The sequence below is a fragment of the Manis pentadactyla genome, chromosome X (genome assembly GCF_030020395.1).
Source record: "Manis pentadactyla isolate mManPen7 chromosome X, mManPen7.hap1, whole genome shotgun sequence".
Taxonomy (NCBI): Eukaryota; Metazoa; Chordata; class Mammalia; order Pholidota; family Manidae; genus Manis; species Manis pentadactyla.
In genome coordinates, this window is record NC_080038.1 from 145,767,068 (window position 1) to 145,903,432 (window position 136,365).

The following is a 136,365-nucleotide window of genomic DNA, read 5'->3' on the forward strand; positions in this document are numbered from 1 at the left end:
CCCGGGGCTCAGTGGCCAACCCAAAAGGCAAGACATGCCCCAAGTGGCCGTAAAGTGTGACCTAGTCTGGGGAGCAGGAGGCAGAGGAGCAACAGAAGCAAGTGTGAGCCTGGGGGTGGGCCCAGCCTGGGATGCGGAATCTTCAGAGGTTAGAACAAGCTGACAGAAAACACCCTGCGGGCCTCCAGGGCAAAGACTGAGGGTCTCTGTCAGATCCGCCCGCCAGCACCCTCCTGGTCCCTCCTTGCGGCCTCAGTTACACAAAGGCACCACAAACGCCTCTTACAACTTTTATTGCCCTCAAGAAAAACTACTTTGCCTGCTTCCACCCACCTGGCTGCAAGAGCAGAGACTAGGGGCCCGAAGCCTCCAACTTCAACATGCAGCACAAAAGGGGCTCAACCTAGTGGGAAGCAAGCCCCACTCTGGTTAGGGTATAGGTGCTGCCTCGCTCCCGGCTGGCCAGGATGACAGCAAGCTCATCCTGAGGGGCAGAAACTGGTCCGCTATGGTATGCTGGGAGAACACGGAACTGCAAGTGGAGCAACAGAACAGGATGCAGGAGGGGCAAACCCAAGTACCAGGGAGGCCAGGCCTCAGGAAGCAGCAGGCACAGGCCAGGTGGCAGGTGGGAAGGAACACCTCATTCCCCTTTCTTGTCCGTGGAGCCACCTACTGCTGCCTGGAAAGAAAAGGAATGAAGAAATGGGGTTGGCAGGGCACACTCCTCCCCTCTGCCTGAGGCCCAAATGATAGGTATCCAGGTGAGCAAGGGATGCCACCCTCAGCAGCACCCAAAGGCCTGCCAGTGCGGGAGTGTGCCACTCTAGCAAGGCCATGACTCTAATGCCAGGCAGGTTGGGGTGGGGGAATGTTGCAACCAGAAGCATCTGGGTCACTCTTTTATTAGAGCTGCCAGACCCCACACCAAAACCAGCCCCTCTCTGGGGCCCACAGCAGTCCCAGTTCAGGCTCTCCCCAACTCTGCACACCTCCTACAGGTCCTGCTGGTGAGCCTGCACTAAGCCTGAGCCGCCACACACCAAGGCAAGCGGTCAGACCTTGAGGGTGTTCACCTGGCCCTCATGTCCAATTCCAAGACCACCTGTGCTTCTAGATACAAATCAGCCCGACAGCAGGTGGTGGCTCCACATCACCCCACAAGCCATTCCGGAGTGTCCAGTGCTTGCTGGGGCCCCACACCATGGACTGGAGGTGACATAAGGGCAGGAGCACACAAAGGCAGGAATGCTGGGTACCAAGCCAGGAAGGCCACAGCCCTCCTGCCCAGGGGAGGGCTCCCACTGCTGGGCCTGAAGCAACACCATCTGGCAGGCTCTTCTCCAGACCCAGACTCAGCAGCAAAGGAGGAAGAGGGGGCAGCCACAGAGAAAGCAGCCAGGCTGCCACCACGGCCTCCTGAAGGGCCTGTGGCAAGGGGGAATCAGCCTCCCCAGGACATGGAGACTTCCCCATCAGCTCTGCTGAGGCAGCCTGGGCTTGAGATGGCAGGGGTGGCCTGCTCTGCGCCTGCGTGCGGGGCGGGCTATGGGGCACAGGCTGAGGCGTGCTGACCTGCAGCTTCGCATGCTCCTCCAACAGGCGGTCATACTCCTTGGTCAAGCCCTCGGATTGTTTCCACATAGCCAGAACCTCATTTTCAGCTTTCTCTAGTTCTGGGGATGATACAAATTATGAAGGATGGAAAATGCAAAGCCCACTAGCTGGGGCCACCAGACACAGGACCCAGATCCGCCCCCAGTGAAGCTGTCTAGGAGGCCACTCCTCTCAAGAAAGCTCCCCTGCTGGCTGCTGCGAGAGCCACCAGCCTGGGGGAAGGCTGGCCCACAAAGCTGAGGGAATCGGGAGACGCCCTGCAATGGAGGGACCCTGGGGGTTCTCAGCAGGGGTGACTTTAGGGAGACCAAGGGCACGGGACAAACATTCTAAGAATGTTGGGGGTGAGAGTAGGAGGCAGGGAGCAGAATCCCAGCCTCAACCCCTGAGAACAAGAGGTGTGTCAACAGAGACCTTCAGGAAGGAATGAGAGGAACCCTCAGGGGTGGGGGTGGGGTTTCGGGATTTGGCCTCCCCTGCTTTCCCTTCCCCACCAGAAAGCCCCTGGCAGCAGGTGAGACGCTCAGGAGTGAGCGTACAGGCATCTAGGGCTCCCGGGGCCCCCTGCGCACCGGCGAGCTGCAGAGCTCGCCCAGCTGGGGCCGAGCCAGCCTATGCTTGGGCTTGGGCTAGACAAGCAGGGTGGCCTGTGTTTGTTTTCACCCAGCTCCTGGCCCCGAGGGCGAGTCTGTTACTAACACTTTGACATGAGAGGGGCAGCAGCCTCGAGCAGAGGCTCCAGCCTCCTGGGGGCCAGGGGCCGCCCGAGGGCGGGGCTCACTCTGCTTGCTGCTGGCCAGCTCGTCCTTCAGCTTCTTCACGTCAGCCTTCAGGCTCCTGTTCTCCTCCTGCACCTTCACTGCCGTGTCCCTGCCATCCAACTTGGCTCCGCCAACAGCAGCTTCCTAGGAAAAGTGCCAAGGGCCTGGGTTACTCTGGAAGAAGGGAGGGACGGAGGGGTTCCAGCTCCGTCCTCCCCACTGAGCTGCGATTCCTCAAGCTGCCCGAGGCACCTGCCCCTTTGGAAATGTCAGTGCGGAACTGGGCCACGGCTTGTTCCCAGCCACCAGGCAAAGGGAAGGGCCAGCAGGGCCACCTGCCACACGTAGCTCACAGGCCACATGCCCTGCCTCCTTTCTTAACAGCTCTGCAGAGTAAACCAATGACTCAATTGGCTGTCATCTGGGGATTTCTGCCAGTCACCCCCAACTAACCAATGCCTTTCCTTCCTCCTCGGCCCCACAGCTCATTCTGGCCAAGGAGCCCCGAGCTCAGCCTCACCCATCCGACTTGGGCCCTCCTAGGACTCCAAGTCCATCTGTCTCCCTACCTTCTTGGCTCACACTCACCTCTGCTAACAAGCCTTCCAGGAACGGCCACCCCTGGCCCTGCCTCGCCCCCAGCTGACAGCAGTTCTCAGGACATCTGGGCCTTTATCTTGCGTTCTTCTGCACTAGTTTGCCCACGGTTCCCTGCCCAGGGCTCAGTTCACCAAGGAGTTCTATCAGGGGGAGAGTTGGCCTAGATGCAAAGCTAGAGGGAAGAGAGCTGCTGGGGCTCCCCCTTCCCTGCCGAGTCCTCCCAACCCTACCCATACACATCCCGAAAACCACCCGTCCTCCCCTCCACCCACCTCCTCAGCTTTCTGACAGTCACGCATTTCGCAGCCTGATGAGCTAGCAGTGGGGCCCCGGCAGGTGAACTCACCTTCTTCAGCTGGTCATTCTCTTCCATGTACTTCTTGGCTGCCTCACTAGCACTCTCTGCCTGCTTTTTAAAGGCCTCATTGGAGGCCAGCAGTGTGGCTTGCTGGGAGATGACAGTCACCAGGCGTCTAAGCAGGCTGCGATTGTTTACAACAAAAAGGGAGAAGTGAGCAAAAGAAGAGGGAAAAACAGCTAGCATGGACTTCTCTTGGTGGCTACTGCCTCCCGCCTAGACCTGCCTTCTTGGACTGCCAGGGCGGCCAAGCAAGATGCCACCAGCCTGGATCTGGCAACAGAGGAGGAAGGGTGGAGCCTAGGGGCTGTCCTCTGCCACCAGAATGATTAATACTGCCCCAAAACAGCTAGCTACCTACAGCTCTAGAACTATCCTCTAGCCCCAAGACACACATAGCAGGAACCTGACAGGACACCCAGGCCAGGCCTAGCTACAGCCTGAAGGCCCAGAACCTGGCACTTCGCTGGTTATGCCCAAGAAGCCACCCGCTGTTTTCCTTGTTGCAAGGCCAGGCTCGTCCTGGTAAATGAGCAGCTAGTGCCAGGGGGTGCTTCCAACAGGCCAGCCAAACCTGATGGGGTGGGTATGACTGCTGGCCCTGTTTCACAGGGGGGAAGCTAAGGCTCAGCAGACTAAAGCAACTGATCAAGGTCAAGAGCCAGTAACAGATGTGGCTGAAATTCCCCACTCCTGTATGTCTGACCCCAAGGCCCAAGTTGAGACGTACTACACATTCTAAATTTCCAGGGAATTCCTCCCAGGCCAACTGAGCGACAGATGGAAATGACTCTCTTCTCTCCCCATCCTCCTCCCCAAGTACATTCTACCGGCAGCTGCCAGAACACATCTGTTAGGTAACATCACTACACTGCAGTCCTCTGGGCCAGGGGCAACAGAAAATGAAGAATCAGGGCCCAGGCGCACACCTCAGGTCCATACCAGCCACAAGTGGCAAACAGGTGGCAACTGCGGCCACAGGCTGCTCCACTTCCCAACAGCCACCCTTGCCCTGAGATACTACCTGGCAGGAAGAGAAAGGAGAAGACTCTCTCCATCCCTTGAGAAAGGAACAACTCAAATGGTCAAAACGGAGTGAGGGCCATGTAAGAACTTATTCACTATGTAAAAATTTGTTCTCCATGTAAGAACTTGTTTGTTATGCCTCAGAAGATTGGAGACTGACGAAAATTAGGCTTGGGGTGGATTAATGATTGTGCATTGAGCATTGACTCCCCTATACAGAATTTTATTGTTGTTAACAACCATTTGATCAATAAATATGAGAGATGCCCTCACAAAAAAAAAAAAACAAAAACGGAGTGAGGGGTGGGCAGTTTCCCCCCCACACCTGGAACAGGGGCCCAGGCCAGCCACAGCTCAGAAAAAGGCATGGTACAGGCAGGGGCCCTGGGGAAGAAGGAAAGACTCTGCTCTGTCCAGGTTATTTCCACAAAAAGGACTTGCTCAAAGCAGCCTGGGCTGCTTGCTCCCAGACTACCCGTTCTACAGGCCCCCTAGTCTCCCAAGCCCCCACAAGCCTTCACAGGATTCTCTAGAACACCTTTGCGCAGAGCCTGAGGGGACAGAGGAAGCAAACAAGGCAGGCTCCCTCCTTGGCCTGGGCCCCGGCAGAGCCCCTGGGAAGAATTAGCACTTAGTAGGGTGTGGGCTCACAGGTACCCTGAGATGCTCACCATGCTTCCTGGTTTGGGGAGAGACTTCAGGGGCCCCTGGCAGTAAACAGAGCCAGGCTGCTGGTTCCTGGCAGAAAGGGAGAGTTTCCAGTGACATGTGCTCTCTAAAATTAGCGTCCAGGACCGCGTGGCCCAGCGCTCAGGTTTCCCTGTCTCAGCCCCCGACTGCCCACCAGCCTGCCCCCCACTGGGCTGGAGCCCTGGAAGTGGAGGGAGCTCCTGAGAGAAGCAAGGTGCCTGACTCACGGCAGCAGGGGAAGTCACTGGAGTGCCCTAGAAAAAAAGGCAAGTCTGACTAAGCCCCAACCTCCAAGCACAGAGCATGCAGGCAACTCTGAGCAGATCCCAGGGATGTGGAGAAGGCTGCTCCTCCCAGATGGAGGTGGGGTAGGGGGAGGGCACGTGGGCCAGCTGGTAGACCCAGCAGGCAAGATAGGGCAGGCAAGCCCAGGGGTGACACTCCCCCAACAACAAGGTTGGGCAGGTGGCTGACACGGGCAGGACTCCAGCAGCACCATGAGTGACAACGGCTGTTGCCCCAGTTTCCCAGGGAGGCTGAGCCCAGGGTAGTGGTGGCGCTGGGGAGAATAGCAACCCACACAACGGGGACTCAGCTCTCTGCTGTATCCTCCCAACCCGTCCCCAGCTATGGAGAACCACGGTTGCCAACACGAGCCTGGGCAAACATGCAGAACCCAGCGCAACAGTGGGCCACGGGTCTCTCAGAACCTTGGCCTACTCAGCCTCCTGCCCGAGTTCGTAGTCCTTAGTCAGGGTCTCCCCCTCAGCACAGAGCAGACACCCCCCCCCCACCACTACTTGTGTCTGGTGCTATCCACGCCCTCTCACTTCCTGTTAGACCTGTTCCTCCAATCTGGCCCAGGATGGTTCTGGGTAATTCTTCCCTCCAGGAACCACACCCCTCAACCGCTCTACCTCCCTCCCTCCCTTCCAAAACCCATGCCAACCTTGGCCCTGCCCTGTCCAAGCCACCAGCAGGACCACCACTGACCTAACTGTCCAGTCCAAGGACTGTCTTGCCATCCCCGGAGCACTTGCTCTGCAACACCGGGCACAAGAAACAAGCCACCCTCTCAGAATGCGCCCCTCCTCTTGACTCAAGAGACCCTCGCACACCTGCCAACCTCATCCCGGCAGGGTTTCCCTTAGCCCAGACCCCTAACCCTCACTGCCTCCTGAAGGGCAGCTTGTGGGCGAGCCTGAGGCATACCCAGGCAGCCTGTGACGAGGGCCTCACTGCGGTGCAGGCTGTGGCCGCTCTGCCCAAGCCCTCAGGCCTGTGCACCACTTTGCAACCTCTCCTCCTGCCCCAAGCCCCAGCCATCCTCTAGTCCTACCCGTGTCACTTCCAGACAGACCACCTCCCAGTCATCCCCCTTGAAAGTGGGATGACCCTCACCAAGGTCGTCTTTCCTGAGTGATATCAAGAGTCCCTAACGAGCCTCTTCCCTGGCCTCAGCTACACAACCTTAAGATCCACACCCCAAGGAAAGCCAGAGAGATCTTTGTCCCGGTCTGATCACGCCACCCCCTACAGTGATCCCTCCAACACCTGCCCACCATGGTCAGCCTCTGGCTGGCACGCAGCCTTCCTCAAACCAGCTCTTCCATCACTCACATGGCCCTCTGCTCCAGCTGCACTGAACCACTGGCTGTTCAGGGAACACACTGGGTTCTCACTCACCTCATCACTGTGTCACTGCGGTTGGCCCTCTCGTCTGCAGTGGCTTCTCCCCTTCTGTTCAAGAACACTTCTTGACAACTCAAGATCCAACCCAATCACCATCTTCCCCAAAAGGCCCCTCCTGACCCTCTCTAGCCCCCTGCTGGCACCCCTCCCAGCAGCCGCTGCGCACCCCCACCGGGCTACCTTCTTCCTCTGTTCTCATCCTCTCTGCACAGTGAGTTGTTCCTGGTCTGGCTGCCCCCACAAGCACCTTCAGGCCAGGGACGGTACCTTTCTTTGGTCTCTAGATGCTCCATACCCGGCACACGGAGAGGGGCTATGAGACGACCTGCCCCCTCCTCCCAGGTGTGAGGCTGCGCCCTCAGGACATGGCAGAATCCGGGTCTGGAGCCCTGGCTCTCCCTCTGCCCAGCTGAACGCCAAGAAGGACATGGGCAGAGACAGAGTGGACCACACAGTCGGGAAACTTGAGGGACAGGGAGCAGCTTCAGGAAAGTGTCCAGGTTTGTGACTGCAGTGGCAGCTAAGAAGGCAGGTGGGAAACATTCATCACCAAAGCTGGGAGCAGAGCCTTCTACAAAGTCTCACTGCCCCTCACATACCGGGCCCCATGCTCTTGCACCTACCCTCAACTCACCCATTAAGATCTAGCTCCAACACATTCCCCAAGACGCTCCACCCCCTGGGTCCTCACTGGCACATGAATGCACCTACACGGCTGTGTATCCCCTCAGTGTGAGTCTACCAGGCTCTAGACCCAGGACCCGGCAGGGTACACGGCAGGGGTGCTGAGCTTCAGAACGTCCAGGTCTCAATGGCTGACGTCCTGCTTTGCCCCCTCCTACTGCTTACCCTCCCATCACGCTCTGCTCCACTGCCCGGGTACTGTTACGCAGTTGGGTAACTGCTCACACAGCTGTCCATTTCTGGACAATAACTGAGAATCCATGAGCCAAAGGGGTTCCCCAAAGGTCCAGGGCAGACAGACAGGGGCCCAGGGTCTGGGTTAAGTGCAGCCAGTGACAGAGGGAAAAGCCAGCACACAAGCTGTAGGAGAATCCAGATTTATCCTTGGCAGACAAATGTGGTTCCCTAATACCTGACTTCAATTCAGCTGTTTTGGTAAGATGTTTCTGGAGGCTGGGCAGAGCTCTCATACTTTTATAAAAGGTTGAGTAAATAAGAGATGGTAGGAGAAACAATCTCTGGATTCTGGATACTAGAGAAGCAGGGCCGACCACATCAAGTCGGGGAAACGCGGATCACATGTGCTTTGCACCAATCCCATCTCTCTTATGGGGGTGAATGAGGGAGGCAGACATGGGCTTAACAGGAAGTGGCGCAGGAGCAAGGGGGACGGTCCTTCCAAGTGCCCACTGGAACATTCTAGGGTTGTGATGACCCCCTGCCCATTGCAGATCCTGCCAACTTAACATTTACCAGGCCATCTCCTGGGTACTACACCCCCAGGGAAGTCGGATCACTGAGCCCTCAGGACCCAACCACGGAGACAGGTAAGCAGGCGACTCCTTCACCGTTTTCAAGTAGGAAGCTGGTGTCACAGTGCCACCTGTTGACTCTCCAGGAGAACTACAGCCCTACCCCAGGTGGAGCTCTGCAGGGCACCAATGGACTGGGTTAACCCGCCCCACCTACCCAGAAAAAAACAAGAGGTGGTAGGCACCCAGACAAGGAACCAAAAGCCCGATGATGCCCCAGGATGCCCCAGGAAAGGCTTTGGGCAAAGCATAACTGGTAATAACAGGGAAGAAGCTGCCCCAGGAAACTCACCCTGAAGAGCCTGGAATCACACTGAAAATAAGGAGGCAGCAAAACAGAGACAGGAGAATTTACTTGAAAAGGCACACGGAAAATCCTCCCAAAGGTCTGCCTGGAGTACATCTTAGCACACACACCTGGCCTTCCTCTTAGCCCTTGAGAACACACAAGTTCTAGAAAATGGGGAGGGGGCTAACGTCAGGTAAACGTCAATGCCTGCAACTCCAGCTGATGGCCCAAGTGGTGCTCACCCACCGGGAGAGTGGTGAAGCCAGAGACGGGATGGCGGGGTGTGCGGCCCGTCCTTCCCTTTTTTGAGTTCAAGAGAACCAGTGGAGAGGGGCAAGCTGCTTCTGAGGGGTTTATCTGAGGAATTTTGTGTGAAGTAGGGGGCAGAAAGCAACCACCAAGGTCAGAGAACCCAGGCGACCATATTCCGGGACCAAGTGGCCCAGCTGGCTCCTAGAGAAGGGACCTTGGAGGGCACGGAAGGCAGGGAGCCATCCCCTGGATGTGCAGGCACAGTACTAACCGGAGCCAAAAGGAAATGAGGCAGTGCCGCCAGCAGGCCACAGACTGTGCTCCGAGCTTGGAGACACACCTGGGCCAGGGCACCATAGCAAGGGATACGACAGTGGTTTCAGCTATGCTGTCCAATATCGAGGCCACCAGCCACACGTGGCCTTCTCAGTTTAAATGAATTAAGATTACATTAACCAGGAAGTCCAGCTCCTCAGTCATACTAGCTACACTCCTTTGCAGCCAGAGCCATCTCCATCCAGTGGACGGTCAGTCAGACAGTGCCCACTTGCAGGAAGCCGTTGGTCCCTTCCCATCCAGAACCCTGCTCTCCACTGCCCAACCCCTGCCCTCAGAAAAAGGAGCTCTCCTGGAACGTAGGCTTTCAATGACCTCAGAATCCTAAAGAAGGAACCCCTGCTCGCTTGGCGCCCTGACCCAAACACGGAGGTCTTTCACTATTTGCTTTTTAGAGTGTGAGGAAGAGAATTCTTTGGCTGAAACCAAGTAGCGAGCAGACAATGTGTATTTTAAAAGAGGCCAACACTTGTTCTGAAGCATGTCAGACCATCTTTCCCCAGACTCTGCAAAGACACCCCTCACCCCCCATCACCAGAGCCCCTTCTGGCCAAGCATCCACAGGACCCCAGCACACTGCTGCAGCTGGGCTAAGTTTGGCCTGGGGAGACTGGACATCAATGAACTTATCAAAAAGGCTATGCCTAGATCTGAAGCACTATTACATTTGCACTCTTAGAAAAAGATAGCGGCCAACAGCCCTACAGAGGGGTCAATGGCTCTCAGGGGACTGAAGGCCAGACCGCCTGCCCGGCCTTCCCAGCAGGCCCCTCCACTCACACCACTCATTTCCACGAAGGCCCCAGCATCAGCAGTGTTAAAACCCCATACCTACCTTATCTAGATACTGATTTAAACAAAGAAAACAAAAACAAAAACCTGCAAGGGAATCAGGGAAATGTGAACAGTCACTAACAAGTCAATGTCATGGCGGACTTACCATAGAGTTCTTGTAGGTAAGATACTAATGTGCATACGATTTTTCAGAGCCCTCTTTTCAAAGTGATAAACCAAGATTTTATTTTGCCTGTAAACATAGCTCAGTGTTGAAGTGTATAACATTCACTCAGGCCAGGGCGGGGAGTATGTTCTTCTATTGTGCCTCTCTAAATGTTTGCAATTTCTACATCAACAAAGCAAACAGCCCACCCTGGGTGATTCCCAGGCGTGACCAGGGCCGCGAGACCCCAAGCACCACCTACCTGGATGCCTGGGGCCCTGAGGCCACCTTGGCTTGCCCACCCCAGCTCCCTGCCTCCACCTCTTGCTCAGCCTCTCCCTGGGCCAGCACTCCCAGGCCCTCTGCTCTGGCAGTTATCTGTCCTCCCCATGCCACTCTACTCAGCAGCCTCAGGCCCAGCCCAGAACGTAAGACCCCTGAAGCCTAAAACCTGGCCTGCTCCTGGACTCCCAACCTGGGCATGGCACAGCCTGCCACACAAGCTACTTGGGTGGTACTGATACGCACTTTCCAACTGCCACTGCCAGGCTCAGCGCCGAGAACATAACCCACATCACCTCAATCCTTGCACCAAGAGTGCAAGAGAGTTATCCTCACCCCCGCTGTACGGGTGAGCGGAAAGGCTCAGAGAGGTCACCCAGCTGGCCACCAAAAGACTCAGGATCCAAACCCAGGCCTCATTCCAAAGCGGCCTGCACCTCAGGGCCACCTGATGGGATGTTAGAGTCCCCTGGACAGGGGGAAGAAAGCACCCATGGCCAGGGCACGGCAGCAGAGCCCAGGCTGGACACTCCCTGCCCAGCACACATGGTCTCAACTCACATGGAGGTCTGGCTACCCTGGCCACCAGCACCATCCCTGGCAGTTACACAGGCACCAACCACCTGCAGAACTGAACACTTGCAACAGGCAGGGTTAACCTAAAGGCAAAAGAAAGGGCCATGGGTTAAAAGGGGCTCAATCGCCTTCAAGCAGACAACTAAGCCCCCAGGTCATTGGCCATTAAGGAGAACTTAGCAGAGAAGCACGGGGCAGCTCTACCCAGGCTGACTGCAGTGATACAAAGCCACCCCCAGAGGTAGAGGCGGAAAATAAAAAAAATCCCCGTGAAGCAAGTTCAGGTCATTAAAAATTGAGGGGCCCTGGGCATGAGGATGGACCTTCCTAAGTCTGGATGGTGACCACTACTTCCTTGGTCCTGACCTTGACTGACATTTTTTTGCAAAAGCAGAGAATACGAGAGTGTGGCCTCTCGATACACAAACTCAACCCAGCAAGGCTGCCATGCAGCCACACTCCCGACAACTCCAGAGGGACACTGGCCAGCTGTGGTGCCAAAGCAGGGAAGGAGGCACCAAGAAAATGGAAGAACAGCACCCTACCTGAAAGAGCCTGCAAGTGCCCCAGTCTTTACTAATTGGTAACCTGCACTGTCCCCTTGTCACAGACCAGATGCAGCCAGGGTGGTGCCAGAAGCAGCACCATTTGCGTCGTCTGGGGGCCCAGACATGTCTGTCTTCATGAGCTTCCCTGGGGCTCCTGCTCCTGGAGCTCAGGAGACCTGAAGAGTCGGCTCCCAACATAAAACGCCTGGCATGGCAGTCTGACAAGTTTAACCTGGCATAGGCCGAAAGCTGTCCCAGTGTGCCCATGACACCCCATTCAGTCCCTAAAGTTCAGGCAGCCCTTGTGTGCACCAGGCACTGGCACCAAGCCAACCACTCTAAAAGCGATGAGCCCAGGTTCCCTTGCCACACCTCACAGGCCACCAAGGCCCCTTAGAGCCCAGCCCTGTAGGCCAGCTAGCAGCAGGGCACCAGCCTGGCAGAGCCGACTCACAAGCGGAGCCTTGGAGAAGCATGAAGAGGCGGCACAGGCTAGGCTGACAGGAGGGAGGTGGAGGGTGGGGGAGCTCCAGACCGAGGCCACAGAAATACTGGGGGAAGGGGACCCACATGGCTGGGTCACAGTACGGGAAGGCTAAAGCAGAGACTGGAGGGCTGCAGGGAGGGGTCACGTCCTAAAGGATCTGGGTGTCAAGCCTGTAAGCCAGAGGTGCTCTGAAGGCACTGGAAGCAGGGACTGGTAGGAGCAGTGTTACATGGGCTCAGGCCACTTGGCTGGGGAAGGGCAGAGAGGCTGGAAGAGCAAGGCTGGTGGGAGGAAGCCTAGTTGGGATGTTGGTGGCCCCACCATAGCAGTGGTCCCAAAGACAATGAAGGTGATCAGGCTTAGGAGGTGTGACCCCTAAGCTGTGGGACATGGACAGAGCCTCCATTTCACAAGGTGAAGATTTCTAGAAGTTGGTTGTCCAACAATGTACATGGACTCAACCCTACTGACCTGTACACTTAAAAATGGTTCAGAGGACCAGTTTGATGTTATGTGTATTTTACCACAATTTAAAAATCCCCCATAGGAGCAGCAGATCACATGGGACAAGAACGGCAGAGCATACCCAAGCTTCTGGGTTGAGACAGTGGTTCTCAAAACTCTGTGGCCTAGCCCAGAGAGGAAGGCACATTGGGGACCTGGGGAGACAGCAAGCTGCCCCACACCAGCACAACCAGGCAGCAGAGACAAGACAGAATCCTGGATTCTGCTCCCAGCGCCCCCTACCACCCCCCACCCCCGCCACAGACTGTTGCAGAAAGTGCTGGCTTAAGTGTGTGAAGATTTAAGCTTGGGGCCCCCTTTTTCAATGTCAAGGGCTGCTCACAGCCCTCCCGCAACATGCCAGGAACTAGGGCTACCCGCAGCCTCTCTTCTGAGCACTGCTCTCTCTCTCCATGGTCCCTCGAATCAGTGACCTCCTGTCTCCCCGTGTCTGCTCCCGTTCCCCTCTGACTCACGTCCAGGGAATGGCCACCCTGCCAGCACCTCCCTCCTAGCCATCCGCAACCTCTCCGTGAAGCCGCTCACCACCCCACGCCTGCACCACCCTGCTGACCGGCCACCTCCGCTCCTCGACCCTGGCTTCCTCGTTCCTTCCAGTGGGCGTCACGGACCCGCACCCAGCCCAGGCATGTGTGTGTGCCAGCAGCACTCTGGGTTCCACTGTAACTGCCACTCTGCAGGTGCCCACAGCAGAGCCTCAGCCTCAGAGGCTTGGCATCCTCAGCAGCTCCTCCCCTTTCTTCCACCAGCACCTCTCAAACCTGTCTCACCATCCTTACTAACACACCCTGGTTCAGGCCACCAGTATCTCTCACTCCAGTGACCTCCAACATCTCCCTGCTTCCAGGCTCTCCCGCTCCACTCCATCCCCTGTACCGCTGCCAAACAGGAATACAGAACTCTTGACTGTGGAGCAGTGTCACTGGAAAAACTCAACACTCCACCACATGGAGGCTGGGTACCAACTCTGGAGCCAGCATTCAGAATGCTCTGCCCTGTCTCCTGCCACACCCGATCCATTCACCCTGCTTGGACGCCCTTCCCCGAACTTAGCCAGTACCTCCTAGGGTTCAGGGATTGAGTCAGTGCCTAACAGTGTGACGTGAAAACACTAATGACAAAGAGATAGACGGTAAGAAGGGCACGGATGCTTCAAACAGGATCAGGAGGCCCAAAGAACCTGGCCTAGCTGAGGCGCTCACAAAATGACAATGGAGAGGAGTTTGCACTGTTTTTGATATCCAAACAATGGGGCAGATGGGCTGGGTATTCACCAGTGGGTAAGTGGTCAGACAAACAAGAATACTGGAGAGACAGAACAATGTTCGTGAACTCAGTGGAAGATGCAAGTTCCCGTGTAGCAGCCACTGCTTGACTTCTGCTTTTTCAGAAGCATATGGATTCTGTAGGGATAGAGCCCAGGTGCTGAGGCCCTAGTGTTCTCAGTCTGACTTCTTGGCTCTACCAATGAGAACTCGGTAAAGTTTCTGAACTTCTCTGAACCTCACAGAGCTTCTTCACAGAGCTCCTGCAAAACTCAATATGCACCTGGCACACAGAATGCTTAACAAGGTAGCTATTAAATGTAGAAAGGCCTAGAAAGATATAAAAAGGTATGCATCAGTGGTTCCCATAGTATTTCAGAGAACTTGTTTTATTTATTTAAAGTCTCTTCTTCCTCCAATGGCTATGTGATACCAGATGACTTAATAATCTTAAAAACATAGGAAAGGAACTAAGATATCAGGATTGTCAGACTCAGAAAATCAGGGTTAACAACAAGGACATACAGGGAGGTAGATTTTAGCTTACAGACAGCACAGGCACCTTCCTACCAAAAGCCAGGCAGGAAGTACTCAGAGGAAAGAGCACATCGCTCTCCCGTCTACAGAGGCAGGCGGAAACCCCCATCGACTTCCGACAGCTCACATCAATGCCAACAGACTGGTATGTTAGCACGGGATCCGAACTAGGATGAGCTCAGGCTTGCCAGCTACAACCCACGCAGCTCAGGCCGCCCACAGCTCTTGCGCTGCCGTTTCCCACGTATAAATTATAAAGGCCCATGGAACTAGGAAGGGTTGTTGAAGTCTTACTGGCTTAAAGCAGAACCAGAACCCAAATAAACGACACAAACAGCTCACACACACACAGGCAGGACCACATGGCTGTCCAGCCTTCGGGAGAAGCCCTTATTTTAACAGGCAAGGATACCGGGGGGTAGGTAGTGATGCTTATTCACAGCCACACATCGACCTGGGAGCTCCAATCTCCTGACTTCTGACCCTGCACCCTTCTCATAATGCTGCTGGCCCTCCTAAGCGCAGCATCTAGAATGTGTGGAGGTGTGTACTGCTAATCTGAACCCCAAGGCATTCCAGGTGTCCCTCAGCCGTAACTGCACTGCAGTGCACTACAAGCTATTCATGTGCCAGCCTCCCGGACCTTCTTCTTTCTGTGGCAATGTTCCAGCATCAGCTCACTTAGAGCAATGCTCAAATGACTGCTGAGCTAAGTAAGTGGGACTCCAAAAAACTGTCATAATACAACCAAACCAGATCCAGCAAGGAGAAAAAGAGATCTCTTTCTCGCTTTCAGACAGGCCTGCACACAGCTAACAAGAGTGACTCATTTGTAAAAGAACATGTAAAAAAGCACAGAGGGGCACACGAGCAAGGACATGTAGAACAAAGCCAGGGAGTAGGGCAGACAGTGCGTGCTGCCACAAGAGAAGGCAGGCTTCACCGAGAAGGTGCTTCAAAAACTACAGGGGAGACCCAGCACGGTTTCTCAAAGACACAACCAGGCGCATGCTTCAGGTGTGTTACATGCACATGACTGTGTCCAGGCACAGATGAAGCCTACCCCAGGTAGCAAACTCCGCCCTTCCCTTGCCCAGAATTCCTGGCCAGCAGTACTTCAGGGTGGTACACACAGGGAAATACACCAGAGAGGTGGCACCCAAGAGCTAAAACGCACAGGCTTCACTGGGGGCTCCCTGGAACACAGGCCCTCCCCAGTGGGCCCCAGGTGGGTCTGAGGGTCTGTGTCCCCAAGGCCCAGGTTCTGCCCAAGCTGTTGGGCCACAGGCTACACTCACAGCAGCAAGGTTCCAGGGAACCAGGACATCGCTGATACATTTTCAATGATCAAAAAGAGAAAAAGGAAAAAAGAAACCTAACAAGTGGGAGGACGGAGTAGAAATGACCGATATGGCAAAGCGGTTTTTTAATAGTAAAAACTTAAAAGATGCTCACACATCAGTGGGCAGGGGACTGATTAAACAAACAACGGTCCCTCACATGACAAAACACTACACAACGATTAAGAAAACAAGAGAGGTCTGTGGGAGTCACTGGAAAAAACTGCCAAGATACATCAATGGGAAGGTGGCAAGTCAAAGCAGAGCAACAAAACACAGTAGTTATAAGAGAAAGTTATACATTATGCAAAAGATTATTTTTTTAAAAGCTCAGAAACATCCCAATTATTACCTATTTCTGGGGATGTGACTACAGGGTACTCTCTCACCTAACACCTACCTATCATTTGAAGTTTGGGGGGCTTTGTTTACTTTAAAATAAACAGGTATAACTTTTGTAATCAGAATGAGGACGACGATGGTTTTGTTTTTATTTCAAGTATTTCCCACAAGCCACATATGGGTTGTGTGGTTACCTAATATGGACACGAACTTTCTATGGCTAATGTCACACAGAGAGAAAAGTTCCTCAACGGCCACACCCACCATATAGGACTTGACTGCTAGACTAGGGAGGAGTACCTATTTCTGGAAAACTCTTAGAACAATTAAACAGATCACCTGTGGGCAACAGGTGAATCCACACTGATCCCTGGGGTCACAGTTTCCTTTTCTAAGAAGTTACACAAAACCAACTTAATGTCCTTTTTTGATTGGTTACTGGACAGGGACACAGGAAGGTGAGGCAGGACAGCCAGGCATCCTACAGCTAAGATGGAACGGTAAGAGATGTGTGGCTGCTGGAACAACCAGGCCCAAGAGGTTACTCCAGCCACTCATTGTGTCCAAGACGTTTAGAAGGGAATTTGATGAAGCCTCAAGTGCTTGTCAGAGAAGCCACAGCAAAGGGAGGGAGGCGGCTGACACAACAGAGAGCAGAGCAGGACCACAACAGCAGACTGGAAGTGGGACCCAATTTCACTCTGTTCTTTTAACCTCTGTGCATCCCTTCAGGAATAGCACAGAGTATAAATGGGGACTGCTTTTCTTCGAAGCCACCCCTTAGATTAGAAAGGAAACTGCCAACTACCCATATACTGATTGTGGTGGTGTTACTCGACTCTGCATTTGTCAAAACATTCACGAACACATAGAACTGGGTGATTTGTACTATAGGTCAACTGTGAGGAGTCAATGACAGGAATTAGGCTGGAACACTGGCTTCGCAGTGCTGCCCAGCCCACACCCACTCCTCTGGTACACCCAGCTACCCGCTGACCCTGGCCTGGTCAGACAATCCCTGCCACAGAGGTGTCCTGGAAGAGATCATGAAAGGACACTCAGAAGCATAAGACTTCAAAGCCACAGCGTGTGGGGAATAAGCATCACTCTATCGTCACCATTGTGACGGCTTCTGAATTTGAAATCTGCAGTTTCTCAGTACCTCTCAAAAGGCGGCACCCCAAATGCAACTCCATGGGTGGCACCGGCTGACACGAAACCCAAGGCTGCAGCCCCCTCCTGCTGTCCCCAGCCTTCCCAGAGCATGCTAACGGCTCTGGCTTCCACAGCAGCTCCGCCACTAACTCCTGCCATTCTGCAGTAAGCCCTGATCCCAAGTCTGAGTTCCTGCTCAGCCCTGTCTCCGCCCCCTGGTGACCCTGCACACACACAGTCAAATGTATCCCCATTTGAGACAAACTCAAAACTCACTAGAGTGGGCCGCAGCCGTGAGCCACCTAGACGGCCGTGCACTCTGGGCAGGGGCGTACCTCCCTGCTGCCCGGTCCCTCCGCTTGCACTTCTCCCCGTATCTGTTCACCACCACAGCGCCTTCAGCAGGGAAATGCTGAGTGGCCTGGGGGCGGAGCCTCTATCTGGATGGAGCTGCTCCCTGCAGCAGCCACTCACGGGAGTCAGCAGCCCACCTAGGAACACTGCTATGCCAGCACCCTTCCCACTCTTCAGCATCTGGCCCACAGGAACCAACTGGAGCCTGGAAAACATTTTGCTGAAAATCCACATATACTAGATCAACAGAAGGCAGGGATAACATGGGCAGGACTTGTTCTCTAGGAATTCACAGTACTTACCAACAATCCCTTTGTCTTCTCCAAAAGTATACAAGCTGTTCTTCCTAGAATGTGGCTGGAGATCAAGCTCACTCCGCCATTCTAGTTATTTTCTCACCTACCTTCTCCATCCTTTGGAAACTGGGATGTTTACATGAGTCTTCGAGCATCTCTCCTACCCTGCAATTCCTCAGCAGTCTAACTGGAGCCTAAGTCATTTAGAGAAGCTGGACACTCCAGTACATCCTCACCCACCTGGGACTTCCATTCTCTCATCCCTAAGCTTCCTTTACCCTTGACCTTCTGTCCATTTCCTTACCTTACACAGAAACAAGGGGACTATCTTCTCCCTAAGTCTTACCGTAGTGAAAGAGCTTGTCAGAGGCTTTCACCTCCCCAATCACTATAAAGCTCTGTGGCCTCTTCCACTGTGTCCTCAGCTTCCTTGCTGTCCTTCCTACCTTTCACATAAAATCTTGAGACATGGCCAGCACTCTCTCCTCGCCGTGGCTCACTTGCAGTCGGACTGAAAAGTTTGTTGCTGAGACTCAGGCCCTGGGATCTTTTTCCTTTCAGTGTCAGACCGTAAATCACACCTCCGGAAACCCTCGAACTCCAGGGCCCACGTCCAACTCCTCCTCGCCTTCTCACTTTCTGACTCATGAATCTGCAGACAGCCTGCTTGCAGATCACTTCTGTGATCAAACATTCTCTCCCTGAAAAGCTGTTTGCCCTTTTCAGCCACTTTCCAACTTTGACCCAGAATCCACACTCACCTGAGTGACTGACTTTTTTTTTTCCAAAAAACTGAAACCCAGACAGGTAGTCATTCTAATGCATAATAAGAAAGGATGTCCAGATGACTAGAGGAGGAAGAACCCAACCCAAGAGTCTACACACTCACCCTGATAACCTCTGGAAGCCCATTGCCTGGGAGCAGTGTCTACTCCCAGGAAGTCAGGCCCCTTGATGAGAACCCCTGGGAGCAGGAGGTAGTAAACCAGTGCTTTATCAGTTTAATCTTGCCTAACTAGCAACCGCCTTGGCCTCCCTGATCAAGACACTCACTCTTGCCAAAAACAGAAAAAAAAACTCCACCAGAAATCCTCAGGCCACGTGGAGCACAATATGCTCCTGTACAGATCTATACCAAGGCAGGCCCTGGGACACGGTCAGTCTCAGCCCCTTCATGCCATGCCTGACTACTCTACTCAGGTCAGGACCCCAAATACAAAAAGCCCCTATTCAATTGGTCCCTGTTAAGTTGACCTCCAAAGATCCTCTCCCAGAGGAAAGAAACACCTTGTTATTCACCTCATTCTACGTATAGAGCATAAGGTGGCACGCATTCACCCTAGGAGAACATGTGGCAAGTTACAGTAGGGCCAGAACACAGATCTTTACCCTTCCAGTCGCACCTCTCCCACACTCCACGCTGCCTCCGGATCAGGAGGAAAATCAGAGGCCTCTAGGGAAACTGTGTGGTTCCCCTAATACAGACAGGGCCTCTGGTTCAAGGCTACAGACTGAGGAGTCAAAGTCACAGGCTAGCCCAGGGCTCCCTTCACAGACACTGGCCCCTCCGCCTTCCCCACTCACAAGGAGAGCAGCAAGGAAAAGCCAGCAATATAGAGGTTTCTCTGGGCGCGGAAAAGCTTCATGTGGAAGTGTTCCACAGCCCCGGGATTGTCCTGGAGGTTCACCTTCTCTGTAACGTCATCATACTTCCGAATCTCACGTACAGCATCTGCAGCAGAACAGAGACACATCATTTAGCTCCAGCTCGAAGAGACAGAGTCATCCAGGAGAGACAGGTGGTGTGAGCTGGGGTGGCCCTGCTTCCCTCAAATCCGTTTCCCCAGTTATCCTCCCTTCTACACATACCTTGGGGGTTGCCCTGTAAGAAGCTCTGCCCTCAGACCGTCTCTCCTCCAGCTTTTCTCCTGTCACTCCCTGGCGTCGCTCTACCCAGAGCACGAGTTTGCACGCCATGTCAGTGTGCTGAGTCTGAGACGTCGCTGGCCATGGAGACAGCTGCCCTTTCTCACGGTGCCCCCAATGTCTAGTTCTGTTTACTGCCAAGTCAAATCAGCAACCAGCCACCCCACTGATAAGCCAGAGTAGTGTGGTTTATGGAAATGCCCACTAAGGAGGCATGAACTGGAGTGAAGACCCAGAGGATGCCTGCTAAAGAGTCAAAGGTTTTCGTTTCTAAGCTTTACAATGAAGTTTATCGTTCAAACTGTTTTATTCCAATAAAAGAAGGAATTACAGTATAACCATATGATAGAACACTACAGTCTTTAAAAAGAACAAGATTGTTATAAAAAGATGCCTAAGATACAGTAAAAGTGGAAAAGGCATAATCCCAAACGGGGTGGAGAACCTTACTGAAGACGCCACCATAGAACATGCCTGTGGAAACATCCAACAAAATATTAGCAATTGTTGTCTGTGAGACACCAGATTGTAGGGCACTTCAGCTTTCCAGGTTACAGTTCTGAATTTTAAAAAATGAGATGTTACTTTTGTGACTAATAAAACATGTATTTCTTCACAGTCACCTGCATGCAGGATCACCTTGGCTGATGCCAAAGAGCAGACTGGGGAGGGAGGCATTGGGCCATACTAGCCCATCACACAGCAGAGTGCTGGCCTCCCTATCTCAGGCCTCTGGCCCAGGGCAGTTGTCCCTGGACTGTCATCAAGCCCACTCCTCAGTCAGCTCTGCCCTAGGCCCTTCCCAGTGAAGCCAGGGCTGCAGCTCTAACAGGTTATGCCCATCACCTTTCACCAGTGTTTGCTGAAGTCTCTACAGACATCCCTAGCTCACAATTCTCACCATCCGGGTAGGAAGCAACCAGTCAACATAGCCAGTGTCTCTCTAAAGCTTCCAAGTAATCCCTTGACCCCCTTAAAAGAATGGCACCTTTGCCAACTACTAGGTTGTGCATAGGGCCTCCCTGGCCCACTTGGCTGCACTAGGAAATGGGAAAGCTCATGGAATCTGGTCTGCAAGGGGAAAGACCACGAGAGACTATCCCCTGCACTGTTCCCCTCTGCCCCAATTCTCACTCCCCCACCACCCACCCAAAGGCAGAAGCACACATGCTCAGGTTCAAAATTCTGCAGCCTGGCTCTCTCATGCTCAGAGATGACATGCATATTCTCTAGCCCCTCTGGGCTCAGAGGCCACTTGGGGAGAACGCTGATTGGAAAGAGCTGCCTCTTGGGGCCTTGCTAAGTATTTCAAGAACAAGGCATGAGGGTAGCTGGCACCCACCCTACATGGCTGGGACTGGGCAAGCCGAACCTGCGCTGTTCAGGGGCAGCCCTGCCTGAACACACCCAGCACGCTCAGAGAAATGCCTAACCTACAGCGAGTAGATGCAGCTGTGCACATGCCCCCTGAACTATGTCCCGGCCTCCCACTCACTGCCGTGTTTCTGCTGAGAACTCGGAGAGAGGCGGGCTGAGGCTAAGGAGGCATCATACCTGGAGACAGGACCACTATCTGTAGCAGAGCCAAACCAGTACTTTGGAGTCCTAGCAGCGATAGTACTAATCACTTACTACAGCAACACACACATTTAACAGCCACACAAAAGCTGTACTTATTCCTCTGGTCTCTAAACAATCACACTGCCACCACGTTGCAAAATGTCTGCCTTCCATCTCATCACAGCCTGGCCTGGGCCCCATCTGACTGTGCCCCAGGACCAATTTACCTTTCAAGCCCATGCTGGTATGCACCTCAGTGCAGGGTTTGTAGAATTTCAGAGCTGGAAAGACCCAGAAACACCTGAAGTCTGACCCAGATCCAAAGAGGCTGGTGATATGCTGCCAGACATGCCGCCACACCTCCCAGTCCCCCCAGCACTACAGGACACAGCAACTTCCTTCCCAGCTAGGCTCCCCATCTACTTGGTCATTCAGTCCCCATCCACAGCCTGTCTAAGTGACTGGAGAGCAGTGCTACTTAGACCAAGGCCAACATGAGCCAGTCAGCTTCTCTTTGTTTCAGTTGTGGAATCTGGGGAACTGCCCCAGAAATGATGTGAGGTGGCCACCAAAGGACACATAAAAGCTGTTGGTCAAAGTGAACGCCCTGCCAGCAGTTGGCAGCACCCTCTTCGTGAATGAGGAAGCCTCTCCCCAAGAGAAAGACACAGGTGCTGAAGTGGTCTGTCTCTGAGAAGCCAAGCTGTACATCACACGAGGAACACAGCACAAGGGCTATGCAGCAGAGGCCACGCAAAGGTCTAGATCAGGTAGCTGCCCTCAGCCACAGCTCGCTCACCAATGACCAGCAGCACGAGAATGACGATGAGAACCACAAAGAACGTATTGCCATAGGTCACTACCAACTCCACCAGGCGTGACTTGAAAATCTTCTGCCATCTGTGAAGACAAAAAGGATAGGGGCTGAAGAAAAAGGACACATACTTGGAACACACATAGGGTCCCGAGAGGAGAAATCCAGGTTTGCACTCTTCTCCAATGGCCAAATATCCCATACAGACTCAGCCTCAGCTGTTGGCAGCTCTCCAATTTATCACATCCATTCAAGAATGTTAAAAAATAAAGGATGTCCATGTGTAGAAATTTCCAGAATACTAGTTTTAAACACTAGCAGTCACTGGGGAGGGAAACAGGAAACTTTTCATTGCCTTCCCCTATGTAGTATTCTCAAAATTGCCACGTGCACATTACTTCCTTAAAGTGTTTCTCCACGTGACCTATCTGGTTCACCCAGACACCCACCACCCTCGATTATTCTATGAAGCAGGCCCTAGACTTGTTCATTTCCCTCTGTAAATATTTCAGGATGTACCTCTATCATAGACGAGCGTTTGGAAATGTTAATATAATCATAATGCCATCAACAGACCTCCAGAAAATCAACTAGAACCCTTCATTATCAGAACCAGAGTCCCAAAGTCCAAATTGTCACATTTTTTTTAATAGTTGGTTTGTTTGAATCTGGACCAACAAGGTTCTGACTCTTCATTTAGCTGAGAAGTATCTTAAATCTCTCTTATTCTATAAGCTCCCTCTTGCCTCACCGTCCTTCATTTTCTTTCCCAATAACTTTTTGCAGAAACCAGGCTGCCTGTCCTACAAAACTTCCCAGATTACAGCTCTAAGGGGGCCCTGTCTTTGTATCTCCTCTGAAGTGTATGCTGTGTGAACAGATTCAGATCGGGCTTTTGGCAAGAATATTAAGCTGTGCTGTATACTTACTATTGCATCACATCAGAGATCTTGTATTTTTCATTAGAAAACAGTTTCTTAAAATATTGTGGAGACTTAGCCTTATTTGTGGCTTTCTAATTTAAGTTAGAATAATGTGTTCATATATTGTATGCAATTGAAAATTAATTTCCAGCTAATTCTGAACAGATCCTCTGTTCAGTGAAAGGAAATATGGCTTCATCCTTCACAGGCTGAGTAATGCTCATGAGGCTACTACACAATACCAGCAAGACTAGTTAGGAAGACAGACATCACCAAACTAGCAACATTGTGACCCTGTAGTGCGAGTTGTCCAGAAACTACATTGCCATCCCCCAAACCCTAGGGACGCAAGGGGAGGCAGGAAGGCATCATTCCCAGATCCCTAACTGGCCATAGGTCTTCTCCCCTTGGGACATGGTGAAGACCAAAGGCAGGGTGCACAGGAAAGGAACTCAGCAAGAAGTGACAAAGCAGAACTGTGTGGAAGGTTGGCAATAGTTAACACAGCCCCTGTCACCCCAATAGGTTCCACCTGTTTACGTCTGGCCCCACTTCCAGGGTCCACCAACTCTGCATGCATAAGCTACAGAAGTGGACAATAGCCGCTCTCCCCCTTACTTGCCTGCTTGCTCCACAGGCCCTACCTTTTAGGAGAAATGAAGGGAATGCAGAGCAGCAGCACAGCAAAGACCTCTGCATAGAGAAAAGTGGCAACCGCCGTCCACTGCAGACTCATTCTGTTGCTAGGTGGTTTCCAACGAGGAGATGCGAGCTTGTTTCCTGACAGGGTACAGAAGAAACAGGAGGAGTCATGGGAGCTGGGCAGCCAGCTCTTCACACTCTTCACACTCTACCCCAGCACTTCACTCCAGAGTCTTTAAAGCACTGGCCGAAGTGGGGCTCGACTCTGCAGAGATCCTTGGCCAATAGTGCTCAAAGGCCCGACAAACTTCTGTTTGCCTGAATGGAATTACTTGTACGTTAATTATGTCCAGAGCCTCCTTTCCATACAATTTATTTCCCAGCGGAGTCCAAGAGACTCCTTATGACTGACTGTTCAACTGGGAAAGCGCTTTTACTGAAGATTAACTACACTGACGAATGAAACTTCTCCGCATCCATTAGGCCTGCTCTGAGCCAAGCGTAGCTCTGGCGCAGAGGCTCCCAACCCCCAGCCAAACCTAGGAAACAGCGTTTCGGTAACACACTTTCTCCAAAAGCCATGGCGCCCCCCACCCCAGCCTCGTGGACAACAGGCCCTTCCCTCCCCAGCGCTTCCAATGAGTCTGAAAAGAACCAGCAGCCTCCCTTCGGGGCTAGAGCAGGGGGTTAAAAAAGGTATTTCGACTGCCGCATCAGCTTCCAATGGAGCGGGAGGACTTCCAAAAGGCCCACAAGGGCGACTCCTAGAGGGCGGGAGTCGGGGCCAAGAGAAAATGCAGGTCTCCACTAAGCGCTTCATGGCCCCAGAAAGTTCTAGAAGAAACTGTCTCCCCGGAAACCAGAAGAGCCGCCTCCCGGCAGCCGTGGCCAACCCACCTCGCACAAGCGGCCCTCGCGCTCAGAAGGGTCAGCCCCGAGCCGGGGCCTGGCCCGGCACGCCCTCCCCGGCTCAAGCCCCACCCCGGCGGCCCCTCCGGAGGGGCTTTGCCACCGACCCCGCCCCCCGCCCTCGCCTCCCCGGAGACCAGCTCCAGCCACTGCCCCCCGACTTCCTCCGCCCGGTCCTGCCCCGCGCCCCTGGCCTCTTCGCACTGCCCACCGCTGCCCCTCGTCGGGGGCCCGGGGAACCCTGGCTGCCCCGGAGCCCAGCGGAGCACGCGAGCCCACTCACCGAGCTTCCTACAGCCACTGCGCACGCCCCGCAGCCGCCGCCGCCAAACTCTCCCACCACAGCCCTAGTCCCGCCCCTTCCCCCACGGCCGGAAACCGGAAGCACCCTCCGGACCCCGCCCTGCTCCCAGCTGCAGCGAGGCCCGGGCGGCTCCTCCCACGGCCACTCTCCGCCCCGCCCCCGAGCCGAGGCTCAGACGCCCAGGACTAGGGAAGCGGCGAAACCTCGAGGCCCAGCGTCGGCTCCTCGGGAGCGCGGGGAAGTGGGGCGGAGCTTTAGCGGGAAGGACAGGGGCCGCTTCTCTAAACCGCGCGGTCATCCCACGTCTCTGTGGTCTGGGGAGGGAGCGGAGCCCAGCCGTGGGGCGACAACGGGGCGGGGCTCCCCGCGTCCGGGCTCCTCCTTCCCTTGTCTGCCTCCTCCCCTTCCCCCGACTCGCCCCTGCGGAGGAGTGGGTGGGTGGGGATTCTGGGCGAGAGGCGGAGTCACTGTTGCTTCGGCTGGGCGGTGGAGCGGACGGAGGATCCTGGAGCCCCGGGGAGGGGCGCCACCAGGGAAGGAGGAGGAGGTGGAAAGGAGGAGACGCCCTCTCCGCCCGAGAGCTCTCGAGGCTCTGACCCCAGAGGCTAGGAGACTGACAAGTTCCTCTACCTCGGCTTCCTGAAGAGACCGCGACCCGCTACCCTGGAGGGCCCTGAGCCCACCGCGCCAGGGGCCCCAGCACCGCCCCGGTGGCCTAAAGCCGCAGATTCAGGGACCACTGAAAGGTTTCCAGTTGCCTAGACTACGAGCCCGGGGTTAGAGCAACAACCCTTCCAGCCACCTGCCTCGATTCCTGCCTCAGGCAACCAGTCCCAACCCTGTGCGTCCAGCCCAGGTGACATGCCGGTGCTTTCCACCCCCCGGCCCTCGAGGGTGACCACTCTGAAGCGCTCAGCTGTGGTCCTGGCACTTGCGGCCTACGGAGTTCACAAAATCTACCCCCTGGTGCGGCAATGCCTGACTCCAGCCGGGGGCCCTCAGGGGCCAGCAGGGGAGTCCACGCAGGGGGTCTCCGGGGCCACAGTGGTCAAGGCCGGTGTGAACCAGGTGTTCTTGCAGAGGCTCTTGTGGCTCCTGCGGCTGCTTTTCCCCAGGATCTTGTGCCGGGAGACTGGCCTGCTGGCGCTGCACTCAACTACCCTGGTGAGCAGGACTTTCTTGTCAGTATATGTGGCCCGCCTGGATGGACGGCTGGCCCGCTGCATCGTGCGCAGGGACCCTCGGGCCTTTGGCTGGCAGCTCCTGCAGTGGCTCCTCATTGCCCTCCCTGCCACTTTCATCAACAGTGCCATCCGGTACCTAGAGGGCCAGCTGGCTCTGTCTTTCCGCAGCCGTCTAGTGTCCCATGCCTACAGCCTCTACTTCTCCCAGCAGACTTACTACAGAGTCAGCAACATGGACGGGCGGCTTCGCAATCCTGACCAGTCCCTGACAGAGGATTTGGTGGCCTTTGCTGCCTCTGTGGCACACCTCTACTCCAACCTGACTAAGCCACTCCTGGACGTGGCTGTGACTGCCTACACTCTGCTTCGAGCAGCACGCTCTCGCGGGGCTGGCACAGCCTGGCCATCAGCCATTGCTGGCCTCGTCGTGTTCCTTACAGCCAACGTGCTGCGAGCCTTCTCGCCCAAGTTTGGGGAGCTGGTGGCAGAGGAGGCACGACGGAAAGGGGAGCTGCGCTACATGCACTCGCGTGTGGTGGCCAACTCAGAGGAGATTGCCTTCTATGGGGGCCACGAGGTGGGGCAGGTTGGAGTGCTGGGCAAGGAGGAAAGCGTGTGGCTGGGAGGTCAGGGGCAGGCAGCAGTGAAGGTGGCAGGGGAGTCCAGGGCTCTTTGGGGCTGATGCCAGAGGTGTGGACAAGCCAGAGGAGAGGGAGGCTGGAGACGGCCAAGACCTTGGGCAGCCCACACTGAGGCTCCGGAATGGAGAAGCAGCAAGGCCGGGCGGGGGCTGCCCTGAGCTGGCTGCTTGTGTGCTGTAGGCCACTTCTGCTTCCTCTCCTTGGTGAGGTTGTCCTGGCCTTGGAGCTGCACGTCCTGGTGGCTTGACACACTAGAACTCCAGGCTCGCCCCATTACTGCAGCCAGGTGGGAGAAGGCTCCTGCCATCTGGGATTAGGGACAGTGAGACACAGCTGGCTGCCTGGGCCCCCGGGACCCTTTGAAGGCCAGCGTCCTCTGAGCTGGCTGGCCAGGTGGCCTGGCATTATGGACATGACTCAACCCAAGCGGAGGTTAACAAGCAGCACCCAGCGTGGTGGCCACAGCAGCGGGTCACTTAGCCTTTTGGATGAAGGCCTCTCCCACCTAAGCCTGCGGGCCAACCTGGCCCGCAGGCTTAGCCACCTCCCCAGGCCCCAGGCCAGGAATGCCTGGGCGGGGGCTGCCAGCGGGATGCACTTCCTGCCCGCCAGGCGGCCACCCTGCCCCCAGTGTGGCCGCCCTTCCTCTTGGGTCCCACACACAGCTCCCCAGCAAGCAGGCAGTGAGGCAGGCAGGCAGGGAGACTGGGAGGCTAGCTAGCTGGCTGGGGCCAGGCCCAGGGCTGAGGCTGGGAGCCTGGTGCTAGGAAAGGTTACTCCAGGCCAATGCTCCCTTGATCTCGCCTTGGCCCCTCCCTTTCTTCTGCCTGGGGTTGCAGCGGCCTCTAGCCCTGCTCTCTGTGACTCGTTTCGGTTGAGTGCTTCTCCAGGGAGGGGTGCAATGGCATCCACCTCCTGAAGGCCTGTGTATCCTCCCTGGGTCAGGTGGCCTCTTGTCTCTGGACCTTGTCTCATTGGCTGCACGGTGGGTGGAGTGGCAGGCTTGTCCCTGATATTTAAAAAAGGCTCTCTCTAAACTGCAGAGAAGGGGCATCCTGGCGTGGGCTAGGCTTCAGATTAGAAAAGTGCTTAGTCTGCAGCCGCAGCCCCTTCTCCTCTCCCGCACGACAAGCCGCAGGGCTTTGGCAGGCAGCAGTGGCCTTGGGCGAGGCGCTTGGCAGGTTACCCACAGCGACATTGTCAGCCTCGGCTGGCACTGCTGCCAGTTCCCAGCACGAGCCTGGATTGCCAGGGTGCTCAGAAGAGGCGTGCTCACTTAAGGACCGGGGACTGGGCTTGAGGCAAAGCCAAGCAATGTAGGAGACCTGGATGTGGCAGCAGGAGGGAGATCACTGGCTCTTTGAAGGGCTTACTCTGGGCTAGAGTCAGGAAATTGCACGCTTGCCAGGAGGATCCACAGCCGAGGGTGGGAGGACCCCAGTGTGCATCCACAGCCTCTCTAGGCCTTGGCCAAAGGGCTAGAAAGCTGAGTCGGGTGGCAGTCCTCCATGCGTGGGTTGATTGCCCTTATTTTGCAGGTAGATGTGTGGCTCATCCCAGTCCCATTGGCTGATGTCCCCATGGACACCGGCCCAGGCTCAGTCAACAGGTCAGGGCAGAAGTGACTGGCTGGAGGGCAGACAAGAGGGTATTCTTACTGAGATTTCAGTTCAGAGGCTGATTTAGACACATGCACTCACACACACACGCACACAGCCCCCTTTTTGCCTGAGAACAAGGTAAATGTTTGTTAATGAGGCAAAGCATCATTTGCAAGAATCTGGTTTGCCTAGTGGCTCTGCCGGTATGGTCCAAATTGCACACTTCTTCCACGTTCAGGCTGTGTGAGCTTGGGCAGACCACTTTGCCTCTCTGGGCTTCAGTGTCCTGCTGTACAAGTGGACATAGAGTACACATGCATATGCTGAGAATCAAATGGAAAGTCAGGTGTAAGAGCATGTAGCAAAGGGAACAGTGCCAAGCTGGGCAGTTGTCTTAAGTCAGGGGTGGGAAGGCAGGGCTGGGGCACTCACCCCTACACTGACCCAAGAAATCCATGACCCAGTGGTCACCTTGCCATGACCACTTCCTGACACCTCCCTTTCCCACAGTCGCCATCCTGAGATGGCAGGTGGTGGCCAGTGCAGTAATGGGGAGAGGAGGCACACCCCACTGTTGAGCTGGTAGGCTTGAGTCATCAACTGGGCCAAGGTGCATGGCTGACCATCAGGGGCAAGGTCTGTGGGGCCTGGCCCGGAAGTGGGCACTCCAGGTTTGGGTGGGAGCAGGTGGTCCAAGTTTGTTACCCAGAGGAACTGTGGGAAGGTAGGAGCAGGCAGGTCCTAAGTAGGTAGACACTGTTGAACCATGTTCTTCAAAACCAAGTAGAGCCTTTTAGTTTCCTGTGCTGCCCTCTGCTTAGTTCAGGGTAGCCCCCAGCAGTTGCCCAAAGAAGTGGGCAAGGTGGTTGCCCTTGGCCCATGTCCAAAAGCTGCACAGGGTAGAGAGGGGCGTGGTAGAAGGGTAGTGGAAAGGGGATGGGAATGGGCTTGGAAGGTGGAGGGATGCTTCCCTTCTTCGCTGATGCTCTACCTTGGTACTGTGACATCAGACAGTCCACAGCACCCCCGTCCCGAGTTGGAGAACTGGCCACTGTCAATATGGCCAGGTAGTAACCCCTAGCTCTGCACCCCTTATCATGCCATCAAATGGTGCGCCTTGCTGGGGACCCTGGCTGTTGCCCAAGGGTAGTTATCCTGAGGCCTGTCGGTCTCTCTGTCACGCCCGCCCCCCTGCAGGTGGAATTGGCCCTGCTGCAGCACTCCTACCAGGACCTGGCCTCCCAGATCAATCTCATCCTGCTGGAGCGCCTGTGGTACATCATGCTGGAGCAGTTCCTCATGAAGTATGTATGGAGCGCCTCGGGCCTGCTCATGGTGGCCGTCCCCATAATCACCGCCACAGGCTACTCAGAGTCAGGTGAGAGCCAGGGGGCAGGGGCAGGAGACCCTGTCCTCCTGGACCACTGGGTGCTCAACCAGCCCACCTGCCACCTCTGCTGGGTCCAGAATGTCACCAGAGGTCACAATCCCCCTAGCTCCTGGTTGCCTTCTGCCCTGCGTGGTCTCCCCTTTGCAGTGTCTCACACTCCTTGGTTCTGCTCAGCTGAGCCTGGGGACTACAAGTCAGGAATGCCCTATATCCCCTTCCCGGGTGCGTGCACCCTTGCCCACCTGTCCCTGTCCTCTGCCCAGCTGTGACTTGGAGGGAGAGGACAGGGTCTTGGGTTTCCCGTGCCCCACGCAGCTCTTGCAGCCTGCAGACAGTGGGGTCCTCCGCCCTAGGGCCGCGAGAGGGAGCGGGTAGACACACTGCAGTGATGGGGCTTAAGGATTCCCATTTTGTTCTTCCACTCGTTTACAGCATCTTCATTCTGTTAGCAGTCTCTTAGATTTCACACTTACTTGAGAATAGTCTTGATCAGTCAATAGCTGCTCCTAACTGGAGGACCAGTGTCAAGTGCAGCCCCCTGGCTGGCTGTAGTCATGTTCGCTGGTGGCTTTCCTCAGCAGCCCTCACCCACCGGCCGGACCCCCCTCAGTTCTTCTGCAGGGCTTTCATCATGGCAACTTTGAGATGATTTTGTTGTCTGAAAGGTCTTCCTTTTACCTTTTTTCCCAAACTAAAGTTTAGTTGGGTGGGGGAGTCGAGGCAGACAGTTATTTTCTCTCAGCCCGTTGACAGTACTCCATCGTCTCTGTTTCCTCCTTGCTGTGTCCCCAGTGCTTGGTGGCTAGTGAGGGCTTTCAGATGTTTCAAGGAGGCTGAGGGTGCTGGCAGCTGGTGGGAAGAGGCAGGCACTTAGCAGCTGGGGAAGATTTAGATACATTTGCCTTTCTGGTGCAAAGCTGGTGCTGTAAGGCAGGAGGATCCAGCTGCCTGCTGTCCTGTCCTGCTCCAGGGCTCTGGTCTTAGCCACTCAAGGCTCCAAAGGAACCTGAAGAGACCGGTTAGTTTTGTCTCTAAGGAGGTGCCAGGTATTGCCAGGATGCCTTGGGCTCCTGCAGACTCTTACCCTTGAAGCTCAGTCGCTGTCTAGCTCTTGGGAGATTCAGGGAGGAGGGCCACGTCCCTGGGGGCACAATGGGAAGGAAGGCCCAGGACCTCAGACAGTCAGGATTCACATCCCTGCATCCCTGACCTGGTTCCCTGGAATTTGGAGCCAGGCCTCAAAGGCTGTCCAAGGCACTCTAGCCAGTCCTTGTGGCCCTTTCCCACTCCACACCGCACCCCACACTGCTCTGTGCCGTCTGCCCTGAGCCAGCTTCCTGCCCCTCCACCCCCAACCCCCTCCCACACCCCCATCACATCCCAGAGGCTCCCACCTGGGATGGACATGTGCCCCTGGATAGAACCCTTGGGTTCTTCACAGAGCCTTCCTACCCCCCACTGCAGCGCCCAGGAGCCCTGAGCCGCCCACAACCCAGGATCCTCAGAGTCCCCACTGGCATTTCCAGAACATTCCTTGTGTAAAAGCCCTGCCCTTCTGGGGACTCCAAAGGTCAAGACAATTGAGACCATTGACAAGGGAGGGTTGAAATGAGCAACCATGGGGTCTAGATGGAGACAGAAAAGCCAGTCAAGACAGGAGCAAGCTCCCTGGTAGAAACAGAGGTGTTGAGCATGGCCATTCTCACTGACTGGAGAGAGGAAACACAGACTAATGGCATCAAGGCGGGAAGGGAAGGAGAAATGGGGGTAGCACTGGAGGTCTGAAAGGGGATAGTCATGTTTGAGAGGTTTGGGGGTGCAATAGCTCTGGCTATTGGATGGTGAGGTGCAGGTGTAGCCCAGAAAGGGGATGCCGTCAATGATGCAGGGCACGGCTCAGGGGCAGTTTAGGGGGAAGGAGCTGCTGGTGTCAAGAAAGCAAGCCTTTAAATGCCTACTGGTTTATTATATTATCTGAGGTAGGAGGTGTGATTGACGTACTGTCCAATTCAGCTTTTAAAGTGCACGATTCAGTGGTTTTAATATAGTCACAAGGTTGTGCAACTGTTACCATGATGTAAGTCCAGAACACTGTCATCAACCAGAGAGAAACTCAGACCATTAGCAGTCACTCCCTGCCCCAGCCCCCAGCCCTGGGCACCCACTGATCTTTCTGTTGCTATGGATTTGCCATTTCATAAAAATGGAATCACACAATATGTGGCCTTTTGTGTCTGGCTGCTTTCGCTCAGCATATTTTCAAGGCGCCACCACTTTGAACCTTGATGAGTCAGTACTGCATTCTTTTTTAACGTTGAATACTATTCCAGTGTATATATGTACCACAATTTCTTTGTCCATTCATCTGGCGATGGGCATTCAGGTTGTTTCCACCTTTTGGCTATTATGATCACCTGTGTGCAAGTGTTTACATGGGCACATACTTTTGTTTCTCTTAGCTATATACCTGGGAGTAGAATTGCCGGCTCCTATGTTAACTCTCTGTTTAGCTTCTTGAGGGACTGCCAGCCTGCTCTCCACAGTGGCTGCCAACTTTATGTTCCCCCCAGCAGTGTATGGGGCTCCACTTTCTCCACTTCCTCACCAATACTCATTATTATCTCTTTTTAATTATAGCTATCCTCATGGGATCTCATTGAGATTTTGATTTGTATTTCTCAGGTGACTAATAACAGTGAATATCTTTTCATATACTTATTGGCCATTTGTAGATCTCAGATATCCAATAGAAATGTCTATTCGGATCCTTTGCCCATTGTTTCACTGGGTTGTTTATGTCTTTGCTATTGAATTGGGTAAGTTCTTTATATTCCGGATATCAAATGCTTATTAGATACATGATTTGCAGACATTTTCTCCCAGGTTGTAGGTTGTCCTTTTACTTTCTCAATGGTTTCTTTTGGTGTGCCCAGGTTTTTAATTTTAATGAAGCTCGTTTATCTGGTTTCCTTTTGTTGCCTGTGCTTTTGGTGTCATATTAAGGAGCCATACCTAATCCCAGGTCACAAAAATTCACCCCAGCTTTCTTCTAAGAGTTTTGCAGTCTTAGCTCTTCTATGCAGCCAGCGTGCCACTTTGAGTTAGTGTGTGTGTGTGATGGGACGTAGGGGCCATTCTGTTGTATGTGTACCCAGTGCCATTTGCTAGAGAAACGTGTCTTTCCCACAGTCGGTCAGCTGTGATTTTGCACTGTGTCCACCTGCAGATTCTGAGGCAGTGAAGAAGGCAGCGCTGGAGATGCGGGAGGAGGAGCTGGTGAGCGAGCGCACGGAAGCCTTCACCATTGCCCGCAATCTCCTCACGGCTGCTGCAGACGCCATTGAGCGGATCATGTCATCCTACAAGGAGGTGTGGCCCCTCGTCTGGCCCCCGCCCCTGCCAGACCACCCCCAGCTCACCCCTAGCTGGCAGGGGCTGAGCCAGGACCACCCTCCCCACAGGTGACAGAGCTGGCTGGGTACACAGCCCGGGTACACGAGATGTTCCAGGTATTTGAAGATGTCCAGCACTGCCATTTCAAGAGGTCTGGGGAGCCAGAGGATGCTCCAGTGGGCTCTGGGGCCACGGTGAGGTCTGGTGTCCATCTGGAGGGGCCCTTGCAGGTCCGAGGTAAGGGCAAGGTCTTCGAGCTGGGCCCCAGTGAGAGCTCCCTGGGGGATTGGGACTCCCCCAGCCTTCCCTCCCAGAGAGTCACTGCTGTCCAACTCCTCACTCACTCACCCAGGTCCTTCCAGTGTTCTGGCTGGGAGTTCTCTTTGCCAAAGAGGGGACTGTGACCCCTGGGTGGAGGGGCTAACTTGCCCATGTGGGCAGCAGGAGGAAGGGCAAGGCTACAGATGGGGCCGGGGTGCTGTGGGAGAGGGGCCCTAGTGTCTGAGCGGCCATCGAGGTGGTGCCAGGAGTGGAGGGCCTCAGAGCAGGAGTGGACTACATGCCTCAGGTTCCAGAGGCCAGAGAAACAGTTTTGCCCCTCTGCAGCCAGAGCATAGCAGCAGACGCTGATGGGGAGTCATCTTGTAGGAAGACCTGCTATACTCCCAGGTGGCCCCAGACCACACAGTGACATGCTCTTGGGGGTGGGAGGACGTGCAGAACTCACCAGAAGGCAGAGGGACGGCCGCTGCTCCCTCCCTTCCTTCTTGCCTTCTCTCTCCAGGCCAAGTAGTGGATGTGGAGCAGGGGATTGTTTGTGAGAACATCCCCATCATCACGCCCACAGGAGAGGTGGTGGTGGCCAGCCTCAATATCAGGGTAGGTTGAGTGGGCCAGGGAGGGACACCTGACACAGAAGTGCAGGGTGGGCTGGCCTGAGCTGGACTGAGCCGTGGGGCCCAGGGCCTGGCCTGCTGTATCGGCAAGCTTCAGCCCTCCTATGTGGTTATTAGCTGTTGTCCCCAGATCTGTGTGGCAGGTGACCTAAGGTCAAGGTGAAAGACCAACGTGTCACTGACTGTTAGTCCTGGGGCAGTGGAGTCAGAGCTGATAAAAGACTAGTGATTAGCAGGGTTGGCCAAGGGTCACCCACGGGTTCCTGGCCTTAAAGTTTCCAGGAAGCCCAGGCCTTGGGACCTCTGGCTTAGCTCCACTCACCTGGGCTTAGGGCTCCTCCGCTGAGAAGTCCCCAGTGCAGGTGTGGGTGCTGGGTACAGCCTGGCCCACTGGGAGGGCTCTCAGCCACTACACAGACTCTGGGGAGAGGAAGTCCTGGTGGCCAACATCCGACAGCCACTTATACCTCCAGCCAGGGCTTTGGACAGGGTCAGGAAGGGATGGGGTAAACGGGAGACCTGGGGATAGGATGGCAGGGGAAGAAGTGAGAGTCATTCATTCATTCATTCAGCCAGCCAGTATTCCCTGAACTCCAGGGACTGGGCCCTGGGAACCAGAGGTAAATCAGGCCGAGCCCTAAAGGACCACAAAGCAAAGGACTCAAACAGACGTGTCTGTCCCACAAGTCCTGATCAGGGTGCCTTCTGAGGGTGCTAAGGGGCAATCTGTCCCAGGCATTCCCCAGCTTCTTGTGCATTGCTGGCCACTGTTGGCGTCCCTTGGCTCCTAGAAGCTTTGCTTTGATCTCTGCCTTCATCTTCACTGGGCATTCTCCTTGTGTACATGTCCGGGTCCAAACGTCCCCTTTTCATAAGAACACCAGTCATATTGGATTAGGGGCCCAGCCCACTCCAGGACGACCTCATCTAAATGTAACTAATTGCATCTGCAAAACCTCTATTTCCAAATAAGATGAAACTCTGTGGTCCGGGGGTTAGGGCTCCAGCATGTGACCCTGGGGGCACAGGTCAGCCCATAGCACTGACCGAGGGAAGCTGGGAGAACAGTAGCGTTGCTGTCATGTCACACAGTGAGACAGGTGTCCTTAGCATGGTGCTGGTGGGTTAGGAGTGCAGAAGCTGTGCCCCAAGTGTCTGGATTCCATGCCCCATATTCTCCCCCACCCCCTGAGGATGGCGGTCTCCCTGCCTTCTGACCCCCTCCTTCCAGCACACTGACTCCAAGCTCAGGCCAGCCTTTTCCCTCCAGCAGCTGGGCATCATGTGATCAGCTAACTAGGAAGCCTGAGGCCCCTGACGCTGAGCCCAGGAATCCCAGCAGCATTTCCATGGCCTGCTGGCACCCGTAGAGGCAATGAGAGGGCTGTGGGGAGTGGGGAAGTGACCAGACTTCGGGGGTTTGTACTATCCAGCTAAGGCCCCGAAGACAGTGAGTGCCTTTCCTGGGGCAGTTCCTATGGAAAAGCGACTGTGCCAGAGAGGCCAGCAGGCTTGGACTCCCAGTGAAGTGGGTGGCATGGGATGGAGGGTTGGCACTGACTTCCTGGGGCAAGCAGCCATTCATTTGGCCGTGGCAGCATAGGCTTTTCTTGTGCTGGTCCCATGTTCTCTGGCACGTATTGGGGCTCTAGAGGATAGGCAGGGGCCCCAAACAGGAGTTAAGTTAGGGCTCTGGACGCTGGACCTTATGCCCCAGGCCGTGCCATCCCTTAACCAGGAGAGTGCGAATGGCCTCGCCGCAGGCCTCAGCATGTACCTGGGTGCAGGCCCAGGTGAGAGGAGGGAGGCTCTGCCCCCCAGGCCCGGGCCCCACAGCTGCCGGCCCCACAGGTAGAAGAAGGCATGCACCTGCTCATCACGGGCCCCAATGGCTGCGGCAAGAGTTCTCTGTTCCGGATCCTTGGCGGGCTCTGGCCCACTTACGGTGGTGTGCTATACAAGCCCCCACCCCAGCGCATGTTCTACATCCCTCAGAGGTGAGTACAGGCCATCAGGGCACCTGCCCAGCAGGCCAGGGCTGTGAGGGAAAGAACCAGGCCCCCTGCTCTACCCCTGCCCCGTCCCAGCTGGGGGATCTAACAACCAGGGGAGGGCAGAGTTTGGGACTTCAGGAGAGGACAAGATGCTGTCCTCAGAGTCGAGGGGTTGGGGTGCCTCCACCTGCCACCCCACCCCACCCTGCTCACCTGGCAGTTTCATAACTGTGTGGCGTGTGTACAAGAGGGATGTGTGCACGCCAGGGGTGGGAGGAAGGAGTGGTTGTGGCATGTGTCCATGCACGTGTGTACATGCATGGGTGTGTAGGTATGTGTGAGCATGTGCGCAAGGGTGCTGTGAGGTATGCATGTGTGCCCGTGTGCTCAGTACGTGGTGTGCACGCATGGGGGCGGGTGTGAGCACTGCCTGGTGTGCCTATGATGGGTCTCCAGCAGCCAGGACCCAGACAGAGCCCACTCAGGCATAGGGCACCGGCAGCGGGGCTTGCCCTTCCCTCAATGGCACGTGGCCTTCCCACAGGCCCTACATGTCCGTGGGCTCCTTGCGTGACCAAGTGATCTACCCGGACTCTGTGGACGACATGCGAAGGAAGGGCTATTCGGAGCAGCACCTGGAAGCCATTCTGGACATTGTGCACCTTAACCACATCCTGCAGCGGGAAGGAGGTAGGAGCCGGCCAGTTGGCGGCCCTTTGTCCCAGGACTCAGCCCAGGGAACCTGCTGCCTCTCCTGCCCCTGCTTCCCTCTTGGCCCCCCAGGGATGAAGAGTACCCCCTGTCCAGGAGTCCACAGTGCCAGGTGCCCCAGAGAGCCCTGCCTCCCAGTGAGGACCAGGTGACCTGAGTGCACTAGGGAAGGGAGGCCAGGTGTGGCAGGGGTGTTCATGGGAGTGCTCACCATTAGGAACCAGGGAGCCCTCCCTGGGCTCTGGGACTCAGGCGCTGGAGTGCCCTGAGAGCCAGGCAGGGAGCCCTTGGAAGGCTGCAGGCAGGGACGTGACAGGTCAGTTGCACATTTCAGCAAGAGGACAGACAGTGGGCATGGGCGGGGCCGCTGGGGGCGGGCAGTGAGTGCAGGGTGCCTGTGCGGAGGGCCGGGGCAGAGGCAGAGGCAGAGGCAGAAGGAGTGCGTGCGTTTCTGGCTTGCGCCTGGGAAGGAGACGGAAGGAGGGAGGGACTGGCTGGTGGCAAGAGAAAGTGGTGGTCCGAGGCTGATCAGATTTGCCTGCAAGTGCCCGCTGCGCCCGCCTGGAGGGAAGGGGGAGAGGGCGGGCCTACTGCAGGGAGGGACCAAGGGCAGGGCGGGACTCAGATTTTCCTGCTGAAATCTGAGCAGCAGGGTTCCACTTCCTGCTTAGGCCCTGTGGAGGGAACTTGGCTAAAGCAAAGACCTCACCTCTTGAGATGCTCTGCATCTGTAAAAGGGGTTGGATACCACTTCCTTCCTCAGTGCCAGCATTAAATGAAACATCTCCTATGAGGAGCCATAGGGGGATTTCAGGAAATGGCAGGTGGTCCACGAGGTTTCTCCCCAGGTGCTGTCACCTGCATCAGAAAGGGGCCGCAGGTGCTGGATTCAGTGGCAGACCCTCCTGGGCCCACCTACTTGCCATGGTCATTCTGGAGCTTCACCCCCAGCTTGCCCCTGGCCACCCTCAGCCTCAGAGTGCACCCTTCTACTCCCCTCCATGGCACCAAGTGCCCAGGGCCCCTGAGGCCAACCATCTCCACCCCCTGGCATTGAGTTCAGCTGTAACAGAACCAACCCCACAACAGTCTATCTTACTGTGTAATCATTCACCAGTTTTTCTTACTGTGACATAAAAATTCTGAGGAAGGCAGGCCACGGGTGGTGGGTGCAGTCCTGCTCTCTGAAGGCCCCCTGCTTTCTCTGCTATGTGTGGCCTCTGTCCGCCAGTCACCTCATAGTCCCAAGATGGCTGCTTCAGCAATCACATCACATCCCAGGCCATAGGATGAAGGAAGTAGGGGGAGAGTGGGGCAAAGGGTGTGCACCATCTGGCTTAGGAAAGTTCCAGAAGCTGCTACATAACAGTTACACTTATACCCCATTGACCAGAATTCAGTCACATGGTCACACCTCACCTCAAGGCCAGCCAGAGGGTGTGGGCTTTTTTTGTGCGTGGCCACATGCCCTGCCAAAATTTTTAGTCCCATGGGAAGGCAGAGAGGAGGTGACAGGCAAGGCGCCATTTCTGCTCATCCAGGCAGCCCATCTGAGCCTTGCCAAGGTGCTGGCATGAGGCACTGACACAAAGGCCTGGTGCCTGCTGGTGAGAAGCCTCCTGGAGAGACCAGTCCAGCCAGCAGGGGGCCTCAGCCATGACCATCTGCTGCCCAAGGATGGAAGTGTTGGCTGGGCTCTGTTAACACTGTTAGGTCCTGTGTGGATCTGCTGGGGCTGCTGTAAGGAGGCACCACAGGCTGGGCAGCTCGAACAGCAGAAATGCACGTGTCCCAGTCCCGAGGCCAGAAGTCCAGGATCAGGGTGTGGGCGGGGTTAGTGCCTTCGGAGGACCAGGAGGGAAGGGCGCGGTCCAGGCCTCTCCTTGGCTGGTGGATGGCCGTGTTCTCTGTGTCTTCACATCACCTGCCCTCTGCACCTGCCTGTGTCCTGGCTTCCCCTTTTGATAAGTATGTCCTTCATACTGGGTCACAGCCCACCCAACTAACGCCACTTTAACTTGATCGCACCTGCAAAGACCAAGTGCAGTCACCGCTATGGTGGTCCTGGGAGTCATGACTCCACCTGTCTTTTCTCAGGGGGTACAGACTTGTGGTCGCAATTCGTTTTTGACTATGGAAGTATCTCCTAAAGACAGAGTCACGCACACTAAGCAGCCGACCGTCTTCACTCTTGCTTATCCCCCTGCCTTTCCTGAGCAACCCCAGGCCCTCCCTCCATGCCCACTGGGCCTGGGCCCCCTGCAAACACCGCCCAGTCCTTGTTGAATTGAACAGAGCCCCCTTGTCCCTGCCCAGGTTGGGAAGCCGTGTGTGACTGGAAGGACGTGCTATCGGGGGGTGAGAAGCAAAGGATTGGCATGGCCCGAATGTTCTACCACAGGTGAGCCGTGCTGACCAGAGTGGCTGGGCTCCCCGTCCTGTCTAGGCCAGGGCTGGAGACAGAGTGGCAGCCTGGTTGCTCTGGGGGGTACTGGTTGGGAAGCTCAGGAGCCTGCTCAGCATACACACTCCATAGAGCTTCCTTAAGTGGTCACCACTAGGAGGCCTGGCCCTGCCTTGGGGCCCAGCAGGGGTTAGGCCAGAAGGAGTCAGGGAAGCAGGCCAGAGGTTCGGCAAAGGAGGGTCCACAACCTTGCCCACTCGGCCCCCACCCCCAAGGCCCAAGTATGCCCTCCTGGATGAATGTACGAGCGCCGTGAGCATTGACGTGGAAGGCAAGATCTTCCAGGCAGCCAAGGATGCAGGCATCGCCCTGCTTTCCATCACCCACCGACCGTCCCTGTGGTAGGTGCCCACCCTTCCCACCCAGACCTGAGGGGAGGGAGCACCCTTCCTGCATTGGATACCTTCAGAGCTTGACGACTGGGAAGGGGGCAGCGCTGCCATCGGAGGGGCAGGGGGCCCTGGCAGGCCTGGCAAGTGTCGTCTGCTGAACAGCCTTTGTACCTCCATTCCTGTTCCCCTCCGACCAGGAAGTACCACACACACTCACTACAGTTTGATGGGGAGGGCGGCTGGAAGTTCGAGAAACTGGATTCAGCCGCCCGCCTGAGCCTGACTGAGGAGAAGCAGCGGCTGGAGCAGCAGCTGGCGGGCATCCCGAAGGTGCAGCGGCGCCTCCAGGAGCTCTGCCAGATCCTGGGCCACGGCCCCAGGGGCCTGCAGGGTGCTGCCACCTGACAGAGGGCCTTGGCTTTTGGCCCTTGGGCCCCAGCCCTCCCTGAACCTTTGGATCACATGAAGGAAAGAGCATCTGCCCACCAGCCCCACTCCCAGCCCCAGCGCAGGCCTGCCCTGCATGCCTTCATGCCCTATGGCTACCACCTGAGAGGCTCTGAGGCTCTTGTCCCACAGCCAGATGGGACCCACAGCCAGACTGGGCCCTGTCTGTGCCCCGTCTCCCTACCAGTTGTCCTGAAGAGCATTTCCTAGAGAGTGATGATAAGAATGTAGTCTTTGTCCCTTTCAGTCCCCAGCCTTCTCTCTTCTACAAGGTAATTTATTAGATTCCTGTTTGTAGCCATCTCGATTACCAATGTGAACACCCTAGCACCGAGGGAGAGGACCCAGGCCACACCCTTTCCAAGGGTGGCCCAGCCTCTGAGCCAGCCCCTCACATCACCCCACCAGCCTACACTGCCAGCCAGCACTGGGGGCAGGGAGGGGGGCCCCCAGGCCAGCTGGAGAGGGAGATGGACACTGGGGCTGCCAGGCGTGAGGCCACCAGTGTGCCCAGCTCAGTGCCAAAGAGGGGTCAGGAGGGAGGGAGCTGTCTGCAATGCCAGCCTCCACCAGAGAGGGAAACCCCACTGCCGCCATGTGCCTTTCTGCGCCCTCAGCCCTCCGGCCGGAGAACCTCCCTCTGTCCCTAAATAAAATCTTTCCATGGGAAGTACAGTCCTGCCTCCGGCCTCTTCTCTGGTGGAGGCAGGTAGCCGGGGCGGTGCAGCAAGGCTGGCTGACCTGGCAGCACAGACGACATTCAGCAACAGCATCTCACAGAAATACAGGCTGGGCACAAACAGGACTCTGGGCCAACCGCGGGGCCATGCTGAGATGGGGAGGAGGGGACTGACGGCCAGTGTCTGCACGAGGGGCTCCAGGGGGATACCAGGTGCTGGTGGGAAATGGGGGGATCTGGAGGAGGGAGAGGCCTGATCCGGCCAGGCAACGGGGCCAGGGGGGAAGAAGTGGTTCTAGACCTTCTAGGAAGAAGAACACTTGTACAAAGGCCCAGGGGTGAGTCAGGACCAAATTGCAGGGTATCGACAATGAATGCAGGGGAAGGGAGGAGCTGGGGCCACGCTAAGGAGCCTGGACTTATTCCAGAGGCAGCAAGGTGCCACTGAGGAGTTTGCAGCAGGATGGAAACAACGTGAAGTTACGTTTAAAGCAGGCTGTGGGGCGGGTGATTCAGAGGGAGGCAAAGCACACAGCCTGACCCTCGTCCACTGCTGGTGGGAATGGAAATGGGGCAGCCGTTGTGGAGAACAGTGTGGAGGGTCCTGGAAAGCTAGGCTCGGAGTTCCCATATAACCCAGCACTTCCTAGAGAACTGAAAATGTGTTCAATCAAAAACTCACATGAATGCTCATAGCAGTACTATTTATGATAGCCAAAAAGTGGGAAACAACCTGTCCATCAACTTGAATGGACAAAATGTGCTCTACCTGTACAATGGAATATTATCCAGCTATAAAAATGAAAGATGCAAAAAGCCACATGATGTCATTTATATGAAATGTCTGGAACAGGTAAATCTACAGAGATCAGTGGCTGCCAGGGGCTGAGTTTGGGGTAAATGGAGAGTGACTGCTTAATGTGTACAAGGTTTCCTTTTGCAGTGATGAGAATGTTCTGGAACTGTAGAGGTAACATTTTCACAGTACTATCTACTGCCACTGAATTGTGCACTTTAATTGGGTTAATTTTATGTGATTTTCACTTCAAAAATAGATAACACATTGATTGATTGATGATAGATGATAAATAATAGAGATGACAGATGAGATGATAAGAGGTTATTGATGGACAGACAGACAGGAGTGAGCACACCACCTGAAGCAGCCCAGGCAAGACCCACTGAGGCCTGAAATCCCAGACATATCAGAGTGAGATTAGAAAAAAATCAACAGGCATGGGTGAGGGTCAGACTGGTGGGGAGGAGTCAAGGTGGCCCCTGGGCTCTGGCTTGAATGGCTAGGTGGGTGATAGCACTCTTCTCCAAAGGATGAACAAGGCAGGGGGAAAGTGCTGCCCGGTGCCCATTTGCTGGACCCAGGCCTAAAGCCCCAGCAGAAACGATGAGTAGGTGGTTGGCACTAGGAATCTGCAACTTGGACTAGAGCTCTAGGCTGGAGGACCTCTGAGGGGACATTGGCCAGCAGAGAGGCAGGTGCTAGTTGACATACATGGAGAAAGCCTAGCGAGGGGGTGCTTACGGTTTCACCTGGAGGACAGGAGAACACCGCATCTGCACTGTATCTGAAGTTTGAGGTTAAGATTCATTCCTGAGTCCAGGAGATGTGGGAGTTGCTCCATGTTCTCCCAAGATAGTGTACATTATCCCTATCTGATAACAAATCCCTTAAAAAAAAACTTACATAGCTGTGGGGGAGTATATTCATAAATGCCTCATCTGATAAGGTTAATATCCAAAATATATAAAGAACTCATATGCCTCAACACCCAAAAAACCAATAACCCAATCAAAAAGTGGATGGAGAACCTAAACAGACACTTCTCCAAAGAAGAAATACAAATGGCCAACAGGCACATGAAAAGATGCTCCACATCACTAATCATCAGGGAAATGCAAATTAAAACCACAATGAGATACCACCTCACACCAGTAAGGATGGCTACCATCCAAAAGACAATCAACAACAAATGTTGGCGAGGTTGTGGAGAAAGGGGAACCCTCCTACACTGCTGGTGGGAATGTAAGTTAGTTCAACCATTGTGGAAAGCAGTATGGAGGTTCCTCCAAAAACTCAAAATAGAAATACCATTTGACCCGGGAATTCCACTCCTAAGAATTTACCCTAAGAATGCAGCAGCCCAGTTTGAAAAAGACATATGCACCCCTATGTTTATTGCAGCACTATTTACAATAGCCAAGATATGGAAGCAACCTAAGTGTCCATCAGTAGATGAATGGATAAAGAAGAGGTGGCACATATACACAATGGAATATTATTCAACCATAAGAAAAAAACAGATCCTACCATTTGCCACAACATGGATGGAGCTAGAGGGTATTATGCTCTCTAAAATAAGGCAGGCAGAGAATGACAAATACCATATGACTTCACTTATTTGTAGAATATAAAAACAAAGCAAAACAAAAAAAGAGCATTAGACTCATAGACACTTAGAAGTGACTAGTGGTTACCAAGGGGAAGGGGAGTGGGCAGGGTAGGGGGACTGTTGAACCACTGTGATGTACATTTGATAAAAAGAAAACTTGCATAGCTAGAATGGTTCTGTGGTCTGCCAACAAACCCTATTTGATACAGATGGAAAAAGCCATACCTGTTAATTACCATCCAAAAAGAAGTTAGTGAAGAGAAATAAATATCAGACAAAGCAGATTTCAGGGCATCAATCATTATTAGGAATAAAAGAGATCACTGCATAATGATTAAATTAATTCATTCAGAACCATTAACCATTCTGAATGTGTGTGCATCTGCCTAGTGCTAGAGCTGCAAATGTATGTCAAACAAAAAAAGCAGTAAAGGGAAAATTAATAAATTAGTAAATTCACCACAATAAATTATACCATCACTGCAATTGGCAGCTCAAGCAGAGAAAACTAGTAAGTATACAGGGAAAATTGAACAAGCTTGATTAATGGACATCCAAAATCTAGAGAAGACACATTCTTTTCAAGTTCACCTTGAACGTTTACCAAAACTCACCATGTCCTAGGCCACAAAACAAATCTCAACAAATATTAGAAGAATTGGTATCATACAAATCATGTCCTCAAACTGTGATATAATAAAATCATAAATCTATAATAAAACTAAAACGAAGGCCTCCTATGTGTCTGGAAATTTAAATTTACAAATTTACATTTAAAGATAACCTTCCAAATAACTGATTGGTCCCAGAAGGATTCTAATGAAATCTAGGAACAGAACTGAGCAGTGAGAACACTACACTTGCAAATGTGTGGGATGTAGGTCAGGCCAGCACTTGGGAGGACCTGTGTGGCCTTAACACGAAACAAGTAAGATGAGCGCCAGCTCAGGAAGTGATGGAAACCACAGAAGGATCAACGCAAGGCAAGTGGAAGGAAGGAGATCAAGAAGACAGCGGAAATGAGTGAGAAACCAAAATGAAATTAGTTCTTTGAAATGAGTAAGACAAGCCTCTGGCAAGAATGAGAGGAGAGGCTATACATGTAGACAATGTGAGGAAGGGCGAGAGATAGGACAGCCCGTCCCAATGTAATGGGAGCCTGGACCCAGGCATAGTCCTCACTTCTCAGACAGCATGAGAATGACACTGCAGGCGTAACACACATAAAAAGGAATAAATTCACTACAGAAAATGAGAAGAGTACCTACCAAGAAAAGTTTGGGAGCTGGGAAACAGATGGAATAATAACTGATTTAGGAGACCAGCATAAGGTTTTAAACAGCCACTTTGCACAAGAATTGGAGGCACCAGATGTCTCAGAAGGAAAAATATGTGTATGTATGGTTGGGAGTGGGGGAGGGAACAGAAGGATGAATTGCAAGTCTGTGTAAGAAACTGCTAGATCAAATAGATTTCAATAAACACATGTATACAAATGTATATTAATATGTAACACATTAATTATAAACACACACACAGAATAAGCTGCTAGGTGCTCACATCTTTGCTCCATCTCATGCAGAAGACCAGACTTTACTCTCTGGTGAGTTAGAATAGAAGGTCTGTGAAAATACAAATTAAAGCCACAGTGATATATCCTTTTATTCCCACTGAATGGCAGAAATTTTAAAGTCTGACAATACTAAGTATTGGCATTGATATGGAGCAGCAGGAACTCATACACTGCAGGGGCAAAAGGGGGATGTAAACTGGTACAACCACTTTGGAAAACTATTAGGCATTATCTAGTAGAGTTAAGACATATTTATGACCTAACAGTATCATTCCTGGGCACACTTTAGGGAAGACATTTCATAAATACACCAGATCAGATGTACAAACCATTCACTGCAGCATTATTTATAACAGGTGAAAGCCAGAAACGACCCAAATAGCCAATAAATGAACTGCATTAGAGACATATGGTAGAAAACTATTCATCCATAAAAATGAATAAACTACAGCTATATGATCAACTTGGATGTGTGTCACAAATGAAAATGGAATTAAAGCAATAAGTTATAGAAAAATACATCTGGTATGCCATTTATATAAAGTTCAAAAAATACCAAACTAAATAATATATTGCTTAGGGATAATTCATATTTGGGACAAGCATAAAGAAAAGCAAAGAAAGGGAAGGAAAGGTGCCTCTGTCGAGGGAGGGAGAGAATATATGGGGACTTCAAAGGCACTGGGAATGTTTTTCTTCAGTTGATGGACATATGTCAAACAAAAAAAGCAGTAAAGGGAAAATTAATAAATTAGTAAATTCACCACAATAAATTATCATCACTCTCTAAACAATTCATATAAGTGGTGTGTACTTTTTTGTATGTATAAGTTTAAATAAGATGAAACTGCCATCTTTATAGGTCAAAAATAGCTGAATATTAAGCATTTCATCTGGTTGTGACCTACCAAATTTCATAGTAAAAACCAAAAGACTTTATCCTAATGAATTTGTTACTTCAACAAAATGGGCATATTCCTAGGAAAATACTATTTATCAAAAATAGACTCAAAATAGGAAAATTAATCCTAAAATTCATGCAAAATCTCAAGGGATCCCAAATAGCCAAAACAATTCTGAAAAAGAAGAACAAAGTTGGAAGACTCACATAGCACAATTTCAAAACATATTACAAAGCTACAGGGATTGAAACAACATGGTACAGGTATGAAGACAGACAAACAGACCAATGGAACAAATAGAGAGCCCAGAATCAACCCTGACATAAATGGTCAAATGATCTTTGACAAGGGTGCCAAGACCATTCAATGGGTAAAGGACAGTCTCTTCAACAAATAGTGCTGGGAAAACTGGATATCCACATGCAAAAGAATAAAGTTGGACCCTTATCTTACACCACTTATAAAAATCAACTCAAAATGGATTAAAGACCTAAATGTAAGACCTAAAACTATAAAATTCCTAGAAGGAAACGGGACATTCATGACATTGGCTTTGGCAATGACTTCTTGGAAACACCACCAAAAGCACAGTCAACAGAAGCAAAAATAGACAAGTAGGACTACATCAAACTTAAAAGCTTTTGTTCCTCAAGGGACATAATCCACAGAATGGAAAGGCATCCTACAGAATAGGAGAAAATATTTGCAAATTGTGTACCTGATAAGAGGTTAATATCCAGAATATATAAAGAACTCCTACAACTCAACAGCAAAAAAATCAAATTACCTGATTAAAAATGGTCAAAGGACTTGAATAGACATTACTCCAAAGATGGCATACAAATGGCCAACAAGTATATGAAAAGATGCTCAATATCACTAATCATCAAAAAATGTAAATCACAACCACAGTAAGATATCACCTTACATCCATTAGGATGGTTACTATGAACAATAAAGCCTAAAAAATATCAGATGTTGGCAAGGATGGGGAGAAATTGGAAATGTGCACTAGTGGTGGGATTGTAAAATGATGCAACTTCCATGGAAAATGATATGGGGGTTCCTCAAATAATTAAAAATAGAATTACCATGTGATCCAGCAATCCCATTTCTGGGTATACATACCCAAAAGAGCTGAAAGCAGAACTATTTACATATCCATGTTCATGGCAGCACTATTCACAATAGCCGATCTAAATGTCCATCAACTGATGAATGGGTGAACAAAATGTAGTATATACGTACAATGGAATATTATTCCACCTTTAAAAGGAAGCATCCTCCCATGTGCTATAACATGGAAGAGCCCTGAGGATATTGTGCCAAGTGAAATAAGCCAGTCACAAAAGACAAATTCTGTATGATTCTACTTATATGAGGTATCTAAAGTAGCCAAATCAATAGAAACACAGAGCAGAATGGTAGGTGACAGGGGCTGGAAGGAGGGGAAAAAGGAGAGTTGTTTAATGGTTATAGAGTTTCAGTTTTGCAAGATGAAAAGGTCCTGGAGGTCTGTTCCACAACAATGTGAGTGTACTTTTAACACTACCGAACTGTACACTTAAAAATGAATATGGTACATGAAACCATAAAATTCTTAGAAGACAACATAGGCAAACATCTCCTGAATATAAGCATGAGCGACTTCTTCCTGAACGCATCTCCTTGAGCAAGGGAAACAAAAGCAAAAATGAACTCATGGGGCTACATCAAACTAAAAAGTTTCTGTATGGCAAAGGACAGCATCAACAGAACAAAAAGGCATTCCAGAGTATGGGAGAATATATTTGTAAATGACATATCCGCCAAGGGGTTAACATCCAAAATATATAAAGAACTCACACTGGGCAGAGGATATGAAGAGACAGTTCTCCAAAGAAGAAATTCAGATGGCCAACAGACACATGAAAAGATGCTCCACATCACTAATCATCAGAGAAAGGCAAATTAAAACCACAATGAGATATCACCTCACACCAGTAAGGATGGCCAGCATCGAAAAGACTAAGAACAACAAATGCTGGCAAAGATGTGGAGAAAGGGGAACCCTCCTACACTGCTGGTGGGAATGTAAGCTAGTTCAACCATTGTGAAAAGCAGTATGGAGGTTCCTCAAAAAACTAAAAATAGAAATACCATTTGACCCAGGAATCCCACTCCTTGGAATTTACCCAAAGAATACAACTTCTCAGATTCAAAAAGACAAATGCACCCCTATGTTTATCGCAGCACTTTTTACAGTAGCCAAGATATGGAAGCAACCTAAGTGTCCATCAGTAGATGAATGGATAAGGAAGATGTGGTACGTATACACAACGGAATACTATTCAGCTATAAGAAAGAAACAAATCCTACCATTTGCAACAACATGGATGGAGCTGGAGGACATTATGCTCAGTGAAATAGGCCAGGCAGAGAAAGACAAATACCAAATGATTTCACTCATTTGCGGAGTATAACAACGAAGCAAAACTGAAGGAACAAAACAGCAGCAGACTCACAGACTCCAAGAAGGGACTAGTGGTTACCAAAGGGGAGGGGTGTGGGAGGGCGGGTGGGGAGGGAGGGAGAAGGGGATTGAGGGTTATTATGTTTAGTACACATGGTGGGGGGGTCACGGGGAAAACAGTGTAGCACAGAGAAGGCACACAGTGGAACTGTGGCATCTTGCTGCACTGATGGACAGTGACTGCAGTGGGGCATGGGTGGGGACTTGATAATATGGGTAAATGTAGTAACCACATTGTTTTTTCATGTGAAACCTTCATAAGAGTGTATATCAATAATACCTTAATAAAAAATATAAAAAAAGAAATAACAGCATTAAAACATTCATAAAAAATAAAACTAATTATAAAAATAAAGTTGATTGTCATTGAAAAAAAATGAATATGGTAAACTTTTTTTACGTAGTTTTTACCACAATAAAGAAAATTGATTCAAGAAGAAACAGAAAAGCTGAACAGTCCTATAATTATGTAAGAAATGGGATCAGTTTAAAATCTTCAGATAGAAGAGGAGGAGGCTGCACAAACAAGGAAGGCCTACGTAGTTTTACAGCTGAATTCTTTCCAGCCTTCAAGGACTGATAAACCCTCTCTTAGATAAATCGTTCCAGGGAACAGAAAAAGAGAAAATGCTCCCCTAATACATTTTATGATGTCTCAATACCAAAACCTGACAAGGATAATACAAAGCTAAAAAAAAGCCAATGCAGAGCTATCTATGAAGAAAGTACACCATTAGAAAGTTGAGTTTAGCCCAGAAAATGCAAGAATGGTTTAACATTACAAAATTGATTAATGTAATTTACCACATTGACAAATGAGAGGAGGAAAACCCTGTCATCATCTCAATGTATTCAGAAATTTGATAAAGTTCAACACACAGTAAGGGAAGGAAACTTCCTTAATCTCATAGAGATGTCTGTGGAACACTCCTGCAAGCAACATATTTAATGAAATATTGAAAACATTGACTTTGCTTCCATTCAGCATTGTACTGCGCAGGGAAGTAAAGCAAGAAAAAGAAACTGTACTTATAAGGACTGGAAGAAAAGGAACAAGACAGGCATTACTGGCAGATGACATGATTGTGTAAGTAGAAAACCAAAAAGAATCCACAAAAGGCATCCAAAAAGAATTATTACACTTAATATGAGAGTTGACAAGGTCAGTTGATACAAAATCCATACACGAATGGCTATTGTGTTTCTATGTACCAGCAACACAATCAGAAGGTGAATTAAAAAGAAGATGACATTTATAATGGCATAAAAAAGCAAGTCCTTGGTAATAAATCTAACAAATGATGACATGCAAGTCATTTAGGGAAAAACGTATTGAGAAGATCTTAATAAATAGAGAGATACAGTATGCTCATAGATGTGGCTAGTGTATGAGCAATATTTTAGAGATGGCTAGTTTTCAAAATGATTCAAAATTCAACATAAACCTCTACATGCCTTCAAAAGGGTCCCAGTAGAGTTTTTCCTAGAACTTGACAAGATGTTTTTTAAACTCAGAAAGAAAACTGAAGAGCCTAGAAGAGGCTAGATAATTTTGAACAATGAGAAGGAGTAGCATCAAATGGGGAAAGCAAGGAAGAGGAAAATGGGAAAGAAAAGAAAATGAAGTGACTCCCAAGTATCAAGACTTGCTTTAAGGCTTTAGTAAGTGAAACAGGGGTAGACAAAGCAAAGGGATGTACAAGAGAGCCATGTGCACATAGGCATGGGAGATGGCATATGACCAAGGGCTCTCTCCACCTATCAATGGGGAAGAACGGATTGAATAAATGGGGATGGGATGATAGGCAACCAAGGGGAAACATAAAACGTGATGCTTACCTCAAACCACATACAAACAAATCCATTCTAGATGGATTAAAGACCTGAATATGAAAACCTGTAAAAATGCCTAGAAAACATACACAGAAGAAAATATCTATGATCTTGGGTAACAGAGGATTTCTAAAACAAGACAAAAATGACGAACCGTAAGAGAGAAGATTGATAAATGTAGTTATATTCAAATCAAGACTTGTTCATCAAATGACACCCTCAGCAAACTGAGCAGACAAATAACCGGCATGGAGAAGACAGAACAGACCAAGAGCTGCTATCTAGAACCTGTAAAGAATCCTTCAAAGTGTTACGGTCCCTCTAGTGACCCACCCCCATCCCCAGTGCTCCAGTCACCCTGAGCCGAGCTTCTCATGTCAAGACCCCAACAGCTCCACTGGCCATCTCCTCCTGCCTTGGGGGCCCCTTAAGCCCTCCTGTGCTCCCCCACTGCCTGCCCCTCCATGGGCACCTGGCCCCCAGGGAGTAACACTGTAGTAGAAAGGACCCAGGGTTCTCCTGGATTCTCCTGCCTTTGCTGCCTACACCCCATGCAACAGCAAATCTCCAGAATTCTGCCCCCCACCCCAGGCATATCTGGGATGCACCCACCTGTCTCCATGCCCACAGCCACCCCTGGTCCAGGCTTCCCTAAGTTCTCCACCCCAGGTCCACCAGCTTGCATGGGCCCAGTACAAAGCTATTTACAAGGCCATGGCAAGGTAAGTGCGAGTCTCCATGATTTGATGACTTCTGCATCTTCAAAGCCCAACTTGACCAACCTTTTCTCCACGAAGTGGGAAATACCCTGTGTGCATGTCACCTGCAGGCCTGGCTTTTGGAAGTCCCCATCTCCCATTTTGCCCAGTGCCTGCTGAGGTTCATGGTTCAGGGCCACGAGGCCAATGGTTAAGTGCAGGGGCCCTTAGCCCTGCTACTTAGTAGCCTTGCAACTTTGTACAAGTTTCCTAAGCTCTCGTGCCTCAGTTTCCCCACCTGTGAATCAGGGGAAATCACTATAACCTCTTCTGGAGTTGTGGGAAGGACTGAGTTAATATACACAGAACACCTACAGCAGCCCTGGTATGTCAGGAGGACATCAACAGTAGTAGCTTAAATCTCCTTTCCTCTGTGACACTCTCCCTGATGCCCTGAGCGCCCCTGGACTTGACTCCCTCTCCTTGGTGGTGGGCTCTCCTGGCAGTGAGGCTTATCTGTTGGCAAGTAGTTCAGCCCCTGAGACCTGGGAGGCTCTTGAGACAACCAGCAGTGGGCTTTGTCACTGAGCAGTGCCAGTGATAGGCCCAAGCCTGGCACCTAGTAGGCATCCAGTGGGAAGGCACTGCCCTGCTCTTACCTGCTCCCCAGGTGCCCGTGGCCCGCCCTCCGCCATGCCCACTAAGGCCAGCAGGGGGCAGCAGCGCCCTGCCCTGCGCCGTGGGGCAAAGGGGCGGGCCGGGAGGGGCTGGACTGTGGGGCCAACCTGCCTGGATGAGTCGCGTTGGGCGCAATTGCGTTGTCGGGAGGGAGGCTGGGGCTCAGCAGGGGCACACTCCTGGCACTGCCGGCTGCTCCTCGGCCCCAGGTAGGCAGGAGCTGGGACTGGCAAGGGCGCGGGGTGCAGGGGCTTTTGGGTCAGGGGGCGCCGACTTGGGGCCCGGTGGAGACCGGGAGAAGCCAGGGGTGCGCAGGGCTGACTAGACGGATCGGGCAAAGGCCCTCAGGCGCCTGGTCTAGCCTTGCTGACACCTCCTGATGCCTAGGGGCTCGGTGCTCCCCGAGGGGGCTCCACTGGAGCTGAAAGGTAAGACCTGGGACTTCTGTCCCCCAAAAGGGAGAACTAGTGGGGTCCGGGGAAAGGGCACAGGGTAGGGAGGCTGCTCATCAGGCTCCCCGCCCCCACAGCCACCCAACCGGCCTGGCCAGGTGGCGGCCCCGCCACCGCCGCCGCCGCCCACAGTGGAGAAGGCGGGGACCCCAGCCTCAGCGCACTGCCCCTGGGCCATGGCTCAGGGCCGCAGCTCTGCCAGCTTGGTGTGCAGGTGGTGCCCTGAGAGGATGGCAGCGGAGCCAGCTGCCAGCAGCCACTCCCTTCCCCATCCCTTTCCCGTTCAGGAGGGGGAGGGGACCCAGATGGCAAGCAGTTGCCATGCCTGAAGGCTAAGGGCTGGGTTCCCGGGGACCATGCCCCCACCCCCTCCTGTGCATCCACTGCTGGCAGTGCCCGCTACTACCATGCTGTACCTGGCACGACTGCTAGTCCCTGGTGGGGGTGGGGGCTGGGTCATCTGCCCCCCGGCCGGGGGGGTGGGGGAGGTCTCCGGGCCTGGCTTTGTCAGTGTCTCCCCTGCCCCCAGCCTGGACAAAGACAGGCATTGAGGGCTGGGACTGGCACTTCAGCCGGGCACCAAGGCTACCAAGGCTGAGGCTGGTTTGCAGGGGCTCGGTGCCCTGACCCTCCCATGGGGGCTCCATGGCCTACCCTGCACCCTTCACAGAGACCCAGCTGCTCCTGCCGGCACAGAGCAGGGCGGAGCTGGCTGTGCGGGTCTCATGTCCCTTTGCCCCCAGATCCCAGGGGGTGTCTCTCTGGGGGCGGGGAGTGGCAGGGAGCCCCCTGGCCAGAACAGCCCGGGTGTGGGGAAGAGCACCAGAGAGTGGGTCCCTGGCCGGGGCCTCTGGACAGAGGGGGCATTGTTGGGGTGGAGGCAGGGCTGCCTCGGCCCGGCCACTAGTGACTAAGCTGCCAGCTGTGGTGGAGCCCTGCTGCCAGGCCCTTGGCCCCCTGGCCTCCCTTCCCCCCACCCCGGGAGCAGTGTGAATGGGGCTAAGCCTTGACTGTCCCCCTCCCACTCAGGGCAATGCCCCCCACGGCTGTCTTGTGCCCGTCACCACTGCCCTGGGGCAGCTGAAGCGAGGAGACGTGCCTCCGTGGGTGCCACGCCACTGGGAGGGCCCTTCTGCTGCTCCCCTTCTCAGCGGTAAGTGCCTGGGTGCCATGCTCCCAGAGATGGCCCTGGCAGGGGCAGGACAGGTAATATGAAGCAGGGGGGGCTGGGCATGGGGCTCCAGTGTGCCACACTGCCCAGCTGCAGTCCCTCTACCCCCTCCCCCACACCCTCAGACACTGCCGATATCCGGGTCTACAGGAAATGCCCTGTCCACCCACCTCCCTCCAGCCACCCTCCCGTGCAACCCAGGCCCAACCTTCCTGTCTGTGTTCCTGAGATAAGGGGCTCTGGGTCCTTCCTCAGGGCTCTGCCCTCGGCGGGTATGCCCATCAGTGCACACGCTATGTATCTGTTGGCAGGCTGTTGGGTGCTGAGTGGCCACAGACCCACTCCTGGCTGGCACGTGCCTACATGTCCAGCTATGTGGGACCCTGGCTCAACTTAGCACCCAGCTTCTCTCCCCTTCTCTGTGGCTCTGAGCCCCAGGTCAGGAGGAGGGAGGGCAATGCTGGGCATGGCATCTCTTTGTGTCTGTCTCACCTGGTCACCTAGACAGCCAACTGGGGCCTGAGGCTGTTGGGCGAGGGCTGTTGCTAATGGCTCGTGGCTGGGAGGCGGGTCAGGGGACACGGCAGGACCCCCACTCAGAGCCTTCTCCAGAGGCTCGGGGCTCCCACCAGGTGCATGGAAACCATCTGCAGTCTGGGCTCCAAGTGGGCTCTGAGTGCGTAGGGTGGGCTCCTCCTTATCCCGGTTCCCCTCTTCTGCATCCCTCTGAGTCAGGCCTCCTCTCACCCCTGCACCCTCTGTTGCCCCTCCATGCCTCCCTCAGCCCCTCTGGCTGGCTCTCAGCTCTCCCCTAGCCCTGCTGTCACCGGCCCCAGCTGGGCTATGGCCCTCCAGCCCTCTGTGGCCTGACTCTGCTCTCCTCTGCCCGGGGCAGGCAGTGCCAGGGTTTTGATAGGGATTGGCCCGCAGTTCTCCCGCTGCCTCAGTCTCTCCCTGGCTCTCTCTTCTCCCTCCACATTGGCCCCGGCTGCATAGGGCAAGTTTTCTCTTCCTGATGGGGTCTCCCTCCCCTTACTGTCCCTTGTGCTGTGTGCCACCCCTTACTCTTCTTGTCCCCTTGCCGTCTCCCTTGTCTAGGCAGCAGGCAGAGAATCCCCTTCTGCCCTGTCCTCACCCTCCTGCCCCCTCTCCCCCTCACCTGGTGCCCCCCACCTCTCCACCAGCCCTCCTCTCTCTCCCCACCGCCCCCCTGCCCTCTCCTCCGAAGTTTCCCCTCTGTCACTGCCCCTCTGTCACTCAGAGCCCTTCTGTCTGTGTTCTTCTCGCTTTTCAGGATCCGCCCCCATTCAGTAAGCATACAAAGTAGAAGATGAAAGAAATTCTTTCCTTGCCCTTGCGTGCGTGTGCCCCCACCCCACCTGCTCTCTGCCTCACAGACAGTTTCTCTTTCTGTCCTCTCTGTGCCCCTTTCCTTAGTCCCTCTCTCCCTGTCTCTCTCTGCTCTCTGTCCCTGCTTTAGGCCTCCCTCTCTCTACCTGTCTGTCATTCTCTCCCTTTCTATGTCTGAATATCTTCTCGATTCTTCTCTCCCTCTGGTGCTCTCTTTCCTGTTTCCATCTCCTCTGCGTCCTGGGCCCGGCTGGAGTAGCGTGGCAGTGCCCCCTCCTGCCATGCCTCACGTGCATGGCTCTCCCCCAGGTACCTGTGATGGCTCCCTGGCCTCCCTTCAGCCCACACGTCCTGCTCATGCTGCTGCAGCTGCTGTGCCCAGTGCTGCCCTTGACCCAGGCCCATCACTTCTCTGCACCCAACACCACCTTCAACCGCTTGGCACTGGCACCAGGCCAAGGCACGCTCTACGTTGGTGCTGTAAACCGCCTCTTCCAGCTCAGCCCCCAGCTGCAGCTCAAGTCTATGGCTGTCACTGGCCCTGTCTTCGACAGCCCTGACTGTGTGCCTTTCCACGACCCAGCTGAGTGCCCACAAGCCCGGCTCACCAACAATGCCAACCAGCTGCTGCTGGTAAGCAGCCGGGCCCGGGAGCTGGTGGCCTGCGGGCAGGTACGGCAGGGCGTGTGTGAAAAGCGAAGCCTTGAGGATGTGGCCAAGGTGCTATACCAGGCCGAGGACCCTGGTGATGGGCAGTTTGTGGCCGCCAATAACGCAGGAGTGGCCACGGTGGGCCTGGTAGTGCCTGCGCCAGGCCGTGACCTCCTGCTGGTGGCCAGAGGCCTGGCAGGCAAGCTGTCGGGAGGGGTGCCGCCCCTGACTGTGCGCCAGCTGGCAGGACCTCAGCCCTTCTCCAGCGAGGGTCTGGGCCGCCTTGTGGTGGGTGACTTCTCCGACTACAACAACAGCTATGTGGGGGCCTTTGCTGACACTCAGTTCGCCTACTTTGTCTTCTGCCGCCGTGGGGCCCGGGCACAGGCAGAGTACCACTCCTATGTGGCCCGAGTCTGTCTGGGGGATGCCAACCTTTACTCGTACGTGGAGGTGCCTCTCACCTGCCAGGGCCAGGGCCTCATCCAGGCGGCCTTCCTCACCCCCGGCGCCTTGCTGGGGACATTTGCCGCAGGCCCAAGGGGGGCACAGGCGGCCCTGTGTGCCTTTCCCCTGGCTGAGCTGCACGGGAGCATGGAGGAGGCCCGGCGCCTTTGCTACACGGCAGGTGGCCGGAGCCCCAGCGGCAAGGAGGAGGCCACCGTGGAGTATGGTGTCACGTCTCGCTGCGTCACTTTGCCCCCTGTGAGTAGCTGGGCCCTTGGCCCCAAACCTGTCATGTCAACTTAGGTTTTGTGCACCAAGTTTTGGCAGCAGCTCTGACCTGCTCTTGCTACTTGTCGGGCCTGACTTTGTCACTATCCATCCTTGGACCTGCTGTGTCTCTCAGCCCAGAGCAGGGGGTGCCATGGCTGGAAGCTCTCCCGGGACCATCGCCTGTGACATCTTGCTTAGAGGATGTCAAGGAGGGTGTGGCTCAGTGTCCAAGTCTCCCTGTCTGCAGTGCCATCATTCTGCCCTGGGTCCCAAGGATGCCCTGGCCCTGCCCTCTAGCCTACCTTGCTCTCTTCTCACTGGCTGCCTGGCTGTCCCCCTCAGACTGTAGCTCTGGGCCCAGGGAAGGTACCTCTCCTTTTCTGGAAACTGATTCTCCCCTCCCTGCCCATCCAGGACTCCCCCGAGTCATACCCCTGTGGTGATGAGCACACCCCCAGCCCCATTGCTGGGCGCCAGCCCCTGGAGGCCAGGCCCCTGCTGAGGCTTGGGCAGCCCATCAGTGCCGTTGCAGCCCTCCAGGCAGATGGGTACACGATAGCCTTCCTGGGGGACACCCAGGGCCAGCTGCACAAGGTGAGCACCCAACGAAGGAGGGGGCTGCCCGACTTGTTCAGTCAGTAATGGGACCTGATGGTCAAGGTGGGCAGGAGTGGCATGGGAGTGGGACCAGCAGTGCTTCATCGTCAGAGCCAGCCTGGGCCCAGAAGTCTCTCTGAAGCCAACTCTTGCCTCCTCATGACCTGCTTGTCTCACTACAGCTGTGCTCCTACCCCTGGCCCCTGAGGGCTTTACCCCCAGTGGCTCTGCCACTGCAGCTGGGTGATGCTGACTAGGGGAGACGTGGGTAGGCTGGTCTCCTGTGCACCCTGGCTCTGCACGGTCGGGTGTCTCCTGGGAGTTCCAGCTGGGAGGATGCCCCGTGTGTGACCTCACTTCAGCCAGCCCTGTCCTTGTCATCCCGCAAGGTCTTTCTCAACGGCTCCCAAGGCCAGGTATACCATTCCCAGCAAGTGGGGCCTCCGGGCTCGGCCGTCAGCCGGGATCTGCTGGTGGATGGCAGCGGCAACCACCTCTACGTTCTTACAGCTCAGCAGGTGAAGGCAGTCCCAGGGGGGCTGGGCACATGCGGTCTCAGGGCCCATACCCGCCACCTCTGTTCCCTGCTGCCCATCCAGGTGGACCGGGTGCCCGTGGCAGCCTGCCCCCAGTTCTCTGACTGTACCAGTTGCCTCCAGGCCCGGGACCCACTATGTGGCTGGTGTGTCCTCCAGGGCAGGTGAGCATGGGGCCTGCGCCCAGGCTTGGGTCCAGAGAAGGTGTGGGCCCAGAGGCCACCTGGAAGCTGCTCGGGCCTGTTGGGAAGCCAGCTTGGCTCCCTGAACTGGAGACATGAGAGCCACTGCTGAGTTCCCCCATCCTGTGCCACCCTGCTCAACCGGGAATCTGGCTGGCACCCCCTTCCCAATACCACTCCCTTCTCACTCCCAGCCCCACCTCAGGCTGGGCCCGTGTCACCTCTCCCAGCGCCCCTCCAGGCCCCGCTCAGCACAGCAGCCCAGGAACCCCTTAGGTCACTGCTAACTCAGACCCACATGCCTCCCCGCGGTAGCAACAGCTGCCCCTCTCACAGCCAAGGCCAAATCCCACACCGTGGCCGCAAAGCCCTAAGCACTTGGCCCCTTCTTCTCTCAACATGGACCAGCTGGGCCACCCTCCCAACCCCCTTATCACCAGTCACCTGGGAAGCCTGAGAGCCACACGGTGACCCAACAGGCCCCCATCCCACAGGTGTACCCGCAAGGCCCAGTGCGGGCAGGCAGCACAGCCCAACCGGTGGCTGTGGAGCTGTGAGGAGAACAGCCACTGCCCTCACATCCAGAGCCTGCTGCCCACCCACCACCCCCGCCAGGAGCAGGGCCAGGTGAGGCACGACCCCCGCCTGCCTGTGGGCGCTGCCTTCACACTGCTGCCATCTCCCTCTCTGCCCACAGCCTCTACTCTCACCTTCATCTGCCCTGGCTGCACCTCCCTTGGCAAGGTAGGTCTCCCAAGAAGCCCCTGCCTGCTCTGTTTTCCTCGCATGTGTCCCAGGTTACTTTGTCTGTCTCCCGGCTGCCCACCTTGGCCACAGACGAATACCTACATTGCGCCTTTGGGGACTATGACAGCTTAGCTCACGTGGAAGGGTCCCACGTGGCCTGTGTCACCCCTCCCCAAGACCAGCTGCCACTTAACCCTCCAGGCACAGGTGAGGGGCCTCTGGGGCAGGTGGCCAGGGCAGGAGCTGGAGGGGCAGGACCCACATGACCTGCCCTACCACCGCTGTCCCCTCCCAGACCACATCACCTTGTCCCTGGCCCTGATGTTTGAGGATGTGGCCGTCGCTGTCACTGACTTCTCCTTCTATGACTGCAGTGCTGTCCAGGCCTTGGGAGCAGCTGCCCCGTGAGTGCCAGGCCTGCCTGCTGGCTAGGAATGGCAAGCCCAGGTGGTACCCAGATTGAGCAGCCCCTACCCTTCCAGGTGCCGAGCTTGCGTGGGCAGCCTCTGGCGGTGCCACTGGTGCCCGCAGAGCAGCTGCTGCACATACGGAGAGCACTGCCCCGAGGGCGAGAGGACCATCTACAGTGCCCAGGAGGTGGGTGAGCCCCCACAGCTGCTGCACAGCCCCCCAGGCCCTTTGGCCTCTGAAGGACTGAGGGGCTTCCCTTTCCCCAGGTGCACACCCAGGTGCGTGGCCCAGGGGCTTGTCCCCGGGTCGAAGGCCTGGTAGGTCCTCCCCTGGTTCCCGTGGCCTGGGAGAGCCGTTTGGCCCTGCGTGTGAGGAACCTTCAGCATTTCCGAGTGAGCGATCTGGTGGCCAGGGGACAAGGACTGGGGCAGGGAGAGGATGACTAATAGTGTCCAGGGTCCTGACAGTGTCCACCCCTAGGGCCTGCCTGGCTCCTACCACTGCTGGCTGGAGCTGCCTGGAGAACTGCAGAGGCTGCCAGCCTCCCTAGAAGAGACGGTTGGGGATGCGGGCCTCATCTACTGCCAAGCCCATCAGGTATGTGGCCACCCCACAGCCTCACCTGCCCCTGGATACCTTCTGCAGCCCTTGGACACCCCCAAATGCGACCCGGCCTCCTAGCTTGTGCCAGGCCCTCAGGGGCTTGCCTTCTTCACCCTGTCACTACCCCAGGCTTGCAGTCTGGTGGGAGCTGTGGGCACGGCACAGTGTCTGACCCCACCTTCCACCCACAGTTCCACCCCTCCATGGCCCAGCGGGAGCTCCCTGTGCCCATCTATGTCACCCGGGGTGAGGGCCAGCGACTAGACAACGCACAGACTCTTCATGGTGAGCTTGGGGGTGGCCCAGGTGGCAGGGGAGGGCATGTGGCAGAAGGGAGGTGCCTCACTATGCTGCCCGACCTTCCCTAGTGACCCTGTATGACTGCGCTGCGGGCCACCCTGACTGCAGCCACTGCCAGGCAGCCAATAGGAGTCTGGGCTGCGTGTGGTGCAGCCACAACCAGCCCACCTGTCGCTACGGGCCGCTGTGCCCACCCAGGACAGTGCAGCTGCTGTGTCCCACACCCAGCATTGACACGGTGAGCCCACAGCCTCCTGCCCTGGCCTCAGCCTCCCACCTTCTCCCATCTGCCCTGCGTCTGGCCCCCAAGCCCTAGCAACCTGCCCACTCAGGCTGGCTGCTGGCTGGGCAGCCCGCACTGCACAGTGGCTGAGGGTTTGGGGGAATACCATCACCAGCCTTCTCTGCTGCAGATTGAGCCCCTGACTGGCCCCCCTGAGGGTGGCTTGGCCCTCACCATCCTGGGCTCCAACCTGGGCCGGGACTTTGCCGATGTGCAGGGTGCCGTGAGTGTGGCTGGCCGGCCCTGCAGCCCTGACCCCTTTCTCTACCGCATCTCTGCCCGGTGAGACATCCTGGCAGCCCTCCTGGGGAGGCCCACAGAGACTTGCCACCCAGAGAGAAGAAATGTGTGCCTGGGTCAGATGCACCAAAGATGAGCTAGGCGAGGGGAAGGGTGGGGAGCTGGCAGTGAGAGGGGTGTTGGGCAGTGCATGGCTCCCACAGAGGGAGGGCCTGGCCCACAGGGGCCCTAACTGGCTACTGAGCCTCTGCTCCTCAGGATTGTGTGTGTGACATCTCCTGCCCCCAGTGGCACCACGGGGCCAATCCAAGTGGCCATTGAGAATCGGCCACCGGGTATCTCAACCCAGCACTTCACCTACCAGGTCAGTGCGCACCCAAGGGTGGTCCCCACACAGGGGGCAGTAGGAGGGAGGAGCAAGAAGGCATGGACGTCTATGTGAAGTTTTCAAACTTGACCTAAGGGTAGCAAGAAGCATGGCTGCACGTCCATGAGGGAGGCCATGTTATCTGAGTCATCATTCAGGCCAGCAGCAGGAGGCAGGCAGCTGTCCCGGAGGGAGGAGGGCAACAGAAGCAGCAAGCATGCTGGGCAGACAGACAGACGGGTGGGCCAGTCTGGGCCAAGGAGCTGCTGGGAGTTGCTGCAGGCCTGGCTGTCAGCAGGCAGGGGGACAGGGGAGAGCAGGGTTCCCTCCAGGTATTAGCCCGAGCCCTCAGGCCTGCGGGGCTGAGGAAGCCCAGGCCAGAAGCAGTAGCGGTCAGGGGCAGCTTTGCATCCGGAGTTCTGCTTGGCATGTGTGGTACCCAAAGGAGGCGAGTGGATCTCAGGCTTGAGAGCTCAGGGGGCCTGGGAGGTGCAAGCTGCGCTGGAAGAGGAGGCTGCCATCCTGAGGCACAGTGCCCCTGGCCACGTAGGGCAGCTGGAAGGAGAGCTGCAGGGCTTCCAGAAGGAGGGCATGGTCGGCTATGGCCCAGGAGACAGAGCCCAAGTGCCTTGGGAACTGGAACTGAGGGAAGGAAGCTCCAGGCTGGGCTGCCATGCCTGCCCCAGCTTGCCTTGTTCCCCAGGACCCCGTCCTGCTGAGCCTGAGCCCCCAGTGGGGCCCCCTGGCAGGAGGCACCCAGCTCACCATCTGGGGACAGCACCTCCAGACAGGAGGCAACATCAGCGCCTTTGTGGGCAGCCAGCCCTGCCCTATGTGAGTAGCCCTTTCTCCCTGGTCCCTGCCTGGCTGCTGTTTGCTGGAGGCTGTCCCTGCGGGTCTCGGGGTCCTCTTGTGCACAATGAGGGAGGTGAACACAGGGCTCCCGGAGGCCGTGTCAAAGTCCAAGAGAAATGGTTGCTGTGCCTACTCGTGGTGGTCTCTGTTCTCATCGGAGGGAGGCAAGTCAGTTCTCTTGGGTGCCTGGGCCAAAGCGAAGCTACCAGACCCCACCCCACCTGCAGACAGGAGCCAGTGTGTCCGGAGGCCATTGTGTGCCACACCATGCCCCAGGCCAACCCAGGAGAGGCGGTGGTCCGTGTGGTCTTTGGCCATGCCCAGCGCACACTGCTCACCAGCCCCTTCCGCTATACTGCCAACCCCCAGCTGGTGGTGGCGGAGCCAAGCGTCAGCTTCCGGGGGTGAGGACCCAGCCCACCCAGGGCAGCCTGGGCACCCTGCCAGGGAGGTGGGGAGGTGGGGCTGGACCAGGCTGCTCACCCCCATGCCCCTGCTGACTATTATCCTGACACAGGGGTGGGCGGCTGATTCGAGTCAGAGGCACGGGCCTGGACGTGGTGCAGCAGCCCCTGCTGTCTGTGTGGCTGGAAGCCGAGGAAGCGATGCAGGCTGCAGGGACCCTATCCTGGAACCCAAGTCCAAGGAGGAGCTGCGGCGCTCCCACTGCAGCTCCCCGGGCTTGTGTGCAGCTTGGGGGGGGCTTGCTGCAGGTGAGGCCCCCACCAGCAGGCGGCGGGGCTGGCTGTGCCCAGAGAGGGGGGCAGGGCAGGCCAGTGTGCCCCTGGGAGCGAGCAGGGGCACTCACTCCTCCTTCCCGTCCCGGCCGCCTGGCAGTGCTCCACCATCTGCTCCGTCAACTCGTCCAGCCTCCTCCTGTGCCAGAGCCCCGCCGTGCTGGATGGGGCACGCCCCCTGAGGGTCTTCTTCACTCTAGACAACATGCACGTGGACTTTGCCAGCACCAATGGGGGCCAGGACTTCCTGTACCAGCCCAACCCCCGCCTCGTCCCCCTTAGCCGCGAGGGGCCTGCCCGCCCTTATCGCCTCAAGCCAGGCAACGTCCTGGACGTGGAGGTGAGGGCTCTGCCAGCCAGCTCTGTGCAGCCAGTGACTCACAACCCAGGTGGGCTGGCTCAGGCGCCCGGTCTGTCTGCCAGGGCGAGGGCCTCAGCCTGGGGATCAGCAAGGAGGAGGTGCGCGTGCACATCGGCAACGGAGAGTGCCTGGTAAAGACACTCACACTCACCCACCTGTACTGCGAGCCGCCTCCACAGGCACCACAACCCGCCAATGGTTCCAGCACCCTGCCTCGGTTCGTGGTGAGGCTGGGCTCTAGGTGCGCGGCTGTGTGGGTGGCGGGGCACGGAAGGCCTTTGCTCAGGAACCCTGCCCCCACCCTAGGTACAGATGGGCAACGTGCGGCTGGACCTGGGCCCTGTCCAGTACGAGGCTGAGCCTGTGCTCTCCGCCTTCCCTGTGGAGGCCCAGGTGGGCCTGGGCATAGGCACTGCCGTGCTGATTGCTGCTGTGCTCCTCCTCACCCTCATGTACAGGTGAGCAGCCCCTTCCTGTCCTGGCTTGCTGACCTTGGCCCAGGCGGGCCCGGACCTGTGGCTGACATCTGGTTCCTGGGTTGTAGGCACAAGAGCAAGCAGGCCTTGCGGGACTACCAGAAGGTTCTGGTCCAGCTGGAGAACCTGGAGATTGGCGTGGGGGACCAGTGCCGCAAGGAGTTCACAGGTGGGGAGTGGGCAGTGGGGAGGGCGGCGGCGAGTCCGCCTGGGCCTGAGCGCACACCTTGCTGGCTCCTGGCTTACAGACCTGATGACCGAGATGACAGACCTCAGCAGTGACCTGGAGGCCAGTGGAATCCCCTTCCTGGATTACCGCACATATGCTGAGCGTGTCTTCTTCCCTGGGCATGGCAGCTGCCCGCTGCAGCCCACATTCGAGGGGCCTGGGGAAGAGGGCTGCCGTGCCCCTCTGTGCCAGGGCCTCACACAGCTCTCCAACCTGCTCAACAGCAAGCTCTTCCTCCTCACGGTGAGGGCCATGCAGGCAGGCAGGGGGCCTCTGGGGGCAAGGAGATGGAGCTGGGCATAGGCTAGGCCGGAAGCAGGTAGGGGCACAGTGGTGGGAGGACGGGGGGGCCTGGAGCTTCCTAGGGTGAGTGCCAGCACCCTCCTGTGCCTTCCTAGCTTGTCCACACCCTGGAGGAGCAGCCCAGCTTCTCCCAACGGGACCGCTGCCACGTGGCTTCTCTGCTGTCCCTGGCACTGCACAGCAAGCTTGAGTATCTGACTGACATCATGAGGACGCTGCTTGGTGACCTGGCCGCCCATTATGTGCACAAGAATCCCAAGCTCATGCTGCGCAGGTTCGCCTTGGCCTGACCACGGCCCTGGCAGCAGGGGTGGTGGCTCCCCACTGAGCTTCCCCTGATATTCTGGGATGGGCAGGGCCAGAAGCCCAGAAGGTCGGCTAGGACAGAAGCCCCTAGTAGGGAAGTACATGGGCATCCTTACCAGGGACCTGGGCACAAAGGACTGACAGGTGGAAAAGGTCTGCCCTCCCTCAGCTGGCCACCTCGGCCAGGGAAAGGGCAGCCCTGAAGCATCCCATCTCTGACCTGGGGTCTACTCCCTACAGAACGGAGACCATGGTGGAAAAGCTGCTCACCAACTGGCTGTCCATCTGTCTCTATGCCTTCCTGAGGGTGAGGGGCACGCTGGGTAGCACCTTCTCCTCCCACTCTACTTAGGAGCTTCCACCTGGGCCCAAATTCCCCCGGGGGCCTTGGGTGTGAGGACATGGTGAAGGGGAGTTGGGTGTGAGGCACTGTCCCCCCCACTCCCACCCCACCCCCCACCCCCTCAAAGCCTCACATGACCCACCAGTCCCCTGGCCAACACTAGCCTGTCCTGATGGTTGCAGGAGGTGGCTGGTGAGCCACTGTACATGCTCCTTCGGGCCATCCAGTACCAGGTGGACAAGGGCCCTGTGGATGCCGTGACTGGCAAGGCGAAAAGGACCCTGAACAACAGCCGCTTGCTGCGGGAGGACGTGGAGTTCCGGCCCCTGACACTGATGGTGCTGGCGGGCCCAGAGGCTGCTGGGGCCACAGGGAGCAGTGTGGTGCAGCGTGTGCCTGCCCGGGTGCTCGACACAGACACCATCACCCAGGTCAAGGAGAAGGTGTTGGACCAAGTCTACAAGGGCACCCCCTTCTCCCTGAGGCCCTCAGTGCATGCCCTAGATCTCGGTGAGAGAGCCCACCCGCTAACTCCCCACCTGGATGGATTTCCACCTGTAGATGCTCAACTCGGAGGGACTTGGGAACGGCTGTGGGTAACCGATTTCCCTGGGTCTTCCCAGAGTGGCGGTCAGGCTTGGCTGGCCATCTAACCCTGTCAGATGAGGACCTGACCTCAGTGACCCAGAACCACTGGAAGAGACTCAACACCCTACAACACTACAAGGTGCCAGGTGGGGTGGGGCTGGGGGGCAGGCCTCCACCTGGGAGTCAGCCAGGGAAGGAGCCCAGCCTCTGCTCACCTCCCCACCAGGTTCCCGATGGAGCCACAGTGGGGCTCATCCCCCAGCTGCACAATGGAGGTGCCATCTCCCAGAGCCTGGCCCAGAGCTGCCCCTTGGGGGAGAGTGAGTCCCATGGCCCAGAGGCACGCATCTGCCCCCAGGAGCTTGAGGCGGGCAGGCAGGAGTCCTGGTCATGCCATCGGCCTTGCCTAGGTCTCCCCAGCACCTTGCCAGCAGGCAAGCCAAAGCTCCAGGCTGAGCCAAGGGCCTGGGGCACACGAGGGCAGCAGCATGTCCTGCTTGGGAATTGTCTAGACCATGGGGTGTTGGGTTAGGCAAGGGTCTGGACTGCCACCGTCCTCTCCATATCTCTCCTTCCCTGCTTCCCTCAGCTCTCCCCACCCCGACCCACCCTGCCTGGCAGCGGGCTAGGTGTCCCCAGTCAGTGGTGTAGGATTGGGGCAGGGGCACAGGACTGAGGCTGGGCATCTGTGCCCTCAGACATCCCCATGCTGGAGGACAGTGAGGAGGGCGGTGTCCACCTCTGGCACCTGGTGAGAGCCACCGAGGAGCCAGAAGGGGCCAAGGTGCGGCGTGGCAGCCTGCGGGAGCGGGAGCGGGCACAGGCCAAGGCCATTCCAGAAATCTACCTCACCCGCTTGCTTTCCATGAAGGTCGGTGCGGCTAGGAGGTGGGGAGAGGGGGTGCTCCTGAGAGGCCTCGAGGGCCCCACATATAGCCCCCTCCCCGGCCTTACAGGGCACACTGCAGAAGTTTGTGGATGACGCCTTCCAGGCCATCCTCAGTGTGAATCGACCTGTGCCCATTGCTGTCAAGTACCTGTTTGACTTCCTGGATGAGTTGGCAGAGAAGCATGGCATTGAGGACCCAGAGACCTTACACATCTGGAAGACTAACAGGTGCCTTCCCGCCGCCCCTGCCCCCATGCAGATGGGACATGGAGTCCCTGAGGGGTGGCAGGACCAGGACAGGAACCCAAGCTTGGCTGCATCCAACCTGGATTTCTGGCCACTCCCAGCACAGACTCCAAGGACAGCTCCCTCTGGGCCTCAGGGCTGGGCCCCAGGCTGATGGCATGTGCCAGACTAGCCAAGCCTCACGCTCATGGCCTGCCTGTGTCCCCAGCCTACTGTTGCGGTTCTGGGTAAACACCCTGAAGAACCCACAACTCATCTTTGACGTGCGGGTGTCGGACAACGTGGATGCCATCCTGGCGGTCATTGCGCAGACCTTCATGGACTCCTGCAGTGTCTCGGAGCATAAAGTGGGCCGGGTAAGGGCAGAGCCGCCTGTGCAGCAGCCGGGGACTTGAGGAGAAAGGCTTATGGGGGCTGCCACGGGGGCTCGGCATAAAGCCCTTGGGGGCCGGGAGGTGCATAATGGGGGTCTGGAGGCCCAGAGGATGGGGCACTGGTGGTGCAGTCAGGGTGACAGGTCTGGAGCTCCCCCACCTCTCGGCTCACCCCCACCCCCACCCCTACCTGGAGCAGGACTCCCCAGTGAACAAACTGCTCTACGCCCGGGAGATCCCTCGCTACAAGCAGATGGTGGAGAGGTAGGTGTCGGGGTGTCACGGCTGGGTGTGGGTGCTGCCGGCTCCTAACTATGTCCCCTCCTCCAGATATTACTGTGACGTTCGCCAGAGCTCCCCAGCGAGCTACCAGGAGATGAACTCGGCTCTGGCCGAGCTCTCTGGGGTGAGGCACAGGCCAGGGGATGTCCCTCTCTCCACGTTTGGGGGTGGGGGCAAGCAGGGTGGGCAAGCTTGGGGCTTGAGGCCCTGGCTAGGGCCTCATACCCCCATGTGCTGCCCGTAGAACTACACCTCTGCTCCCCACTGCCTGGAAGCTCTGCAAGAACTCTACAAGCACATCCATAGGTATTATGACCAGGTGAGGCCTGGGACACTCCAGGGGCAAGAGGCACACCCGAGCCCAGAGGGAAGCCCCGGGAACATCCCTGGGGGTGGGAGGAGGTGTCCAGACCCAATCTGGGCAGAGGGAAGGAAGGGCCCAGGTTAGGGATGGGGTTTGCCTTGTGTCCAGAGTCTTGAGGGAAGCCCAGGACAGCCCCCACCGGATCCCCAAGCCACTGCTGAGATGGAAGCAGGGCAGGGCTCGGTGGCCCCCGGGGCCAGCGGGCAGAGGGCTAGAACTTGAGGCACGGGGCCTTCCTCTGTCCTGGCAGATCATCAGTGCCCTGGAGGCGGATCCTGTGGGCCAGAAGATGCAGCTGGCCTGCCGCCTGCAGCAGATCGCTGCCCTGGTGGAAAACAAGGTGACTGACCTGTGAGCTCACAGGTCACCCTCACAGCGGGAACCCCATGCCCACCGGGCTGGACAGCAGCCAGGAGGACCTGCCGCCACAGTGCCTTATGACCCCCGCATTGAACCAGCAACCAAGGAGGGGCCAGCTGTGAGTGGGAGGGGGTCGCCCCCCAGGAGGCTCCGTGCAGCCTCTCCCACAGCCTGCTCTTCCTTCCCTGACCTGGGCTTCTTTCTAATTTATAGCAATCCTTACCCCTCCCCACCCTGCCACTGTATTTATTTGCTTGCAGAGAATCACATCTGGAAATAAAATAGAAATACATCTTTTTACGAAAAAACCCAACCCCCAGCCCCTGCTTCCCCTTCAAACCTACTCCATGCTCCCTTGCACAACCCTCCCCTTGGCCCCATGGCTGTGACTTCCATTGCCTGAGGAAAAGAGGGGTCATCAGGCACCCCCAGGCCTTGCTTTCCTTTCTCCCCTCACCTCCCCTGGCCCTTCCATCCCAATCTATGCCCACCCCACCTGCCAGTTCTTCCCTGGCACAGGGACACAGGACCAAGTATCTGCCATCTTGGGCTAAGCACAGTCACTGCCAAGGTCCCTCTGCTTTTTTCTGACTTCCTGACAGTCCCCAGGTGACCTCCCCCCTCCTAGGGGCAGCCAGAGGGACCTAAAGAGAAGCATTTGCCGCCATGAGCGTTTGCTGGAACCCCACCCTCATGGCAAGAGGCTCTGTCCTGGTGGGGCCCCTCGGCTGCCCAAGGCCTCCCCTCCACTGCCCCAGCGCTGGCCCATCTACAGCCAAGGCTGGCCACAGAGGTCTGCAGCCTATCCTGTGGCTGGCCACACCCCAGCTAGGGCCCTGCACCCCCCTGAAGGCTTCCCCACTCACCCCGTTTCTGGGGACCTGACTCTTCCTGGTCCCTCAGATACAGCCCTAGGGTCACAGGCTCTGGAGGGCTCTCTGCCTGACCTGGACGCCCCTCTGTCACCAGCCTGCTAGAGCTGTGGGCTTGTTTGCTTCCCACTAGAGGACTCCCCAAGGGCAGGGCCAGGGCAGACAGCTTCCTGAGCCTCCTGCGTGGGCACATGGCACATGCTGGTGGTGACTCTGAGCAAGGCATGACAGGCCCAGGGAGCTGGAAGGGAGACCACATGGGGTCACACTGCCGCAGTCCTGGGCGGTCAGGTCCTCAGGCTTCCACTAGGGCCCGGCACCTCCAGTGAGAGGGAAGTTACCCTCAGCTCAGGCCCCAGTGACGGCACACTCAGGGAGAGGAGAGCCCTGGGCTCCTTGCCCGCCCGGAGGGCTGAGCCATGGGAAAAGCGGGAACCCAGCAGAGAGTGGACAGTGAACGGGGTACCTGTGGGAGTGGGAAGGAGTGCTTTTGGGAAGGGCCACAAGGACCCTGCAGAAAGCCAGAGAGCATTCCGGAAGTGTTGCTGGTGCCCTAGGCCCACGGTCAGCAGTGGGGGGCTGGGCCTGAGGACCCGCGTCCACTGCATTTTGTGTGGCTGATCTCCTCAGCCAGCTCTGCAGTTTGGGGACTCAGCCTGGAGAGACCGGTTTGCTGCCCCATCCCCGTGGAGTACTGCCCCCACCAGACCTGGGACGCAGGGGCTTAGCTGGGGACGCGGCTGCTGCATCCCAGCATGAGTGTCCCCCTTGGGCCCGGATGGTGGGGGTCCTCAGTGTGGGGGCCGGATCATGCCACACCCCTGAGGGGTGTGGTGGGGGGCTCTTCCTGGGGGCCGCACTTTCTGGGGCCGCAGGCACCGCGCCGCCCCCTCCCCGCTGCATACCTTGCCCACAGCAGAGCAGCTGGGAGGCTATTTATAAAGGAGGGTGAGATCAGCGGCGGAGGCTATAAATGCTCGGGCCGAGGCCAGGCCCCACAGGAGCAGCCGCCCGGGGGGAGAAGGAGCTGCGGTGCCGTGCAGCCGGGATGAGCGCCAGCGCGGGCGGCGGCGGCGGGGACAGCGGTGGCAGCAGCAGCAGGTAGGGCTCGGCCTGGGCACCCGGGGCCTGTGGTGACTCGCGCGCTCACTGCCTGCTCACCTCGCCCGCAGCTCGCAGGCCTCCTGCGGGCCTGAATCCTCGGGCTCTGAACTAGCCCCTGCCACGCCAGCACCACGGGTGCTGCAGGGGCTGCTGGGCTCCGACGATGAGGAGCAGGAGGACCCGAAGGACTACTGCAAGGGTGAGGCCTGGCCTTGGGCACAGGTGGCTAGACGGCCACTTAAGGGGCACGGGGCAGCTGGGAGAAGGAGCGTGCCCAGGCTGGCCCACCTGGGCCAGGGGGCCACCAGGACTGCGCTGTCCTGGGGCCCAGGGGAAGGGGACACCTCCCCACTCCCCCCACACCATGCTCCATCAGCTCCCTTCCCCAGGCGGCTACTATCCTGTGAGGATTGGAGACCTGTTCAATGGGCGGTACCACGTGGTGCGCAAGCTGGGCTGGGGCCACTTCTCCACTGTTTGGCTCTGCTGGGACATCCAGTGAGTGCCCCCTCTGCCCCCCGGGGCCCAGTGCCAGCTCAGATCCTGCCCCATGAGTCTGGTGGAGGCCGGCAGCTGACACAGGTCTTGGAGTTGCAGGCGCAAGCGCTTCGTGGCCCTCAAAGTGGTGAAGAGCGCAGGGCATTACACGGAGACAGCTGTGGATGAGATCAAGCTCCTGAAATGTGTGAGGCGCCTCCCCTACCGGCTCTCAGCTCCCTAGGAGCTGCCCAGGGCCTGGCAATGTGGGTGCAAGGCCTGCCGGGGCTCCATGGGGCAGGGCAGGGCTCCCAGAGGGGCAGGCTCCAGATGGCTAGGCCAGAGTGGGACGACCTGCAAGAGCACGCGAGGGAGGGGCTGGTGGCCTTTCTTCCAGTGGGGCCCAGCTGGAGCTGAAGTGGGGAGGCCAGGGGTACCAGAGACTGCTGAGGGGAGCAGTGGGTGAGGGGCAGGTTGGAGCCACCTGTGGCCCCTTGGCTATTGCTCCAGGTCCGAGACAGTGACCCCAGTGACCCCAAAAGAGAGACCATTGTCCAGCTCATCGATGACTTCAGGATCTCGGGGGTTAATGGAGTCCGTATCCTTTGTAGGCTGAGCCAGCGCACGTCATCCCAGCTACTAAGGCCTGTTTGCTGGTCTGCGTGATGGGGGCTTTTCCCTTCTAGTTACAGTAGTCTACGAAATACCCCCACCACCTTGGGGATATGTATTCGGGCATGGTGGAAGTAGGGAACCAGGCTGGCATTCATTATCCATGGGGGGCGCTGCCCAGAGGCTCTGGCACCCCTGGGCCCAGGAGGGTCTGGCCTGTAGGCCCAGTTCTGCTCCTCCAGTGCCCTCTCCCTAGGACAACCACAATGTACCATCCCAACTGGCACACTTGAGAGTGACAGGGACACCAGTGATGTCTGGATGGCAGTGACCACCAGGACAACCCAGGCCCAGCTCTGCACTGCCAGGGCCTCACTGCTCCTCACACCAGATGGGGGTGGGCAGTACCTGTGCCCCAGCTGTGTGCCCACCAGCAGCCCTTCACTCCTGGCCTCAGACGTGTGCATGGTGCTGGAGGTCCTGGGCCACCAGCTCCTCAAGTGGATCATCAAGTCCAACTACCAGGGCCTGCCCGTGCCCTGCGTGAAGAGCATCGTGAGGCAGGTGAGCATCACATACCTTGAGTGAAGAGTATCATGAGGCAGCCTGGGCAGGGCTGGCCAAGTTCAGAAAGGCCCTCCCCAGGTACTGCACGGCCTGGACTACCTCCACACCAAGTGCAAGATCATCCACACAGACATCAAGCCCGAGAACATCCTGCTGTGTGTGGGGGACGCCTACATTAGGCGCCTGGCCACTGAGGCCACAGAGTGGCAGCAGTCAGGGGCACCACCTCCATCCCGCTCCACAGGTACCGAGAGCCGGTGTGGGGCCAGGACAGGGCCTGGGAGCCTGAGCCCCTGCCTGAATCTCTGTTCCTTTCTCTTCCCCTGCACCCTGTCTGCTCCCCCAGTCAGCACTGCCCCCCAGGAGATCTTGGTAAGTTAGGCACCCCTCTTTTCCTGGGCCTCATCTCCCTATCACCTCAGAGCTTACCTCCTTAGCTTCTCTGGTCCCATGTGTGTGTTCCCTGACCCCCATTTCTTCAGCACCCCTGCTGTGGCACCTCCCCAGTGGCTTGGGTAGCCTGGGTATGGGTGGGTCACAGGCCCCAAACTGCCCTTGGTGGCCGCTGGGCTCACCACTGCCTCAGTGGAAAGACACTGCATCTAGGGCTGGGAGGGACCAGGGCTGCCTCTAGGAGAGGCGGGCACACAGTCAGAGATGAGCCTGGCAGCTCCTCCCTAACCTCTCAGGCTCTGGCGATTGGAAAGCAGGGAAGGAGATGGGAAGTGGGTGACGGGCTGGTGCCAAGGGCTGTGCTGGAGCAGGTGGCGCCATGTCCTGGCATCCATGGGAGCCCTGGGGCCCAGAGACCTTGTCCCCTGTGGGGTGTGTGGGCCACAGCCAGGCTCGGGCTGGTCAGGGAGTGGGTGACAGGGACCCTGGAGTTCCCTTGGCTCTAACAGCAGACTGGTAAGCTGTCAAAAAACAAGAGGAAGAAGATGCGGCGCAAGCGGAAACAGCAGAAGCGGCTGCTGGAGGAGCGACTGCGGGACCTGCACAGGCTGGAGGCCATGGAGGCGGTGGCGCAGGCGGACGGTGAGGGCCCAGGGGGCACCTGGCTGCCAAGCGGGCGCCAGGCCGCAAGGGTGCCCGCTCACGCTGCCTCTGCCTTCTGCCCTTCTCCCCAGACTCCGGCAAGAGGCTAGAGGGAGGCAGTGGGTCTACGTCTTCGTCCGGCTGCCACCCTGGGGGGGCTGGGGCTGGCCCCTCCCCGGCCTCCTCCTCCCCGGCCCCTGGGGACGACCGCAGCCTCAGCCCCGGCTCCCGGACCTCAGGCTTCTCGGGCTCCCTCTTCTCTCCCGCCTCCTGCTCCATCCTCTCCGGCTCCTCCAACCAGAGAGAGACGGGGGGCCTCCTGTCACCCAGCGGTAAGTCAGCTGGGGCCAGCAGGCGGCTGGTGGGCAGGGCCCGGGGAGGCCAGGGCTGGCTCAGTCTCTGTCCCTTCTCTGCCTTCCCCAGCACCGTTTGGTGCCTCGAACCTTCTGGTGAACCCTCTAGAGCCCCAAAATGCAGATAAGATCAAGATCAAGATCGCCGACCTGGGCAATGCCTGCTGGGTGGTAGGAGCTGGCTTTGGAGAGCAAAGCTGGGCACCCTGATGTGAGGGTGGAGGCACAGGCCTGCAGCCATTTCTTCAGGGGGGCTCACCCAGCAATCCACATGACCAGACCCCAGGCTGAGCCCAAACCATTCAGTAGAACTGGGTTCATGGCAAGTGGTGGGGGGGACCACTGGGAAGGGGTCAGTCCCTCTCTGGATATCCGAGCACCCTGAAGCTCAGAGCAAGCCCCACTGAGCAACTTGGGTGCGTGGCTCAGAGTGGGGGGCCAGTGGGGGCAGGCCAGCCATGGCCCCAGCCCCTCCGCAGGGCTCCCCTTGCCTCTAGCACAAGCACTTCACTGAGGACATCCAGACGCGGCAGTACCGGGCTGTGGAGGTGCTGATCGGTGCCGAGTACGGGCCCCCAGCTGACATCTGGAGCACAGCGTGCATGGTATGCCTAGGCCGCCCCAGGCCAGGGCCAGCCCATGGGCCGGCAGTCTCACCTTCTCCCGCTTGCAGGCCTTCGAGCTGGCCACTGGGGACTACCTGTTTGAGCCTCACTCTGGAGAAGACTACAGTCGTGATGAGGGTACGGGAGGCAGGCCCTGGGCCTGGCCTTGGGGTCCTCTGGCCTCCTGGTCGCCTCCCAGCCTCCTCTCTGTCCACAGACCACATTGCCCACATTGTGGAGCTTCTGGGAGATATCCCCCCAGCCTTCGCCCTCTCCGGCCGCTACTCTCGGGAGTTTTTCAACCGGAGAGGTAGGGTCGAGCAGGCTCGGGCCACCTGGATGTAGCGGGGACAGCAGGAACCTTGGGTTCTGAAATTGGGGGAGGGCAGAGGCCTTCCCAGCAGAACCTAACCTAAGGCTGACCGGCCTACCCGCAGGGGAGCTGAGGCACATCCACAACCTCAAGCACTGGGGCCTGTATGAGGTCCTCATGGAGAAGTACGAGTGGCCCCTGGAGCAGGCCACGCAGTTCAGTGCCTTCCTGCTGCCCATGATGGAGTACATCCCTGCAAAGCGGGCCAGCGCAGCCGACTGCCTCCAGCACCCTTGGCTCAACCCCTAGGCCCTGCTCGCACTCTGGGAAGCCTGGGGCGGGACGGGCCTACCCCCAACTCCTCCCACACCCCCACCAGCTCTCAGTGCCTTCAGGGGAAGCACCTTGTGGGAGCTGCCTTCTCCCACCCTGTTGGGTGCCAGCTTTCTCCCATCTCCCACGGGAGGGCACAGGCTGGGGCCAGGTCCACCTCTCAGCATTTGTTCTGCCCCCAGCCCTCACCAGGGCCCTCTGAGCAGGAAGTGCGTGTGTTTCTTTTGTTAATAAAGTGTGAACTGAAACACCATGTCCTGGAGTGCCAGAAGCACACGGCCGAGGGCTGGGGCAGGAGCTGATTTATTTTGGCGGAGGTGCTGGGAGCGAGCAGGGGCCAACACTCCCAGGGCAGCCTTAGGCCTCCACGGCTCGGCCGTTGATGATGCGGATACGGCGGACGATGTCCTGGATGGCCTCCGATGTTGTGCCCTGGCCCCCGATGTCTGGAGTGTGCATCTGCAGGAGATGGGCATGCTCGGGCACACACCAGGGCCCTGCCAACACCCACTCCCTACCTTCCCTGCAGCCCAGGGCCACCCACTGCCTCCTGCGGCTTAGAGGCTGGAAATGCCACCAGGAGGGCAATGGTGCCAGCTAAGAGCCAGAAAGCCCTACCCTACCTGGTACCACCCTCCCCTTGGGGACAGCAGGAAGTGTCACCAGCCCTATTTGAGACAGCAGCTCAAGGGGAAGAGGATTAGGGGAAAAGAGAAGCCTCACATTTTCATTGTCCATGGATGCCAAGACAGCCTTGCGGATAGAGGCAGCGTAGGAGTGGAGCCTAAGGAAGGAAAGCAGCCTTCAGGCCTCGGGGCCTGGAGACTGGCCGGGGGCTGGTGGCCAGGCACCATGAAGCCACTTACTTGAGGTGGTCGAGCATCATGCAACTTGCCAGCAGCGTAGCCGTCGGGTTGGCAATGTTCTTATTGGCGATACTCTTGCCTGTGTTCCTTGTAGCCTGGAAGAAGAGAGACAACAGAGGGGGAGCGGTGAATTTAAGATTGTAGGGTGTAAGATTCCAATCGTGTGAAATGTCCAGAAGAGGCAAATCCACAGAGACAGAAAGCAGATTGGTGGGTGCCAGAGGCTGGTGGGGAGGGGCCTAGGGGGGGGACTGCTAATGGGCGAGGTGTCTTCTTTTGGGATGATGGAAATGTTCTGGAACTAGACAGAAGAGATGATTACACAAACCTGTGGATGTGCTTAATATCCCTGAACTGTTCGCTTTAAAATGTTTTCATTCTGTTAGGTAAATTTTACCTCAATTTTTTCAAAAAAAGAAACTAACTAACAAATCAACAAAACATGGTCTCTCCATACAATGGATTGTTACTCAGCCGTGAAAGGGATTGAAGCTCTGAGCTGGACTACGTCATGGATGCACCTTGACAGCGTTATGCTGAGAGCAGCCAGGCCCAAAAGGCCGTGTGTCCCATGCTTCCGCTGACGTGAAATACTTGGGACTGGCCAATCCCTAGAGGCGGAAAGCCGGTCGTGGGTGCCCGGGGCTGGGGCAGGGAGGGCGGGGACTGCCTGCCAGCAAGCACAGGGCTTCTTTCTGGTGATGACAACATGCTGCAATTAGATGGTGGGGATGGTCGCACAGCCCTGTGAATGTTCTAAAAGCCACAGACTGTCCGCTTTCAACGGGGGAAATGGGTGTCTGTGAGCTGTAGCTCAAAACGGCCAGCACTGGTGGTACTCACCGTCTCAAACACAGCATACACGTGGCCGTAGTTGGCCCCAGCCACAAGGCCAGGGCCCCCAACCAGCCCCGCACAGACATTGTTGACGATGTTGCCATAGAGATTGGGCATCACCATGACATCAAACTGCTGGGGCCGTGACACCAGCTGTGGGGCAAGGAGGGGGCAGATAGGAGCTTGAGCACAAAAAGCCCAGGGTGCCCAGAGCAAGCAGCCATGGAGCCTGGGGGGTCAGCTACCTGCATGGTGGTGTTGTCCACAATCATATTCTCAAAGGTGATCTGGGGGTAACGGGCTGCCACCTCCTTGCAGCACTGGAGGAAGAGCCCATCGCCCAGTTTCCTAAGGGGGACACAGGACCCAGCTTGGGCAGTGCAACAGCTAGCTGCAGCGGCAGAGTGTGCAGACAGCCACAGGTGGGCTCCAACCCTAACCAGTCTGCCCTTCACCCTCCCCCAAGTGTGTGCTATGGCAAGGCCATGGCTGGAAAATGGGTGACAGGGCACAGCCCTGGATGGGGGCCCTTGGTGGGCGGCCAGGGTCCCAGGTGCCAAGCCCCTGAGGGCAGATGTGAGCACGCCGCTCAGTTCAGCTGCCTCAGGGCTGCTTGCAGAACAGACAGGAGCACACTGGGGGGGTGGGCGTACATGATGTTGGCCTTGTGCACGGCTGTCACTTTCTTGCGCCCGCTTTCCTGGGCCAATTTGAAGGCGTATTCAGCAATGCGCAGGGACTTGGCCTTGGTGATGATCTTCAGGCTCTCCACCACTCCTGCCACACTCTGAGAAGGGGATCAGGGGGCTGGAGGGGGACCTGTGTCCTCTCCTAGCCTACCCTCTACGACAAGCTGCTTCTTGGGCACACCATCTTACCACTGACCCTGGCTGGGCTCCTCCCCAGCCCCACAACCCAAGAGGATAAAGGCATGGCCTGGGCCTCACGCACCTCGTGCTCCAAGCTGCTATACTCGCCCTCAGTATTTTCCCGGACGATGAGAATATCTATATCCCTGTGCCGGGTCACCACTCCGGGCAGGCTCTTACAGTGGATGACATTGGCATAGAGGTCCAGCGTGGTGCTGGGGGCACAGAGAGGCAGCCGGTCAGTGCCATGACTGCTGGCACACTGCAGCCTGCCCCACCAAGCCTCTACCCCCGTGCACGAGGCTCTCACCGAAGAATGTTGTTTCGGGATTTGTGGGAAGGTGGCAGGTTATGGTTTGTTTCAATATTGCCTGCAATACAGACACAAGACAGGGAGGCTGGAGCCAGGGCCCCCAGGCTCAGCCATGCTGTATCCCCCATCCTGATCCAGGGAACATGCACCGACGGTGGCTCCACTGGGAGAAGACAGCTTTCAGCAGCAGACATACTTCACAGAATGCTGAAAGGTAACTTCCCACGTGAGTCCCATGTGGGCAGAAGGGTGTGTAGGTGTGTATTTTTGGTTCACTGATGGGCTCTCAGGACCTAGAAGAGCATCTGGCACTTAGTAGGCATTCAATAGATACTGAATGAATGAATGAAAGAATAAATGAACCAATGAATGAACATGGGTTGGCAGCTGGTCAGGGGGCTTTGCCACACCCTGGGCAGGAAATGGCAGAACCAGGGTCTGGCTGGATAGACAGGGACCCCTCCTGCTTATTAACAGGCTGGCACCAGCAAGGTCACCTCAGCCAGGATTATTACCAGATGTCACACAAGCCTTATGTCAGGGACAGATGTGAGCTGCCTGGAAGAGACCACAGCCTGGCCTTGGCTGGACCCAGGCTACCCAGGAGGTAAGCACTTCCTGGGAGAAGGCGGTCAGAAGGTACCAAGTAAAGGTGGTCTTTCTCAGGGTCCACCAGGATCACCAGCCCCTCTTGGTTACACCGTCAGGACTGCCTTTACCCACAGTGCCTTGGGTACCCTGTGGTTGACAGGTCAGCCCCATGACTTGACTACCAGAGCCTGGGCTCAACCCGGTTCACCTCTGTTCACATGCTCCTCACACAGAACTGGTGATGGGCTAAAGTTTGCAGAAGGAGTGACAGAAACAGTTTAAGAACCTGGACCAAACCAAGGAAACCTAAGAGCAGCTAGAACTCCCGCCTGCAGCTACCACAGCTGTGCTGGCTGGAAACAAGGTGGCAGGTGGAGGGTTAGAATGTTTCTGTGACGTTTGGTCTGAGGGTCCAGCTGCCTCAGGTGGCAAGAACAGGAGGGAGCCTATCACCGGACAGATTCCCACAGTCTAGTGCCATCGAGATCTTAGAATTGTAATATGGAAGGGCCCCCAGAAGCTTCTGGCCACTCTCCAAGCACAAAGGTCCTCCCTAGCTAGAAAAGCCCTGAAGTCAGAGCCATGGGGCCCCAGGGACAAGTGTCAGTTTAGAGGTAGCAGGACTTGTGCACAGCACCCCATCCCGGTCCCCAAGCTCACCCTTCAGGGCCACACGGTTCCGACGGATGGCCATGATGGCATTGCGGATGTCCTCTTCGTCAGCCTTGGAGCTCACGTGCACCTCTTCAAAGTCCACCGGCACACACGCATGCCTGGGGCAGAACTGGTCAGGGTGGCTGGCTCCCGGCCCCCCCACGCCTCCTCCAGGAAGCCTGCTTGGACAACTGGGTGCAGAAGCCTCTCTTCTGGTGCTGCTACTCTGACCTGGCTCTGGCTGAGAAGAGACTGGGCATACCTGCACCAACTAATGGGGACACTGGAACTCCATGACACAGTTAACATATGCCACCTTCCCCATGTCCAGGCTACCCTCCTGCCATTGGCTCACCAGGTGCTCAGGCAAAGCCCCAGCCTGTGGGTTTCTGGGCTCACTGCCCCTCATGGCACAAGGTCCTCAGAGCTGCCCAGGATGGGCCCAGAGCACAATCTTTTCTAGGGGCACAGGTCAAGGGGAGGTGTGCCTAGGGCCTCCGTACCTGAACACAGACTTGACGTGCAACATGAGCTCCGGCCCAATGCCATCCCCTGGGATCATGGTCACCGTGTGCCGCCCACCATACTGAGCCGACGGGGGCTGGAAGGAAGGGGCGGGCCTTCAGTCCCCTTCTGCTCACCAGCACTAACCCAATGGGCTGGCCGATCACGAGATGCCAGCTCGGCGTTCCTTACCCCCATTCCCCACCCCACTCCATCGCATCCCAGACAGGGCTGCTCACAGGGGCTCCTTAGTCAAGACAGCAGCAGAAGCAGTCCCCACCCCTGCTTGGACTTGGGTCAATCGCAAGCAACTAAAAGCTCCAAACTTCACAGGCATATGAGAAGAATACTCACAATTGTTTGTTGCTAGAGAGGAGCCAGGAAGGAAGAAGACACGACCAGCTGAGGTTGGAGGAACAAAGCTGGGCCTGGAGCAACTGGGCCTTTTCCTGGGGATGCTGTCTAGCACAGTTCAGGTAAGGAGGTGGGGTGGGCAACCTTTGGAGACCACACCTCAGAGGGAGGGACACGGAGAACCAGGGAGCAAAGACACAAGATACGTGTCTCTGCACATGCACACACTGTACACACGACTCTCCAAATGCACACTGGTGCACACCTACACACACCCACGTACACACCTACACATGCACACACAGGGGCATAAACACAACGTACACACTTGCAAGTAGGCATGTGTGTGCACACACACGCATGCACACACCCTGGCAGGTACTTACTGAGAAGCTCCTCCGGGGGCCCTCATGGACACCTAGAACCTGGCAAAGAGAACCCAGATGCCAGGGGTTGTTGTCAAACCCAGAAAGTCAATTTGGCAACAGCCAGCCGAGGTCGTGGCCGGGAAGACGGACCATCCCCACCATACCCGGACAGGCCCACGTACCATCCCCTCCACCACAGCCCTGCACCACCTTCCAGCAAACCACAGTGCCCCGTGTGTGCCCAGGCAGCTCCACAGCCTCCACTGCTAAAGGACTGCCTGTTGGAGCACCGTGCAGAGTTGTTACAACCCTTTAGGCCTCCTTTGGCTCCGTGTTCACTTTTTAAAAAATGCATATGTCCCCCTCCCCCCTTTTTGTTGTTTCTGATTCTTTTTCAGCCAATTATTCCTGTTTAGTGATGTCTGCTACATGGTAAAGTTGGTACACGAAATGTGCTACAGTACAGAAGTCATTATCATCAAACCACAGGGCCACCACAATGACCATTTGTCATTTTATCTTTTCTCCTTAAAAGAGCAGCATATGATCAGAACATGGAAAAAATCCACAACATGGAGATCAGAAGAATGGACAGCACCCAGCACCCCCCCCGCACCTCCCCATCCATCTGGACAGGCACTGTCGGCACCGTGGGCAACAACCCACCAGAATCAGAAATCCAAGCCGATGAGCAGGGAAAAATCCAACCATTTTCAGAGGACTAACAGACACCAGTCCTTTAGAAGGCTCTTACAGGACTGCAAAACTTCTTCATGGCCTACCCAGCTGATCAATGTCCCCAACCCTCGACTTGGAAACAGCCACATTTGGCCACATTGGTACCATACCTGACGCTTCAGAACAAAAGCTACCCAAGCCAAAAGGGACAGGTGCTGAAAAGTGGCCCATTTGGAGTCCCCACATTGTCCAGAGGAGAGAAGCCCATGTCTCAGATCCCACTACAAAAGGGCCACAAGCCCGCACTTTCCTCCATACTGTGCCCCACCTGGGCACACATCTGGGTATCCTTCAATCCAAAGAGGCAGAGCCAGAACCAAGGTCCTCCTTGTCACTTGGGGATGCCCTGACCATTGCCTTGCAGGGCAGCAACAGAGTGTTCCAGCCCGTGGCAGAGTCACTGTCATTGTTTTCCAAAGAGCCATACCTTCCTGCTAGAAGTCTAGGAAGGTCTAGACTAGGCAGGTCTAGAAAGAAAGGCTTTCTATCTGGGTATCCCTGGCCGGTATTAACAAGATGCCCACTTGCACAAGTCCTGGCAGCAAAGGTGTGCCACTCACCTGCCCAAGCCAAGGGCCAGGAGTGGGGACCACCAGGAAAAGAGACTCTGGGGAGTATCTGCTGATTCATGTAGCCCCTGAATATGCCACCACACTCAGGGCTTTTCTATTTTCCTTCTATCAGTATCTGGATTCATCTTATTTGTGGGCTCCCAGTACAAACCTGTGGAAGGTGGTATAGACTGGTCTTCCTCCAGGAAGCCTTCCCTGATGCCCTCTGGCTGCTGAGCTGTAAAGCCCCATGGGCACCCAACGTCCTACTTACTCCCTCCTCCCAAATCACAATCTCCCTAGGTTGTCCCTGCCTTGCTCCCTCCCCAACCGCTAAGCCCCTGAGAGTAGAGGCCATGTCTGCCCAATCTCCTATCACCCCAAGACCAAGCAGAATGCCTGTCCCAGAGCTGGGACACAAGAAACAATTTCTGAATGAACCAACACATCAGAAAATGAAGGATAAGATAACGGTCTTTGGGGCTAGGGAGACCTTGGTCCAAATCCAACTCTCTGCCACTCTTGGTAGCAAATGGCTTACTGTGGCTGTGCTTGCTGTCCTCCCCTGAAACCCACAGGACAGAGTTGCCTACTTTATGTGACTGCCAAAGGAATTAAGTGAGAAGAGGTGTGTAAGCTGTTCAGTCCCTATCAGGGCACACAGGGCTGTGCAAAAGAACACCCACCCCTTCCGCCTCACAACCCCTCAGGCCAGTGTTCAAGGCTGGTGTCTAATGGGTGGCCACTGTGAGGCCCCCTGCAGCTCCCAGCAGTAATTCCTCCTGGGCTTCAGCCCCTTGAAGGCCACTGGCCCCGGCAGGTAACTGGATCATGGTGGGGAACCAGCACTTTCCCTGGGCCTGGCTCTGCACCTACGTAACAACCCCCCCACACTCAAACACACCTTGGATCCCATCACCACCACTAGGGCTGAACATCTCCCTCACCTGGTTCTTATACTAGATGTTCCTTCCGGCTTTGGCCAAAGACCCAGAGAGCTCTCAAAATAGCGTCTTCCCTGATCATGCTCTGGACAGACGCAGGCCCCTTCCTCCAGAGAGTTACAAAGGTTCTCCCTCACACCCAGGCCACCCTGTGGGGCTACCCATTAAAGCAGCCCAGCTTGAGGCACGGTGGGATACATGCACGGGCTGCTATGTGTTCCTGCCAAAGGGCTCCCACACTCCACATCTTCATGCGGCTTCTCACTCCGGCATGTTTCTGCTGAAGGAAATGCCAATGGTGGCTGCACGTTTTCCCACAAGGTCCCAGTTAGTGGGACCAAAGATGTAGGGTTCATTTCTAAAGGTTCCCATACCTAGGACAGCCAGTCTCAGGGCAAGACACTGCCAGGCTACCAAATGTTCACTGGCCCCTAACCCTGCTCCAAAATGGCAACACACACACAGGAGAGGCCAAGGAGACCACACATGTCTCCACCAAGGCCCTGTGGGAGCCTGGCTGCTGGAGCCCTCAGGGCCTCTGGAAAGCGTCTCATCAGAAAGGTGGAAGAAAGTCAGAACTTGAAGCAGAATTTCATAAAGCATAAACTGTTACAGAGCCGTCTTCCCAAGGGGTCAGAGGGTGCAAGCATGGCTGCAGATGTGTCCACAAGGAGTGTCAGCAAAGTCACAGGGTTCTGGAAGGTCAGAGTTGGCAGGATCCTTTGAGATGGAGGGGAAACTGCAGCCCAGAGAGAGGAGTGGACTGGTGCAAGGCCACACAGTAGGTCAGTGTGGGAAGCCAGTCCTGGAGGTCACACTTCTTCTCCCCAGGGCCAGTCCTGGTTCACTGATGCTTCAGATGGCTTCCAACCCACCCAGGGACTAAATTATCCTCACTGAAGCATGTAAAGAGAGAGGAACCGGACCTGATTAACCAAGATCCTAAACGGAAAACTGCGCAAGAAAAGCCCCCGCGGCCTCCCACCCCAACAGCCTCAAGCTCCCTCCCATTCCAGGCACCTGCGGGGATAAAGCATCTGGGGCTATAAGAATGTCGGGGGTCGTAACCGGAGATACTGGCAATATCCGATTTTCCATCTCCACCCGGACAGGTGGCAAAGCGGTCCGCAAGAGGGAAACCTGAGGAGGAACGGCGACGGGGAATGCGATTCCAACGGCAGCCAGAGTAAGTCGGGCCAGGACACATGCCCGCCTCAGGAGGGCTCCCACAAGGACAGTAGCCGCGGCCCACTCTCCCCCGCCTGTCCGGAGCTGCTCTGCCACAAGATGCAGAGCCCTCGGGAAGCCGGACCAGAGCCAACTGTGGCCAATCTCCTTTCTGACAACCGAGGAAGCCAATCAACCCCAGCGCACAGCCCTCTCTCCGCCCCTTGAGGGGCCCGCATCCAATCGGGTTCCAGGACACTCCTGGAACGGCAGCACCCGGCCCGGCCCGGCAAGCGCTGCAACTGTCCCCACGGCCCGCTCCCCTTTCTCACCTCCCAAGAACGGCAGAGGAGGGCTGGCCTGAGCACTGCCTTCACAGTGCCGCTGGCAACCGTCGCCACCTTCAGCGCCATGACCGAAAATGAAGGCTGCCGCACGTCCCAACACACAAACACTGCTCTCGCGAGAGCTTGGAGGATCGCGAAGTCTCAGGAGTAGGCGCGGGCCCAGTGGTGCGCACGCGCATCGCCGCGCCGGTTCCCACGACCTGTTCCGGCGTGAGGAGCGCCGCCGCCGCCGCCGCCATCTTGGGTTGGGGGTGAAGGAGCAAAAAGCTGGGCTCCGGGTCCGGGGAGGAGACACGTCAGTACCGCCCGCTACGTCACAGGCCCGCCCGACCCGCCAGCGCCTGGTTGGCTGCAGTGCCTGCTTACGCGTCGCTCTTCCTCTTCTGCCCCTCGTATTGAAGGGAATCGTTCTCTTTCTACCTCGGCAGAGAAGAGGTGATGGCGGCGCTGGCATCTCTCCGTGCCCTGGCGCTACTCCTGCTGTCCAGCCTCTCCTGCTGCTCAGGTAGCGGCCTGGCCGGAGCTCGTTTCTAGGGAGCCTCTCTCCCACGACTGGTGGTGCCTGGGGGGAGGAGGGGTACTGGTAAAGCGGGAGTCTGGGCCTTTCTCGAAGAAGCAGGTTTCCTTGGGGCGCGGCCATCGAGGCCACCAAGCGCTCCTGCACCACATCCATTTACCCAGCAGCCAGGCTGCTGGAAGAATCAGCCAAATTTTCCCCCACCCTGCACCTGTGAGGAGCATTCCCGGACCTTTCCCGTGCGCCCGGACCCCCAGCTGCAGCAGAGAAAGTGACACACGTCCCTGCTTCCTCTTCCGGAGCTCTCGGTCCCAGGCAGGGATCGGACCGGAGCAAAGCTCCACAGCGCAGGGCAGTAGGAGCGAGAAGCTAGTCTGACTCGGTGCGATGGGGCCAGGCCTCCCCAGGAAGGGAGCTCAAAGTGAAAAGCAGGAGCAGGGACTGTCCAGACAGAGTAGCCATGAGCGTGGGCGAGCGAAAGAACTGAAGAGGAAGGAAAAGTAAGGAGGGGGGGGTCCCTGAGTGCCTGACTAGACAGTTGACTTCTTCCCTGAGGCCCTAGTGTATCCTTTAAAGGGTTTTTCAGCAGAGCTGAGTCAGATCAATTTACGTTCTTGAGGGATTTTTAACACCTGGTGGCAGGGTTGAGCTCAGGCTGGAGTCCAGAAGTAGGTTAAGGAGGAGGTCCTTGCGGGAGCCAAGGCCAGGTCTGGGGGCCTTGACGGGATTGGGGCCACTTTGTGCACATTCACTTTACCTGTCCTACTTCAGACCAGCGCTGTCTTGGTGCCTGTAGTGTTTCACCAGCTGAACCGGCCTCCCTGCCTGCACCATTCTCACCTTCCTCTCGGAATTGCCCATGCTGTAGCCAGTGAATGTCTGGAAAAGACAGACCTGGCAGCAAAGCCCTTCAGTGCTGCACAGTGTCCACAGGGAAAAAGCCATGGTTAGAGCCTTACAGAAGAATGTGGCTCCTGAGAACCACCGCCCACCCATGTTCCCAGGCATCTTCCTCCCACTACCCAGTCCCAAAGTCTTCTCTGACTGCCTAGGCCTAAGGCATGGCTCTGCTGGGACACGGCACTCAGCAGTTGGCTGAGGACTTTCCCGCTGGCCTTGTGACTTAGGTGAGGGCCTGCCTTTTCCATAGCCTCTAGCAGCATGGAGATAGCTAAGAGCAGCATCCCTGCTCTCATGTCAGCCCTGTTCAAGGGGACAAGTTGTGCTTCTGGATCCAGAACCTCTCCCATTTCCTTCTCAGGAAATGCTGGGGCCAGTCTCTGCCTTCTGTCAACTGTGGCTGGGGACAGAGACCCTTTCTTTTCATCTGCTGTTACCAGCACCATACTTGGTGTCTGCGGAGGATGCCTTCAGTAGACTGTCCAGGGCCATGTGTGGCTCTGAATTGAGATCAGCCTGGCCCCCTGGGCTTCTGGGATGCTCCAGGGCAGTCTGCAGCCCCAAACCATTGCTCAGATTCCCTGCCCATTGGTCCAAGTGAAAGGGTATGGTGCCGCGACCCTCCTTACCCAGAACGACTCAGGAGACACGGGCCCACGCAAGAGATTTTATTATCTGAAAGAGAAAGTGGCTGCCCCTAGAGAGAGGGAGCAGCAGTGTGGTGCAGAGCGTTGTGCCTTTTGCAGGGGCGGAGTGCAAAAGTACCGCTTGGCCTGTTGCCTTGGGGGCGGCTCGGAATGTTTAGAGATAAGGTGAGGCAAGTCCAGGCATGATTTTCACCAGCTTATGTGCTTGGGACCATGAGGTAAATGGAGGATAAATTACTATATTCTTATACCAAGCACAGATGGAGGTTGTGCAATGAGTCCGTCCAGCCCCCACCACACCTGCTCATCTGCTCTTTCGCCCCTGTGTTGAGGTTTTACCTAGACAAGAGCTTCCTATTCCCTCCTCCCAGCAGCCCTCCTTCAGGGCCATCCCACCCCACCCTTGCCGCTGAACTTATGATCAATTGTGTCTGTCTCCCAGACCCCACCTGGCAGGGTCTGAAAGGCCCCATGTATCCTCAGCTGATGGGGTCTGTGTGGTCGCTCCTGCCTCCCAGCCCAGTGCACACAAGCTGGGGTCTTACCCATGTCTCTGCCTCTCAACAGCAGAGGCCTGTGTGGAACCCCAGATCACTCCTTCCTACTACACTACCACGGACGCTGTCATTTCCACTGAGACTGTCTTTATCGTGGAGATCTCCCTGACATGCAAGAACAGGGTCCAGGTGAGGCAGTGGGGGTCCGTTAGGGGGGGTCCTGGTGCAAGAGGCATGCAGTGAGCTTGAGACCTTAGGCATCAGCCCCTCGCTGGTGGTTGATGGTGCTGGCCCCCAGGACCCACGTGGACAGAGGCAGAAAAAGGGTTTTGATTCACAGGTGTAGGAGATTGTCAGAGCACAGAAAGGCTAGAGTCTGGCAGGTTAAAGAACATGCTCCTGGCCTGTCTGGTCTGCTTTGCCTAGGTTCAGCAGCACAGGTAGACACCTTGCTGCGTTTTGAAAGAATGTACATGGGAAGGGAGAAACGGGTCAGCCCCCAGGCTCCTGCATTCCTTCTCTGGTGGCTCTTTGCCAAGGTGTGTGTCCACTTGGGTGTTTCATTAAGTCCAAGACTGAGCAGCTCTAGCCTCAGCCCCTGACTTTAACCTGCAACCCAAAAGGCCTAGAGAAAGAAGTTGGACCTTTTCGGGTACAGCATTCCTTGGGTGGCTCGTTGGGCACACCCCTGACCTCAGCACCCCCTTCCAGGCTCAGAGAAATAACGAGGACACTTCGGTCACCGTGCTCTGTTAACAGGCTTGCTGTGGGTTGGGGGACCGTGTGTCCTCCCCATAGGGAAGACGTAGAGGGGCAGTGAGAGCATTAGTGGATGTCAGCTTCCTGGCACAGCTCTGGGTTGTGGCAGACTTACCTCCGTGATTCTCCCATGGCACTCCCTGGCAGACACTGCAGTGCCCAGCTGTGCCTGGCTTCCCTGCCCATAGGCCACAGGTGCTGCTGTGGGCAGCATAGTGGAACCTCTGCTGCCGGCCGAAGGGAAGATGATTCTCCCTTTATCCACCCCCCCAGAACATGGCTCTTTATGCTGATGTCAGTGGAAAACAATTTCCTGTCACCCGGGGCCAGGACGTGGGGCGTTACCAGGTAAGAGGTGCCACAGTTGTCATTTCTGGTGGGGGCCACCTGCTCACAGATGTGACTAAGGGCGGCCCCGTCGAGCCAGGTTGGGGCTCTGACTCAGGCCACGGTTAGTGGCGCCGTGTCAGTGCTGGCTGGGGGAGCCTGAGGCATCTGTTGTGCCTGCTCCCTGCTGAACACCATGCAGGTATCCTGGAGCCTTGATCACAAGAGCGCTCACGCAGGCACCTATGAGGTCAGATTCTTCGACGAGGAATCCTATAGCCTCCTGAGGAAGGTGCGTATCACTCCCTGGGAGCCCTGCCCAGTCCTGCAGAAGGGAAGGCACACCTCACTTCCACAGCCATCTCCACCCTGCGGTCCCTGCCCCCTGGAGCTCCAGGCCACTAGGGGCCTTACGCAGAACAGGATGGTGGGTGGGCACCTTCCTGTCCACCCATCCCCCCTGTCCCAGCACCTTCCAAGTTTCTCATCCATTTATCTCTCCTCTTCTGTGATTGGGGCCAATGTTCCTGCCTCTACTACCCCTACCCACCCCACCTGGCTGCACCCCGACCCCACCTCCTCCCTTGCAGGCTCAGAGAAATAATGAGGACGTTTCCATCATCCCACCACTGTTTACAGTCAGTGTGGATCATCGGGTGAGTGGGCATAAGAGGCTGGCCGGGGCTCAGGGGAAATGGGGTACACAGCAAGCCTCGGCTCTTTTTGGTGGGACACTGTGTCTTTGTGCCCCAGGAGGGCAACTGTGGCTGGTTGGCCCCCCTCGCCCATTCCTCCCGAGCTGGCTTTGGTTTCATTTTTTGCAGGGCACTTGGAACGGTCCCTGGGTGTCCACTGAGGTGCTGGCTGCAGTCATCGGCCTAGTGACCTACTATTTGGCCTTCAGTGCCAAGAGCCACATCCAGGCCTGAGGGTGGCAGCCACAGTCTCCCCCTTGCTTCTTTGAATAAATGGTCACTGGCTATCAGCATTGGCAACACACGGGTTCCTTGCATGCATGGCTGTGCCTTCCACACATGGGCAGAGCTGAGCAGCCAGCACCCCCTTGTATACCTGGGCAGTGCAGGTGCTGCGGGGGATGTGGCTGGCACGCCTCTGCCTCCCTCACATCTCGTGTGTGCTTCACCTGCTGTCGTCTTGGGCTCTCCTTCCTTAGTCCCCAATTACACCTTCCCTGCCTGTTTCTCCCAGTGCCCAGTGGCCCCCTTCTGTTCCTCCTGGGGCCTGCATGGTTTGGGGTTAGGGTGTGGGGGAAGATGCCCTTTGCCCAACACCCATCTTCTGACATGGAGGACTGCCCCATCCTCTCCGGCCCTCACCCAACCCTCAGGTGTGGCTGTGTCAACATGGCCTGCCAGGCCTGGGTCTTCGTGTGGCGCACCTAGGGAAGGGCCATCTGACCACCTGCCATTGGGAAAGCAACTGCCCTGAGAAGGGGGTAGGGGCCCTTCCCAGCTTTCCTGAAACCCAGCAGTTGATAACCTGTGGGGCTATAGGCGCCAAAGCCCTTTCCTTGCCTTTCCGTGGGGCACTGTGAGAGCCCGTCTTGCTGGTGCAGGTGAAGCTGATACATATGGTGGCTGCAGGGAGGTGGGTTATCCGAAGCCCTAGACCCTATCCCCTCCACTTTGTGTTACCAGCTAGGACACATGGAGAGCACGGAGAAGAGATGGCCCAGACCCCCATGCCTCTGAGGAGCCGAACTCACCCTCCCCTCCTCGTGACCCTTCTCCCCTGAGCACGTCGTGCCCTCAGGACATGGCCTGTGCGTGCTCCAGGGTCCAGGTCCACCTGCGGCCCTCCCAGCAGCCCGGTTTCCCTAGTGCCGTCAGTGGCTGAAAGGAGGCAGTGCAGGACCTGGGGTCTAAAGGATCTGGGTGCAAGTCCCAGGGGAGCCCGTCCCAGATGTGTGGTCTAAGTAGGTAAGCTCAGCTCTGTTGGGTGGCTGCCTTCTTCAGGGTGCCGGGGTCATTGGGACCAGCTGGCAGAGCTGGCGCTGTGTCCCTGACTGTCACCAAAAAGAAAACCAGGCTGAAAATAAGCCTCCAGAGTGGCTCTTCTCAAAGGAGAAGGGAGGCCTGCACCCTACCTGGAAGGGCAGGGGCTCCTCAGTACTCTGGCCCCACCCCCTGCCCTCTGCAGTGGCGGGTGAGGGTGGCTTGTGACCTAAGACTGCCTGGGGACCTCCTCCATACTAGGGGATATCAGCTCTCCCTGCTCCCCCACTGTCAGCCCTCAGGAAGTGGGTTGGGATACCGACAACTGGCAGGAATGGGGAGGCTCCAGCAAATAGCTGGTCCTCACCCCCAAAAGCAGGGATATAGCAGCAGGGATATAGCAGGCAAGGTGGGGCTGAGAGGACCAAGCCAGGTGAGGGCTGCCCCTTGCCAGTTTCTGGATTCTAGTGCTGTTCCCCCTCATTGCTAAGGAGCTCAGAGAGGCAGGTCCCCCACAAAGCGTGAGAGCCAAGCCCCAGCCTGGCTTTCACGTGGCCAAGGGACTCAGGTGCCAGGTCCTGCCTGGCCCACATGGCCCACATCCCAGAGCACCATCTCTAGCACCACTCCTCCCGGGAGCGAGAATGGAGCGCCTCTAAAGCCATCAGAGTAGCCCCCCAGTGGAGAGGGATGCCTAGGGGGCAGTTTGGCCTGTCTCCCACCGCAGGCAGTTTTCTGCGGCAGGGGCCAGGCCCTTGGAGCCCCCATCCTCCACTGAGGCCTATATGGTGCTCGAGTGTCCTCTGTTGAGGAACGGGGGGGGGGGACTGGTGGCAAGAGTTGATGTGCCCAGCCCTCAGCTTGAGCCCTCAGTCCCACCCCTCCGGCCCATCTCACCAACAAGCCCTTCCCTCCCTTCCCCCTCACTGGTGCTCCTGAAGGCCTAGCCTGTGACAGACTCCTGGGTCTTCCCTCCCAGCTGCTCTGACAGCAGCTAGACAGATTCGGCCCAAGCCCTTGCGGCTCAGCCTTCCGGGCAAGGCACTCAGCTTCTAGGAACACACACTCAAGATTTCTCGCTCACGCCTGCTCAGCAAATTAATGGAATTAACAAGAGGTCTGCATTGCTGTTCCCAGAGAATTTTAATGCATCCTCACCCACTTCAGCTGCTGGCAGCATCCGTCTGCTCAGGACACTGAGCAACTTCACGGTTGCACCACACACTCTAGGGACCACACACACACACACACACACACACAGAAGGAGCGCCCATGGTGTCCCTGGGGAGTTGGGGATGGGGTGGCAGGGGGGACCCACTCCTCTCAGGTGCCATCGGAGCAGGGGTGTTGGCCTCATCCACATGCCAAGGGCAGGCCCCACCACCAGTCCTGTGCCAGGTCTCTGTCAGCCTTCCTGCACCACCACTCCTGTGGCATCACACCTCTGAAATGATCAGGTGACTTCCATGCCTCCTCCTCGAGAACAGGATGCTGAGCTCACCAGACACCGCTGTCTCTCAGTGACGTAGTGAGGGAGGGCCGAGGCACAGCTTTCACCCGACTAGCCCACCCCACCCCACCAACACCTCCCCTGCGGCACAGCGAGAATGAACACAGGGAGGCCAGGGGGCACCTTAGAAAGGCAGCTTATTTTATTCTGTCAAGGCCAGTGGGGGACAGGGACAGGCAGCCCACCTGCCCTTGATCTGAGATGGGGCCCTGGGGGCCTGAGGCCAGCTCTCACTAAATGGACCAGGTCCTGAGGGCTGCCAAGTGGGGTGCTGCAGGACACCTTTTCCCAGGTCAGCCCGACTGGCTGGGCCCACCTCTCAGTCGGGTCTAGGCTGCTCCCTCAGCTCCACGTGGGTCTTGTCATCAAGGTCTTCTACAGCTGCTACTCATGGAGCTTGGCTTCTGGACCCCTCACCGTCTAAGCATGCCCCTCAGGTCCCTCAGAAGAGAAGCTACCCTCCAGATGGTGCTAGGCGTGACCCCAGGCTCTGTTCCTCCTTCTCGGATAGACATTAACCCTCAGTCCCCACAGGTTCTCCCTCAGTCACTGGGAAGGTTGGAGGCCCCCAGAGGGAGCCTGGCAAGCCGCATCAGTGGAGTCCACCAGAAAAGCTGCTTCCCATTGTCCCCTTCTTCCCCCCTTCCCTCCCCCAAGCCCTCCCTCTCTTCCTTCCCCCCACCCACCTCTTTCCCAGCTACCACTCGGGAATTCCGCCTTCGTCAGGCTGCCTGAAGGAGCTCCCAGCTCCCAGAGCAGGTCCACGAAACAGAAAAACAACAATTGGCAAGCACAGAAAGGGAGAAACACCACAAAAATCAGGATTGCCTTTGTCTGCAAATAACCAAGGCTCCCGGCAGGGGAAGAGACTGTACTCAGCATCAAAGCCAGACATTCTCCTGTGCTTAGGACAGTCCTCCTCAGCTCAACTTCCCTGTCCCCAAGTATCTACACTGAGCAAGCTCTAGAGGAGTGTGCGTGTTTATGTGCGCGTGCATGTGCACACACACGCACATGGGGGAAGGATTACCTGTTACAGGTCTGTCCCAAATGCCAGCTGTTGACCTGTCACTGTACTTGGGAAGAAGGAAGGAGCTGATGGAGAGAAGTGTCCCTTCTCTCTGGTAACAAAGTCCCAGGCACATGCACAAAGAGGTGTTCGCACACCCATGTGCACACACACACTAGATTCTAAGGGAGAGTAGGGCACAGGGCCCTGGGGGGCTCACCGGACCTGGGCCAGGCAGACGGCCCACCCTGGAGTGCAGCCAGACTCAGACGGTGGTGACGGAGAGCAGCGGATTGTAGACCCGCTTGCCGTCAGCCGAGCGCGTGCCGTGGGCCAGCATCTCCTGGATGGTAATCCAGTTGTCCAGGATCTTCTTGTTCCGCTTCTTCATGGTTTTGCGATGGCTCAAGGCGATGATGTTGAGCTCAGCCTTGCTGTCACCATTCTGCTGCTCCCTCAGGCACTCCAGCCGGCTCTGCATCATGAACTCGCGCCGCTTCCGCTGCTCCCGAGCCCGGATTAGGTGCTGCTTCCGCTCCTCCTTGCTCCAGTAGCGACCCATCTTCATCTCGCTCACTGCATCGTCATCGGTGGTCATGCCGCTGCGCTCCTCCCGGATCTTCAGGGCTCGGGCTTTTAGGAGGCGATCACGCACTGGCCGCTTGGCCACATAGCGCGTCCCGTCGCTGCGCACCTTGACCTTCCACTCCATGCGGGGTGTTTCAGTGGCTGGAGCCGCTCCGCCGCCACGAGGGCCGCTGGCCAAACTCAAGGGGCCGTGGCCCAGCTCCTCCAGGCTGCGTGGGGGTGTCAGCTGCATGCAGCTGTGGTAGCGCTCGCTCTCCTGGCCCTGGCCACGGTGGCGCCGAGAAAGGTAAGGGCTGCCTTCAGGGCCCATGTGCTCCAGGGTCACCCCAGTCTTGGGGCTGTGGCGGACACGCTCCTCTGAGTGCTGTCTCCGGCCCACCTCGGGATCCCGGGAGAGGGATCGGAACTTAGTGGAGCCCCCCTGCAGGGGAGCTGCCTTGGGGTGGGTGGTGAGTGGGGGGCCAGAGGGGGTCCGGTTCAAGTTGGAGTTGCCAGCAGCAGCCCGCCTCAGGGGGCTCTCCGGCAGGGGCTCCGCAACTAGTGGGGTGCTGCGGCAGCTCTCCCCCGTGTTGTAGGCGCTGGTGCTGTCCTTGTCTGACTTCTCAGGCAGCTCGGAGATGTCGGACAGCTCATGCTTCTTGGGCTCACCAGCCCCCAGGTCGTAGAGACTCTCCTCCTCCAAAAGCCAGGCCTTCATGCAGCGCTCCCGCAGCTGCTGCATCTTCTGTGCTCGCAGGATGTTACGGCACTTGAACTCCAGGTGCCGCAGCTCCTCCTCCAGCATGGCCATCTCATGGCCCAGGCTCTCGTTGCGGTTGACGTCCAGGGCACTATTGCTGCTGGAGGCCCGGGCAAAGAGGAGGCCCAGCTGGTTGCCATTCTCCAGGTGGCACTTGATCTCCAGCAGCTCCCGGTAGCGCTCGTACTCCTCATCGGTGAGACCTGGGACGTCACCACCCACCAGCCCTGCCCCCTCAGCCAGCAGAGAGTCCATACTGAAGTGGAAGTCCCGGCTCTGCAGGGCTTCTCCCACAAGGCCAAACTTGCGCAGGGTCCCAGGCGTGTTGGTAGTGCTCGGAGGCTCATCCCCTAGCAGGTCATGCTCGGAGCTCTCCTCGTTGCGGGTGCTCTCATCAGTGCGGCCCACCCCACTGTCCAACTCCTGGCTGTTGCTCAGGCCTGGGCCATCATTAGGGGCCCCTTTCTCCTCTTCGTTTCCAAGCTGGGGCAGAGAGATGAGCCCCGCTCAGTCTGGGTGCCAGGGGCAGGGATGCCACCAGAGGATCGGGACTGGAAGGGCTTTTGGTCCTGATCCATTTCCCACACACCTCCAGCCCCATCCTCCTTGCCCTCCCATCACCCACCCTGCTTCCTTCCTCACCTGCTGGGCAGGGGGGGATTTTGGCTTCCGTGCATGTGGGTCCCCCTCATTCTCAGAGCCGAAGTCGTCCAGGAAGTCATCCCGGTCACTGTCCTTCCACCGCTTTGCCAGCTGCAGAGACAGACCTGTGCTGTCCCCACTGCTTTAAGGACCTCCCCAGACATCCGTCCAGTTGCCTCCTGGTCCCATACCCAGCCCTCCTGGTCTCAATGCAGCTGAATACCCCAAGAAAGGGGATGGTCCCAGCCCACTTAGCCACCAGAGCCAGAAGGGGACACCACCCACTCTATCAGTGCCAGGTATGTCTGTGACCTTGTCACAAATCAGCAGCTTCCAAGAGAGAGAAGGCCCAATGACAGGGCACTCAGGATGGCCTCCTGGGCACACGCACCTGGCTCTCGGGCCGGGCCACCAACAGGGAGATGTTGGTGTTCTCCTCCTGGCTCAGGACGGCCACCGCCTCTGCCCGGTTCTGGACGTCCACGCCGTTTATCTATGGCAAGCCAGGGGACAATCAACAAGGACACCAGAGCTGGCCACGGGGCAGGCCCTGCTTGAGCCGCAGGGATCCCCTTGCACAGAGGCCCAAGACAAGCACCTTGGGGTAGGCCAGGCTCTTGAGCTCTGGCAAGACGGAGATAAGTAGGTGTTGGGGGAGAGGACAGCCTGGCTCATGCAAAAACACATGTGCTCAACTTGCTGCCCTGATGGACAGTGACTGCATTGGGGCATGGGTGGGGACTTGATAATATGGGTAAATGTAGTAACCACATTGTTTCTTCATGTGAAACCTTCATAAGAGTGTATAGCAATCATACCTTAAAAAAAAAAGGCACATGTGCTCAGAAGACACTGTGGAATGGGAGATATGCTCAGGTGTGGGGTACAGAGGGATAAGTGCCAAGGTGCCAGAGTAGTGCAGACCCTCAATGCCATCGGATCCCATGGGCACACAGGAGCCACCCAGAGCAGTTGTGCAGGAGAGGAGACCCAGCCCCGCTTTCAGGCACAGCATGCTGCCTGGCATTAGGCTACGTTCTCAGGAAAGAGCTGGCGTCAGCTAAGGAGAGGTGGTGGGGAAGTCAAGCTCAGCAGGGGTTCAGGTCAGGCCTGTCCACCCTGCTCACCTGGATGATGCGGTCTCCCTCGCGGATCCGGCCATCTTTGGCTGCAATGCTGTTGGGATTCACCTGCAAGGCACCGTTATCAAGGGGACTTGGCACTCCCACTAAGTTGGCCTTTCAGTACGAAGGGGCAGCCTCACCTTGGAGCCCCCAAAGCCAACAGAAAGCTCCTTCCTGCTTGTTCCCCCTTTAGCTCAGAGCAGCAAGGGCTGGAACAGTGGGCCTGGCAGAAGTGGCCAACTTGCCAACCAAACGCTCCCCAGCCCCTGCCCACCACCCCCGTGTCCACACCCCCAGCTGGCACGTGCACACACTGTGTATAGAAGCCTGTTCTTTTGTGTCTGACGAGGTCCTTAAAGCAGTCATGTTAGAGGCCGGGCCCATGCAGGAAGCTGGATACTGTGCCATACTCAAAAAAGGCAGCCCTGGGGGTTGACAGGCAGTAGGATAGTCATGCGAAGAGGAACTCAATTAGGATACTGCTAGAGGGGGTGTTGTCCTCCCTCGTAGGGACTCACAGACATCTGCCACAGACAGGTGAGTACCAGGAGGGCTGGCTGCAGGACATGGAAGGGAAAACAAAGCCTGTGCACAGGGCTCCTGGAGAGGACTGCCTGGGCTGGACACACACCACAGCCACTGGCTGCTCTGGCCTCACCAGCAACCTCCCTGTGATGCTAAGCAGGCCCTACCCCTGGCAGCTAGGTCCTTAAGGGCAGTGTGGACGGGATGCAGTGGGCACTTGCCATGTGCCACACCCTGCCTCAGTACCTGCCGCCTCACTGGCATTAGACAGAACGGTACTGTCAAAGGCCAGCGTCAACGTGCTAGCACACAGGTGGGCGGCAGGGGGCTCCACTGCCTCCTGGAAGCCCCTGCCCCAGCCCCGGCCCCACCTTCATACCTCCCCCACGTAGATGCCCAGGTCCTCCTCCTCATCTGTGCGGTAGCAGACCATCAGGCCCAGCTTGTCCAGGTGGCTGGTTTTATACAGCTCCACCTCCTGCCACAAGGGGGGTGAGGGAAGCAGGGAAGAAAGCCCCAGAAACATGTGAGCAGGGATGCAGGCTGCGTGACCCAGCCACCAGCTTGGAGGGTCTCTTACCAGCCCAGATGGCACATGTGTCCAGTGGTCTCCCCTACCAAGAACGCCCAGGACACACACAAGACACATGGGATATATACGACACAGACATGCATGGCACACAGACTCACCAACACAGACTGACCACAGGACCTCACCCGTGACCTCCCCGACTCAGCCCAACTTGGCATGTGAGCCTGAGAAAGTGGCCATGCACCGGGAAGGTCCATGAGGCCCGGTTGCCTGGGAACAGCAGGACCCAGGCCTGAGCTGGGCTGTAAACAGCCATCCCAGCGCTGGCTCCTGAGGCTGGCTGCAGGCCCTGCCCTGGCCTGGCCGCCCAGCTCACCTCATATTCCAGCTCGTCTGTACGGTCTGCCTCCTGCGGGCCGCCCTCCATGAACTCCGCCGGGTCATAATACTCATGGCTGATGGGGGGTCTGCCCAGGAGAAGGGGGAGGTCAGGCCAGCCATCTACTGCCCTCACATCCTAGCCCCAGCTCCTGGGCTGGCTGGTCCCAGCACACTCAGCATGGAGCCCTGCACTGGGTGCACCCGAGCAAGGAGGCAGCCCAGCTGCCTCTTCCGAACTCCCTCCTTCTGAGCTACATGCATCCATGCAAACATCAGGAATGCTTCTTGAAAGGGAGTGTGGGGGGGAGTCCACAATGAAGACCCAGGCATGCCTAACTCTCCCTGCCCCATCCTGCTCTGTCCCCGAGCCCAGACCTTTCTAACCATGCCAGTTTGCAGGGACAGACTTTTCCAAACTGCCCAGCACTGGCCCCACTCATGCAGCACCCCCAGGAGTTATCCAGGCCCTGGAGGAGTGCTGCGGTGTGAAGGAGGCGTTCTACCTCCATGGGCAGCCCCCTCCTTACCCCAAGGCTATGAGTGGCTGCTGGCGACCCTGGGCCTACCTCCCTGCAGAGGAGGGGATCCCGGGACCACTGCCCTGCAGCCTGGGTTTAGTCTAGCAGAATCAGTCATGAACTACCAGGCTTAGATGACAGGCTCTTCTTCCAAGCAGGCCAAAGAAAGAAGATGGAGAAGTTCAGAGCAGGGAGAGGGATGGGGCAGACAAGGATGCAAGAAGACTCAAGAGGTGATGTTCATGAGGCAGAACTCAATGGAGAGACAGAGGAGGAGAAAGGACGGAGGAGGAGTTGCTGAGGGCTTCAGCCTTCCTGCAGCAGGGCCCCAGGGCGGGGCTCCCTTGGCCCTGGGGGCAGACACCATGAGAGCTTGCGTGCCAGCAGCCCTGGCCCCTGCACTGGCTGGCGTGCAGCCGAGGCTGGACACCCGGAGATTTGTGAGACCTTGGGTGCCCAAGTAAGCTCTGGAAACCAAGGAGCTTGCTTCCTGCTGGAGAGGGTTGGCCCATCGGGGTCCCCTGCCATGCCAGAGCTGCAGCAATGTAGCCTCCAATTAGCATGGGGACAGTGGCCCTCGGTGGTTTGCCCTAACTGGAGGCAGGGCCCGGAGCCCTCCTGAGGGTGACTCACAGCTCAGACAGGACGTACGGCTCCAGGATGACCATGGGCGGAGTGGGCGGCCGCAGCTTGCCCAGTGCCATGATATGCTCGAAGGTGACGTCGGTCTGAGTGCCACTGTCCACCAGCTGCAGGTCATGGCAGGAGCTGTCCCCCCGGAGGCGGGGGCTGCGCCTCAGCACCTGGATCACTAACGGCTCCTTGGAGGAGCGCAGGGCCTCCAGGGTTTGCTCCTGAGACAGCTTAGAGAGCTCCTTCCCGTTCACCTGCGGCAGAGACATGCCCCATGAGAAGCTGCCGACCCACGTCCCAACCTACCCAACCAAGGGGTCTTCTCTCCACCCTCAGTCTGCCTCCCCCTGGTGCCCTCATTCCCAGGTGAGCCCCAGTTCTCAGCCCTGCCCCCATACAGTGCCATCTGGGGATCTTGGGCCCCTCCCCGAGGGCTGGGGACTCCCAGTGGCTGCGCCCCGGGGCTGGCAGCTCTGGCCTCGCCATAGAGCATCCTTCAGCCCTCCTCCAGCAGGAGCCACCCAGGATGGTCTTCTGTCCTCCTCACTCCAGGACCTGCTTCTCCATCAGGCAGCACTGAGCCCAGAGACAGTGTCTGGAAGATCACAGAGAGTCCCCTTGGCAATGACTGAGCCTCTGCTGTGCTCATGGGACATCCAGGTGGGAGGAGACCTTGATTGCTCTTCTGATGGAAGTCAGTCAACAAATGGGCTCAGGCAGGAGGGTTGGGTAGAGTAAGAAGTTGAGAAGGACAGGATCTCTGTCCTCAAGGCAACCACAGACTGGCTGAAGGGAAAGGGCTGACACATACAGAGCCTCGTGGCCGTGCAAGGTCGCCAAAGAGAGGTGCCCTTACAAGACTACTGCCATTGACTGGGTGTTCGATGTGCATCTTCCTTGAATCCTGCCGACAACCCATTTTGCAGATGAGGAGACTGGAGCTCAGCAAGATGAAGAGAGTGAGTCAAGGTCATGAGCCAGGCTGCGCCGTGCAGTGGTCAGAGTAGGGAGGCAGGGGAAGCAGCAGCCACCAAAGGCTGGGACAAAGCAGCCTCAAGGGAAGAGCTGGATGATCCCAGGGGATGACAGAGGGCCTTCTGGGCAGAAGGCAGCAGAGATCCAAGGTGGGGCAGCTGGGTGGAGCAAGGTGTGCCCTCAAGGCAAGTGGGGGCAGAAAGCTGGCCCCAGCCCAGCCACTAATTTCTGCAGCAGACTGCGTGTGTTAGGCCCTGGGATGGTCACTTTCAGGCTAGTAAACACATGGTCACACATCGCCACCTCGAGGTCATTCTTGGAGGAGAAGCAAGCAAACGAAGGACCAAATACACACAGGCAGAATTCAGGGCGTGTGGCATGGGGTCAGTGAGGGAGTCAGAGAGCAGTTCCTGCAGCAGGGCAGGAGAGCAGAGTCTTCTCATTCCCTCAGCAGCTTGTGGAAGGTTTATTCTGGGCCTGAGAGGCCAGATACCAGCAGTGACACCCCAGATGGCTATACCCAGCGGGCAAGCGATGAATGAGACCTTCCAGGGGCTGGTAAGGAAGCACAGGGCCAGCCACACCCCACTTAGGAAGTGGGTAAAGGAAGGCTCCCTGAGCAGATGCCACCTGGGTCTGCATCAGGGAAGGGAGAGGGGGCGAGAAAGAGATGAGGGCGGCTGCTCTGCAGGCAGAAGCCAACGCCCAACAGTCAGCATAGGTAGAGTGGAGCACCTGCCCAACAGCATTCCCGCAGTGCCACCTCCCTGGCCATTTGTCCTGGGGGAAAGGGTTCTTCACAGAGATGCGCAGTCCGACTGCAAAACCGTGTCTCCCTGGCCACCATGTAACAGACGAGCCTCTAGACATCGTTCCAGGAAGCTGGCCATCTTAGCAAAGCACAGAGAGCCATGGAACCCACAGAACTACCTTTCGGCTACTTGATTATGTCCTTGTCAATGATCATTCCGGTGTTTCCGTCTTCCCCCTCCCCAAACTTCCCTGTTGTTTTGGAACAGTTACCAGCTCCCCACGGCCCTTAAGAAAAAGGCTTCCTTAAGAAGCCCAAGGGCTAAGCTGTCCCTTCAGGATCTCTAAGGGGGAGGCATTTCTTGAAACTCCCGGGGCAGGGTCACAAGTGTGCAGTAGGACACTCAGGTGACACTGAGAAAACACAGGGAATGTCTTTCTCCCTGGAATGGCCACACAGCAGCAGCGCTGCTATGGCAACTGCAGCCAGGCAGTGGGAGGGGAGTCAGGGCGGCCTGGGGTGGCAGGCAGGCGATGGGCGCACACGCAGCCTCAGCACCTCAGACGGGGACCATCCCCACGACGCCTGGGGCCCCCAGCGGCCCACGCGCAGGCTACTCCTGCAGGTGGGCACCGCAGGCTCCTTTGGCCTCCTCTCTCTCCTCTTCCTCAGTCACGGTGGGCCCCTCAAGCTAATGAGGGTGGGTGGAGGCTACCAGCAAGGTGGGGTAATTGGAGGCAATGAGCAAAGCAGTGATGAGGAAAAAGCAAGACACACATGCAAAGCCACCATTACAATATCTGACCATCAGACTGCCTGCTTAGCACCTCCGCTCCAGCCTCAACACTTGCAAGCCCAGGCCAGCTTGCCTTCAGAGGCCCCTGCCTGCACCCACTGCAGGCTCTCCCCACCAAAACACCCAGGACCCCTGCCCCACCGCCAACCCTGCTGCCACTGCTCCAAGCCCCCACCAAGCAATTCCAAATGCATCAAAGTCCTAGGTGGGCAAAGTCAAACTGCATACCCTGCAGGTGAGAGCACAATGTCTCTAGGATGCTGGAATAGAGGAGCAATTTTTAAGACAAGACATGGGCAAGCAAGAATGGAAAAGACACAAATTTGACTATGTTACAATGTAAAACTTCTAGACAACAAAAGATACCATAAACACAGTGAAAAGATAAAACAGCTAAGAAAAGATCCTTGCAATGCGTGAAACTGACAAAGAATTATTCAGAAGGTATAAAGAATTCCTACAAAACACCAAGAAAATACAAACAACTCAATAGGAAAACAGGCCTTCATGGAAAGGGAGCCTGACCCAACACAGAAGCACTCGAGAAGATGCCCCTTCAGGACGCTGGGACATGAGCAGTGTCGTCCTAAGAGCCAACGCTAGAAACAGCCCGAGGAGCCAGCATAGGTAGTAGAATGCATTCAAAAATCGTGCCATGTTCACACATCTGCTTTATGGAAATACATACACACTTATTAATAGCATCAATAGTAGGAAACACACATCACAATAACAAACCAGAGAGGAAAAGAGAAGAATGGGGCCAGGGAGGGGTGTGTGCAGGCAGCTTCCCGACTGCCTTGTAATACCTGTGTAAGGAAAAGTGCAGAGGCCGACAAGGCCCAGATTAAGGTTGGATAGCAGTACATGGGCAATGCTAAAATGATGGCCTATGCTCTTCTGTAAGCAGGAAATAGTTCAAAACATTTCAACATAGAACAGCCAGGGGCAATGGGTGAGACTTGGGGGCATGGAGGTTTCCAGACTGGGTGACTGGATATACTACCAAGGATGACATTGCCACTATTACTAACAGCCACAAACCAGTACACGCTATGGTTTACTAATGGCCGACCCTGCCAGGCTCTGTTCCAAGTGCTTTATCAGTTTACTTCTGAGTCCTCTGCACAGCCCTATGCAATAGGCACTAAGAGTGTCTCCATTTCACAGATGAAGAAACTGAGGCACAGGGAATTTAAGGAATTCACCCAGGGCCCGTCAGCCAGTGAGTGGAGGAGCTGGGACATGACTACCAGTCAGGTGCCCACCTTCCAGAAGAGCTGGAGGCAGCCCTGAGGAGCCACAGCCTCTCTGGCCCAGTGAGGGACAGCACGGGCTGGGGGCTTGGGTGGGGGGGTGTCCACCAGATGCGAGCATGGGGGGTAGGGATCAGAGTGTGATGAGGGGTGCAGCCTGGGATGGGTGAGAGAGTGGCCTTTGTGGATGGTGTGCGTGTCACTATCTGGGTACGGGTGTGAGTGGGCTATGGGTAAACTGTGTGCCTGTGGCTCCTCAAGGCCAGGTGCCCAGGGGCATCCACCCCTGGCCTACGAGCCACATTCGCTAGCAAGCAGACCCACACCAAGGCCCTGCCCAACCCTCGGCCACCATCAGGAGCCATGACAGCTCCAGCAAACACCCAGGCAGAAAGCAGAGTGTGCTGAGCACAGGGCACAGACTGGACCCTGGGGGACTCCACGTGTGGGCAGTGTGACAGCCATGTGACTTGACTTTCACCAGGCTGTCAAGGAGGCTAAGTGTATAACTCACCAAATACACTCACACCACACCTCACTTTCTGACCAGAGAGGGCCCCATGGAGGTCAAAGACTCAGGATGGGCATGAGAAGGCCAGCGAGGCCAGGGTGCCCAAGGGCAAAGGCCTGGTTATTTCTTATATTCAGAAAGAATCCACAGTTGTGTGATGGGCTCAGCCAGTGAGTATTGCTCTCAGTGAACTGGAAGGGCCCCAGGCGAAGCTGACAGCCCTTGTTTACCCAGCACATGATCCTAACTGTGAATTCTTTCTGACTTTGCCTTCATCAAGTGCAAACCACCCTCCCTTGGTACATTCCAGAAGAAGTCCACCTCATCTTCCAACACTTCACACACTTGAAAGGCCACCTGAATGTCCCACCTCCCACCACACCCCAGTTCCCAGTGGCTGTCATCGCTAGCACTCTGGGGTGGGCTGCACTGGCCTTGCCACGTGCTGGGCATTTTTCTTTGTGCCTTAGCTAGAAATTACCTTTTGGTAGCAAACCTATTGGTTTCGTTGTGCATTTGCTGGCAAACAAGCCCTAGAGGGCCACTGGCCAGAGACTTCATGCTCTCTAGTCAAGGTCTCAGACACAGGCCTGTGGCCTGCTGCTGGATGGGCCCGAGTGCATTGACCTGTGGACCACAGCTCCCACCCAATCCCAGCTGGGCTGGAAGCCACTTCACTTCCACCAAGGGCTCTGCAGAAAGGTGCCCTCACCCTGCTGGGGGAAAAGGAGGCAAGCCTTAAAGGTGCCCATTTGCCCAATTGTGGCCCAGGCGGCCCTCACACTGCTTGCGAACAGCCTGGTTTCCATTACACACTGAGTGAGGACTCACTCCCCTGGGGCCCCGGCGCTGGTAGCATCTGTAGGCCCAGTCTCCACAGGTCCCAAGACAGTGCTGGCACTAAGCATCCCTCATCCTGGCTGCCTCTCAGTCTGAATCTCGCCCCAGGGTGTAGCATGGTAAACTTGCTGGAGGAGTTTGTCAGTAACTATAACAGACCTGGAGAAAGTTCATCATACCCTTTGACCTACTAAATTTACTCTACGTAATGCATCCTAAAATAATAATCATCATTGATATTACATGATTCACAAGGATATTCAGAGCATTTTTTTATTGTGGTAAAATACCTAACAATAAAATTTACCATTTTAACCACTGTAAAGTGTACAGTCCCATGGCACTTATAAGTGCCTTCACATTGTTATGCACCATCACCTCTATCTAGGTTCAGGACTAGTTTTCATCCCCCAAAAAGGATACCTCTCATTACCCATTCTCTTCACATTCTCTCCAGCACCCGGCCCCTGGGACCCAAAAGAAAAAAGAAAATTCACCTATAAATACTATCTCCTAGAGATCACTATTGCTAAAACATTTTTTCATTTCCAGGGATTTCCTTCCAGTTTTTAAAGTATTGTGTAATACTTGATACATACCCACACACCAATGCATATACAGAACATACATACCCATGAAAATAGTTTCAAAGCCCCGTGAGCCCCTGGCACATTCAAGGCAGCAGGAAGACCCAGCAGGCTCATCCTGCCACTCCTCCCGGGCCGCCTCTTGCTCAGGGAGCTCATGCTCCCAGAATTGGTTGTTAGCATCTTTTTTTATTATTAAGGTATCACTGATATACAATCCTAGGAGGACTTCACATGAGCAGCATTGTGGTTACTACACTCACCCATATTACCAAGTCCCCCCACCCCATTGCAGTCACTGCCCATCAGCTGTATTGTTTGTTGAGAAAAATAATTGCCTACAAACTTCAAAAAAAATAGCATTGTTGGAAAATTCTCGTAATAAAATATTAAGTAAATAAACGAAAAGACCTCCTTAGATCAGTCTGACCCCAATTCTGGGAGCATGAGGTGACGCATTCTCCCTCCACAGATTCAACTTCCTGCCCAGGTGTCCAGAAAAAGGAAGGGGCAGCTCCAAGAGCCTGAGGTCCCAGTGGGAGTGAAGGAGGCCCCTGGGGGACCCTTGGGCTTCAAACTTCAGAGAGAAGAGCCTCCACCCCAGGACCTCCTGTCTGGAAGGTGAGGGGATGAACCACAGCCCCAGGGACCACTGGGAAGCTGGCTCTGAAGGCTGGAGAAGGGCCTGGCCGCGGGGCTGGCCAGTTAGCCTCAGTGGGCATCCCCCCATCCTCCCCATGACCCCCACCCCATTCCCACTGGCTCCCACTGGGACTGCACTTGCAGGAAGGGTTCTGTGAGTGACCAAGGTGTGGACCCAAATCTCCTCCAGTCCAGGATCTGAGAAGAGAACAGGAGGCCCCGGGGTGAGGGGACACTGACCCTCTAGGTCTGCCTTCAGAGGGAGCCCATGCCCAACCCAACCCCAGTGCAATGCAAGCCAAGACCAGTGGCTAGCCAAGTGGTGGGGTGAGGGTGGGAGGGGTGGAAGGGGAGTAGACAAGACAGAGATGGGGGCAGAGACCTAGCTCAACCCAAGCTCAGAAGGAGGATCAGGAGGGAGTCGTGGTGGGCATGGAAAGACCTTTCTAACAATAAAGGTTGTGGGGGTGAGCAAGGAAGGTGAGGGGTCCCAGCAGGTGGGGTGTCAGAGGCTGCAACCGGGGCGGCAGGGACTCTGAGTGCAGCCCTGGGGTGGGGGGGCACATACTCTCTGGTCCCCAAGGGGCCGAGGACAAGGGATTCCTGGGATAAGGACATGCTGCACTATCTCCATGGGGCTTCTCCAGGGAGCAGAGGAGGGAGGCTCCCTCTCCACCAGGGGCCCTCTAGGAAACTGAGGGGCAGACTGCTTCGAGCTGTAGGCACAAGGCTTGAGCCTGATGGAGTCCTAAGGGCCTGGCTGGAAGGTGGGAGGGGGAAAGAGGCAAAGATGCATTTCAGAAGGCCCATGGCAGAGAGCCCAGGAGAGGTCAGCACGTGGGCTACAGATGCACAAGTGACCTGTCATGTCAGAGGTCAGCTGAGAACCACTGGAAGAAAGAGGGCACATGTCCCTGAATGTGGCAGGCCCCCTGCCCCCTCAGAGCCAATGCTCATTAGAGCACTGGAAGAAATGAGGGAAGAGCCATGTAAAAGACAGACATGACCCCAGTGCCTGGGGAGGCTGTGGCCAGGGGCAGAGCCCTGGTAAGAAGGGCCCCTAACAAGCAGGACAGAGGATGCTGGCCATTACTTATCCTCAGGGAGTTGCAAATCAAAACCACAATGAGATATTACTTCACACCCACTAGGATGGCTGGAATCAAAAAACAAAAAACAACAGTGTTGATGAGGATGTGGAGAAATTAAACTGTCACACATTGCTTGTGGGAACGTAAAATGGGGCAGTGCATATGGAAAACAGTCTACAGTTACCATATAACCTGGCAATCCCAAGAACTGAAAGCAGGCATCCAAATGAAAAGTTGTATGCAAGTGTTCACAGCAGCAAGATTTATTATAGTCAAAATTTGGAAGCAACCTAAATGTCCACCAACAGATGATAAACATGCTGTGGCAACATCCACAAAGCGGGTCATTCAACCATATAAAGAAAGTTCTGATACATACTACAACACAGATGAAAACCATCTAGTCAAGTGAATGAAGACAGACATGAAAGGCCCCACACTGTATGATTCCCGAACAGGCAAATCTACAGGCCAGAAAGCAGAGGAGCAGCTGCCAGGGGCTTGGGGGAGGGAAAATGTCCTTAATGGGCATGAAGCTCCCTTTTGGGGTGATGAACACGTTCTGAAAATAGTGGTGTTGGGTGCACAACACTGTGGCCGTACTAAATGCCCCAAACGATAACTTCCCCACAATAGAAAAATAAGAACTGCCACGGAGATCCACAGAGGCCACAAAGCCCTTGGATGAGGGGTGCCACTAGGCAGATACAGGGGCTGGCATTGGGGCAGGGGCAGAAAAAGGCATTTTTATTCACTGTAAATTTCTATCTCCGATTTGAAGTTCCCGAGACCTGCAGACATCTCCAGTGTTCCACTTCACCTACAGGCGTCCCAAACCCAAGCCACCAAAGTGGGTGTCATATGACATTGTTAGTGAACTCGATGAGGGACTATTCTTGATCTAAATCATGAGATGGAGAAGCTCAGCTGGGGAGTAACTGTAGACACAAGAAGAAAGTCAAGGAGGCCCTTGAGACATCATGACACTGAGTGGTGGGGGGAGGCCGGGGTTCACAGCCAGCCAGATAAGTGTTAAGGAGGGGAGCTGGCAATGGGCTGAACCAGGACACAGAACGGCCCTCTGGATTTGTACAGAGGTGGGCAGCAAGGTGGGGAACACCCAGCTGGCTGAGCTGGGTGTGTAGCCAGGCCTGCATGGACACACCTTGGGGGAGATTTTGCAGAGATGTAGTGGGGGCGGCTGGGGGCTGTGGGAGAGCGCTGCATTTGGGTTTTACCAGGATACATCGGAGTGCGTCTCACTGCGGATGGGAGTTGTAAGAGAGAAACTTCATAATGCCAAAGAGAACGGGAAAAACTGTACGCACCAAGACCTTGAGAAGGATAGGGGACATTGGGGGATAGGCGAGGGGAACACGGGGTCAGGAGAAGGGACACCTGTGGCAGGTGAGGGAGACGGGGACAACGGGGAGACACGAAAGAGACGCGGGAAGCTCACCTCCATCTCCCCGCGCCCCGGGGGCTGGTGGCAGACAGAGGCCTGCTGCGCCGCTGGGCGCCGGCGGCAGAGGGCGGGGCCCCGAGCGCGCTCGCCCCGCCCCCCACCCCGTAGCCCGGCGCCGCAGACAAAGAGCGCGCGGCGCCGCGGCGGCAGGTAGAGCAGGGCTGGCGCTCACCGCCCTCGCCCCGTAGCCCGCGCTTGCCTGTAGCCGGTAGTCCCCCCCGTCCCCCGTCCCCGGCTCCAGGGAGCCTGGAGCAGCTCCGCTCCACACTTCCCAAGTACTCTGATCCGGAATCTCCGGGCAGGGGTGAGGAGGAAGGAAGGAGAGGCTGAGAAGAGAGCCCTGGCCTGCGTGACCGCGGGTTCGGTGGAGCCTGCGACTCCCTGGGAGGCCCGGGGAAGGCCCCTTTCATCACTTACGGTACCGCCTGGGGAAAGGGTTAACTACCTAATTCTAAGGGAGCCCACGGCTGCTACATTAGGACTCTCCTGACCCCATTCTGCGGAGCAGGGAACTGAGGCTAGGAGCGATAGGAAACCAGAAGTGCTGCTGGCTCTCAGCTCTACTGCCAGGAGTGTATAGGGGACACCTTGGATGCAGCTGTGTTTCTGGCTTCCTGGGCCAGGACAAGTGTCATGGAGACCTCCAAACTAACAGCACATCCCCAGGGAAGGGTAGCCTGAGCCAAAGGCAGGCTCTCTGCGCTCTCATCTTTTCAGCGGCCCAGCAGACATCTTCATTCATGGTTTCCCAAGTCCGGATTTTGAACATTGTCAATCCACAGGCACGTTGGAACATCTGACAGAGGACAGCTGCATTCCCTTCCCCCCAGATCTCCCCGGAGTGTACATTCTGCTGCAGCTGCTCTCTCTATACACACATTCACAAGCAAGATGTGGCCACTAAGGCTCCCATGTGCTGGGAAACCACAGCACCTTGAATATGCTCTGAATTTTGCACCAATAGGCACTTCCACATCTCTCCGATGTACCGCTAATGCCTTTATAGTTATTTTGGATCCAGGATCCAATCAAGGATCGATACATATTCCATTTGGTTGTTATATGTCTAGTCTCCTTTAATCTAGAACAATTTATCCATTTTTTTTTTTTACTTTCATGATACTGACTCTTGGAAGAGTCCGGGCCAGCTGCCTTAGAGAATGTCCCAGAGTGCAGATTTGCCCTCACTTTGACTAATTACTGTGTTTCTGTGCCTCTCCCACCCAACATCATCAGGAGGCACTCCCACGGTTGGGGAGGCTTGATTTGGTTTGATCACATGGTCAGTGTGGCATGGTCAGTGTGGCAGCTGCCACTTTCTCCATTGCAAAGTTGCATTTTCCCTTCCCAATGCACAAAAAAATCTGGGGTAATACGTTGAGACCCTGTGGCTATCCTGTTCCCCAACAACCTTTACCTAATGGCTTTACCATCAGAGGATGATCCTGGCCTCATCTGAGGCCAAAAAACAAAACCCACCTTAATTTATATGAATTCTATCAGGGACACAGCAGCACACTGCCATAAACATGTGACTGACGAGTGAATGGTGTGTCCCAGTTGAAGCTGTCTGGACAAGCCATGCCATCCACTCCCATAACTCTGTGCCCACCCTTTTTTGCCCAGTGGCAGGAACAAGAGAAGGAAGCACGGGATGTCTTCAACTCAAAGGTCTTTTTAGTAGTTTGGGGGTGGTGTTTGTATCTGGGTTCCTATGTTGGCTGCCTGTCTGTTACTAAGGGTCTGGGTGATGGGAAAGGAGGGTCAGTTAGCTCTATGTGCCATAGAAGATCAAATCATGTCCCTTGGGGCCCCACTTGGGCAATGCCCCTGGAAATGGGTTCGACAGGTCTGAGGTGAAGCCTTGCCCCTTACTGTAATGAACTCACTCCCTAGTGACAGCGAGTGGGATTTGGGACTTTTCATTCATCCCAAGTTCCAACCTGAAGTCCTTACTACTCAGATTGCAGTCCAAGGACAAGCGGCAAGGACATCACCAGGAAGCTTCTGTGAAATACAGAATCCCAGGCCCCACCCTAGTCCTGCTCAGTCAGATCCTGCACTTTAACAAGGGCCTGAGGGTGGAGTCAAGCTAGCCCAGAGAGTCCCCTCAAGGAACCAGGGAGGACTTGCTTCAAAGGGTGTATCCTCCCCCTTGTCACCCACCCCAAAGTTACTGAGTAGGTGGTGCCCACCCAGGGTCTGCTGAAATCTGAGCCATCTGTTCTGCCCGCTCTGCCCTCCCTGCCCTCCCTGCCTTTCCTGAGGAGAGCAGGCCTCTCAGGTACCTCTGAAGTCCTGCTTGAGAGCACAGCTGGGGAAGAGGGATGCCCCACACGCCTGTGTGACAAAGCAAAGCAATCCATGAGAGAAGGAGCATGCTCAGCCTTCTGGTGTATGCCCACCGCTCCCAGGCCGCAAGGGTGACACCACAGACACCCTCTGGCCCACCCACCTCTGAGCTAACTGGCAGTTATCAAATGATATTCTTCGTGGGGCGCTTCTGAATGCCACTGCTCAAAGCAAGCATGAGGAAGAGGCAGGTTGAGCTAGGGAGAGGAGCAAAGCCTTGTCACACCCCAAAACCAGACCCCCGAGCCCGATTCTCAAATCTTCCCTCCTTTGGCTCAACTCACATGCAGAAGGACCAAGTGGACCCCCACTGTGGTACCCGCCCATCCCCTAACTGATCTTAATCTGTTCCTCTTCTCCACAGCTCAGGAGTCCTCTTCCTGTGCTCTCCCCCCTTCTTTTGTAATAGAGAAACTCTCAGAATAATAGTGGACATTCTGGCACTCACTGGACACTAACGTGTCCACAAGGAAGGTCTTCACCATCCAATTTTCACACTTCAACAATGGACCAGAAGGCAGCAACCCCACCCCACCACCTGAGAAATGAGACTCAGACCAGTCCTTATCAGCAAACACTGCTTATTTCCTCATGACAACGAGGAATGACCCTAGCAGGCAGGCCCTCTTTATTCCCGGTTAGCAGGTGAGGCAACTCAGCCACACTGAGCCATTCAGCACCACCACATTGCACTGTGTTCCCCGGCAAGGACCCTGAAATGGAAGAAAAGACCGACTCAATCCCAGCAGGGACACGTGCTGGGCTAAAGTGCTCTTGTGTGCGTTTTTTCCTTTGGTGTGTGTGTACATGTATTTCTTGTTTTCAAAGCTTTACTGACTGAGGTATGATTGCCATATGATCCACTGCATCCACTTAAAGAGTACAGTTTGCAAGGTTTGGATATGTTGTATATATACGCCTGTGAAACCATTACCATCCACAAATCAAGAGAGCGACCATTACCATCATCCCTGAAGTGTCTCCATACCCCTTTCTCACCCATCCCTGCAAAAGCTGATCTGCTTCCTGTCACTACAGATTAGTTTGCATCTCCTAGCATTTCCTACCCATGGCTCAGACACTCCTGGAAACTGAGGAAAGGCAGGCAGGGCATTTAAAAATTCCGGGGACAATGGGAACATGTGGATCCCCTGCGCAGATGATGGCTACTGGAATTGAGCGCCGCATTCCAGCACTCTACAGTGATTTCCAGAGGGCCTACTTCATGCCCGGCACTGTGCTCAGTGCTGCGGGTGTTGCAGCATGCACAGCAACAGAACCAAATCCCTGCTCACAGGAAACTCCCACTCCTGTGACAGGGAGCATGTCAGGTGGGGAGAGACGCCATGGAAGAGGAAGGAGGATGTCACAGACTGAGAGGCATACAGGCATACTGCCCTCCACCCGGCTCTTAGTTTGATCCGCGCTTCTCTACCCAGCTATTGCCTATTTGTTTCCAGTCAGCCTGCCCATTATAAAAAGGCCTTAGGGGAAGGGGGCGAGGAGTCTGTGGTGTTCCAAGCTGGAGCCCCCCCCCACAGGATGGTGGCTGGCACAGCAGGGGCTCAGCAAGGAGGTGCTGGAGGAAAGAAGGCCAGGAGAGTACTGGAAAGGATGGAGGGCTGTCCTCCAGCCTCTCCTAATGCAGAGGCAAGATGAGCAGTCCTGATGCGCTGGTCCTTGAGGCTGAAAAGAATAACAGAGGTCTGGCCTGGCACTTTGGGGAATGAGTAGAGTGAGTTGGAGGCCAGTTTCCTTTGTCATAGAGGCCTCCTGTGCACCTGGCCTGCCAGCAAGTATGTGATGATGTCAGAGTGGGGGTAACGAGATCAGGAGGACTGGGGTGGGAGGGGAAAGACCAAGAGGCAGAGAGACAAGCTCAACAGAGTAGGGTGTGATTAGATCCGAGTCAAAGGGCTCACAGTGTCAAAGAGGACACCAGCCCAGCAAGCAGGGGCACCAGGAAAGGCTCTCAGAAGGTGTTTCATGCCTCTGTGCTAGGTGAGGCTGCCTGCTTCCTTTCCACCTTTTGTGACCTGGCTCTTTCCTCTTCCTAACTCAACATGCATGACCCCCTCCCCAAGAGTCAGTTCCAGATCTATCAAGCTCCCCAGCCCCCAGTGCCCACGCTTGGTTAAATGTCCTTGGGGGACTGGGATAATAGAAGTGGAGCTGGAGTGCTGACACACCACACTTACAGTTCCTGTGGTAGCCATTATCAAGCAGAATGAATGGCCCAAACCACATGGTCATCTCAATAACCACACAAAATCTAGCCCTTCAGGATAAAAACGCTCAAAATAGGACTAGAAGGGAACTTCCTCAATCTGATAAAGAACATCTACGAATACCCAGAGCTGACTTGATACTCCCTTGTGAGAGACTGGAAGCTTCCCCTCTTAGCTGAGGAGCAAGGTAAGGATGCCCGCTCTCACCACTTCCATTCAACACTGTACTAGAGGTTCTAACCAGAGCAAGTAGGCAAAAAAGAAAAGAAATAAAAGGCGCTCAGATCGGAAAGGAGTAAAATATCTCTATTGTCCCATGACATGATCCTATATAGAGAAAATCCTAAGGAATCCGCTAAAAAACTATCAGAGATTATAAATAAATTTAGTAAGGTTGCAGGATACAGGATCAATATGCAAAAATCAATTGTATTTCTGTAGAATGCCAATGAGAACGATGAAAAGACAATTAGGAAAACAATTCCACTTACAACAGCATCACAAAGAATAAAATACTCAGGAATAAAGGTTATGTGTTAATGGCAAGTGGTACAGGTGTGTAAGTGCCTTTCTGTGGGGCTGCACTGTGTCTTGGTGGGGTCCCTCTCTGGAAAGGAGCAGAGGCCATGGACAGGTACAGGTGAGACTGGGAGAGGGGCCACTGAAGGGAGGGGTGGAGAACCAGAGTTTAAGGAGTGCTGGAGCCAGTCAAGGGGTCCTGGAAGCTGACTGGTCTTTTGGGACAAAAACTTCCTTTTCAGGTAAGAAGAGGTTCAAGCCAGAAACTCTCCTTGCTGTGCCTGGGGCTCCAGCCTCCACAAATAGGATAGGCTAATCATTTTCCCTGCTTTCCGGAGTCTTTTTATTCAATCCTCTTTAGTTTTCCCTGAATTTCAAAGGATAGTTCCTCTTTTAAAACTGCATCCAGTCTCCCAGTCTATCCAAAGTTCTGCAGGAGCTTTAAAAGGAAGCAGTGTCCCCAAGGATTGGTTGGGATGGCTGCAGTCCAGACCGGGAAAAAGCAGAGGGTGCAGGCCTGCGGGAGCCCTCCTCCTGGGGGCCTGATTGCCCAAGGGTTGGGGCTCTCTCTTAAGGAGGACGGTCCTCCTCACGTTCACCTCAAGCCCTCCTCCAACATGGAGACGCCCTAAAGGCAACATCCCAGGCTGAGCTGTGGCAGCCTCCCCTCCACTGCCCTGGGAGGCCCGAAGGGTCACCACAGTGTCTCGGCCCAACTTGGCTCATTTAAGATCTGTAATGCAGCTCAGGTTGTCCTCTGCTGCTTTCCACACATCTCCAGGAGATCTGCCTTAAATGAAGTACTACAACCCCTCTCCAAGGAAGTCAAAACCCAACTGCTTTGGAATCGTTTGCCATTTTATGGAATGATTCGAAGAAAAGCAGTGCGTGAGGCCGCCCCGCTGCCCACCACTGGGATTCCACCGGACTGCCGGAGTCCCAGGTTGGGTCATTCCGAACCCCATCCCACGAGCTTTCCAAATGGCAAGAGCCAGAGCCGAGCTTAAGCAGGGAAGAAGTGGGGAGGGGGGTGCTGGTTAAAGATAGCGGAGGGTCCGGAGAGCGGAGGTGCGCCTCCAGACTAGGGCAGGCAAGATTCCGGGTCCTGCCCTCCTCCCGCTCACGGAGGCCAGGAAAACTAGGCTTACAGCGCGAATGCCGAGTTCCCGCGGCCTCCCCAACCCCCTGGTGCACTGATTCTTCCCCCTCACCACGCCCCCGCCGATGCCAGTAAGAGGTCCCCCGGTTATTCGAAGTAGACCCCATTCCCCCAGCCAACGCCGCTTTGGTCCGCCACTTGCTCCCCAGTCAGGACCAATAAACCAAGAGTTGAAGCGCATACCTGTCGATGCCGGGCCTGCCCCTGGGTCCCAACTCACTCTGACCTTGAACTCCCTCCACTTAGCCCTGGGGACGTCTCAGGCCAAGGCATCCAGAAGAGTTCTCTAAGTAGTTCTCAGGGCGCATACATGAAGTATACACACGCGGGGCCGGAGGAGCCTCCGCGCGCACACAGACGGAGCACAGGCACGCACTCACGAAGTCACTCCACGCACAGGCAAGAAGACCCACTCCCAGCCGCGGGGCTGGAGCCCGGGTCTGAGCGCGCGGCCCGGCGTCTCCCCTCCCAGCCCTACCTGCCCACCACGCAATGCCCGTCCACGCCCACGGCCCAGGGCCCGAGGCCCTGCGGGGCTGAAAACAGGCCCGGCACCGAAGCCCGCAGACGGCCCTCCCCGCTGACCCCGGCGGCAGCCAGTCACCCGGGACACCCAAGGCCTAGGAACCCGACGTTTGGGCAGGGTCGGGCCAAAAGTGGGAGCCAGGGTAGGTATCCCAGGCCCGGCGGGGTCCCGGCCGCTTGCTTTCCTTCGCCCGTGGCCCCCGGGGGACCTGGATTTGGCCGCCCCCAGCGCCGCGGACATCCAGCTCCTTCCTTGCGTCCAGGGTCCAGCCCGGCGAGCGGAGGCGGGGAACCAAGCCCGTTGCTATGCAACCTCCATCCCGCGCCGGCGCTGGCACCACCTCGCCTCCTGGCTCCGAGCCTCGGGTGCAAGGGAGCCAGCGCCAGGCCGAGCCCAACTTCCCAACCTGAGCTAACCAGGGCCCTGGGCTCGCTTCCCAATCTACTCAGGGTGCCCAAGGGATGCGCCTTGCACCCCCATCCCCACGCCTCCCCCAATCTGTGACTGGATCCCACGGAGCGCCAACAGCCGCAGTCCCAGAAATTGAGGCGAGGATAGCTCCCTAGCTCGTCCTCTTCGAGCCCTCCCCGGGGCCAGCTTCTTCCCCAGGTGGCGCCCACGCCCCACGCCCCAGCGGCCCAGGCGCCCTACCTGAAGCATCACTTTGTACTGCTCCTCCGGTTTCTGGACCACGCACATATTACATCCCATGGTGCTGGCCGGCGAGGGGAGAAGGGCGGCAACGGGAAAACGCCTTTCAAAGGCCCGTGCGCGGGACCTCGGGTCCCGGGCCGGGGCCTGCGGCCATACCCAAGCGCGGGGGCGGGCCGCCTAGCGGGGGAGGGGCGCACGCCCCCGGGGGAGGGGCGGCTCCACGCCCCTCTGGTTAACTCTTCGCGGGCTGAAGCTAGGCGCAGGCATGCTCCCTCGCACCGGCCAGAAGAAAAAGGGCAGCGGGGGATGGGCAGGCGAGCCGGGCGTTGCTTGGCGACGACCCCCCAGGAGGCGCAGGGGCGCGCCGGGCCGCCAGGGGCCGTCAAAGGCCGTAGGTCGCGCGCCTCCCCGCCCCGGGGGCCCGCCGTTGCCTTTGCCGCCTCCTACTCCTGCCCATGGCCGCTGGCATCGGGAGCCCAGCCCTCGCGCTCAGCGCCGCGGCCCGGCCCGCCGACGGAGGGACGGCGGCGCGGCGGCGGCCCGCGCCCGCGCTCCCGCCTCTCCTGGCCACGCTCTCGGCGCTCCCGGAGCTCGCGGCTCCCGCTCTCCGGCCAACAGCCGGCTCCGCGGTCTCCAGCTCCCGCCCGGGCCTACGGGCACGCGCGCGCGGCCGCGGCGGGGGAGGGGCGCGGGGACGGGGCGCACGCGCACGGGGAGGGGAGCGGGGCTAGGTGGGAGAGTGAGCGGCGGGAGGCAGCGGGAACCGGCGTGGAAAGCCGGGGACGGGGCCTTGGCCCAGAGCGGGGTGGGGGTGGGGGTGTCCCCGAGGCCCGCGGCGACCAGCCTCCCCAGGCGCCTTGCCGAGGAAGTGCGGCCTGTGCGGTGCGTGCCCGGGAGACCGGGTCCTGCTTGGGGAGCGCCTCCCGGGATTCCCCCGGAGAGCTCGGGACCTCAGGATGGGCGCGATTTCCGCCCCTGTCCCTGGGCCTCCACGCGGCAGCCCGAATGCCTGGGGCCCTCCCTCCTGCTTCCCTTTAGTGAAATGACTATTTCCTTCAGTTCCGCCGTTTCCTCGCTGTCGTTGAAATGAACACCTTTGTTAAAATCTTACTTAAAGAAAAAAAGAAAAAGCGTGAGATGGGGTGGGTCGTGGAGGGAGGGCCGGCCTCGCGACTCCGGACGCCTAGGGGCCCTTGGGCGCATAGGACTGGCCTGCCTGCGCCCACTGCCTACCTGTGTTTATCTCAGCCCCAGCCCGCGCTTTCACGTTGCTTCCATCCTTTCCTCTTCTCTCCCACAATCTGTCGTCTCTTCTTGTTCAAGCCTGGAGACAGAAAGACCTTTGCCTGGAAAGCAGCATCGAGTCCGAGGGCTGTGTTCCCAATGGGTGCCAGGGTGAGCTGCTGAGCTGCAGACCCCTGGCTTCAGAAGAACACTCGATTACATTGCTACGCGCTTCATTTCCAGGCTTTGGTGACAGAATCATTAGCCACACAGGGCTGTTTAATTAGATGGCAATTGGGGAAGTCCCCCTCCACGGCCCTGCTTTGCTCCCTGACTCCTGGTTTAGAGAACACGAATTACGGTTGTTGGGCTGGCCTGGAGTCTGGAGAAGGGATGCAAGTGTCCGGAAAAGCCCACCTGGAGGCAAGGCTGTGGGGCAGTTGCTCATGTTGCAAAGTGGTCTTGGGATGAAAGCCCGTATAAGGTGGTTCTCAAGTTGCTGCTTGAGAACTCAGAACTGCTGGGATCTGACCCTTCCAGGAGCTGAATAAAAGTGCACCTCGGAATTGTCAGCCCCAGGCCCGAAGACGGAACTGCCCTACAACAAAGGACCACAAACCCTGTGGCTTAAAACAGCAGAAGTGTATTCTCTCCCAGTTCTGGAGGCCCCAAGACCAAATACAGGGTGTTGGCAGGGCCGTGCTCCCTCTGTAGGCATTAAGGGACGGTCCTTGTTTGCTTCTTCTAGCTTCTTGGTGGCTCCCAGCAACCTTTAGTGTTCACTGATTGTAGCTGCATTACTCCAGTGTTTGCCTCCGTTTTCACATGGCTGCCTTTCCCATGTCCCTTCTGTGTCTGTGTCTAACATGCCCTCTTATAACACTAGGCACTGGATTTAGGGCCCACCCAAATCCAGCATGGCCTCCTCTTAACTTGACTGTATCTGCAAAGATTCTAATTCCAAAAAAGTTCACATTCCCAGGTTCCAGGGATTAGGACTTGAACTTTTTGGAGAACATAATTCTGCCCAGTACACATAACCAAGTCCAGATTCAAGGCCCTCAGAAACAGACTCCGCCTCTTGATAGGAAGAGCAAGGAAGTCACATTGCATAGGAGTGTGAGTGTGCACACCCAAAAGGGAAGATTGGCTGGCCATTTTACCATTGGCGACCCTCCTCCATTACCCATTCTAGATATCCCCCACCCTCAGAAAGCATCTCCCCTGGTCCAGGTTGTTTTCCTGGATAGCTGAACCAGTTCTTTATCCATGACAGGTCTGAGCCTTTCATTGCTTTCCCCTTGTTGAGCCACAGTTGTGCAATTCTGTTTAGGAAATGCCAAGAGACTCCCTGTTGAGTCCCCTGAGTTGCAGACATACTTCTTGTTCTCCTTGGAGAGCACCACGCTAGCTCTTGATGGTCTCGGGATCAGGCACCCTGGCAATACAGCAGTCTTTTCTCAGTTGGGTGATCCACGGGTATGAGGAGCCTGTGTTCACCAGATGGTCAGTATCGTTTCCAGTTCAGCAGAGCCTATATCATGACTCCAGATGGAAACAGTGCCCCCATCCCAGGAACCAGGACCTCTAGCCCAAGAGGACCTAAGGTTTCAGAAATGGGATGCCCAAATTCCCCAAATGGGTCACTGGGAATGATGGGAAAACAGCCGACCCTCCTCCCACTCCGGGTTCGTGGCACCACGCAGTGACTTGATTCCGTGCATTTGTTGCATTATGGAGTGATGCCCCCTAGCTCCACAGGGTGTTACCCCTGAGCTGGCATCTTCGCTGAACCTTCAGTAAGGTCAGGGTGCTTCTGGATGTTGTACTATATGACAGCACCAATGTCTCTCATGGTTATGTGCCTATTGTCACACCTTCCTTGGAAAAAGAGTCCCTTGCTCTGAAGCATTGTTGTGTGGCATACCACCAACAGATCAGGCGTTGTGTAAGCCCTCAGATGGATTGCTGGCAAAGATACTGTGCACATGGAAGGCAAATCCCAATCCCAAGATCCGCCAGTGACTGCCCCCTCCAAGGTGGAAGGAGTCCAATGTAATCAACGTGCCACCTAACCTCTGGGTGGTCCCCTTGAGGAATAGCATCACACTGAGGGCTTCAACACTTGTCTCTGCTGTTGGTGGGCTGGGCCTTCAGTGGCGGTAGTACGGAGACAAGCCTTGACAAGAGGAAGCCCTTGCTGTTGTGCTCTTCCACCACAGCCCCTGCCCTCTCAGGCCGTTGGACTGTGGAAGGCAGCTGGCTGACCTCCACCCTCCACCTGGCAGTTGAGCCCTTGCTCTTGCCCCACACACCGCCGCTGCAGGGAGGTAGGGGAAGCACTGGGGGAGACCTGGGTTCCCAGTACTCTTCGTGAGTGCTCCCTTAGGCACTTAGCTTCCTCCACACACCTCTTCTCCACACTTTCTTGTCTTTGACTGATACTGTAATTTATAGTAAGAAACATATGTACAGTTGACCTTGAACAACACAGGTTTGAACTGTGCAGGTCCACTTATACATGGAATATTTTCAAGAAATACAGAACAGTACTGTAAATGTTTTCTCCCTTCCTTATGAAATTAACATTTTCTTTCTCTAGGTTACTTTATTGCAAGAATACAGTGTATATTACATGTAACATACAAAATATGTGTTAATCAACTATGATATCAGTAAAGCTTCTGGTCACCAGTAGGTTATTAGTAGTTAAATTTGGGGGAGTCATAAAGTTACATGTGCATTTTATTTCTTTTTTTGATTGAAGTATAGTTGCTATGCAATAAATGTAGGTATACAACACAGTGATTAAACAGTTACCCACATTATTAAATCCTCACCCCCCCCATAGTGCAGTTACTGTCTGTCAGCATAGAAAGATGTTACAGAATCATTGGCTATATTCTCCATGCTGCACTTCCATCCCCATGACCAACTTATATTATGATTGAGATTTTTGTGCCCCCTCCCCTCCCGCCCCGTTCCCCCGCAATAACCACCAATCACTTCTCAGTGTTTATGAGTCTACTGCTGTTTTGTTCATTTTTGTATTGTTTTGGTTTTAGATTCCATAGAAGTGAAAGCATATGGTATTGGTCTTTCAACACCGGGCTTACTTCACTGAGCATAATACCCTCTAGGTCCATCCATGATGTCCCAAATGGCAGGCTTTCTTTTTTTTTTTTTTTTTTTTTTTTAATAATTATTTTTTATTGAAGGGTAGTTGACACACAGTATTACATTACATGAGTTTCAAGTGTACAACACAGTGGTAGAACATTTATATACATAATTCTAGGTTCCAGCTATCACCCTACCAGGCTGTTACAATATCTTGACTATATTCCTTATGCTATACCTTACATCCCGGTTACTAATTTATTTTACCATTGGAAGTCTGTCCTTTTTTTTTTTTTTTTTTTTTTTTGTGAGGGCATCTCTCATATTTATTGATCAAATGGTTGTTAACGACAATAAAATTCTGTATAGGGGAGTCAATGCTCAATGCACAATCATTATTCCACCCCAAGCCTAATTTTTGTCAGTCTCCAATCTTCTGAGGCATAACAAACAAGTTTTTACATGTAGAACAAATTCTTACATAATGAATAAGTTACATAGTGAACAGTACAAGGGCAGTCATCACAGAAACTTTCGGTTTTGCTCATGCATTATGAACTATAAACAGTCAGTTCAAATATGAATACTCATTTGGTTTTTATACTTGATTTATATGTGGATACCACATTTCTCTCTTTATTATTATTATTTTTAATAAAATGCTGAAGTGGTAGGTAGATACAAGATAAAGGTAGAAAACATAGTTTAGTGTTGTAAGAGAGCACATGTAGATGATCAGGTGTGTGCCTGTAGACTATGTGTTAATCCAAGCTAGACCAGGGCAATAAAACATCCACGTATGCAGAAGATTTCTCTCAGAACGGGGGGGGGTGAGGTTCTAAGCCTCACCTCTGTTGATCCCCAGTTTCTCACCTGATGGCCCCCCTGCGACTCAGGCTTTCTTTTTTTATGGCTGAATAATATTTCATTGTGTATATGTACCACATCGTCTTTATCCATTCAGCTGTTGACAGACACTTCAGTTTCTTCCATCACTTGGCTATTGTAAATAATGCAGCAACAAACATAGGGATGCATACATATTTTCAAATTAATTATTTTGTTTTCTTCCGGTAGATTCCCGGAAGTGAATTACTGGGTCATGTGGTATTTCTATTTTTAGTTTTTTGAGGAACCTCCCATACTGCTTTCCATAGTGGCTGCATCGTATATGTGGATTTTTGGCTATGTGGTCACTAAAAGACCGCCAAATTCCTCGGGGAGAAACAACCACACCGAGAAGCGAATATCCAACCAAGAGATTTATTTAGCGGCAGTGAGGTGACTGCCCGCGAGAGTAAGAGAGTAGCCACGTGGGCTGGGGAGCTTTGGCTTATATATCCTATTAAGGCACTTGGCATGAGCTGATTGGTTATGGATTCGTTGGGGTCAGCTGGTGGGACTTTATTGGTCTGTGTTACAGAGGTTTGTGTCGTGAGCGGGAAGCTGAACCTAATCTCGGGAAACCGAAACTTAACGGTCGCCATCTTAGGTCAAGGAGTGTGGGTATAGGGTGCCATTTGACTAACAGTGACCACCCCTAACCCCTGCATTCAGAGGGCAGCTGTACTTGGTCTTGTAAGAACGGAGGGAGCGGAGAAAAGGATGGGTCTCACTGGAGGAACCCGACTCGAGCCAAATAAGGAAGAGAACGGTGAATGTCACTCAAATGATTCAACAGGAGGTCCCGAGCCGCAGGTCCCACCTAAAACATGCGTCACAGTACTCTCTCCCCAGCAACCCAGCATGACCAATCATCGGTGATTACAACACCCACACCGACCAATTAGTTCTGTTTACAATACCCTCAGGGCTCTCCCAGCGCCCTTGATAAGCCTGTCGCCCCTCCTACTGAGCGTGACTTCCTTGGCCTGTGCACGGACCAGTGAACCTCACCTGGGATTGCGCTAATAAATTTTTTTGTCTCCTTTGTTGCCACTTCCCTGGTCTGGTTTTGTTTACCTTACATTAGGTGCTGAAACCTGGGAGGACAGTGTGGGGCCCCAGCGGGCTCCCCCTCCTCTCCCGACCTGGGACCTCTCTGCAGAACAGGACCTGATCCCAGGGCCTCAGACAACTTGCTGAGTCCCTCGTCTTACTTGCTCCCTCCTCCTACCCTCTGCGGGGCGCCCGGTCCGAAATTGCAGCCACGTTAGGACGCCCCTCCGGCCGGTGCCTATTTGGCTCCAGTATAGTGGGGATGTCCCTATCTCCAGATCGCCAAACCTGTCTTTCCCATCTGTAACCAGAGTAGATCTGGGATGCTAGACCTACTTGTTTAGGGACCCAGGGACAGAGGAGATAGTCATGGGAAGCCAGTACTCAAAACCTGAGGCACAGACCCCACTGAGGTGTCTTACTTCCCATCTCACGACTCTGGGCTTATCCGAGGACCTCTGTAAACGGAAGCTGATCTTCCTTTGTTCCTCAGAACTCCTGGGTCTCCTGGACGACTGAAGCCACCTGGACTCGGGCACCTTGATCACCCTTGCCAAGCCCAGGGCTACACTACGGGTAGCGGGTAAGTCCATGTCCCTTTTGGTGGACACAGGGGCTACCTATTCTGTTTTACCCTCCTTCCACAGGCCTTTACATCCTTCCCAGGTCTACGTTGTGGGAGTCCCTGGGACCCCCTCTAAACCTCTGGAAACAGGCCCGGTGTCATGCCTCTTCGAAGGCAGCCCCCTCACTCATTCATTTTTAGTCATTCCATCATGTCCAGCCCCCTTGCTGGGAAGGGACCTCCTATCTAAGCTTGGGGCATCTATCTGTCTCTCCTCACACCGAGCCCCTCCAACTCCGGTCCTCGCCCTCACCCAGGCTGCCTCCTCCCCTGAGCCCTTGCCTGACTTCCCCGTTTCCCCTGAGAAGGTAGACCCAGTGGTCTGGGACACTTACACTCCAGGATGGCCAGCCACTACAGCCCGGTCCTCATTCGTCTCAAGGACCCCTCCTGCTTCCCTTCTTGGCCTCAGTTCCCTATTTCACACACCCACCGCCAGGGTCTTCAGCCCACTGTCAGTCGGCTTCTTGCCCGGGGTCTCCTGGTTCCCACCCATTCCCCTTGCAATCCTCCTAACCTCCCAGTCAGAAAACAGTCTGGTGCTTATTGACTGGTACAAGATCTACGGATAATCAACTCCGCCGTAGTGCCACTACATCCAGTGGTCCCTAACCCATCTACTCTTTTATCTCAGATACCCTCCACTACCACTCATTTCACTGTCCTAGACCTTAAAGACGCCTTCTTCGCCATCCCCCTCTAGCCCGATTCCCAGCCACTTTTTGCCCTTACTTGGGAGGATCCAGACACCCACCGAACACAACAGTTAACCTGGACGGTTCTGCCCCAGGGATTCCGCGACAGCCCCCACCTTTTTGGCCAGGCGTTGGCCTATCCCTCTATGACTCTGGGTGCGGCACCCTCCTCCGGTATGTAGATGACCTCCTCCTGTGCAGCCTCTCAAAAAAATCTCCCTCCAGGACACGGCCTCCTTCCTTAACTTCCTGCCACAATGGGGATTTAGGGTCTCCCCCTCCAAAGCTCAACTCTCCACCGCACAAGTCACCTACCTAGGGGTGGCCCTAACCCAACCTCCAAGGCCCTCACGGTGGACCGCACCACCTCCACCAGGGAACTCCAGCCCCCCACCTCGGGTGATGAGATCTTGTCGTTCCTTGGACTGGTGGGCTTCTTCAGACATTGGGTCCCCAACTTTGCTATACTTGCTAAACCGCTATATGCCGCAGCCAAAGAGACCACCACCGGGCCCCTCACTTCCCCCTTAAGGGTAGCTCACACTTTCGAGGATTTGCAGAGGAGCGCCCCTCTCTTCCCCCCCACCTCCGCCATGCTTCCCAGTCCTCGCAAGCCTTTCACCCTGTTCACTAAAGAAAAAGCTGGAGTGGCAACTGGAGTCCTAGTCCAGCCAGTGGGGCCCTCATACCGACCAGCTGCCTTTCTATCCAAACAGACTCCACTGCCCAGGGAGGGCACCCTTGCCTCCGGGCACTGGCGGCGGCAGCATGCCTATCCAAGGAGGCCTTAAAACTCGCCCCTGGTCTCCTCAGATTTTTTCAACAGCGACTGGCGCAAATCTCCCGAGTTACGGTTAACCAGATGCTGTTACACCAGTACTCGCCCCTTCCCTCCCAACCACCCCTGACCAGATGCCCGACTAGGGAGCCGTTTTTCGCAGTAATCACTCATGACCTTGTTCACTGGCTTCGCTGGAAGGGAACTCCTAGGGAAGCTGAGGCCAGACCATGACCTGGAAACTCTGTCCAGCTTGTTTTCTCCAAGGAACCTTGACTCTTCATCATCTGTCATCCTGGAGTGATGCGGTTGCCATCTCATAATGCAGCCATGACCTTTGTGTTTTCCATTTCCTATGGGTCATGCCTTTGGTGTTGTAGCCAAAGAAGTCATCACCAAACCCAAAGTCACCTAGATTCTCCTTAGATTATAATCTAGGATTTTATAGTTTTGCATTTTACATTTAGGTCTATGATCCATTTTGAGTTAATTTTTCTGAAGGGTGTAAGGGCTGTGGCTAGATTCACTTTTTGCACGTGGACATCCAGTTGTTCCAGCATCAGTTGTTGAAGATTATCCTTTCTCCATTGAATCACCTTTGCTCCTTTGTCAAAGATCAGTTGACGATATTTGTAAGGGTCTATTTCTGCTTCATTTCGTAAAACTGAATACCCTGTTGATGGCATGGAGGAAGCAGACAGGGGCCCAGGGGACTTCTCATGTTCTCTTTGAGAACATGTTCTGGCACATGAGAACATGGGTATTTGCTTTTCTAGGTTTTTTTCTTTATTATAGATTCACAGCATATAATTACTCACTATCCATCAAACTTGTCCTCTCAAGGCCAATTTCACTTTGTTTATTTTAAAAATGAGCTCCTTAATACCTGTGAAACCACTGTCCAACCTGGCATGGAGCCATTACCAGTAGCTTACATGCACCATCCTGACCCATGTGTCCCTCATACCTCTCAGTGACCGACAGCCCACATTTGTATTTATCATTCTCTTTTTAAAATTGCAATAGAGTATGTACAACACAAAATTTGCCGTATTAAACATTTTAAGATACAATTTGGAGGTACTGATTCCATTCACAGTGTGCAACCATCACCACTATTTTCCAAACCCTTTAGTTGCACCAAAAAGAAACTATCCTCATTAAGCAATAGCTAACTGTTCCCCTCCGCCAGGCCCCTGTAACCTCTATCCACTTTCTGTCTTTATGAATTTGCCCATTCTAGGTATTTCATATAAGTGGAACTGAATACTGTTTGTCATGTTATGACTGACTAATTTCACTTCATACAGTGTTTTCAAGATTCATCCACATTCTAGCATGGATCAGAATTCCATGCCTTTTAATTGCCAAGTAGTGTTCTGTTGTATGGATAGACCACATTTGTTTATCCATTCATTTGGTAATGGACACTTGGGTTGCTTCCCCTTATTTTGTTTTGTTTTTAATACAGCTTTATAATGTATTTATGTATGCCAAAAATCATATTTTTCAATTCAGGTTATTTGCTAACTTTATGCAAAAATTAGCCTATTGGTAGTCTCCCAGGCTTGCTTTTCTCTCCTCAACATTATATAACTAAGATTTTTTTCTATGATGTTCTTGTAGTTGTATTCATTCATTTTTACTGATGTATAATATTCCATAATTTGTTCACCCATTTTCTCATTAAAGGGTATATCTGTTGTTTCTTGTCTGTTGCTCTTGCAACAGCACTGCTTTGAACATTTGTGTGCACAGTCTTCTGGTGCAACATATGAAATTCTGTCTTGCATATATGCCCAGGAGTGAAAGATGTGCACATGTTCAACTTGACAGGTGGGGCCTAATTATTTCCCAAACTGGTCCTACCAATTTATATTTCCATTAGATCCTTTGTGACCTACATCTTCTTCAACTCTTCAATTTTCAGACTTTTTCGTTTCTGCCAGGCAGGTGGATGGAAATGGTCTCTCACTGTGGTCTGCATTTCCCTGATTACTGGTGAGGAGGATCTTTCCTTCAGTAGTTTCTTGGCTATGTGCATTTTCTCTTCTATGTTATACCCCATCTTGTCTTTTCCTAGTTTTGTATTGTTTACTTTTTCCTTTTGCTTATTGATCTGTAGGAACTATTTATGTATTCTGGATACAAATCTTTTGTCAATTACATGTATTGCAAATATTTTCTCTTAGTCTGTGGCTTGCCTTTTCAGTTTCTTTAAAAAGTCTTGGTAAACAGAGGTTCCCAATTCTAACATAGTTAAATCTATAGATTCTTTTTTCTTTTTCCTTCTTCTTCAGATTAATGCTTTTTATGCCTGGTTTAAGAAATCCTTCCCTACCCCAGGGTTAGAAAGATATTCACCTAGATTTCCTTATACGATCTCCTATAAGAATTTTAAAGTTTCCTTTTTGACATTTATATCCTTAATGCTTCTGGAAATGACTTTTGTGTAAGATATGATAAAGGGACCCAATCTCAGCTTTCCCCCATAGGAGTCACCAATACTTCCTTCTCCATCTGTTGAATAATCGCCTTCCTGCTCAATCTGCCTTGTTCCCTGTGTCACATATTAAAGGTCCATCTTTGTGGGGTCTGTTTTGAGCTCTGTTTTGTTGCACTGGCCAGTTTATCTACCTGTGCTAATGTCAGGCTTTGTTGGTTATTATAGCTTTTAATAAGTCTTGTTATTTGCTAGGCAAGCTCCCACTCATTCATCTTCAGGAGTGTATTACCTAGTTGCACTGTATAATGATATATAAGAAATATATATTTGGTCATTCAGTGTGGGTAAAATTGTAACATTTCCAGACTATCTCGCCTGGCTTTAGTACATCTGCATATCAATAGGTGTTCAGAGATGGAAAGAAGTATGGCTTGAGTGCATTTGCATCATTCCTCAGGGGTGGAGAGAAGGTCATCTCCTGTCAATGGGTAATGACCTGGGCAAGGAGGGCTTATCTGTACCTGAGAGGGGAGGGGAGGGCCGGTTTTGCTTTTGCTGGAGCAGGAGAGAGAGATGGCCCTGGATTGCAGTTTGTAAGCAATAAACAGATTTTAAACTTTATTTCTCCCTTTGACTGATTTTGGTTTTTAGAGGTATTTTGCCCCAGGATTTCCTTTCCCCAGACTTACATTTAGATAACCATAATATATTTCTCAAATATATTGGTCTTCATCCACAGTCCCTGAAAACACTTCAGAGCCATAAAGGTGAAATTGGTGTCTTGTTACTAAATGAAGGTAACTTCTGGATGCCACTGAAGGGTGGGTGACTAAGGGGACCAACCATGTGACTAAAGGGTTGGAACCTTCAGTCCCCCAACCCCTCACCTCCAGGGAGGGGAGAGGAGCAGGAGGTTGAATCAACCATGCCAATGACTTTAGTCCGTATGGCTATGTAGTGAAGCCTCTGTAAAAGAGGAGAGATATTTGGTGCTTTTGGGGGAGCACCCATGCGTGGGGAGGCAGATTAAGTGCCACTGGGCTCAGCCCCAAGCTCCACAAAGGCAGAAGCTTCTTTGTTTGGGAGCTCACTCTGCATCTCTTCATTTGGCTATTGATTCGTATCTTTTCTCATATCTTTTAATAAACTGGTAAATGCAACTAAGTGCTTTCCTGAGCTCTTTGAGCGGTACTAGCAAATTAATCAAACCTAAGGGGGGGTTGTTTGAACCTCCGATCTGTAGTCAGTCTGAAGTACAGCTAAACAGCCTGGGGCTGGCGACTGGTGTCTGAAGTAGGAGTTGAGGGGCAGTCTTTTGGACTGAGTCCTTACCCTGTGGAATCTGATTCTCTCTCTGGGTAGATAGTGTCAGAATTGAGCTTAATTCTCTCTCTCAGCTAGTGCCTGAGAATTGGCTGCCATTGTGGTGTGACGTGAGTGGGTCTGGAAGTATGGATCCGCAGGTGATGGAGTAACAAACTTCACACCCTTATGGTTGCACTAATCACACGGTTTATTTTGCAATTTCCTTTCACACAACACTCAAAGGGGGGATTAAGCATATCTAAAAATCACACATCACGGATCAGTACATCTCATACCGGTCACGACGGATGGTTCGGGTCCGGGCTGTCCCAGTCAGCCTCTCGTCTGTCCCAAGGGGAAAGCGATGCAGCCGAGGCTGTTCCAGCAGAGTGACGAATCCATGACGGCGCAGGAGCGCAGGCAGAGGAGCAGGAGCAAGCCTCGGAGCACATGTCTGTGGTCCGGCGTCGGGGACCTCTGGGACGAGCTTGCCGCAGGGGCTCTGTGTGCAGTCCCTTATGCAGTCCAGTCCATCCACCCGGGGGTCGGAGATCAGAGGGTGCAGTCCACATGTGGTGTTATCCAGCTCAGGCATTCACCGGCGTGCCTGACATATGGAGTTATCTGGTTTGGATGTTCACCAGTACACCTGTTAGGGTGGGGTTTGTTTACAGAGGCAGAGTGAAAGCAGGCAAGCCTGACATAAGCAACTCCATACTGGAGAGCTGACATAAGCAACTCTGTGAAGGATACTCATCAGGTGGGAGGGACACCCAACCTGCCCATGTTGGGATTTGTCTCAAAATACCTAAAAGCCTAGTCTTGAATCTTGCTCTAAGATAAAGCTAACAGACCTAACACGTAAACCTACTAAAGAAAGAAAAAAGACAAAAAATAATCTCTGGATAGCTCACTTTTGAATATGAGTGCAAAAATTCTAAAAAAAAAGATAAGCAAGTGGGTCCCAGCAATATAGCAGAAGAATAAGATACTATGTATGACCAAATATGGTCTAGTACAGAAGTACTAGGGTAGTTTGACATCAGGAAATCTTTTCACAGAAGTCGTTACTCAAAACACCAGAGAAAATCACTTGATCACATCAGTAGGTGCTGATAAGGAATTTGGTAGCATTCAAGGCTCATCCTTTAAAAGAGAGTATGAATGTACAAATGTGGTGGTGAGAGACAGCACTTTGACCCCCCTGGTTATCTCACAAAAGCAATGAGGTGCATGGAAGCCCCCTACCAACTCCATTTTCAGCAAAGCTAGGAGAAGTAGCCTCAGCCCCAAGCAAAGTGGAAGGGCTCCCTAAGGCACTGAGAAGCCTCCTGGAAGCTGCAGGAGATGACTATGCAGAGTATGCAGTGAGCCAGTTCCACACTGACATATTACAGATAAGACCAGTGCACTCTGGCCAAGTGCAGGGTTTTTTCTCTGAAATGGTAAACCTATAAGCTTTGCGCACACCAAGAGCTATAGGGCCTGGGGAACATTGGGAAGAGATGGAGCAGAAGCCAGGAAGGGGTGCATGTAATTGAAAGGCAAAAAGCATAGCAGAGCAGCCAAGTGGAAGCAAATCTCAGAACATGAGAAACAAAGTACACTTCCATAGGTAAGGGACTCTTCCTGAAGTGGTAATCCTACATGCTTTGCATAAAACAGGAGCTTGGAAATCTGGGGTGAAGAGAGTGGAGATTGATCAGAAGCCACACTGTGGGGCTGGGGGTGGGGGAAGGTGCAGTGCAGTGTACACATGTGAAGAATAGCAATTGGCCTAGTGCCGACAGAGTGCAGAAAATACTGATTTACCAGTATTTCCCCTATGGTCAGTGATTTTTGTGTCCCATTTAAGAAATCTTTCCCAACCCTGAGATCATGTAGATGTTCTCCTACTGTCTTCTACAAGCTTTCTGGTTTTGCCTTTTATTATTACATTGACAAAACAACTGGAACTGATTTTTGTGTACAGTGTCAGGCAGTAGTCAAGATTTTTTTCATTAAAAACGAGACAGAACAAAACACTTCCAGGCTGGAGATGCTCAGTAAGGCTCGGCAGGGTCTTATTACAATGTCCAGTTTGGTTTTCTTTATTGTTTTTAACAATGCCAGTGTGGGTAAAACTGTAACATTTCCAGAGTATCTCGCCTGGCTTTACTGCATTTGCATATCCTCAGGGGTGGAGAGAAGTTCATCTCCATGTCAATGGGTAATTACCTGGGCAACCAGGGCGTGTCTGACCGGAGAGTTTAAAGGGAGGGGCTTGCTTGCTTGCTTGCTTGCTTCTTCAGGAGCAGAGGAGAGAGACATCCCTGGACTGCAGTTTGTGAGCAATAAGCAGGTTTTAAACTTTATTTCTCCCTTTGACTGATATTGGTTTTTAGAGGTATTTTGCCCCGGGATTTCCTCTCCCTGGACTTACATCTGGTGACAGTCAGCAGGGTGCCTCTGAACCCAAAATCTGTCATAATGGGTGCGACCGTTGGGAGGGCTGCTCCTGTGGATGGTGGGGAGGCCCCGTCAGATGCAGCGGCAGAAGGTGCTACTTCACCTGTTATTATTCCCCCAGCTGTGGGGCTTCCAGCTTGGGAACCCCTAGTGGGGAAGTGGTCTAGGGTAAAGTACCTCCTAGAGGAGTGGGGCCTCCCCAGAACTGGGGAAGGGTGGAAACCCCGGAAGCTGTGGAATTAGCCCCCCGTGAGTTGGAAGACAGCTTGGAGACTTTAGGGGGCTGTGCAGCGGCTGGCACTGTAGGGTCTCTTTTCATCGAGATACCGGAAAATGTTATACAGGAGAAAGAGAGGATTGTCAAGGGACTCAGGCAGGAGAGAGACACACTTCAGCATCGCTTGGAGGAACTGGGCGATAACCTATGGGATGCTGTCAAAGAACAGAGACAGTTACTGAAAAGGCAGGTCACGCTCCTAGAAGGCTCCTTAGCAGCGGCGAGGAGGGAGAGGGCAGGAAAAGCGGCATTGCAGGAGGCCATGGCGGTGGGGAAGAGTGGTGTCTTCAGCCCCGGAAATGATGCAGTTGGAGCTGCTGGTGGAGGAGCCCGAGGAAGAGGAGGAGGCGGGGCCACTGGCAGATTTGCTACCCAGGCCACCGCCGGAGGTACCATCTTTTCCAGTTTTAAATGCTCACCCAGCTGTAATTAAGAAAATAAAAACATAACAACCACAGTCTCCTCAGGGGGAGGAGCAGCCCCCTCCCCAGGGTGTGGAGCACTCCATGCTCCGCCCCTGTACCCAGGAGGAGCTGGAGGACATGGGCGTCCGGTAGGCAGAGGCCATCAGAATCTCTGCCTACGTGGCTTTTACTCTCTGGGATATGGGGGTGGAAAACACTGTTGTGTCCGGTACTGGAATAAGTAGAATGGCTTCCCTGACGACTCACCCTTCCCTCTGGCAGCAGTTGCAAAATGCCCATCACGCCTCAGGGAATCAGACACTCCTGGAATGACTGACAGCTGCCATTAGGGCAGTCTGGCCTAATCAGGGTGATTTGCATATGCAGAGCTCCAACAGGTACCGCGGGAATTTGGTATGAAAAACATCATCTATGATATGGACCCCCAGGGCCCTGATGAGGAGGTGTTCACTGTAGGAATGAGAAACCTGGTGCTCCCTACAGCTCCCACATCTCTCTGTGGGTCCCTACTGAAGACTCTTGCCCCCTACTTAGGGCACCCCATAAGTGAGGCTACTCGTACTTTAGCAGATCTGGGGGAGGTTGAAACAATAAGGGCACGGAGGGAAGTACGGGCCACGACTGAAAGGAGAGGTGCAAAAGGCCCCGCGAAGGTCTCGAGGACCCAGATGTGGGTCGATTTGATAAAGGCCGGGGCAGTGAAAGAAAAACTCGATGGGCAGCCCAATAGAATATTGTTAGAACTGTGGCACCCATTAAAGCCAGAGCAGCAGTTCCAGCCGCTGAGGTCCAGGGCACGGAAACCAGAGTCAAGGCCTCTGCCAGGCCTGTGTCCCTGCAAAACTTCATGGGAGACAGTACTCAGGATTCGCCTGGGCCCTCACCCCCACAGGAGGATGACTGGGCATCGCAGTTACACTGAGGGGGGGTCAAGGCCCCCACCTTGGGGGACATGGTGGGGACCAGAGGCCACATGTAGCATTGGCAATTCATTGGTCCCCTGTGAATGTACGTGTGGCGCTGGTGGGCACGGGAGCTGAGTGTTCTCTGATCCATGGCGACCCTGAGCGTTTTCCCGGGACCCCTGCTGTGATAGATGGCAATGGGAGAAAGGCAGTTAGAGTGAAGAAAGCCCAAATCCCATTGGGGATGGGGCGTTTGCCCCCAAAGGAGTATACTGTGTACATTTCTCCCATCCCTGAATATATTTTGGGGGTGGATATCCTGCAGGGCCTGTGGTTACAGGTGAGTTCAGACTGAGGGTACATGTGGTAAATGCAGTTCTGAGGGGCTATGCTAAGCACCCACCTGCAGCTCTGCCTGTACCTCCACAGGTGACAAATACTAAGCAGTATAAATTGTCTGGGGGACACAAGGAAATTGGAGAAACTCTACAGGAGTTGGAGAGGGTGGGCATCATAGAGCCCACTCATAGTCCTTTTAATTCCCCAGTGCAGCCAGTGAAAAAGCCAGATGGCTCCTGGTGTATGACTGTAGACTACAGGGTATTGAATAAAGTCCCACCCCCTTTGCATGCTGCTGTCCCCTCTATAGCAGACATTCTGGACACCCTCAGCCATGAACTGGGAAGGTATCATTATGCAGTAGACCTTGCTATTGATTTCTTCTCTATTGACATAGCACAGGAAAGCCAGGAACAGTTTGCCTTCATGTGGGAAGGCTGGCAGTGGACGTTCACTGTCCTTCCACAGGGATCCCTCCACAGCCCCACCATCTGTCATGGACTTGTAGCCCAGGACCTGGCCACATGGAGGAAACCACAAACAGTGTGGTTGTATTACTACATTGATGACATTATGCTCACATCTGATTTTCTTCCAGATTTAGAAGGGCCAGTTCCTAGACTGCTGCAACATCTACAGGAAAAAGGATGGGCTGTGAACAGCACCAAGGTTCAGGGACTCAGTTTGTCTGTGGAATTCTTGGGGGTTGTCTGGTCAGGTAAAACTTAAGTTGTTCCTGAAGCAGTTATAGACAAGGCCCAGGCTTTCCCCACCCCTACCACTGTGGCAGTATTACAAGAGTTTTTGGGTCTTTTGGGCTACTGGAGAGTGTTTATCCTGCACTTGGCACAAATTCTGAAGCCCTTATACCAGTTGGTACAAAAGGGCATCAGGTGGGACTGGGATGAGATACGTGTAGCTGCTTTTACTGCTGCCAAGTGGGCAGTCAAGGCCTTACACACCTTGAATGTAATGGACTCATCAAGGCCCTGTGAACTAGATGTTCATGTAACTGAAGATGGTTATGTATGGGTTCTCTGGCAGTGGCTTGAACAGACATGCCAACCTACTGGATCCTGGTTACAACTATGGAAAGGAGCAGAGATCCAATACAACTTGATAGAGAAGCAACTGGCTGCTGTGTACCATGCCTTCCTGGCTACGGAGCCCATTGCTGGAACAGCTTCAACCAAGGTGATAACCACCTATCTCATGATGGGGTGGGTGAGAGACTGGACCCAAAGCCCACAGAGTGGCGTGGCACAGACACCTACACTGACCAAATGGGGCTCATATTTACAGCAGCTCAGCGCCCTCTCTACTAGCCCCTTAAGTGGAGACTGCCAATGCTTATTGGGGCCAGTGACCTATACCAATGGAAAGCAGGAAGAACTTGCTTTTCAGCCCTTGGTAGCTGAGACTCCTTATCAGGAGAGAAAAGCCCCTATACCTGAAGATGCTTGGTACACAGACAGCTCCAGTTGTGGGCAGCCCCCCAAAGTGGAGGGCTGTGGCTTTCCCTCCTAACACTGAGACAATATGGATGGAGGATAGAGAGGGGAAGAGCAGTCAATGGGCTGAGCTGTGAGCAGTATGGCTCGTGATCACCCAGGAGCCCTCCCCCATAGTTGTCTGCTGGGCTGTCTGTCAGGCTTGACCCTGTGGCTATCGACATGGTATCATGCCTGCTGGATGGTTGGCACCAGCCCCCTTGGGGGCAACAATGTGGCAATACCTATGGGCCTCTGGTCAGACAAAGACAGTCACTGTATTTCATGTGAGTGGCCATTTGCCTTTGGCATCCCCAGGGAATGCTGAAGCAGACACATTGGCCCAGGTGTGCTGGCTACAAGGAAAGCCTGCCTCTGATGTGGCCCAATGGCTACACCAGTGTTTATTGCATGCGGGGCAAAAGACAATGTGGGCTGTAGACCGTAGGTGAGGCTTGCCATTTGAGACAGGGACCGTGCATGTAGTCAGAGTAGGGTGAGGGCCTCCGGAAAAAACAAGGCAGGATATTGATATTTGCAATCAGAACAATGTAACTACATGCAAGGAAACCCCCTACCAAAACTCTGTGTTAAACATTAAGCTCTAAGGTCATTATTCAGTGAGATCAGTTAATATTCCCCACATAAAGAAGAGTAGCACGTTTTTGTTATGCTAACCATTTATAATCATGTGTAAGATTCACTTTTGCCCGGTTGGTACAAAAGGGCATCAGGTGGGACTGGTATGAGACATGTTTAGCTGCTTTTACTGCTGCCAAGTTGCCCAGGCCTATGTGCTGTCTTTCCTCCTTCAGATGTGATGAAGTGATTTTGCAAACTGGGCAACTAATTTAGCAAGTAAGTCCAGGCATAAACAACATAGTAAAAGGCAAGAAGGATTCCACCTTAAAGATAAGATTGCATTTTAATACCCAAGAAGTTAGGACGTTAGAAATTCTTAACTTACTCTTTAGCAAACAATACCTCAGGCCACCTTGGGGGCTGAGCAGGTGGCCTTGTTTGATATTCTCCCAGACCAAGAAGCTGGTATCTCAGGCAGAAATCATCAGAGCAGGAAGTTGCTGGTGTTAATTCTAAACATTCAAGAACCACTTAACAAGTCCACACCCCTAAATCTTTTTTCGTGTTCTCAAAAATCATCAACTGCCTATAAAACCCCTAGACAACACATGACACAGGACTCTCTTGTCTCCTCCTGGTGTGAGGCAGGAGCTCTGTCCTTTCACTTTATCTCTAAATAAAAATCTGTACCTTAACCAAGGAAGTGAAAGACCTATACCCTGAAAACTACAAGACACCCTTAAGAGACTTAAAAAGGACACTAATAAATGGAAATTAGTCCCATGCTCTTGGCTAGGAAGAATTAATACTATCAAAATGGCCATCCTGCCTAAAGCAATCTACAGATTCAATGCAATCCCTATCAAAATACCTACAGCATTCTTTGATGAACGAGCAATAGTTCTAAAATTCATATGGAATGACAAAAGACCCCGAATAGCCAAAGCAATCCTGAGAAGGAAGAATAAAGCAGGGGGGAATTACGCTCCCTGACGTCAAGCTCTACTACAAAGCCACAGTAATCAAGACAATTTGGTACTGGCACAAGAACAGACCCACAGACCAGTGGAACAGAATAGAGAGCCCAGATATTAACCCAAGCATATATGGTCAATATACGATAAAGGAGCTATGGATATACAATGGGGAAATTACAGCCTCTTCAATAACTGGTGTTGGCAAAACTGGACAGCTACATGTAAGAGAATGAAACTGGATTATTGTCTAACCCCATACACAAAAGTAAAGTCAAAATGGATCAAAGACCTGAATGTAAGTCATGAAACCATAAAACCCTTAGAAAAAAATATAGGGAAAAATCTCTTGGACATAAACATGAGCAACTTCTTCATGAACATATCTCCCCAGGCAAGGGAAACAAAAGCAAAAATGAACAAGTGAGACTATATCAAGCTGAAAAGTTTCTGTACAGCAAAGGACACCATCAGTAGAACAAAAAGACATCCTACAGTATGGGAGAATATATTCATAAAGAATATATCCGATAAGGGGTTGACACCCAAAATATATAAAGAACCCATGCACATCAACAAAAAGCAAATAATCCAATTAAAAAATGGGCAGAGGAGATGAACAGACACTTCTCCAAAGAAGAAATTCATATGGCCAACAGGCACATGAAAAGATGCTCCACATCCCTAATCATCAGACAAATGCAAATTAAAACCACAGTGAGATATCACCTGACACCAGTAAGGAGGGCCAACATCCAAAATACAAACAACAACAAATGTTTGCGAGGTTGTGGAGAAAGGGGAACCCTCCTACACTGCTGGTGAGAATGTAAATTAGTTCAACCATTGTGGAAAGCAGTATGGACATTCCTCAAAAAACTAAAAATAGAGATACCATTTGACCCAGGAATTCCACTCCTACGAATTAACCCTCAGAGTGCAGGAGCCCAGTTTCAAAAAGACAGATGCACCCCTATGTTTATTGCAGCATTATTTACATTAGCCAAGAAATGGAAGCAACCTAAGTGTCCATCAGTAGATGAATGGATAAAGAAGATGTGGTACATATACACAATGGCATATTATTCAGCCATAAGAAGAAAACAAATCCTACCATTTGCCACAACATGGATGGAGCTAGAGGGTGTTATGCTCAGTGAAATAAGCCAGGCAGAGAAAGACAAGTACCAAGTGATTTCACTCATCTGTGGAGTATAAGAACAAAGAAAAGAACTGAAGGAACAAAACAGCAACAGACTCACAGAACCCAAGAATGGACTAACAGTTACCGAAGGGAAAGGGAGTGGGGAGGATGGGTGGGAAGGGAGGGATAAGGGGGAAAAAAGGGGCATTATGATTAGCACACATAGTGTAGTGGGGAGAGGGAATGGGGAACACGGGAAAGGCAGTATGTACAGAGAAGACAAGTAGTGATTCTATAGCATCTTACTCCACTGATGGACAGTGACTGTAATGGGATATGTAGGGGGGACTTGATAATAGGAGGACTCCAGTAACCATAATGTTGTTTAAGTAATTGTACATTAATGATACCAAAAAAAAAAAAAGCCTGTACCTTGCTCTCCTGCCTGAGTGTTTGTGAAGCTCATTCTTCAGCTTCATGAACAAGAATCCCAGCATCACACTCCCCTTTGAACAAGTCAGCAGAGCCCGGAAAGTGTCTTGTGTGCTCTAAGAGGGACTTACACTGGGTCCCACAGCGACATGGGACAATAGTAAGGGGGCCAATACCCCTTGTCAGATGGCAAATAGACTGTATTGGGCCTCTGCCCATATCAGAAGGATATCGGTATGCCATGACATGTGTGCACATGGCTACTGGACTATTCATTGCTTTTCCTGCACATCGTGCAGATCAGCAAACCACCAAGAGGGGCCTGGAGTGTCTCTTTGAAGCCTATGGCCAGCCGCAGGTGATTGAGAGCGATCAAGGCACCCACTTTACTGGACACACATTACAAGAATGGGTGCAGCAATTAGAAATAAAGTGGAAATCTCATGTACCATATAATCCTACTGGGGCAGCCATGATAGAGAGGTACAACAGTTTGCTGAAATCTGGCCTGAAGTTGGACACCAATAGTCTACGGGGTTGGTCAGTTCGCCTATGGATGGTGCTGCGGTGTCTGAATGAGAAGCCAGGTAAAGGAGCTTTGAGCCCTGTGGACATGCTCACACACCTTGCTGCCTCCCCTATACAGTTGTACGTCCAAACCAAAGAAGAGCTATTGAAGCCAGGATATGGCCAGCAGAGCAACATCCTGCTACCAGCCCCTGCCGCATTAAGGCCTGGAAACACTGTTGAATAGACCTGGCCCTGGACATTTCGACACATGGACCAGCGATGGCTGGTCCTTCTGGCACCTTGTGGGAAAGGCCTGGAAGCTGGCCTCCTGTGTATTCCTGGAGTAACAGCTGAATGGCCCCTAAAGGTCATGGTAGTGTACCCGAAACTTCCAGGAGGTAAGAGCATCTTGCGGGGAAGTTCATGTACCTCCCATAGCCATATATATCACCCCATCTGTAACTACCACAGGGAGGGGGTGAAAGTCTGGTGTACTAGACCAGGACAAGATCCCATTCCTGCCACTGTTTTATCACAAGACCACTCTTGCATGTATCCGACCTGATGGACAAGATTTGCCTATGCTGGTGTCATTAAAACTTGTATCTTATCGCCCTTAAGGTTATTTTCTCCTACAGTCCTTGTGGCCTGAATGTGCCCCCTGGCTGCAGCTGCAGCCTGATGATGGCTCTGAACCCTCGGCTACTGCCTGCCTATGGAATGGACAGGCTATGGACTTAATGTGCATAAGACTTTGAACCTCGCTGAATCCTCCAGCTTGAGGATTGTCATGATTTTATTGCTGTTGCTATTGTTATGCCATTAGTCTGGTCACATGCTCCAGCTTTCTGGCCCAGGGACCATTGCAGAAGGGGAACCAGTAGATTGTAAGGCGAGATTTCTGGAGGGGTGGCCTGTGGGTAAAATTGTAACATTTCCAGAGTATCTTGCCTGGCTTTAGTGCATTTGCATATCCTCAGGAGTGGAGAGAGGTTCATCTCCATGCAAATGAGTAATTACCTGGGAAACCAAGGGCGTGTCTGAACCTGAGAGGTTAAGGGGAGGGGCTGGCGTGCTGGCTTGCTGACTTCTTCCAGAGCGGAGGAGAAAGACGTCCCTGGACTGCAGTTTGTAAGCAATAAACAGGTTTTAAACTTTATTTCTCCCTTTGACTGATTTCGGTTTTTAGAGGTATTGTGCCCTGGGATTTCCTCTCCCCAGACTTACAGAAATTAAAAACAAAATCTCCTACCAGCCCAGAACACCTTTCCACAAAAGCAGAAAGGAAAGAAAAATTGTTATCATTGAATAAGCATGAAACCAGAATATGACATGCATCTCAGGCAGCCTGTGGAAGGGTTGCAGAGACAGAAGGAAATCTCACTGCCACACAGAGTTAAGTAGATACAGCCCGTTCCTGTAGGCAGGTTTTGCAATTTGGAGTCAGACTCACCACCTCCCAGGAAACTGGGAAGTCTGCCTTGGTGGTATTTGCCTTGATTACATTTCAGAAACATGATCCCAGGTCCTTGAATGGAGGGAACAGTCTTGAGTTGTGAGAATGGCCACAGGCTTGTTTAGCCTTTAAAAAGATTTACATAGTTTTGAAAGGACAGACGAAATTCTGAAAGAAACAGTTGAGAGGGGGATATCTCTTGTCTTACTTTCTAAAGGGAGAATTAAGGTTCTTATTTGCACTTAAAAACATCTCCCTGTGTTGCTATGAAATAGTAACATTAACCATATTTAATCATCTCCATTGTTGCATTTATTTTTTCCTTGACAAGTTGCAGACACCTAAATAGCCAGCAAGTAAAATGCAAAGCAAAACAATTAGCAGAATTACAAGATGAAGTTGAAAATTCAGTACCATGCTTGCCTTGGGAGAATAACTTTAACATTTATCAATGCAGAAGGGTTAAATTGGATTCTTGGCCTTCAATGTGCAAAATTTTTCCTTTGTCATACATTCATGTTACTAGCTGTTGTGATATATTTATTACTTTAGCTTTCAAATGGTTAACTATTTCAGTATTATTATTTTAATTAAGGTATCATTGATATACAGTCTTACAAAGGCTTCACATGAGCAACATTGTGGTTACAACATTCACTCATATTATCAAGTCTCCCGCCCACCCCATTGTAATCACTGTCCATCAGTGTAGTAAGATGCCACAGAGTCACTACTTGTCTTCACTGTGCTGTACTGCCTTCCCATGAGACTAGCTATATTGTGAACGCAAATCATAATGCCCCTTAATCCCCTCCTGCCCCCCCCCCACCGTCCCCACACACCCTTCTCTTTGGTAACTGCTAGTCCCTTCTTGGAGTCTGAGTCTACTGCTGTTTTGTTCCTTCAGTTTTGCTTTGTTGTTATACTCCACAAAGGAGGGAAATCATTTGGTATTTGTCTTCTCTGCCTGGCTTATTTCACTGAGCATAATACCCTCTAGCTCCATCCATGTTGCAAATGGTAGGATTTGTTTTCTTCTTATGGCTGAATAATGTTCCATTGTGTATATGTACCACCTCTTCTTTATCCATTTATCTACTGATGGACACTTGGGTTGCTTCCATATCTTGATTACTGTAAATAGTGCAGCAATAAACATAGAGGTACTTATGTCTTTTTGAATCAGGTATCTTGTTTTCTTCAGATAAATTCCTAGGAGTGGAAT

General features: G+C 54.6%; 7 protein-coding genes across 26 annotated transcripts; 4 read left to right on the top strand and 3 right to left on the bottom strand.

The window, feature by feature from the left end:
• Nucleotides 1-277: 277 nt before the first annotated feature.
• Nucleotides 278-25,068, bottom strand: BCAP31 (B cell receptor associated protein 31). 3 transcript variants are annotated; one of them, XM_036887222.2, is made up of 8 exons: nucleotides 25,046-25,068; nucleotides 23,632-23,767; nucleotides 22,050-22,150; nucleotides 19,349-19,496; nucleotides 3,325-3,460; nucleotides 2,399-2,522; nucleotides 1,576-1,676; nucleotides 278-682 (listed from the first exon to the last, which is right to left on the bottom strand). In XM_036887222.2, exons 2-8 carry the CDS (start codon nucleotides 23,721-23,723, stop codon nucleotides 644-646), a joined length of 741 nt encoding a protein of 246 aa, XP_036743117.1. In that variant the 5' UTR covers nucleotides 23,724-23,767; nucleotides 25,046-25,068; the 3' UTR covers nucleotides 278-643. The 3 variants fall into 3 exon arrangements, with proteins under 3 accessions (XP_036743117.1, XP_036743115.1, XP_036743116.1); XM_036887220.2 differs by lacking the exon at nucleotides 25,046-25,068 and adding an exon at nucleotides 24,822-24,968; XM_036887221.2 differs by lacking the exon at nucleotides 25,046-25,068 and adding an exon at nucleotides 24,527-24,551.
• A 153-nt stretch (nucleotides 25,069-25,221) lies between these two features.
• ABCD1 (ATP binding cassette subfamily D member 1) lies at nucleotides 25,222-40,564 on the top strand. 2 transcript variants are annotated; one of them, XM_036887166.2, is made up of 10 exons: nucleotides 25,222-26,603; nucleotides 29,466-29,646; nucleotides 32,885-33,027; nucleotides 33,120-33,288; nucleotides 33,836-33,930; nucleotides 35,799-35,944; nucleotides 36,486-36,631; nucleotides 38,969-39,053; nucleotides 39,332-39,457; nucleotides 39,646-40,564. In XM_036887166.2, exons 1-10 carry the CDS (start codon nucleotides 25,704-25,706, stop codon nucleotides 39,851-39,853), a joined length of 2,199 nt encoding a protein of 732 aa, XP_036743061.2. In that variant the 5' UTR covers nucleotides 25,222-25,703; the 3' UTR covers nucleotides 39,854-40,564. The 2 variants fall into 2 exon arrangements, with proteins under 2 accessions (XP_036743061.2, XP_036743062.2); XM_036887167.2 differs by having other exon boundaries at nucleotides 25,222-26,006; nucleotides 39,646-40,563.
• A 10,714-nt stretch (nucleotides 40,565-51,278) lies between these two features.
• Nucleotides 51,279-66,806, top strand: PLXNB3 (plexin B3). Of its 5 annotated transcripts, XM_057495870.1 has the most exons (36): nucleotides 51,279-51,387; nucleotides 52,660-52,783; nucleotides 54,461-55,507; nucleotides 55,934-56,113; nucleotides 56,506-56,634; nucleotides 56,716-56,816; nucleotides 57,329-57,461; nucleotides 57,632-57,788; nucleotides 57,877-57,985; nucleotides 58,064-58,178; nucleotides 58,259-58,384; nucleotides 58,473-58,589; nucleotides 58,787-58,880; nucleotides 58,964-59,133; nucleotides 59,309-59,460; nucleotides 59,677-59,782; nucleotides 60,489-60,619; nucleotides 60,868-61,044; nucleotides 61,158-61,353; nucleotides 61,478-61,717; nucleotides 61,801-61,962; nucleotides 62,045-62,196; nucleotides 62,283-62,383; nucleotides 62,463-62,686; nucleotides 62,842-63,020; nucleotides 63,293-63,359; nucleotides 63,578-63,905; nucleotides 64,019-64,122; nucleotides 64,210-64,417; nucleotides 64,682-64,854; nucleotides 64,940-65,100; nucleotides 65,327-65,474; nucleotides 65,692-65,756; nucleotides 65,823-65,898; nucleotides 66,019-66,093; nucleotides 66,389-66,806. In XM_057495870.1, the coding sequence occupies exons 3-36, from the start codon at nucleotides 54,470-54,472 to the stop codon at nucleotides 66,491-66,493; spliced, it is 5,799 nt and encodes a 1,932-aa protein (XP_057351853.1). In that variant the 5' UTR covers nucleotides 51,279-51,387; nucleotides 52,660-52,783; nucleotides 54,461-54,469; the 3' UTR covers nucleotides 66,494-66,806. The 5 variants fall into 5 exon arrangements, 4 of the variants coding, with proteins under 4 accessions (XP_057351853.1, XP_057351851.1, XP_057351854.1 ...); XM_057495868.1 differs by having other exon boundaries at nucleotides 56,506-56,816; XM_057495871.1 differs by having other exon boundaries at nucleotides 56,506-56,816; nucleotides 64,210-64,303.
• Nucleotides 66,807-66,979: 173 nt separating this feature from the next.
• Nucleotides 66,980-73,022, top strand: SRPK3 (SRSF protein kinase 3). Of its 2 annotated transcripts, none has more exons than XM_036887178.2 (15): nucleotides 66,980-68,471; nucleotides 68,543-68,673; nucleotides 68,864-68,972; nucleotides 69,072-69,159; nucleotides 69,462-69,549; nucleotides 70,021-70,127; nucleotides 70,209-70,374; nucleotides 70,477-70,502; nucleotides 71,033-71,165; nucleotides 71,258-71,497; nucleotides 71,589-71,689; nucleotides 72,016-72,123; nucleotides 72,192-72,261; nucleotides 72,341-72,433; nucleotides 72,561-73,022. In XM_036887178.2, exons 1-15 carry the CDS (start codon nucleotides 68,344-68,346, stop codon nucleotides 72,743-72,745), a joined length of 1,773 nt encoding a protein of 590 aa, XP_036743073.2. In that variant the 5' UTR covers nucleotides 66,980-68,343; the 3' UTR covers nucleotides 72,746-73,022. The 2 variants fall into 2 exon arrangements, with proteins under 2 accessions (XP_036743073.2, XP_036743074.2); XM_036887179.2 differs by having other exon boundaries at nucleotides 71,036-71,165.
• A 2-nt stretch (nucleotides 73,023-73,024) lies between these two features.
• Nucleotides 73,025-82,058, bottom strand: IDH3G (isocitrate dehydrogenase (NAD(+)) 3 non-catalytic subunit gamma). Of its 2 annotated transcripts, none has more exons than XM_036887187.2 (13): nucleotides 81,858-82,058; nucleotides 78,144-78,182; nucleotides 77,758-77,769; nucleotides 77,403-77,500; nucleotides 76,906-77,018; nucleotides 75,652-75,712; nucleotides 75,424-75,556; nucleotides 75,126-75,259; nucleotides 74,718-74,820; nucleotides 74,479-74,625; nucleotides 73,636-73,730; nucleotides 73,493-73,553; nucleotides 73,025-73,228 (listed from the first exon to the last, which is right to left on the bottom strand). In XM_036887187.2, exons 1-13 carry the CDS (start codon nucleotides 81,936-81,938, stop codon nucleotides 73,127-73,129), a joined length of 1,179 nt encoding a protein of 392 aa, XP_036743082.1. In that variant the 5' UTR covers nucleotides 81,939-82,058; the 3' UTR covers nucleotides 73,025-73,126. The 2 variants fall into 2 exon arrangements, with proteins under 2 accessions (XP_036743082.1, XP_057351861.1); XM_057495878.1 differs by having other exon boundaries at nucleotides 77,758-77,916; nucleotides 81,858-81,873.
• Nucleotides 82,059-82,170: 112 nt separating this feature from the next.
• SSR4 (signal sequence receptor subunit 4) lies at nucleotides 82,171-86,504 on the top strand. 2 transcript variants are annotated; one of them, XM_057495880.1, is made up of 6 exons: nucleotides 82,171-82,377; nucleotides 84,507-84,622; nucleotides 85,466-85,540; nucleotides 85,722-85,811; nucleotides 86,110-86,175; nucleotides 86,344-86,504. In XM_057495880.1, the coding sequence occupies exons 1-6, from the start codon at nucleotides 82,311-82,313 to the stop codon at nucleotides 86,446-86,448; spliced, it is 519 nt and encodes a 172-aa protein (XP_057351863.1). In that variant the 5' UTR covers nucleotides 82,171-82,310; the 3' UTR covers nucleotides 86,449-86,504. The 2 variants fall into 2 exon arrangements, with proteins under 2 accessions (XP_057351863.1, XP_036743125.1); XM_036887230.2 differs by having other exon boundaries at nucleotides 82,187-82,377; nucleotides 84,504-84,622.
• Nucleotides 86,505-89,650: 3,146 nt separating this feature from the next.
• On the bottom strand, nucleotides 89,651-112,617 carry PDZD4 (PDZ domain containing 4). Of its 10 annotated transcripts, none has more exons than XM_036887161.2 (9): nucleotides 112,025-112,614; nucleotides 95,676-95,929; nucleotides 94,520-94,610; nucleotides 93,991-94,089; nucleotides 93,605-93,643; nucleotides 93,090-93,152; nucleotides 92,354-92,455; nucleotides 91,963-92,073; nucleotides 89,651-91,803 (listed from the first exon to the last, which is right to left on the bottom strand). In XM_036887161.2, the coding sequence occupies exons 1-9, from the start codon at nucleotides 112,082-112,084 to the stop codon at nucleotides 90,259-90,261; spliced, it is 2,364 nt and encodes a 787-aa protein (XP_036743056.1). In that variant the 5' UTR covers nucleotides 112,085-112,614; the 3' UTR covers nucleotides 89,651-90,258. The 10 variants fall into 10 exon arrangements, with proteins under 10 accessions (XP_036743056.1, XP_036743052.1, XP_036743051.1 ...); XM_036887157.2 differs by lacking the exon at nucleotides 112,025-112,614 and adding an exon at nucleotides 111,476-111,810 and having other exon boundaries at nucleotides 95,694-95,929; XM_036887156.2 differs by lacking the exon at nucleotides 112,025-112,614 and adding an exon at nucleotides 111,476-111,808.
• Between the last annotated feature and the right edge of the window lie 23,748 nt (nucleotides 112,618-136,365).

What these genes read in the sequence shown, in the direction of transcription:
- SSR4 (XM_036887230.2), top strand. Translation starts at nt 82,311, where the DNA reads ATGGCGGCGCTGGCATCTCTCCGTGCCCTGGCGCTACTCCTGCTGTCC. An exon ending in AGGACGTGGGGCGTTACCAG is followed by an intron (nt 85,541 to 85,721) that starts GTAAGAGGTGCC and finishes AACACCATGCAG; the next exon opens with GTATCCTGGAGCCTTGATCA. An exon ending in CAGTCAGTGTGGATCATCGG is followed by an intron (nt 86,176 to 86,343) that starts GTGAGTGGGCAT and finishes CATTTTTTGCAG; the next exon opens with GGCACTTGGAACGGTCCCTG.
- ABCD1 (XM_036887166.2), top strand. Translation starts at nt 25,704, where the DNA reads ATGCCGGTGCTTTCCACCCCCCGGCCCTCGAGGGTGACCACTCTGAAG. An exon ending in ATGTTCTACATCCCTCAGAG is followed by an intron (nt 35,945 to 36,485) that starts GTGAGTACAGGC and finishes GCCTTCCCACAG; the next exon opens with GCCCTACATGTCCGTGGGCT. An exon ending in CATCCTGCAGCGGGAAGGAG is followed by an intron (nt 36,632 to 38,968) that starts GTAGGAGCCGGC and finishes GTCCCTGCCCAG; the next exon opens with GTTGGGAAGCCGTGTGTGAC.
- SRPK3 (XM_036887178.2), top strand. Translation starts at nt 68,344, where the DNA reads ATGCTCGGGCCGAGGCCAGGCCCCACAGGAGCAGCCGCCCGGGGGGAG. An exon ending in TGGGCAATGCCTGCTGGGTG is followed by an intron (nt 71,690 to 72,015) that starts GTAGGAGCTGGC and finishes CCTTGCCTCTAG; the next exon opens with CACAAGCACTTCACTGAGGA. An exon ending in GGAGTTTTTCAACCGGAGAG is followed by an intron (nt 72,434 to 72,560) that starts GTAGGGTCGAGC and finishes GCCTACCCGCAG; the next exon opens with GGGAGCTGAGGCACATCCAC.
- PDZD4 (XM_036887156.2), bottom strand. Translation starts at nt 111,613, where the DNA reads ATGTCCGCGGCGCTGGGGGCGGCCAAATCCAGGTCCCCCGGGGGCCAC. An exon ending in CCGTACGTCCTGTCTGAGCT is followed by an intron (nt 94,611 to 95,675) that starts GTGAGTCACCCT and finishes TCTCCTGGGCAG; the next exon opens with ACCCCCCATCAGCCATGAGT. An exon ending in CAGACGAGCTGGAATATGAG is followed by an intron (nt 94,090 to 94,519) that starts GTGAGCTGGGCG and finishes CCCTTGTGGCAG; the next exon opens with GAGGTGGAGCTGTATAAAAC.
- BCAP31 (XM_036887222.2), bottom strand. Translation starts at nt 23,723, where the DNA reads ATGAGTCTGCAGTGGACGGCGGTTGCCACTTTTCTCTATGCAGAGGTC. An exon ending in CCCTTCATTTCTCCTAAAAG is followed by an intron (nt 22,151 to 23,631) that starts GTAGGGCCTGTG and finishes TTGTCTTCACAG; the next exon opens with ATGGCAGAAGATTTTCAAGT. An exon ending in AGAATGACCAGCTGAAGAAG is followed by an intron (nt 2,523 to 3,324) that starts GTGAGTTCACCT and finishes CACTTTTCCTAG; the next exon opens with GAAGCTGCTGTTGGCGGAGC.
- IDH3G (XM_036887187.2), bottom strand. Translation starts at nt 81,938, where the DNA reads ATGGCGCTGAAGGTGGCGACGGTTGCCAGCGGCACTGTGAAGGCAGTG. An exon ending in TGTATGCTGTGTTTGAGACG is followed by an intron (nt 73,731 to 74,478) that starts GTGAGTACCACC and finishes CTCTTCTTCCAG; the next exon opens with GCTACAAGGAACACAGGCAA. An exon ending in CATCCATGGACAATGAAAAT is followed by an intron (nt 73,229 to 73,492) that starts GTGAGGCTTCTC and finishes CATCTCCTGCAG; the next exon opens with ATGCACACTCCAGACATCGG.
- PLXNB3 (XM_057495868.1), top strand. Translation starts at nt 54,470, where the DNA reads ATGGCTCCCTGGCCTCCCTTCAGCCCACACGTCCTGCTCATGCTGCTG. An exon ending in GTGCCGCAAGGAGTTCACAG is followed by an intron (nt 62,384 to 62,462) that starts GTGGGGAGTGGG and finishes CCTGGCTTACAG; the next exon opens with ACCTGATGACCGAGATGACA. An exon ending in GTCTCTATGCCTTCCTGAGG is followed by an intron (nt 63,360 to 63,577) that starts GTGAGGGGCACG and finishes TGATGGTTGCAG; the next exon opens with GAGGTGGCTGGTGAGCCACT.